General features: G+C 44.3%; 3 protein-coding genes across 5 annotated transcripts; all 3 read right to left on the reverse strand.

The window, feature by feature from the left end:
• Positions 1 to 4,221: 4,221 nt before the first annotated feature.
• DPYSL2 (dihydropyrimidinase like 2) lies at positions 4,222 to 56,870 on the reverse strand. Of its 2 annotated transcripts, none has more exons than XM_079328739.1 (14): positions 56,505 to 56,870; positions 43,337 to 43,425; positions 42,016 to 42,200; positions 26,475 to 26,639; positions 24,874 to 24,935; positions 23,910 to 23,990; positions 23,040 to 23,108; positions 19,271 to 19,391; positions 16,263 to 16,419; positions 15,995 to 16,136; positions 15,642 to 15,812; positions 11,607 to 11,786; positions 8,415 to 8,580; positions 4,222 to 6,957 (listed from the first exon to the last, which is right to left on the reverse strand). In XM_079328739.1, exons 1-14 carry the CDS (start codon positions 56,853 to 56,855, stop codon positions 6,866 to 6,868), a joined length of 2,031 nt encoding a protein of 676 aa, XP_079184865.1. In that variant the 5' UTR covers positions 56,856 to 56,870; the 3' UTR covers positions 4,222 to 6,865. The 2 variants fall into 2 exon arrangements, with proteins under 2 accessions (XP_079184865.1, XP_079184864.1); XM_079328738.1 differs by lacking the exon at positions 56,505 to 56,870 and adding an exon at positions 46,996 to 47,472.
• Positions 56,871 to 84,476: 27,606 nt separating this feature from the next.
• On the reverse strand, positions 84,477 to 93,442 carry BNIP3L (BCL2 interacting protein 3 like). The gene is made up of 6 exons (XM_079328743.1): positions 93,251 to 93,442; positions 89,439 to 89,625; positions 88,984 to 89,056; positions 87,715 to 87,818; positions 86,941 to 87,090; positions 84,477 to 85,878 (listed from the first exon to the last, which is right to left on the reverse strand). Exons 1-6 carry the CDS (start codon positions 93,333 to 93,335, stop codon positions 85,830 to 85,832), a joined length of 648 nt encoding a protein of 215 aa, XP_079184869.1. The 5' UTR covers positions 93,336 to 93,442; the 3' UTR covers positions 84,477 to 85,829.
• A 5,304-nt stretch (positions 93,443 to 98,746) lies between these two features.
• On the reverse strand, positions 98,747 to 128,538 carry PPP2R2A (protein phosphatase 2 regulatory subunit Balpha). Of its 2 annotated transcripts, none has more exons than XM_079328741.1 (10): positions 128,256 to 128,538; positions 125,796 to 125,870; positions 106,195 to 106,292; positions 103,223 to 103,388; positions 102,714 to 102,826; positions 102,415 to 102,592; positions 101,711 to 101,875; positions 101,092 to 101,261; positions 100,508 to 100,599; positions 98,747 to 99,785 (listed from the first exon to the last, which is right to left on the reverse strand). In XM_079328741.1, exons 1-10 carry the CDS (start codon positions 128,521 to 128,523, stop codon positions 99,506 to 99,508), a joined length of 1,605 nt encoding a protein of 534 aa, XP_079184867.1. In that variant the 5' UTR covers positions 128,524 to 128,538; the 3' UTR covers positions 98,747 to 99,505. The 2 variants fall into 2 exon arrangements, with proteins under 2 accessions (XP_079184867.1, XP_079184868.1); XM_079328742.1 differs by lacking the exon at positions 128,256 to 128,538 and adding an exon at positions 126,486 to 126,537.
• Between the last annotated feature and the right edge of the window lie 15,111 nt (positions 128,539 to 143,649).

The following is a 143,649-nucleotide window of genomic DNA, read 5'->3' on the forward strand; positions in this document are numbered from 1 at the left end:
AGAAGGGAGGTGAAAATGGATCTTTTAATTTTAAGTTTATTTTAAGCCTATGATTTTTTAAAATTTCATATTATTCATATTAAACTTATTTCTAATATGTATGTAATGTAGTATATATGTGCATATTTATTTTATGTACTATACAGAGTATTTAATATATTTAATATATTTAATATATTTAAGTGTGTCTAGCTATAATATATTTAACTGTTATATATATTTCCTATTTTATTAATGCGGGGAAATTGAGGGATTGGGGTGAAAGAAGTTATTTCAGATGTGCATGAACCAGCATTTAGCTAATCCAGGATAATGTGAAATTATTTTTGGTTGTTATTTGGCAGGTTTTGGTGTTGAAAAGCATCATAGAAAAATGCCAAGACCTTTGTGCTTTGGGGAGGAAGTGATGTGAACAGGAGGGAGAACGGGAGCCTCAGGAAAGGAATAAAAACTCGATTTAAACACGGGGACGTGGTGCCCTCCTGTGGAAATGAGAGGAGCAAATCCCATCTCTGCTCTGGAGCTGCGAAAAGAATCCAGGGAAAGTTTCCAGCACATTCCAGAGCCTGAAGGGGCTCCAGGAGAGCAGGACAAGGGATGGAGAGACAGCGCACAGGGAATGGATTCCACGTTATGCAGACTGGATTTGATGGGATTTGGGGAAGGAATTCCTGGCTGGGAGGGTGGGGAGGTGCTGGAGTCGGTGAGTCAGGGATGTCTGAATTCTTCAGAGAGAAAATCAGAGTGCAGGGATTGAATTAAAGCCTTTGGATGGATTTAAGTTTATTAAGCCACTCACACATGAGGCAGAGGTGTAAGTTTAAGTTTTAGGATGAGTCAGTAAGTTTTAGTAGGAGCTCTAGTGCCTTTATTAATAAAAGGTTTAGATTCCAAAGTGTGAGTTCTAGTGAAGGTTGAAAACATGCTGATGTTCATAGAGGCTCCAGGCCCACAGTTTTAGACAGTTTTAGACATAATAGAGCTGTAGTAAGAATATTGCTGACATTTCTCAGATAGAACAAGACAGGTTGTATGTGTGGTTTATACATAACCTGGGGTGTTAAAAACTGGAATTCTAACAGGTTAAGGAGTGGTGGCCTGAGTTTGTGTCTCAGCTTGTTGGGAAGATTCTGTATAAGAGTTTGTATTGAGGAGAGTTGGTGCTTTTTTGCTTTTAGCCATTGCTTTTCTGCTTTTCCTGCTTTTCTTTTTGCTTTGGAGGCTGATGTGCTTTGGAATAAATCACCTTTTAGCAGCCATCAGCTGCTTTGCTCATTAAAGATAACCTGATGAAGTTGGTGCCTAGAGCACCAGAGGCTCTTAACCTCACAAAGAGGAGCTGGGATGGGATTCCCAGAGGAACTGTGGCAGCCCCTGGATCCCTGGGAGTGTCCCAGGCCAGGCTGGAGCACCTGGGACAGTGGGAGGTGTCCCTGCCCTGGCAGGGAGGGATTCTGAGGTTCTGGGGTTCTTTCCAACCCAAACCATTCCATGGTTTCCTGGTATCAGCTGCAGGTCTGCTGTTCTCATTCCATGGGAGTGAAAAAAATATTTTCCTCTAATTGCTTATTTTATCTCTAGGATGAAGGGAACTTCATCCCACCCCCTGCCATGAGCAGGGACACTTCCACTATCCCAGGCTGCTCCCAGCCCTGTCCAGCCTGGCCTTGGACACTTCCAGGGCTGGGGCAACCACAGAATTCCTCTGGGAATTCCATCCCAGCCCTTCCCCACCCTGCCAGCCAGGAATTCCTTCCCAATATCCCATCCATCCCTCCCCTCTGGCAGTGGGAGCCATTCCCTGTGTCCTGGCACTCCAGGCACTTGTCAAAAGTTCTTTGCTGTAATAAATTGATGGGTAAAGTTTGTAACTTGCTCTGTATCTGAGACAAGTGTCTTGTCAGGCTTTAACAAGAAGAGAACAAACTCAGGTGATTGATATCTCTGTAACATTGAAATACCCTCCGAAGTATCAATGTCACCAACAGGAGGGATGTGTGTGCCACATTCCAAAACAAAAAAAAAGCTGGGCTTTTACATTTCCCCATGTGCTGCTGCCACCTGATGGCACTCAGCAAAACTGGCAAATTTGGGGCTGAAAAAAGGAGGGAAAGGGATTCAAAAGCTGCTGCAGTACAATGACATCCCTTGCTCTGCCGTCAAGGGATAAATCAGGTTGCACTGTCCCCATCTCTGATACCCCATTCCCAGAGCTGCCAGCTCTTCCAGGTCACAGCCACATCCATCACCTATTTTACTTCTCCTTTCAGCCACAGAATCCTCCACCGATGGTAAAACCAGATTAAATCTAATTTGGGTTTTACACACTGGGCTGGCAGAGAACCAAATTAGCACCTATTAACGAGCTGAGGGCTGCCAGATCAGGAATTGCCTGGATTAAGGGGCTGCCCAAATAAAACCATTCCTGTGCAGCAGCAAAGCAGGGCTGCCCCACTGACCCCAAAACCCTCCTGAGCTTTCTCCTGTCCCTCTGCACATGCCAGGTTTAGATCTGGCTGCTGGCAGTTCTTCCTGACCTCAAAACCTTCCCCACTCTGCCAGTTCCAACAGATTCCCCGACTCCCTGACATTCATTCCCTCAGGATGAAGTTTCTTTCATTCTAATTCAGGTGCTGGAGGACAAAAATTAGTGATAGAATAAAATCAATTAGAGGCTGTGTGTTAATTGAGTACCTGTGCTTCAGGCTGAACGCATCTTTCACTGGGATATCATTGTTGGGATCAGCTGATAAATCTCATGTAGAGCCACCCACCAACCTGCTCCGTGGGATCTGACTGCACAGATGATAATATTTAATTTAAGCTGCCAAATAACTGCATGTCTCTGGTGCCAAAGTCAGGATCCTCATGTTAACCAGAGGTGTCTTTATCAGGGGATGACCATTGACCCCCTTCTCAGCAGATAATAAGGAAAAATCCTCTTAAAACTGTGGGATGCCAGGATTAAAGCTGTGTAGGGGAAGCTCAATGCATTTCACAGAGCACTCCAACTTTGGGGTTTGTTCAGATGAAGAACAAGAGCTGAAACTCCTCACAAAGTCAGTCACAAACTTCAGCTGTGCCCAGATTTGGGGGATCCCCCAGAGGGCTGAGCTGGAGGGGGCAGGGATGCAGCACCCAACACCCCAAACAGGGATGCTTGTCCCTGTGACAGTGAAACCCAAACACCAGCACCCCAAAATCCACTGTTTGTCCTGTAAACCCCAACCCCACCCCAAATTCCACTGGTGTTTGTCCTGTAAATCCCAAACCCCACCCCAAATTCCACTGGTGTTTTTCCTGTAAAATTCCAAACCCCACCCCAAATTCCACTGGTGTTTTTCCTGTAAAATTCCAAACCCCACCCCAAATTCCACTGGTGTTTTTCCTGTAAATCCCAACCACCACCCCAGTTCCACCAGCATTTTCCATGTAAATCCCAAAAACCACCCAAAATTCCACTGGTGTTTTCCATGAAAATCCAACCATCACTACCCCAAATTCAACTGGTGTTTTTCCTGTAAAATCCAACCATCACCCCAAATTCAACTGGTGTTTTTCATGTAAATCCTAACCACTACCCCAAGTTCCACTGGTGTTTTTCCTGTAAATCCCAACCACCATCCAAATTCCACTGGTGTTTTCCATGTAAATCCAACCATCACCCAAATTCCACTGGTGTTTCCCATGTAAATCCCCAACCACCACCACCCAAAATTCCACTGGTGTTTTTCCTGTAAATCCCAACCATCACCCCAAATTCAACTGGTGTTTTTCCTGTAAAATCCAACCATCACCCCAAATTCAACTGGTGTTTTTCATGTAAATCCTAACCACTACCCCAAGTTCCACTGGTGTTTTTCATGTAAATCAAACTATCACCACCCAAAATTCCACTGGTGTTTTCATGTAAAATCCCAAAGATCACCCCAAATTCCATTGGTGTTTCCATGTAAATCCCAACCACCACCCCAAATTCAACTGGTGTTTTTCATGTAAATCAAACTATCACCACCCAAAATTCCACTGGTGTTTTCATGTAAATCCCAACCACCACCCCAATTTCCACCCCAAACTCCTCTTTACCACCACCCCAGGAGTTCCTGCACACCTCACCCACCCCAGGCTGGATTTCAGGATTTATTTTATTTTCAGCATTTCAGTTTGTCCCAAACAAGGTGACACACAACAGGCAGCGCCTCCAGACACAGGTGCACCCACTGAAACAACAACATCTTGTCTTTATTAGGAGTTCCCATGGTAATATAACACAGAGTTCTTCAGGAATAAAACACAAGACTTGGGGGGGGGGATGGGGGGTGGTTTTTTTTTGCCATTGAGACAATGGTCAAATATCAGAAATCCTCTTTGTCTACACACATGATCAGCTTTAGCACTTACAGCTCCTCCACTCATGGGTCACAATCACAAATCCAAGGGTTAAATCCAGCTAGTATTAAAATCCTACTTTTTCTTTTATTATTTTTTAGAGCTTCAAGTCACTGCGGTTAATTAATTAATTAAGTCATCAAGTCTTTTTTTTTTTTTTTTTTTTTCTTTAAGCATTTACATATGACATTCATTAAACAGACACAAAGCGGACGAGCTCTCACAGAAAAAACATGCTTACATAGCCTGCAAAAATCTTTTTTTTTTTGTGATTTTTTTTTTTTCCTTTCCTTTTAAAGAACAAATTAAAACTTAACAAGTTATCATGAGTCAGTGAAGGAAAAAAAAAAGGAAGACTTAAGTGAATACTGAAGAGCTGCAAGTGTTTCGTAGAATTGAAACAGATCCACAATTCTTTTTTTTTTTTCTCCCCAACTCGTTCAAATTGATTTTTAACATACAGGTGACAAAGAAAAAAAAAATTTAAAAAAATGAAAATAGCTGCAATATATATATTAAGTTCACGGATTACTTAACAAACAAAGTGCAAACTCTTTATGCAAAACTAAAAATCCCAGGAGTTGAACTTAAATGCAAAATGTGTGGAGGAAATATGGCAATATTCTGTTAAATTTGTGTTCAAAGGGGCCTCAAGGATTTAGGGGCTGCAGCTGGCAGGGTTTGGGTTGCTAAGTAGCTTCCAGACACTTTGCAAATACCAGTGTTGATACTTCCTAACAACAAATTTGGTACTTGTTTTCTTGAAAGCCTTCATATATATATATATATATTTATGGGTTTTTTTCCTAAAAGAACCTGTAAACACCTTTTAAGAAAACACAACTATGGGAAAACAAGGTTGATGGAGGAGGCAAAAGAAAAAAGAGGGAGCAGAAGATGCAGCCAAGTGCCAGGGCAGGCAGTGGAGGCAATGCTGTGTCAATAAAAACTCTCTGTGGTGAGTCCAAGCACAGCTGGGTGGGCTCTGATGGGGCAAATTTATCCTCCAGGCTCCAAAAATAGGAAGCCTCCAGTCCCAGAGCCAGCAGACCTTCAATCCCAGGGGATGGCTGAGCACCCACCCCCCTGGGGCTGCTGAGTTCCTCTGAGCAGCACTGATGGGTCAATGGCAGGCACGTGAGGCTGCCTGGGAACAGCAGCTTTTCCCAAGTGCAGGATTCCTGCAGGGCTGGGCAGCTGGGACATTCTGCACAGGAGATTCTCAGCTGCTGGGGACCCAGCCAGCTCCCAGTTAGAGCAGCTGGGGCTGGGCTGGAATTGCCACAGGTGCTCAGCACACACTCCCTGGCTGCCCTTTGAGAGCTGAAGATAAACACTCAAAGTTTTAAATAACCTCTCCTTGATGGCCAGAGAGGGGGATTCTGCTACAGAAAAAGCAATGTGCTGCTCTTTGCCCACAGCTCCCTCCCCATCCATACCCACCTTCAGGGACAGAAGGAAAACTAAAAGCTACAAACTCTTCCAGATAGTCCATCCCAGCAGCTCAGATGGTGTCCAGCTCCTCTGTTTGCACCTGATGGATTGAGGATCCCATGGACCTGCTCCATGCCCTTACTGCAGCTACATGAGAAATGAAATGTTGGGAAATGCAGGGTGGCAGTGACACTGGTGGGAGGTTGTGACTTGGATGAGGTTTGGGAAGAACAGGGAGATTCCCAGTTCTCAGATAAGGCTTTGTAAACACAATGATACAAACGTGTTAAAAACACACACACAAACATTTAAAAAAACAAAAAGTTTCCTCAAGGACCTAATTTGCAGCAAAATACAGAAGGAAAAAGAAACCAAGGAAAAACCAACTCAAGAGAATGGAAGTCCCCAAGGAGTTCTCTGTCATTCCTACTGCTGGGTCCTGATTCTCTCTCCTGGCAGCATCTGGTGACCCAAGAGCTGGTGCTGGAGAATGGCCATGGACAGGCTGGGATTCCTGTCCCTCTGTGCTTGCCCAGCTAATTCTGCTGGAACACAGAACCCTACAGAATATCCAGTTTAAAACCCTTGAACTACTCTTCTGCTTGACATTAAAAAAAAAAAAAAAGCTTTTTTTTATACTTTCATTTTTATTTCTTTCTTTTTGTGTGAGTGTGTGTGTGTGTCTTAAAGGCAGCTCCCGGGAAATTCACTTTATCCTTCCTTTATTAAAAGAAAGATGCTGAATAGGACAGAGACCACATATCTCAACCACCCTCTTTACATTTACTCTTTCATGTCAGAGGTGTCAAAACAGGGTTTATTTCTTTAAATGTGTAAGGGGCTGAGGTGGGAGGGGAAGTGTGAGGGGTTGGTGAAGATGAGGAGGGAACCTGAGGGGACTGAAAGAGGCGCTTTGACTTCAGCCCCCTCCCCGGACAATGGGTGCCCGCAGTAACTGTCACAGGCTCTACAAGAATCAGAAAAGGGTCTCCAGGTGCCCCAGCCCCCCCAGGTGTGCCCAGGGGGCACAGCAGGGCTGTCCTTAGCCCAAGCTGGTGATGTTGGCACGGCCGCCCGGCGGGGCCACGATGCGCTGGGTCGTGCGGCGCGGGATGTTGTCATCGATCTGTGCCCCTGGGGAGAGAGCAGGAGTCACAAACTGTGCCCCAGGCAAAATCCCTGGGCCTGGGTCTTGGGTTCTAATACAGGATGTGACCTAAAGTAGGGATTCTTGCAGATTTTTCCTTCTCAGTTAAACCAGCTGGGGCAGTGATCCTAATCTAAATGAGATATACTTTCTGCTAATGGGCCATCTTTAAACCACCTTTATCTTCCCACAGCCCATCCTCCCTCCAGGAGATATCTCCTGTTCATGGCCAGTGAGTCCCAGTGCATGGCTGATAAAATTACATCATCCCACTGGGAGATGCTCCACCCAGGGGGAGGAGCCAAACATTTCCTACCCAGATAAAAACTGAGATTTTGGTACAGCAAGTTATCCATCTTTTCACTGGATTCCAGAGGAAAACCAGACCCTTCCACATCATCCCTGCACCTTCAGAGGAAACTGCACCTTCTCCAGGAGCACTGCTCCAGCTGAGCCACATCTGCCCCTGCAGGAGGATGCAGCACCATGGAATGGGACTGTGCCACCACCCTGACTGACTGACTGTGTCAGCTTGGATTCTGACTCTGGCAGGGTTTGGGATTGTTCTGTGTAATACTGCATTTCTATTTTAATTTTTCTAGTAAAGAACTGTTATTCCTAATTCCCATATCTTTGCCTGAGAGCCCCTTAATTTTGAAATTATAATAATTTGGAGGGAGGGGGTTTACATTCTTAATTTCAAAGAGAAGGTCCTGCCTTTCTTAGCAGACACCTGCCCTCCAAACCAGGACACTGTGGCACTTTGGTGCTGCTTGGATGGTTGGATTTGCTCTTAGAGGGCTCTTCCAGCCTAAACCATTCTGTGATTCTGTATTTGGAGGAAAAGCCTTTGCTGGCCCTCACTGCCTTATTAATTCTGCTGAAATATGTTCTGAATTAATAATATCTCTGCCCTGAGTACCTGAAGCACCCAGCCCTGCACAGGTAAGAGTTGGATGAATGATTATTCCTTAGCCAGCCTTCCCATCCTTTTTTATATTCTGTCCTTCTGCACTGGAACACCAGCTGAGAAATCAAATCTTCCACCTCCCACACCTACAGCTGGTCTCAGCTGGCAAAGTTGTCCTCAAGTTTGGGCCATCTTATAAAAAAAGGGGGTTTTGCTACAGCCTCTTGAAACCAGAAAATTTCCACTTCTCAACACGTTTGGAATGGTCTTGAGCTGAAGGAGGGCAGGGTTAGATGAGACACTGGGGAGAAATTCCTCCCTGTGAGGGTGGGGAGAACCTGGGATGGAATTCCCAGAGAAGAAGCAGGAATTTAGGACAGCTCCTGTACTATTCTTGTTCCTCCCTAAAGGGAAAACCTCCCAGCTAAACCCCCCCAGAACCCCTCATCCCACCCTACCCCAGCAGAATGAACTCAGAGCATGACAGCAGTGCAATAAATCACCCAGCAATAAATAATTCCCAAAATCACCTACCAGACAAGCTGAACCCAGACTGGTGCAGGTTCCTGACGGGGGGTGCCTGCTGTTTGGCAGGAGAGGTCTTGGCTGAGGATGCTGGTGTGACAGTTTTGGGTGTCACCGACACCTCGCACACGGGGCCATCGTAGAGACCTCGGGGCACACCCCGCAGCTCAGCCAGCTGCAGGGAGAGAGGGAACACAGCCTGAAACACAGCCTGCAACACGGCCAGAACTGCCCTAAAACACAGCCAGAACAGCCTGAAACACAGCCTGCAACACAGCCAGAACAGCCTGAAACACAGCCTGCAACACGGCCAGAACTGCCCTAAAACAGAGCCAGAACAGCCTGAAACACAGCCTGCAACACAGCCAGAACTGCCCTAAAACAGAGCCAGAACAGCCTGAAACACAGCCTGCAACACGGCCAGAACTGCCCTAAAACACAGCCAGAACAGCCTGAAACACAGCCTGCAACACGGCCAGAACAGCCTGAAACACAGCCTACAACACGGCCAGAACAGCCTGAAACACAGCCTGCAACACGGCCAGAACTGCCCTAAAACACAGCCAGAACAGCCCTACAATACAGCCACACAGCCTGAAACACAGCCTGCAACACAGCCAGAACAGCCTTAAAAACCAGCCACACAGCCCTGAAACACAGCCTACAACACAGCCAGAACTGCCCTACAACACAGCCTACAACTGCCCTAAAACACAGCACAACAGCCTGAAACACAGCTTACAACACAGCGAGAACAGCCTTAAAACATAGCCAGAACAGCCTTAAAAAACAGCCAGAACAGCCTGAAACACAGCCTACAACACAGCACAACAGCCTTGAAACACAGCCTGCAACACAGCCAAAAGAGCCTTAAAATACAACCACACAGCCCTAAAACACAGCCTACAACACAGCCAGAACAGCCCTAAAACATAGCCTACAACTGAGCCAGAACAGCCCTAAAACACAGCCTGCAACACAGCCAGAACAGCTCTAAAACATAGCCAGAACAGCCCTAAAACACAGCCTACAACTGAGCCAGAACAGCCCTAAAACACAGCCAGAACAGCCCTAAAACACAGCCACACAGACCTAAAACACAGCCTACAACACAGCCAGAACAGCTCTAAAACACAGCACAACAGCCTGAAATACAGCAGAACAGCCCTAAAATACAGCCTTAAAACACAGCCAGAACAGCCTTAAAACACAACACAACAGCCTTAAAATACAGCCACACTGCCTTAAAATACAGCCTTAAAACACAGCCACACTGTATTAAAACACAGCCTTAAAACACAGCCACACTGCATTAAAACACAGCCTTACAACACAGCCAGAACAGCCTCAAAACACAGCACAACAGCCTTAAAACACAGCCACAACACAGCCCAACAGCTGCCCAGATGTGGCTCAGCCAGTGACACACATTTCAGGATTGGCTGTTGGTAAGAGGATTTGGAAGCACAGAGCATCTCCTCTGTGCTTGGCCCTGGGGAGCTGCTCTCTATTTTCTATCTATATCTAGGTTTTATATATATCTATTTTACATCTGTATTAGATGCATATCTATATATCTATATATTTGTAGTATATTTTTATCTATATTATAACTATATCTATATCATGTACATTTCTATTTAATACCTATATCTATACCTATATATACCCATATATCTATATTGCATCTATTTCTACTATTATTTCTATTATTATTTCTATTCCTATTTCTATTATTATTTCTATCTATCCATATCTATATAAAACATATCTGTGTCTCTGTCCATCCCAACCACTCTTGCAGCAAACAAGGTAAATTTGCACTATTTTCCTGCAAGTTAAAACCAGTGTTTGTGCAGCTCAGCAGCTTCCACCATGCAGAGCTGAGGGGCTCTGAGTCCATGGGCACCCCAAGGCTCCTTGGCCATATGGATTTGGCTGCTCTGCACTCCCCAAACCCCACTGTTGGAATCTCTGCTGGGGGGTTCTGAGCTGGGAACAGGTTACATTCCTGTTTTGGCTCTAGATTTTTGTGCAGGACAAGATGCTCACTAATTATCAGTGTGACATGGAATGTGCTGTGGCTCCAGCCAGTCTGTCCCCTGTCCCAAAGGTGCTGTCCTTTAATGATCCCAACCTGCCTGTCAGATTAAAGGCTCCTGACAGGTCTCAAATGTACTTTATTACTCATCCCCAAAAAGCCAAGCAGTGCTGAGAGCAGCAGGGCAGCCCTGGAGCTGCAGATTGGGATAAATGCAATTATTCCAGTTGAGATGCTGCCCAATTGGATTTATAGGTCAGACATGCAGTTCTGTGGGAGGACACAGCAGAAACCAGGGATCTGTTCTCCATGGGGCTGAATTATGCCAGGTTGTAATTTTGATAACTTGCAATTTCTTCAAAAACAAACAATCAAAGAAAGATGATTTGCAGGGAGTGGGAGGATCCCCTGTGGCCAGCAGAACCAACACAGCTCAGGAGTTGTCCAGGAGAGGGCAACTTCAAACAGCAAAAGAATTTCTCCTCAGAAATGATTTATTCTATAAATAAACTTTTTCAATTCTCAGCAACTGAGTTCAGTGTCATCTCTCATGTCAGGCAAATTCAGGCATATCAAAAGACAGGCTCAGTTTTGAATGGGTGCATTTTACAGAATCACTTTCCAACTATTTTAGCATCTTAAAAATAGAACATTGTCCCTTTTAAGCAGTCTGTAGGCTGTGCCTGTGACTCACCAGTCACCAGACAAGAGCACCTGATCAGATCTGGCAGAAGGGAAAGCAGCATAACATATCTGTGACAATAAATTACAATTCTAAATTGCTGCTGAGAACTTTGATATAGAAATGCTAATGATAACTTCTCCTGGGACCTCTGTGACAGGAGAAACCTGGTGGGGTCTGGGTAGTTTGACTCATGGGCAAATTGGAGGGTTCCTGGACACATTTTCTGTTTAGCTGTCCTCAAATAGAAAAAAATAAAATAAAATTTAAAGAAAACAGTTTTTCTTGCAGAAAACCCAAGCTCAACCCAAAGCAACATGAACAGCAAAAATGAAAGTGGAAAAGAGGAACAAGACAAACGTGGCTCCCCATGCAGGGAACATCAGCATGGCCTGAGCCAGGGGACAGCAGCTGCTTCCAAACTCAAACCTGGGGCTGTCAGAGGGAGAGAAGAAATGCCCCAAGCACTGCCACTCACCCTGCTCCTGGCTTTGATGCGCTTGTAAACGAAGTCAGGGAAGGGTTTCCTGGGGATGTACCTCCCTGAGCCCTCTGTGACATGCAGGTTCCCATCCTCCAGCACGATCTTCCCCTGGCTGATCACCACCAGGGGAGAGCCACGGCACTCCATGCCCTCGAAGATGTTGTACTCCAGAGACTGAGGGAGCAAGGACAGCACAGAGGTAAACACACTCACATATTCACATATTGTGTTTGGGGTGATGAGGCCAGAAATGTGAATTCTGTCCTCATCTGCTGCAGCTGGTTGGGGCAGTGCCCCTGATATCCTGGCACATATTATCTGCTAATGGGCCATCTTTAAACCAGCTGGGCAATCATCTTTATCCTTCCCATGGCCCACCCTTCATCCAGGAGGTATCACCTGTTAATGGGCCATTGTTAAAAACTGGGTGTGGCAGCGATTCTTATCCCTGTGGGAGATATCTCCTGTTAATGGGCCATTGTTACAAACTGGGTGGGGCAGTGACCCTGATCTCCTGGCACACGTTATCTGCTAATGGGCCATCTTTAAACCAGCTGGGCAATCATCTTTATCTTCCCACAGCCCATCCTCCCTCCAGGAGATATCTCCTGTTCATGGCCACTGAGTCCCAGTGCATGACTGATAAAATTCCATCATCCCACTGGGAGATGCTCCACCCAGGGGAGGAGACAAACATTTCCTACCCAGATAAAAACTGAGATTTGGAACAGCAGAGCAGCCTTTCCCACTGGATTCCAGAGGAAAACCAGACCCTTCCACATCATCCCTGCACCTTCAGAGGAAACTGCACCTTCTCCAGGAGCACTGCTCCAGCTGAACCACATCTGCCACTGCAGGAGGATGCAGCACCATGGAATGGGACTGTGCCACCACCCTGACTGACTGACTGTGTCAGCTTGGATTCTGACTCTGGCAGGGTTTGGGATTGTTCTGTGTAATACTGCATTTCTATTTTAATTGTCCTAGGAAAGAACTGTTATTCCTAATTCCCATATCTTTGCCTGAGAGCCCCTTAATTTCAAAATTATAATAATAATTTGGAGGGAGGGGGTTTAAGTCCTTAATTTCAAAGAGAAGCTTCTGTCTTTATTGGCAGACACCTGTCATCCAAACCAGGACACATATTCATCCAGCAGAGCCTGCTGGGCTTTAATTAGCAATCACAGACCATGCTAATTGTCAAAATAGTAAGGACAGATGGAAACAAACTCAACAGTGTTTACCTGAGCTGTATTTGCTGTGATTTAATAAAGGTTGGTTTTAATTATCAGTCTAAGTTTAGGGGTTTATTAATGCAAAATTTCCATTGAAATAAGGTTCATAAAGAATCTCAGACCCTTAAATTTCATCCCATTCCATCCCCTGATATGGGGTGGGACCTTCACTAGATCCAATTGCTCCAAGCCCATTCCAACCTGGCCTTGGACATTTCCAGGGATGGAGAAGCCTCAGCTCCTCTGAGCAGGAGAAAAAACAGTTTCAGATGAGAATATCTCAGAGTCTCCCTGTTTAAATATATTTAGGCACCTATCTCTGCTGAACTGGGGGCAGATTCAGGAGCTACAGGAAGCTTTATGTGAGTTTCCTACTAAAAACAGTAATTCTGAAAAATCTGTATTTCAAACCAGTGTTCTGACTGATGGGTCAGGGACCAGGATATTCTCATTTTATTCTAATGGGATTTCTCATCCCCAATTAACAGGATTGGAAACATCACACCATGGGAAAAAAAAAAAAGGCAAGTTTGAAAGAAATCACTGCAAATGTGAAACATCCTGGAATGAGATGCACTGCAACCATGTTATTTGGGGACTGTTACTCTGGTACATCTCTGAGTCAAATGCAGGTTTTTTTACTGAGTTAATGATGGAGTTTGCCCTTGAAGTGTGTTATAAGTATGGGCAGGCCTGAGAGCAGCTTTGCAATTAGCCAGACCAGTGGTTAAACCAAGCCTGAACTGGGTCCAGCCTGAAAAACACTGTGGTGGCAAAGGAGGAGGCTGGGTCAGGAGCTTATGGATTAGGCTGCTTCCAAGAAAAACACCACCTCCCTCTGCAGCTCCTGGTGTTTCCTTGCCAGAGAGCAGCAGGAGCAGTGTGAATTCTTGGAAAATATCTGTAATTTGCTTGGACATTTCAAACAGTAACAATCATCCAAGGCCACATAATCAGAGGGTGTCCCTGTGCCTGACTGTCAAGGGGCCTTTTGTGCTCTGCTTGGCCAAACCAGGATGCCTGGACTCCAAAAGCACCACTTGGACCAGTTTCTCCTCTAACACAAGGCATCATGCAGGGTGAGACCCGAAAAAATACAGAATTTTAGGATTATTTGAGGTTCCAAGGTCAGTGAGTCCAAGCTGTGCCTGATTCCCACCTCATCACTGACCCAGAGCACTGAGTGCCATGTCCAGGCCACCTTCCTTGGACACCTCCAGGGATGGGGACTCCAAACTTCCCTGGGCAGCCCCTTCCCATGGTCTCATCACCCTTTCCATGGAGAAATCCCTCCTGATGTAGCTCCAGGTGTGACACCAGGTACAGCAGGTGAACAATGACAGGGGAGGAGCTCAGAGATGTGTTTGTAAGCCAACAAAAACTGGGATTGCTCAGTTTTTCAACTCTTGGGAATGGAGAGCCCTTCATCCTCCATGCTCCTGGCACAGCTTAAGGCCACAGCTGAGTGCTGAGGCCTCTTGCACAGTGTCAGGTTTTTGGGGGGTCTGCAGTTCTCAGAAAATACTTCTGAATGGAGCTGGTTCTCCTTTGCCTTGCCCAGATCCATGGAGCCAATCCTGACTGCACTGGGGCATATCCACAAAGGAGAGAGAATCTGTGAGTTCTGTCAGGAAACTGGAAGAGCCCAGCTCATTTCCCAAAGACAACAGCCACTAAACAGCAACGACTTTCAAGAACTCCACCCAAACTACTTCCAGCTCCCTGAGCTATTCATAAGCACAAGCCATGGCTCAGATCATGAAATCTGGCACCTAAAAGCAGTGAGTCCCTGGATTCCCTCTTAAGTCATTCCTCTCCAGACTGGAAGGAGTCTGGAAGCACCTCTAAGGTGATTGAAGGGAGCAGACTCCTGGAATTCCTCTGTCAGGAGCCTGAGCAGAGGCAGGATGAAGCCAGGCCATCTGTGACCAAATCTGACAAAGAGTTAAATCACAGGGAAGTGAACCAAACCTTTTAAAAAAAGGAACTTTCTTTGTGAGTGTGCCCACAGATCCAAGTGTGGAACAAAATTTTGCTCCTTCAGCTCCAGAGTGAATGAAAGCATTCACAGGAAAAAAGGAACAAGCAGTTTTTTTCCAGGGAAAGATTCCATAGGTTCATGGCCAGCAGCAAAACAAGTCATCAACAAACACAAACAGTGGCTGCTTTCTCTGAGCCAGGGCTCAAATGTCACAGGGAGACTCCAGCCAGACCCCTGCACTGGAACCATCCTGCAGATTCCCACAGGCTGGGACAGCTGGGTCACTGCAGGGGCTCAGAAGTGTCCCCAAGGGTGCAGTGCCACCCCTGAGCTGCACAAGAGCCAAGGGAAAGGGTGGCTGGTTTGGGTGATGCCTTTTGCCAATTAATGTGGGGATGGCCACCAGGAAAATCCTGACCCCACACACGTGTGACAGATCAGTGGGTGGTGTAAATCCACTCAGCCCCTGGATCTGGGCCAGATTTCCAGAAAAAGTGTCCATGAGCTGCTAACACTGCAGTGAAAAGGGGCAGCTCCCATTCCCACCACTGGCAAGCCTACATGTCATAAACAACACATTGTCCTGAGAGGCCTTTGGATGTTTTAGAGGATTTAAAGAGTTTTCTGTGTGCTCCAAGAGCAGAAGAACCCTCTGCTCTGAGGGGAATCCACGTGATTTCAGATGGACTCATCCTGCTTACACAGAGAGAGCAGAGAGGGCTCCAGACATGGGGAAAATGAGCTCTGAGCTGTCCCAGCAGAACAGCACAGGCACTGAGGAATAAAGGGAATGCAGGGTGGGAACATCCTTACTATGTTGTGAGTCTTGGCAGAGATTGTCTTGACACTGTCAGGATCCCAGATCACCAGGTCGGCGTCGGAGCCCACGGCGATGCGGCCCTTCCGCGGGTACAGGTTGAAGATTTTGGCTGCATTTGTGCTGGTCACAGCCACAAACTGGTTCTCATCCATCTTGCCAGTCACCTGAGGGGACACCACATGTCACTGCATGAGGCAGCAAAGAGCTGGCAGCACAGCAGATTGCCAAGAATCTCCACAGGGGTGAAAACACCAAGTGGGAGGTCCATGACATGAAAATAACATTCCTGCAGCTCCTTCCCCTGAATTTCCAGCTGAAATGCAAAAACAGGACAGGTGTGACCTACCACAGCCTTGTCCCAGATGATGGACATCCTCTCCTCAGTGCCATTGGTTCCTTCAGGGATCAGGGTGAAGTTGTCCTTCCCCACAGCTTTCTGAGCAGTGTTGAAGGTGCAGTGGGCACTGCCAGTCACCTGGAGGTCTCCACTGGGAGAAAAAAAAAAAGGTAGTTAAGGTATTTTATTGTCCTGAAGGTGAAACAGCTTTTTGCTTGCTGGCAGCAACATCCCTTATTTTATCACCCATTTTCTGAACACAGAGAGCTCTACTCACCAGGACAGTAGTGAGTTGAGAAAATCAGGAGTGGTTGGGTCAGGACTCAGAGGTGGGGATGTAACAAAAGCTGCTGCCTTTGCCCAGTTCTTGCTCCAGTAATGGGATCCATCAGTGCCCAGGCTGGCTGTAATGGGCTCTCCATACACCACAGTGCCTGTGGGACAGGGACACACACAAACCCTCTGTGAACAAAGGAATGTGCATTTCCAGCCTGGCCTCCTGGCAGAAAATCACCTGGGAAAGGACACACTGCTGCTTCCTCTGAAGCATTAAATAAAGATATTGCTGCTGAGCAGAGCTGGGAGCAGCAAAATGTGCACAATCCTTTATACAACTGCAGAGGTTGACACTCAGCAATTGTCCTTGAAATGGTTACTGTAAAGATGTATTTTATTGTTTATATTCATTTTAATGGTTATTTATCCTAGGCCAAGAACTTTGTGGAAGAGGCTGAGGGTAACTGTAAGGGCATGAGGAGATTCAGTCTGATCTAGAAGAGATGTGCAAGAAAAAAAAATGAAAAAAAGAGGTTTTATAATTAGTATAAATTAAATTCCTCCTAACAAGGCCAGGTTTTTTGGGTCTGTGCATAGAGCAGGTGGGACAAAACTCCTACCAGGGAAGTTTTTCTGCACACAAAGCAAGCCCACCACAGGGGAAATATCTGAGTTCCTGGTGCACAAATGCAGCTCAGGGGAGCTCTGTGAACCCCCCAAAGCAGATCTGGGGCAGAGCTGGGAAGTGGAACTGCATCTCCTGGCTCTGCCCAGTGTGCTCACCACCAGTGTATCCTTCCTCCTCATTAATATTTTTGGAACCACATGAAGGAAGAGCAGATCCTCAAGGCCAGGATACTCTGTGAGCTGGAATGCACCAGCACCATCTGCACACCAAGCAGAGGCTGCAACTTCAAAAGCAGCAGGAGCTGGCAGCCCCAGGGATCTGCTCACCAAATGCAACCTCTCCAAAATCTGCTCTGTGCCACCCAGCTGCCCCCCCTGCCTGGCACTGCAGGGCTTGGATCTGCCACAGATGTGGGTGGGAGAGATGCCAACCCTAAATATTTCTGCCAGGAGAGATGGGCAGGGGGACTGGTCAGCAGGGTCTCACACCTCACCATGAACAAGGACAATATTTCTTTCACTGCATTGCCAGAGCTGGGGGTCTCAGGACAGCTGGGAAGAGGCACAGGCTGAGGCAGGACAGGGATGAAGTGGCTCCATGCTGCCCCTGTGACACAGGAGCTGCAGAAACAGCCTTTGCCAGAGTTTCCAGCAGCAGAGGAAATGGCTCCCTGACATCACTGGCCATAAATAAGGCTCTGAAATCCAACCAAGGGCAGAGGCTCCTGTGGTCCAGCTCATTGGGGCATTGCTCTGCAGGGAGTGATGTTTTCAGCTCCCAGATCTGCAGTGACAGAGTCTGCAGGGAATCTCCTCCATGCAGAAGGCAAAGGGAACATCTGCCTTTAAATAACCATTTAAACAGTCTGTTCTTTTCCATTCAGCAAATCAATCCTGGCTTGCTTTTGCCTTGGATAGTCTTCAGTTCTGCTTCCTCTGTTGTTTGGGAGGCAAGACCAGTGTGTGTGGCCCTCCTTGAGTTATTTGAATACAGGAACAGAGGATGGGGCACCATCCATACCCCAAATTCTCCTTATAAGGAGGAGAAGGAGCATTTTGAATGAAAACTGCATGTTCTGGCTGGCTCAGAGAGCCCTGTGGATCATTCATCTGGGACCATCCTGCACCTTTCCCAGGCAGGGTAACATCCATCCAAGCCAAGCTGTGTTTTATGGCTTTCTGTGATCCAAGTGTGTGGTCCCTCATCCCAAGCTGCAGCTGGTGGTCTCAGGACACTGGGTGTAGCAAGAAGGTGTTTCTGTTGATGCTCCACCTTTGTGGGGCACATGCCTTCAATATTTTATCTGGAAAAGGGAAGAGAGGCTTCCCTGCCTCTCAGGATACAGCTGCAAGTACACAAGTTCTTTTCTAGCCACAGTGACAGGTCAATGCATCTTCCTTCTGCTGGAGCTGGGAGAGAAACATTTATTCCAAACAGCTTGAGCTGCTTCCACAAACAGCCTTGAAAATCAGTCCTCCTCACCAACTCCTTCATCAGGAATCATGAGACCAAAATACTCCTGAGCTGATGCACCAACACCAATCTGTTTGCTGGAAATCAGCTCTTCTTGCATCAAACACCCAGATGGAAAGTGATGTCATTTGTAAACCCATACAGGCTTATTTAGGCTGCAGAAAATTAAATCCAAGCCTTCTGAGGAAAGAAGGGGGAAATGATCCCTCCTGGTTACTCACCCAATGAGCAGTTTTAAATAGAAGTGAAAGGTTTAGTCACAGGATAAAGCAGCAGACAGCAGCCACTCTGTGGGCAATCCTGACTCCCTGGAGGGTCAGGCAGCAGGGGCAGGGCTTGGGGGAAGCTCCTGCATCCCTCAGAGCAGCTCAGCTCCCTCACAAGCCTCAGAGAGGAGAGACACAGGCAGCAGCAAACACAGCAGAGTTATCAGAGGCTGCCACAATTCCCAAATCCAACCCAAGCTGCTGATTCCAGCCCCTGCATGGATGTCAGGCTGACTTACACCCCATGGAGAGCAGCTACTCCACAGCAGGCAGCTGGAGCTGGTGGGCCTCTGGCAACTCCAGCTAAATACAACAGGGCTTGTGAGTCAAGAACTGTGCCAGGAACCTCAGCAGAAAGCACCAAGGGACAGCAGCTGGGAGGAGGAGCCAGCTGCAGTGTCCAGGGATTGATGGAGAGAGCACAGAATGACTCTGTGACACCAGGAAGGCACATGGATGGTGGAGGAGGATGAGTGTGAACAGACAAGCTCAGGACTGAGCAGCTCCAGGCTCTGACACAACCACTGAACCCTTGTCTGTGGGAGATGAGGCACAAAGAGCTGCTTGGGACCTTTTTTAAAAAAAGAAACCTTTAGTGTAGGGATGAAGCTTGTTGGCAGGAGTAAGGAGGAAACAACTTACCCTTTTTCCTGGCTTGAGCAATGACATCAGCAGCACTTTTGCTCATCACCTTGGTGATGTACAGGGGGCAGTTGGTCTGGTTGGCAATGGTGATGGCACGGTTCACAGCCTCTGCCTCCACCTGGCAACAGAGGCAGGTCAGGGGCAGCCAGGAGCAGCCCAGGGCTCACAGAGCCTGCTCTCCCAGAAACAGGGAGTGCTGGGGCATTTCCCAGCTCTGGGCTCAGCAGGCACACAGTTATCACAGCAATTACATGACATCAAGCTGCAGTCCCCTCTCATTAGCACCTCTTCTCCCAGAGCCTCTCTGCCTGAACTACAACAACACTCCAGGTGCTCAGGGTCAGAATGATTAAGCCCCTTCTTTAATCTGGACAAAAAAAAGCAGCTAAATGTTGACTCAACAGAGCTGCTCCTGCTTCAGCCCACGCAGAAGGGAGATGCTGCACCACAGACTCTGGTAAGCCACGTTTGCAAACAAGCTTCCCAAATTGTACCCTCCACTACAATCTCTGGCTTGGGATCTGACAGAGTGTGAAGCACCCCATAAATCAGCTGCTTCCCCTTGCATGTGTGCAGGGAATTCACCTCAGCCAAACCAAGGGTCAGGCTGTAACTGCAGCCTGAGGATGATGGCATCACTGTGATTTTATGGCTCACACATCCTAATGAAAGGATGCAGACACAGACTGAACTCTGGTGATCTCACAGTGCCTGCTGCCACAACAGCAGAGGAAACAAACCCAGAGCAACCCCCCCACCAGATCTGCCAGTGCAAGAGGCTCCCAGAACCCCCCCATGGACTGTGCTGGGGCTGGCACACACTCAGCAATTGGAAAAAAAAGTGAAAATCTGCTCTGCAGTCACTGATCACAGCCCAAGTGCCACAAACCATCAGGATACACTGCCCACTGGTTGTGTCTGACCCCCAAAATGTTCCAGGGCCAGTTGGATGGGGCTTGGAGCATCCTGGCACAGTGGAAGGTGTCCCTGCTCATGGCAGGATGGGACTAGGGGGGGTTGAGGTCCCTTCCAACCCCAGCCAAGCTGGGATTCTGTGACTGCTGCTCTCTGCACTGGGCATGGAGGAGAAGCACCAGCAGCTCAGGGAACAGTGGCCAGGCTGATGTCCCAGTGTCCTGAACAGCTCTGCTCATGACAGAAGCCACCCCTTGCCCTGTCTGCAGCCAGAACACTCAGGGAAACAGCAGGCAAGGGTTTTCACAGCACACCAGCCCCTGCAGGGTCAGCAGGGGGGTCTCTGGGGCACAAAGGGTCACAGCCCCAGCCAGGGATGCTCAAAGGGGGGATTTGCTGGCCCAGCTGCCCCAGGCAGGGAAAGGCTGTGAGGGAGAGGATTGTCCAGGATGTCACAGCCAGCAGCACTCAGGAGGGTGAAGGAAGAGCCAAGAAAAGCCCAGTTGTCCCTTGTGGGACATAAGGGGAGCCCAGAGCTGCCAGGCCATGGCCTCCCTTGGCAAACTCCCACCAGAGCAGCTCAGTGCAGCACCAGCAACCACATCCCCACTCTGTGCCTCAGCTCCCTGCAGGCAGAGCAGGGATAAAACAACACAACCCCCAGAGTTTGGGGCAGAAGGCATCTGAGCAACTGTGGAGCAGCAGGAGAATCTTTTCTGAACAAGGCTGCTGAATTCCTGCCTTGTGCCCAGATGCTATGGTGACAGGCACATAACAATAACCCAACAAGTAGTCCAAAGGGGAATGTTTGCAATTACCAGGATGCATCAGAAGCCCTAGCACAGCAGTTCTCTTGGAAAAAAACAAAACAAAACAAAACAAAACAAAAAAAAAAAAAAAGAAGACAGACATTTCCTGGAGCACTTGGACAGCTTGTGCTTCCAGCGTTTTTGTGGCTGAAATAAAAACAAAAAAATGATGGAGCATTCTTAAAAGTCATCACAGAATGAACTGAGCTGGGAGGGGGAGAGTTTTCCAGAAAGTGATGGGTGAGGCTGACTTGGGATGGTGCTGTCTGAACTCAGGCCCTGTTTTCTGGCTGGAATAAAGTGCTGAACAGTCACCTTGGCTCAGCCCAGGTGACAGGTGAGCACAGCTAAACCCCTGAGTCAGCAGGGAAACTTGAGCCCAACTCCAGCCCTGCCAGCCTGGGAATCCAGATGTGTGCACTCCCCAAGACACAAGTGCACGTGGCCAACCCCTGAGTGCTTCACTCTGATGTAATTCTCCCTGAAATGAGTAGGAGTTTTGAGTTAATAAATGTTTTAGACTTGCTCAGCAACTCCTGCTGGTTTGCTGTGGATTAAGGAGCTCTCCAGGGACTGCAGGAAAAGCCAATTCCAGTGTCACCAGCACCCAGAGGGACACACTGGGTGCTGAAGGGACAGGAACTGGGACCTGCTGGGGCAGCCCATGGGGAGGGGGTGGGTTAAAAGCACAGCCAGTGCCAACTGCAGACAGGGAGGGAGGGATGGCAGGGCAGGAATCAGGGCTGCCATCACTTCCTGCTCTGCTTCCTATGACTTTCAAGCAGGAGAATGTTGGACTAAACACTTCCAAAGGCACAGCTGAGTTCAGTCTGTCCCTTGTGGCAGAGGGAGAGGCTCCTCTGAGCCCCACTTGTCCTCAGGCTGCCTTTTCCTCCCCACACTGCCCCAGAGCACAGATTAACAACCCACCCATGCCTGGAACCACACAGCCCCATCAAGGATGAGCTCTTCAACAGCCAGACACAACTTGGCTGGTTTGATCTTCAGATCCTTTAAGGTAAGAGCAGCTTTCCTTTGAAAACAACCCAAACTGAAACTCCCTCAAGTGTCACACCAGCAGCTGTTCACACTCTCCTGATGCAGGCCAAAAAATTTGTTGAAAAAAAAAAAAAAAACCACAAATTGGAAAAGCTCAGTGAGAAGTGTTTGCTCACAATTTCAGGAAGCAAAAGATCCCAGCTCCAGGAGCCACACACAGATTCTGTGAGGATTCACTCACTGTCCAAGTGGAGCTTTTTTTATTTTGGTTTTTTTTTCTGGCCAACAGAATGATTTATGTTCCTGTGGATGTTGCCTGTCTGAAGCAAGGGCAGGAAATGGAGACTGAGCATGAGGGGCACATGTGGATGATCTCACAGCCTCAGCTGCCACATCTGGCAGGCAGCAAAGCCCTGGGATTTGGAGGAACAGAAAGAGCAGCTTGTACAGAACAGATGAACCCCCCAAACCTGGAGTGCCAAGTGAGGTGTCTGCCTTAGAGACAGGGAAGAGCTGTGAGTGAAGAATGCAATGGGAACCAACCTCAAAGGCAAAGTTTCAAGGCTCTTTCATACTCCTGGGATTTATTTCAAAGGCTTAGAGGGATTGGGGTCATCCCTGGAGAAATCCAAGGGGAAATAAGAAGGGTAACTATATTAAAGTGCTGGGCTAAGGCCTGAACTCTCTGGAACATATTTTCTGTGCCTTCAGCAAACCACTGCTGTAAAAACCCCCACCCCACTGGTAAAATGTCATCCAAATATCAAATATCACAGCAATGATAATATGATAATGATATCACAGTAATGGAAGCTGTGGAAGTACCTAAAACAATGTCAGCATTTAGCCATGTATTTAAAAATTCTGCTAATTCACTGAAAGTCTGATAAAATAATGACCAAGAGAGAAACCCAAGACACTGATCTGGAATCCCACCAACACAACCCCAAATGCAGAAATTCCTGTTTGCAGCCACATTCATCCCAACATGAAGTATTTATGCTGTAAATGGGGGAGGGGGAAAGGCAAAGGGGAGTTCTCACCTCTTCAGGTCTGCTCAGCACGTGTCCTTCAGGGCCTGTGATCCCCAGCTCCAGGATCCTCTGCTGCTCCTAAGGAGAAAAAAAAGAGCAGGGATGAGATTGAAAGCACCAGGGAATTTTCCTTGCAGCACACACAGATATTGGGAAGGGGCAGGAGGGAGAACCCTGAGCATCTGTGCTGGTTAAAAAACCACCTGGGGGCTTTGCACAAGGGCCCTGCCTGACTCCCCTTGCTGAGAATAACCAGAGTAAAACAAAACTTTGCTGATTTGTTCACAGGAGGTCAAGGAAATCTTTTATTTGCATTTGTTTCACAGCCCCTGGACTTTCAGCACTCATTTGTGTCTATCAAATCATCTCTAGGATGTGGCAAAATGATAACACATGGAAAAAAATCATCCTGCAACTGGGCTCAAGGACTGGGATGGGCTTTTACCCAGGCAGAGAACATAGAAATCCTCTGAGTGCTTGAGACACAAAATAAGCTGGAGATAAGATTAAATTGGCTACATTATTAACATTTTTTCCCTTGCTGCTGTTTGATGGATAAACAGACCCCAAATATCAGCACCTCACTGCAACCACATCCCACTCTCCCTCTTCTTATTCCCTGCAGAACATTCTGCACACAGTGACAGCCACACCCAGCTTTTCATTTTTGGGGAGAGACAGAGAAGCCCAACACCCACCCCAAACTGAAAACTGCCACAACATCTTGTTTTATCAGTGTCAAAAGGCATCAAATCTGCTGAAGAGCCCTTCTCACACCCTCCATGCAGCCATGCCCTGCTCTCCAAAGCTTGGGTGGCTCCCCCAGGAAGAATTTCAAGCCCTCCCAGCATTTCAAGGCAGAGAACAAAGAGCTCATACCTCAGCAATGATGTCACCGTTCTCAGCGTGCACTTGGGCTGTGGCTCCGATGTCCCTGATCACACTCAGCACCTCATAAATCTGGGGACACAAAAAAAAAATACATCACAGCACCTGGTAAAAGTGTGCCAGACCCCAGGAGAAAACAGAACTGGGCAGAAGGGAGAAGAGAAAAAAGTATTGAGGAGTGGGAGATGTGGTTTGGGGTGGCAAAAAAAAGGATTTTCCAGTGGCAGGTTTGGAATAAAGCAAAAAGAAAGAGCAACAACTCAAGGCCCACAGCTGGATGAATTTATAGGACTTGGAGAGTTGCACCTGTCTGATGTCTCATCTACTGGTACCTGGCATGAAAAACATCCCTTATATCTGAGTCTCCATGGAAATCCAGATTTCTCCATGGAAATCCAAACTCTGGAGGTAGGAACAGTGATTCCCCCATCAATGCTCCCTCAGAATGTTCCAGAACTCTCAGAGATAATTCACACACCAAACCCCTCTCCTCCTCACCCTCAGAAACACCAACTGAAGAGTGAAATGTGCCAGCAGAACAGCAAACAGGAGGGAAATCAACTCCCCTCTAAGTATTCAAGAACCACCTCTGGACCAGCATCAGTTTTAGCTTCTAATCACAAGAATTATAATTAGCCCAGAGATCTCACTGTCCTGCCCTGTGCAAAGGCATAAAGCAGAAATTCATAGAACTGCCACTGCTTCTACCCCCAAAGGAGCTGGAATAAAATTTCCAACCTCTTAAAATGAGTTTTTACCATTGCTGCCCTCAACCAAACCTTTCAGGGCTTGCTGTTGGTTGGGTTTTATTTTTTAATTAAAAATCTAATCTTCAAACCAGAGCTGTGGGTGCTGCTGCTCATAAAGATTGGAAGCAGGAGAGAGTGTCAGATCCCAGGATATTGGATTTAAACCCTTGTTTGTGACAAATGGAGCACAAAACTTTCCTTCCTACCTGAGAATCACTGAGCTGGAAGCGATCTTTGAATGCCATGTACACCAAAAAGGAATTTACACCTGGGGGGAAGAGAGCACACTGCAGGTAAAGGCATGGGTGCAACCCCTGAACCAGCAATTCCATGGAATAAACCCCCTGAATGAGCAATTCCATGGAATAAACCCTTAAATCAGCCCCCAGCAATAATTCCATGGGTGCAATCCCTAAATCAGCCCCCAGCAATAATTCCATGGAATAAACCCCCTGAATCAGCCCCCAGTAATAATTCCATGGAATAAACCCCTAAATCAACCCCCAGCAATAATTCCATGGGTGCAATCCCTAAATCAGCCCCCAGCAATAATTCCATGGAATAAACCCCCTGAATCAGCCCCCAGTAATAATTCCATGGAATAAACCCCTAAATCAGCAATTCCATGGAATAAACCCCCTAAATCAGCAATTCCATGGAATAAACCCCCTGAATGAGCAATTCCATGGAATAAACCCCCTAAATCAGCAATTCCATGGAATAAACCCCCTGAATCAACCCCCAGTAATAATTCCATAGAATAAACCCCCTAAATCAGCCCCCAGCAATAATTCCATGGAATAAACCCCCTAAATCAACCCCCAGCAATAATTCCATAGAATAAACCCCCTAAATCAGCAATTCCATGGAATAAACCCCCTAAATCAGCCCCCAGCAATAATTTCATGGAATAAACCCCTAAATCAACCCCCAGCAATAATTCCATGGAATAAATCCCCTAAGTCAGCAATTCCATGGAATAAAACCCCCTGAATCAACCCCCAGCAATAATTCCATGGGTAAAATCCCTAAATCAGCCCCCAGCAATAATTCCATGGAATAAACCCCCTAAATCAGCAATTCCATGGAATAAACCCCCTGAATCAACCCCCAGCAATAATTCCATGGAATAAACCCCTAAATCAGGAATTCCATGGAATAAACCCCCTAAATCAGGAATTCCATGGAATAAACCCCCTAAATCAACCCCCAGCAATAATTCCATGGATGCAGCACTGCAGGAGATTGAGTAACAAAATAAAAGCAAAATTGCATCTCATAAAAAGCAGACTGAGCCTGCCTGGCTGATCCCCCTCCCCCTGCAGGGAGAACAGTGGGAAATGTGTGTCTGTGATGTGCCCAAACTGTCCTAAACTGTAAAAATTCTCCCCCAGCATGTGTGGGAAGCTCCCATTAGGGCATAAAAAGTTTTGAAGTTACAAACAAGGTGGAAAATTACTCCAGCTTGAGGATGAAACACCAAGGAATTAAAGAGGGGGGAAATTTATGAGGTCATTTACTGAGCTCTTCACTTTTAGCAGAGCTGGATTTGTCCCCCTGGGGCTCCCATTTCCCTCATTTACAGCATTTCAGTGGCTGAAAGTGCCACCAAGGGAATTGATGAACCCTTCACTGGACACAGGAGCTGCTCTGCAGGGGAAAAGCAGGAGATTCACCTCTAGAAAATCATCCCCAAAGTGCCCAAACCTCAGAGAGCCAGAATGGGCCCAAAAAAACCAAACAGGAGACAGCCCCAAACAACAGAATATCCTGAAAACAAGGAGAAGGAAAGCTTCCCTGAGCTTACCATGATCTTTCACCAGAGCTTCCATCTCCTCCTGCACCCCCTTGTGCCACTCAGTGATGTCCACATGCAGGGAATAGTCACAGCAGGATTTGCTGTCTGCCCACTCTCTCCACTGGTCAAACGCTGTCAGCAAACTGGTGCCAGGCTCAGGAACCACATGGTCAACTGGGAATGACAAGCAAAGCACTGGTAACTTTTCTGGGTGCTCAGAAGAGTCAGCACAGCTGTGAAGAGGCTGCTGGAAAATCAAGGCATCTTCTTTTCCCTTAAAATATTTCCAAGTTTGAATTTTCTCAGTGGTTTTGGGGGAAGTCGATGATGGAGCAGCAGCTGAAGGAAAAGGAGTTGTTGGTACAACAACATCCAAATCCTTCAGAGCAGGAGGAAGCAGGATCAGCAAATTGTGGCTGGAGAGATTTCTCTGATCTCTCTGGTACCTGCTCACTTTGATCCTCACACCAAATCCAGCAGCAAATGCACTCCCAGGCAGCTGCAGCTGCAGGACAGCCTCAAAGGGTGACACAAGGGAGCTGAAGGTTCACTGCTCCTGGCTTTTATTTGAGCACATGGAGCCTCTGAGATCTTCAAAAGACACAGTGGAAGAAAAGAAGCAAGTCAGCATCTCCAGGATGGAACTGAGAGAGCAGGAAAAGCCTGGGGGATTTTGGGGGTCACAAATTGGGCAGGCAGTGCTGGGGAGGAGGAGAGGGCCTGGCTTGATTCTACATTAAAACACACAAAAAAAAAAAAAAAAAAAAAAAAAAAAAAAAGCCTATTTAATCTCTAACACATCCCAGGAATAAATCCATCTCCAATTGAGACTAAAGGTGACCCCAGAGTTGTGCCAGCCCCAAGGTGAGGGATGGCTTGTGATAGCACTGAGAGGTTAAAAAAAAAATGGGATGGATTCCACTGATTGATAAATGGAAAAATGTATTTGCCTTTACAAACAAACTGTGGGTTTGTTGATAAATGAAATTGGGTATTGGAAGATGAAAGAAGCAATGGGGGAAAACTATGAATTCTGTAAGAATTCAAAATGAAAAGGGAGGGTTGTAGATGAGAGGGGAATCTCAGGTGTTTGGGCAGTCTGTGCCTCTCAAGCACCTCAGCCCATGGGGAAAGAGAGAGGGAAATTGGGATAAAAAGGAGGCTGAGTCCTCCAAAAATCTGGAAACACCCCCTGGCCTCTCCTTTATTGGAATAAAGTTCCAGGGCTCCTCTGTCTCTTTCTTAGACACAAACCTCTGCTGTGTGTGGATTCATTTTCCTGGCAGTTTTACAAAATACTGTGGGTCTGCAAATAAATAAAACTGGATACTGAGAGATGAAAGAAACAGTGGGAGGAACCAAAAATCTGAGAGACCCCAGGGCAATGCCCCCTGACCTCTGCCTCTGTTGGAATAAAGCAAAAAGAACTCTTCTGTTTCATTTTTGGACACAAACCTCTGGTGTTTGTGGATTCATTTTCTTGACACATGCAAGGAAAGCAGCCTGGGAATGCAAGGTGACAACAGCCCTGCTCTGAAGGGATTTGGGAATATCCCAGCAGAGCACCCCAAAACACAGCCCAGGTGACAGGATGAAGAGCAGCTTGCAGATTGGTGACAATCCCAAATCCTCTGCAGGAAATTCAGACACAAGCAGCTCCTTGATTCTCTGTGCACTGGAAGGGGCCAAACAAGATACAGCTCACACCCCTCCATGGGGTTTGGGACAACAAATAAATAAAATCCAGCCCAGATCCAGGAAAAAGATCTGACTCTTCATCTGCTCTTGAAAGCTCTGAAACTGCCTCTGCCTGTTGAGGTGTTCAGGAATTACCCACATGCAGCTCCCAGAAGTTTTTCCACCCCCCAGGCACAGCTCAAGAGCTCAGAGCAGCACAAAAACCTTTTTTTTTCTTCCATCTCCAGAGCAGCAGAAGCAGCTGCCAGAAGCTCCATCCCAATGTTCCCCCTGGGGCCAAGCACAGAGCCAGTAAAGAACATTTCCAGCTTTCCCAGGGGAAAAGCAGCACTGTCCTGAGCCCAGAGATCCCACAGCTCTGCTTCCACCACCTCCAGCAGCAGCAATGTGACCCCAGGGCACACTCAGGTCACTGTCACCCCTTTATTCCCTCATCTGCTCCCCAGCCCAGATGTTCTCATCCTGTTGTGGAATTTTATTTTAATTTTTGTTGGTTTTTTTTTTTTTTTGCAGTGCAGATGACTTCAGCTTGAGATCTTGAGGGCTGAGAAGGAAGTTGCCAGCTCATTTTTAAACTCAAAGCTTGTTCCAAAAACAGAAACAAAACAGAGAGGGGGGGAAAAAAAATAAAAGGGAAAGATAATTTAAGAATCACTTCATCAGTGCTGAAATCTTCAAAGGAGGAATTAAACAGCTTTGTGGGCCTTGTGGGCTCCCTGAATCTCAGTGAAATTCAGGTCTAATCCTGATATTTCTCTTTATTTAACACACTCTCAGCAAGGCACAGGGCAAAGCCAAGCTCAGGGTTGCTCTGCTCTCTCAGCCACGAGCAGAAATCTTTCTGTAGATTATTTTTGAACCTTTGGAGCTGCAGAACCCAAAATGCAGCAGCCCAGGGCTGGGGGCAAACAAGCAAAGGAACTTCTTAAAAAAAAATAGGAGAAAAACTGCTTTATACATTACAAATAATCTACTTTATAGAGCACTAGCATCACCTATTAACACATTCTTATCGTATATTAACTCAATATTTGAATTAAAATCAGACCCCAGCACAATCCCACACACACACACAAGTAATTTCCAAGTTCAGATCATTCCTATTGCTTTTTTTACACAATTCATAGAATTATGGAAGGGACTTGGTATCTCTCTCAAATAAAAAATAAATTAATAAAAAAAGCAGCTGAAGAGCATTGCCTTTATGGTTTTGACCCCTTTGCTTAACTCCAGAGGAATTATTGTTTCAATTATTATTGGATCCAGCTCTCTGCCTTGCCTTGAAAACCAAACTCTGCTTTTTGGGATGGGTGGGGGTTAATGGGTTTTATAGCTTCCTGCCATTGTGGCATGTGCATTTTTGGTTTTTTTTGTTTTTTGTTTTTTGTTTTTTTTGTTTTGCAAGGCCTAGGCTTGCAAACAACCCCTTCCTGAAGTTTCTATTAATAGCCTTTGCTTCCAGCTTTTCCCCTGGAAAGGATTTTTTTTTTTTTTTTTTTTTTCATTTAATTGTCATCCAAAGCATGCATGAAATGTTTCTGGGGCTTCAGCTCATGAATGTCACTACCAGGAAGAAGAAAAACTGTTTGAAATGGACAATATAAACATGAATTAGGGGCAGATGTTAGCAAAATTGTGTGTGTAATAAAAGCCATGGATTCAGGGTTCCAGTTGCTATTCCAGACTGCAGTTTTACACATTATTTCCTGCTCCTACCAGCATTACATGTGCTTATTTAAGAGGAGTTTATAAGGTGAAAATCCTTAAAATTTAAGTGTTAGCAGACAGATCTCCCCTACCCCAAAACTTTTACTATAAACATAAAACTAAAACAAATAAATAAATAAAAAAACCCACCATAAACATAAAAATAATGCTGTTTAATCCCCACAGCAACTGTGTGTGATGAAATCTGCTGGATTTATTGAGTTGTACATTCTGTCCCAAGTCATTTTATTGAGAGGTTGTAATTAAATTCAGCCCTGCTAATTGCACAGGTCCCTGCTTGGAAGTTTGGAGTGTCAGGCTGTGGCTGCAGGAAAATATTCTCCTGGCACTGGTGTGAAGTGGGAATAATTCTGTGAGAGCAAGAGGAATAAAATTAATCTCTGTGAATTGAAAATATTCTCCTGGCACTGGTGTGAAGTGGGAATAATTCTGTGAGAGCAAGAGGAATAAAATTAATCTCTGTGAATTGAAAATATTCTCCTGGCACTGGTGTGAAGTGGGAATAATTCTGTGAGAGCAAGAGGAATAAAATTAATCTCTGTGAATTGAAAGTCAGGCCCTTGACTGACCCATGGAAGATTATCCCATAATCACAGACCTTATTTCATCCAGAGGTTTCAAATTCTCAGCTGGTTAAAATATCACAATTCCCTTCCACCTTTATGGATCATGATCCTTTTATATGTCAAGGAATTGAGCTACCAAAAGCTGCCTCATCCAGGAACAAAGCAGCAAAAATTCTGATTTAAGTGCACCCATCCAGAGATGTCAGTCCTTCTCTGAGCTCAAAAATCCCAAATCAAGAGATCCAGAAGAGCCTCCCACCTATTTTTTTTTTTTTTCCTGATTTCATCCCAATTCTTCCTTCAAACCATGCTCTGGGCCATGGGTTTGATCTGGGAAAAGGAAAGATAAAATCACTTTGAAATAAACTGCTCATGGACCTGCTGCACCTCAGCAGCTGAGAAATCCAACAGAAGATTTTCTTCACATCCTGGCTCCAGCAAGCAGATTTCAGCTCTAGGTATTTGTGGGGATTTATTCCCACAGGATTTTATTCTTGTTCCCTCCCCCTCCCTAAGAAAAGATAGCAGAATAAAGAGATTATTCAGACTGCACTGCTCCCTTATTCCCTCACTGATGTCATACAGATATTTCACTTGCCCTTTTTGGCTGATTATATCCAAAATACAATTAGCAATCTGAGCTGGCTGGACACAAACATAAAGAATTTAAACAATAATTAATAACCCTCTGCAGCAGCTGGAATGGCAGCAGATTATGGTCACATAAAAAAAAATTAAAAGAAAAAAAAGGCTCCATCTCTTCCCAGTCCAGGTTTATTGTATCTCAGGAGGTCACCATGGCAGAGAGGGAGGAGAACCAAGTTCAAAAGAGACATTTAAGTGGTTCCAAGATTTATTCTTTCTTTTAGGCATTCCTCAATTTGAAGTCAGGACTTCAAAGGCTTCCATATGAATTGCTCTGGAAACCTTGAGGGACTGGGATGGAGAAAAAAAATCCTCAGTTTGTAGCCATGGCTTTCAAATCAAGACAAAACACAAGAATTAACAACAAATCCAAGGGGCAGGAGCTGATCAGGCCCAGGACTCAGATCACTCTGTCCCTCTCAGGTCACTGGAGATGTGTCCTGCCCCTCAGGCTTTTTCCACTCCAGCTCTGGATTTGCATTGTTATCACCAAGTTTTGGATTCTCACTTTCATTTCGTGGCCTGGGGTTGTCTCAGGGGTGTTGGAGATGAAGAGGAATATGACTGTAGGATGTTTCTACAATGGAAATTTGTGGTGGTTCTGAGAGGACTCTGTGTGTTTAAAATAAAACTAAATGGGAAAAGTTCTGATTTTATACAAGCACCTTTTATTAACACAGCTTGTAAGAGAAATGGGGAAGAGAAAAACCCTGTATTTGTCAAATAAACATCCCCCCTGGCTGGATGAGGAGCAGACACTTCCCCTCCTCACGACTGGGACAAGGTGACATCGTGCTCCAAGAGGAAATTGTCACCCATCACCACCAAACCACTTCTGCTCCTACTCAAACCCCTGACAGCTCACCCACAACTGCAGGGCTCAGTCACACCTAAAACTGGAGAAAACCCAGTGAATGTGCAGCAGCAGCACATCTGTCCCTCAGAGCCATTTCCTGAGCACAGCTGTCCCTGGGCTGCTGTTCTGACACTGCTGCAATCATTACCCAGCATGGTTCTAACTCCATTAGCCCCAGTTTAAACTGAGATTCCTGTGGCACATTCCCAGCTGGACTCCCTCCTCCAGCCTGGCCTCACCAGCTGCCTGGTGTCCTCCCAAATCTGGGCAGAACCCAAGGTTTGGGCACAAAGCAGCACTCCAGGGCACCACCTGGATTGATGTGGTCAGAAATGTGGATTCTGTCCCCATCTGGGGCAGTGCCCCTGATCTCCTGGCACATATTATCTGCTAATGGGCCATCTTTAAACCAGCTGGGCAATCATCTTTATCCTTCCCATGACCCACCCTTCATCCAGGAGGTATCACCTGTTAATGGGCCATTGTTAAAAACTGGGTGTGGCAGCGATTCCTATCCCTGTGGGAGATATCTCCTGTTAATGAACCATTGTTAAAAACTGGGTGTGGCAGTGACCCTGATCTCCTGGCACACATTATCTGCTAATGGGCCATCTTTAAACCAGCTGGGCAATCATCTTTATCTTCCCACAGCCCATCCTCCCTCCAGGAGATATCTCCTGTTCATGGCCAGTGAGTCCCAGTGCATGACTGATAAAATTCCATCATCCCACTGGGAGATGCTCCACCCAGGGGGAGGAGCCAAACATTTCCTACCCAGATAAAAACTGAGATTTGGAACAGCAGAGCAGCCTTTCCCACTGGATTCCAGAGGAAAACCAGACCCTTCCACATCATCCCTGCACCTTCAGAGGAAACTGCACCTTCTCCAGGAGCACTGCTCCAGCTGAGCCACATCTGCCCCTGCAGGAGGATGCAGCACCATGGAATGGGACTGTGCCACCACCCTGACTGACTGACTGTGCCAGCTTGGATTCTGACTCTGGCAGGGGTTGGGATTGTTCTGTGTAATACTGTATTTCTATTTTAATTTTCCTAGTAAAGAACTGTTATTCCTAATTCCCATATCTTTGCCTGAAAGCCCCTTAATTTCAAAATTATAATAATTTGGAGGAAGAGGGTTTACATTCTCCATTTCAAAGAGAAGCTTCTGCCTTTATTGGCAGACACCTGTCCTTCCAACCAGGACAACCTGAGCCTCACAAACTGCCTGGTGTCCTCCTAGATCTGAACCCAAGATTTGGGGACAAAGCAGCACCCCTGGGCATCACCTGAGCTGCCCACCCAAAGAGAGACACCCAGCCTGTGGCAAACTGATTTGGGGAATTCCTACACACCAGAGTTCACTTTTGTTTTTTCCATACACCAAGTCTTTTAGGGGCAGCTGTTGCTTTCTCAGCTTCATTCCCTGTCTCAAACATGGTATTAGAAGGAAATTCTTTACTATAAGGGTGGCCCAGAGCAGCTGTGTTTGCCCCACCCTGTGCAAGGCCAGGCTGGACAGGGCATGGAGCACCCTGGGACAGTGGCAGGTGTCCCTGCCCATGGCAGGGGGTGGCACTGGATGGGATTTAAGGTCCCTTCCCACCCAAACCATTCTGAAATTCCACCCAGAGTTGCTGGGTCTGGGCAGGATGGCTCAGTGGGAGTTGTTCCATCCAGCTTTACTCCCCTTTATTAGAGTGTTTGCATCCTGAACTCTGCTCCTGCCTCCACAGCCTAATTCTCCTTGTAAGAACACCCTGCACATTTGCATTGTTCTCAGCTCTGCTACAAAGAAACTTCCCAAAACTTCTTCCATTCTCAGTGCAAAAACAGCCCATCAAGTCCTTTGTAGCCCAGCAGCAGCCAAACTCTTCTCTTGGGACACTGACACAAATCCTGAGAAATCTCATCTGAAGTAAAGAAAAGCCTGCAGGAAGTATCATTAACTGCCATCCTCTCTGCAATGAGATTTTTGGAAGCAATATTGGAATATTTGAACAGAGAATCCTGTGACAGCCCCTGGCAGCTGAACTGGCCCTGCCTGGCTTTTCAAGGAGTCTGGAATCTTGCCAGGCCTGTGTAGAACCCAAATTCAGAGGCACAAACCCCTCAGTGTGCTGTAATTTGGGAGCTTCCCCCCCCCCTTCCTGACACCAACTGTGCAATAACTTGGGAGGGTTCTCCAGGAACTCCTTCCCTGCTGCCTGGAGGCTTCCAGGGAATCTCATTCATATGTAAAACACCACCATCAGTCCCCCAGATTCTAAAAATACCCACACTGCACATATGTAGCTGCTTCTAGGAACAAAAGCAATGTGGTGGGAACACACCAGGACAAGTGGCCAAAAGGGAAGCTTCCAAAAAAAAAAAAAAAAAAAAAAGCTGAGCCCTTTTTTGTGGGCTCTGCAAACCAACCAAAGCATTTCCCAGTTAATATTTGCATGTGAAACCTTCAAGTTCCTTCTTTCAGTTAAAACAGGAAGCCAAAAGCACTTTCCTCTGGATCTGCAGATGCCAAGTGGGAGGGACAGGGATTATGGATTATCTCCTTGTGTCCAATGTTGCCCACATCAGCTCCTCAGGTAGCTCTTCATAAAAATAATCCCCTTTTACTTATGATATAAAGCTCTAGGTGAGCTTAATTAATTTGAATTAAGCAAAGCAACAAATAATAATACAGATAGCCAGCAACCAGCATGGAGAAATGGAATGACATTGCCATTGTCACAGAGGTGTCCCAACACCAACTGCAGTGTCCCAAGGGAAGGAAAGAGTTCCCCCAGAAGCCACAATTCCTAAATGTTCATCCCTGCATTCCTTGCCAATGCCCTGGGCTCCCATGGGAGTGAGGGCTCTGCAAACACTGCAGGCACAGCCCCAAGCTGCCATCAACTGGCAGCTCCTGAGTGGGATTCAAAAGTGTGCCAGACAGGAGGAGCTCATTTGTATTCCTCAAACATTTCTCCCTCTCACCAGAAAGACTGGAAAAAAAAAAAAAGAGGAAAAAAAAAAAGTTTCTAAGAAACAGATGGGATCTGTGAACTCTGAAGGCAAAGGGGCTGAAGGAAAGAGGTGAAAGAGGCTCTGCTGATGGAAGAGATGAAATCCCACTGCACAGGCAGCACTCCAAACCCATCCCAGTGGGGAATCCTGCAGCTGCTTATAGACTTTGCCTCTTCCAGGCTCTCATGGCACCCAAAGCTCATTTCCAACCTGGAGAGCTGAAAGCTCCTGCCTGACCAGGGCATTTTCTGCTGAGTCAAACTCACAGCAGGGCCAAAGCAGCCAAGGGGGTGAACAGTGGTGAGGAGGCAAAAATTCCCTGCCCAGAAAAACAGGCCAAGAAAAGGAGCTGGAGGCAGCACTTCCAGCTTTGTCAAGAGTTGAAGGTGATGAAGACACTTTATCTGGCCAGGTTTAACACACATGTCCTGAAAACCCAGCACAGGCAGCTGATGGTGTTATATGAAGAGAGGTAGATAATTTCATTTTATTTTTTAAGATTTTGGGGGTTTTTTTTGTGTGACCCACAGCAGATCTGGAAGAGATAACTTTTACACCTGCCCCCAAGAAAACATCATGGATATTTTCCATTGATGTAAGCAGCACATCAGAGAGATCCACTGGCTCTTCTGTGTCATCTCTAAGGCCTGGAACTTGTGGATGAGAGCACTGGACACAAAAAGCAAGAATTTGGGGATTTTTGGGACTTTTAACAAGGGCATAGGACAACAGGGGTGGCCTAAAGCTGAGGGAGGTCAAGTTTAAATGAGGTATTAGGATGAAATTCTTTATTATAAGGGTAGTGAGGCCCTGGCTCAGGTTCTCCATCCCTGGAAGTGTTTAAGTACAGGCTGGACAGGGCTTGGAACAACCTGGGACAGTGGAAGGTGGAACAAGATGATCTTTAAGGTCCCTTTCAACCCAAACCATTGTGTGATTCTGTAAAAAAAAAAAAACCACTTCAAAGCAACTCCTCAAACAAAAGAGCTGCTCCCCACACAGTGGGAAAGCAGCACAGCTGATCCCCAGCATTAAATGGAATCAGAGGCATTAATGCTATTGCATCAACAGCATGGGTTAATTTCTCCTGAAATCCCTTTCTGGATGCTCAGAGAAATCTGGGTCAGGCACATCTGCACTGTCAGAGCTGCTGCCTCTCCAGTGTGCTCAGAACTAAACCAAGCTCCAGCACCTGTGCAATTGCTTCCATCCCCTCCTTCCTGCACAATGAATGGGGCAAAAAAGAGAAAAAAACCCTCAGCTGCTCCTTAAAAACATCAGTGCTGGCAGGAGGAGGGGAGAGGAGGCAGGGGCAGGATCCCCAGCAGCTCTGGGCAAAGAAAAGATGGGAAAATAGAGAAAAATCTCCTGATTGACTCAAAAACAAGCCAGGCTGGACTGCAGAGGTTTGACAGGGCTCCAGCCCAACACCAGGGCCAGTGGTTTCACTTTTCAGCACTCAGCTGAGTTAAACACCTCTCACCCCAGACACAGCTCCCAGTCCTTGTGAGCTCCTCACAGGAAACTCTTCCCAGCACAGAGAGGTGGCAAACAACAGCTGCAACCCAAAGGGTTAAAAAAAAAAAAACCTAAAAACTCTAAACACACACAGAAACACAGAGCACAGGTGGTTCCTCCTGTGCTGTCTGGCAAGGGACATCAAGGGTTTGGGAGATCCCCCCAGAGCAATGGGGGATCCCAGCCAGCTCTGTGGGATCTGGGAGCAGAGCAAAGCCAGCAGAGGCTGCAGCACCTGCTGCAGGCAGAGCCTAATGGACTTAGAGGGTTTAAAAGCTCCTCACACCAGGGAAGAGCCCAGCCCCACTTTCTCATGAAGGGTTTTAAGCCTGCCCTGAATGAAAGGTACAGACACAGCAGCAGGAAGCTGAGAGATTTAGGGTGAATCAGGGTCAAGCCTGGTTTTGGGGGTGTAAAAAGGGCTAAAGGGGCAGGAGGGAGGACAAGGCAGGAAGGATTCTGCTCCTCCTGTGGCAATGCCATTAGCCCAGTCACAGAGAGAAGAGATTCCTGCTCACAGATAAAACAAAAATTTAGGGTGAATCAGGGGGGCCAAGCCTGGTTTTGGGGGTGTAAAAAGGACCAAAGGGGGCTGGAGGGAGGAGGGACAGAGCAGAAGGAGTCTGTACCCCTGATGCCATTATCCCAGTCACAGAGAGCAAAAATCCTGCTCACAGAAATCCCCAATCATGTGTGGACATTTTGCTGACAGAAATCCCCAATCATGTGTGGACATTTTCACTCCATTTCTGCAGAATTAAACATTTCTCTGGGGCAGAGGAGCCACTGCCAGAAGAGAAATGAACTGCAGAGCCAGGGCAGCCTGTCTGCAGGGCTGGTCCCAGTTCCTCTTTCATCTCTGGGTGCAAAGAGAAACACAGCTGGGGCTGGTGCCTGGGGAACAATGCAGGGCTGTGTACACACAGCCAGGAGCTGGGGAGACACTGCAGCTCTGTGGTTGCTGCTCTTGGATGCAAAACACTTGGTTTTATAATTCCAGCTCAGCCACAAGTCCCTGCCTGAGCACTGCTGTCACCTCCTTCTGTCTCTGCTTCCCTCCTCTCACTGTTTAGACCAGCACAGGACTAACCCTGATAATATAAAATAAATGCACCCAGTCAGGTAGAATAAGATGTAATCTCCTCTGCTGGGTTTAAATACCACCCCACACCCTCATCCTGTCTAAACCCCACTTTAAGCTGAGTCTATCAGAGAGTCTGATCTCCTTTGGGGCAGCTCCATTCTGTGTCACACTCAGATCAAAACCCCTGAGGTGAGGAATCATTCATCTTCCAGCAAGGAGGGAATCTTCAGCATGACCTGGGAGCTCTGGTGTCACCTCACTTGGGAGTTTGATTGGCAGCTCAAATCCTTCCATGCTGCCCTTGGGAGCTCTTTAATAGCAGGGTCAGGAATTTGGGAGCCAAGAGCAGCTCATGTCAGGCTCCCCTTCATCTCCTGCACTTCCCAAGACACACAGGCTCCCCTCCCCATGCTGCTCAAGTTCAAAAGGCTTCCAAGCCACCAGGCCAGAAAAAAGCTCTCATTTCTCTCACTGTAATTTCCCTCCATGATTATAACAGTGGTTGACTGAGTCAAGAGAGGCAATGCCAGCAGGAGATTTCACCCAAGGACAGCAGAGAGAGAAGAAGCAGAGTGTGGGAGGAGGGGCTCAGATGTGTGTGGGAGCTGGTCTGGGGGGATGGAGCTTTCCCTGGGACATTAAACAGGCTCAGGGATCACAGAGCCAGGAAATACACAGAGCTTAACATCTCCATCCCTTCAGCAGAGAGAGGCAATCCTGCCCCTGCTCTGAGCAAGGGGAGTTTTTCCACTGATTTTGATGGGGATTTCACCCATCACTGTTAATCAGCAAGCAAACCATCAGCAGACTCTGGGAGGTCACCCTGTTCCCAGCAGGGATTCTTCCTCTAACAGCTCCAGGGATTGGGTTATACCCTGGGGCACCCACCTGGCTCAGGCTGGGAAAACAGGGGCTCAAAACCAGCTGGGTCTTGTGCAGAGCCAGGGCTGGGCTTTGGGGGTTCCTCCCAGTCAGTCTGTGAAAAATGCCATTTTTAGCTCACCAAAATTTCAGCTTCTTATAAAGGACAACTCCAGAGTCCTTTTCCAAAACTCTGGGAGGATTGTTCTGTTTCCATGGAATACAGAGGAGTTTAGGGAGCAACCAGAACAGGTTGGAGCATATCTAATATTTTTCTCTCCTTCAGAATTCTCTCTGGAGCTTTCTGGAATTCTCCTTTCAACTCAATGCCCAAACACTGCATTCTGACATTTCAAAAGGGCAAGAATCCAATTTTTTTTTTTTTTTTCCCCTGGAGCAATGTTATCCTAAAACCCACAGGGAGGGCTGTTCAGCTGACATACCCACACCAATATTATTTCAAGGTGGGGAACTGAGAAAAAGGACTGTGCAAATTGTCACTGCAGAAAAACAAAGATATCACAACACTGTCATTTCAGGCAAAAGCAACTCTGTTTGTTCCTTCCTTAGCAAAGTCAGCTGGAGCTTTGCCTTTGGCACTGCAGAGGGGAGAGACAGAAGGATCATAGCTGGAATTCCTGCTCAGATGGCCTCAGGGGAGCCAGCAGAAAAAAAGAAATCAGCCCAAACTCCTGAGTGGAGCAGCCTGGGGAGGGCTGAAAGCAAAACACAGAGAGACACAAGGGCAGGTTTGAATCCTCACCCCCACCAGCCCCTTTTGTCTGCTGGAAAAAGTTCTGGATTGGAGCTGGACCTGCTCCCCACCAGGAGAAATCCACCAAAAACCCCCAATTGTTCCATCTGAGCCCCCTCCCTGAGGCTGCAGGGGTGGATTTAGAGGGGAACAAGCAAATGAGGACAGGACTGGAAACAACAGGTTCCACTCCTGTGCCTCCCTTGGATGTGTCTGCCAGGAGAATTCATTAATGAGAATTAAAGGGGCAATATTGAATTCAAGCAGATCCTCCAGGTGAGTTCTGGCACTGCAGATTGATGCCAAACCTCACCAAAGTCAGAATTTTACCCAGAATTTTTAGAAATCAACCACCAGTGGAAACCTACCCAAGGTTCTTGGTTCGATTTCACAGAAAACTGCATGTAAAAGAAATATTTCCTTAAAAATTCTTGTGAAGCAAACAGCCTGAAAATGTCCTTCTGCACAAAAATGTGAAACAAATTGAAGCTGAGGAAGCTTCAGGTGCCCAAATGAGGGTTGTGCATAAAGCAGAGAAACAGATGGAATAAAGGTATTTACAAATTAATCATACAGAGTTTGCTTAAAGAACTAATGAGGAAATTGGGTGGGTTTTTTCCCCACAAATCTCACATCCAAAAAGAGGTTTTATTTCCTAAAAAAAGACTGAAGAACACACAGAGCTGGATACAAGCCCATGGAGGGAGCAGATTCCCTCTGCAAAATCCCAGAATTTAAAAGATACAATGAGATAAGAGTGGCACTTTCAGGCAATTTGTGATATCATGAATCCAGTTCACTAAATATTTATCACAAGAGGAAAAATGGTGTGACCCACCAAACCCCTGGGGAAGCCCAAGGGCCACCCAACAAGTGTTCTCCACTGTGGAAAAAATTTTGCAAATGTTGTAATTTTGCTCAGAGAAAGGTTTCAAGTCTACTCTGGATCATCCATCCTGATTCCCACCCATCAGAAATATCTCCATCATCCTCTTTAATCCAATTAATCCTCATTGCAGCCTTAGCAAGATTTTTTTGTTGTTGTTGTTCAGAGATGATTTTGTATTTGTTTTAATCTGAGATGCTCAGGATGGTCAAGTTTAATCACCACCCTCCTTTAAATGGATTGTCCATGGTCATAATTCAAATTATGCTCATTTTCAGAGCTGTGAAAGGAGAAATTGGAAAATGGGGTATTTTTCTCCCACCTCCCTAACTCAGCATTAATGAGATATTCAGGTACCACAGCCATAAAGAGAATAAATATTTACACACAGAAAGGATTTCTGAAACAGGAGGGTTTGAAGAGGCAACCAAAGGGCTACTAAAAAAAAAAAAAATAATACATTGCCAAACCAATTTCTACTTTCAAAAAGTGCCACTGAGGAGAGCAGTGCTGCTGAAAGGTCACATGCAGATGACAGAGAATATTAATTTTGATCTAATTCAATTTAACAAGGAAGAACAAAGCAATAATTCAACTGTCAACCAGGTGTACTCCTAAAAAAGGGAACAACTAAGCAGAGCCAATGAATTGAGGCTGAAAATAATAATAAAAAAAAACTATTTCAGTGCTGTGAATTTAAATTGACAGCAAAAATCTGAAGGAGAGCTGGGTGTGAGTGTGCACAATTGACAGCCCTGGCTGGGTGAGTTATCTTCAGACACAAACCCCACACTCTGAAGTGATCATGTTACAAAAAATGATTTCCCAGGTTAGTTTAAGATTATTTCTTTGAAGCATCAGACCAAGAGTTACTTCCAGGCTCCTGTCAATCAATTCTTGTCCACCCAGCAGGCCAGAGATCAAGGGCTGTTCCCAAACTCTGGGAGATGAGGATGTTCCATCCCTGCAGGGCTTGCTTTGATCTGAGCAGAGTTCAGCTGGTTCCTGGCTGTGCCTAAAATCTTTCTATTCATGGACTGGACAATAAGCACCAATACCTGCCCTGAACCAGCTTCTTTTATCCCTCTGCACCTGAACTCTCCTCCTGTGGAATGGCAGCACCTGAGAGTACATCAAAGACTGGGAGATGCTCAGATTTTGGATCACTTCACACCTTTTTCCCTCATTCCAGGCAGCAACAGAGCCTGGGACACTGTGGTAGATTTTTTTTTTTTACACCTGCAGCACAGGGGTGGGATGTTTTTTTGGGATTTTTCCTTTGGCTCAAGCAAAGTTACAAGGTTATGACTTGCTTGTGGAGTTTTAAGATCCCAACACAAGCAGGGACAGCCAGCCTGCAATTCATTCCTGAGGCATTTCAGAGGCAGAAGGGAACACCAGGAGTGTCTAATCCTGCTGCCAGCACAGCAGCCAGTCAGTCTGCCTGTTTTATTTTGAGGTATTTTCACTTTGCAATTCCTCTCTTTCTCCAAAGGAGGAGATGAGCACAAACAGAGCTGTGTTAACACAAATCCTGGTGGCTACAGCAGATCCTGAAGGAACTGGCCCAGTTTTCAGACACACCAGCATCAGGCCTCAGGGTGTGAGAATACAACAGCAATCTGCACAGACAAGGGACCAAGGCACAGGAATGGGGGGATCTGCTCCTCTCTCTGCAGCCAGAGGTGACAGTGACACAGCTCCAGCAGGAACAAACCCAAAACCTGCTGAATTCACACCAGCAAGAGAAAACAAATGAAATAAGTGACAACTGCAAGATGGGGAAATCCTGAGATCCTGCTTTTCCACCCCTATTCCCACAAACTCTTCCCAGCACCATGGCCAGACATCACTCCCTGCTGCAGAACAAAGTGACCCCCACAGCTCCTGCTCCCATCTGGGGAGCAGAAAAGCCCAGCCTTGCTGGGAGATGAAATCAATCACTTACTGATCATGGTGGTGCCCCCAGCCAGAGCAGCCTTGGTCCCTTGGAAGAAATCATCAGCAGATGTCATTCCCTGCTCTGGCATCTGGAAACGGGTGTGGACATCAATCCCTCCAGGAATCACCATCCTGCCGTGGGCCTCGATGGTTTTCACTCCCCCTGGCACAATCAGGTTCTCCCCTATTTGCCTGGGGAAAGAGGTTTGGGGGAGCAGGTGAGGCACAGCCAGGTGAGCAGCCTGTAAACAAACACCTTGTGCTACTTAGCCCAGCTGCTGCTGCCTTGTTCCATGGAAAGAAGGGCACAGGAGGGGGTTATTCTTCCTGTGGAAGCAGCTGCAATTCTTTCAGTAAAGAAAGGAAAATAAGGAGCCCCTCTGGTAGAAGCTGGACTTTTCTAAGCAGCAGCTCAACACTTGATTCCAGCTCTCTAACAGCAATTTTGATGTTACCATTGGTTTGGGAGCACTGGAAGAATTTTTGTTTCTGCATTTTCTACCTTCCTCCCATGTGTAAGTGTTACAGAGTCCCTACATAAACATCAATTCCAGCAGATATTGGTTACCAAATTCCTGGTGAGACCCTCAGAGGTCTCTCCAGCCCAGCTCTTCACAGATCTATTTTTGAGCACTGCAGCAGTGGATGCAATTAATTAGCTGTCTCTGGCTGGCTCCTTTAACTTTTAACCTTGATTAAAAAAGCACATGTGCTGGCTGTTCAGCCAGAACTGGAAAATTCCTTGTTTGTAACCTCTGGCTTGTCCATTTTTTCCTAGGAGTAATTTTCCAGAGAAATCTGTAACACGTTTTATGTGTCAGGAACACATAAAAAACACAGAAAGAGGTCAGAACCTCTTCCACTTCAGGCTCCTTTTTTTGACTTGAAGGGGGGGTTGGAGTGATCCTTGCATCACAGACCCAGAGAAGTCAGCACTGCAAGACACTCCCAGAGGTCACCTAAGTCCAGCCTCCAAGCCTAAAAGAGAATTAACTGTGTTAGGATGCTGAGCTCTGGATTCAAAATATCTGAAGTCATAAGTCAGTGAAACTTTACAGCACAGATAACTTCAAACACATGTGTCATCTCAGCATGGGGCTGCTCACATGGCTGAAATTAAGCACATGTAAGTACCTCCTCAGAGCCAGCAGGGTTTGAGCCCAATTGTTTATTTATTCAACACCCAGCTTTTAAATCTCCTTCGTTAAACACCAGGATAGATGTGGAAATCTTCATTTTTCACTGCAATTTAACAGAGCTGAGATGAAGCTGTTCCAACCAATGTGCATTTCTGTACATCCCCAATCCCAGCATGAGGCTTCACTTACTTTATCAACCCATCCTCCATGTAAATGTCTGCATAGAAGGACTGGTCATCATTTACAATTTTACCACCTTTGATCAAAAGACGATCGCTCTACAACAAAAGAAACACAAGAACACACAATTATTGAGAGGGAGAGCTGCCAGTCTGCAGTGTCACTCCAGAGATGAAAGAGAGAGCAGGGAAAGCAACAACCTCTGCATTATTCACCAGCACACATCAAAACACCAGTCAACTGCTGCACTTTCAACTGCAAAGATAAAATTCTTTATTTCATCAGCGTGGCCTTTCATCATCGATGATCAAAAAAAAAAAAAATTTAATCAGAATGAGGAAAGAGGTGTGTTCCAGTTTTGGCAGCTTCACACCTACCTGGAACTGCCACCATCCCCTGCACTCAATAACACTTAGAGGATGTGCTGGAACCACATCTCTGATTTTATTTTTTTTTTTTTTTTTTTCCCCCTGCCTTGGTTGTACACAAAATTTCCTATATGCACCCACACAGTGGAGTCACAGCTTGGCTCAACTGCTGTCAGGGAAATGGCCCAAAAGTCTGTTGCCAGGGGTTACACAACACAAACAAACTCCTCTGGTCCAATTCAGTGATGTTTCAATGCATCAAGAGCACCACTGCAGAACCAGATGGAAAACACTCATGGATTTAGCAAATGAGGGTTAAGGGAAGGATATCCAAAATGTTATTAAAATTTCCTCCAATTAGAAGAGAGTTTGGCATGAGCAGGAAGGTAATTATAAATAGGCAGTGTGATTTTATCCTAGCCCAGGTTACAGCTTGCTTCTGCAAGATTTTAGGTCAAAAACAATGTTGGTTTTTTTTTTTTATTTTTGCAGAGTGAAACCCACTGCAAAGCTCCTGATGGGGGAGGACAGTTGGAAGTGGCTGCCACATCACAGATGCATTTTTACAGCAGGTGAATATTTAAACAAAGCACATACAAGCTGTGAGTCTTTGCTTTAAACCACCTTTGGCACCCAGATCTGTGCTTGTACTTACTCTGATTCCTTTTTCCCTCCTCACAAAAACATCTTGGGAAGAGAACAAAGCCAAAGGCTGGGAAATCAAAAGCTGGACTTTTTAACTCAGAGAAAAATATATTTAAGAACTTACAGAAAAATACATATAAAGCAGTGACAGGGGTGCTCAAGGCCCTGATTTTGAGGTGTTAAATCCCCTGGTTGAACAGAAGGAACAATTAGGAATTTTCCCAAATTCCTCATAATAAAGCTGAAGAGTTGGAGCACCCAATTCTCAGTGACACAGCTCTTTTAACACCAAAAGGGCTCCATGAATTACATCAGATACTGATTTATATAATTATATCCATCTTTTATATCACTGCTTAACCTCTAGATGTTAAGTCCATCTCCCACCTTTTCTCCTTCTCCTTCCTCCCCCTGCTGCAATGGAGAGTTCCCCTGGATAACATCACCGACTTCAAATACAAAGAAACCCCCAAAATTTAAATTTAGGAGCTGCTGCAAATGCCAATAAGCTCGAGTGAATTAATTAGAACAAACTATCCTGCATGTTTATCATTTCCAGAGCCACTGCAGTGTTGATGCCACCCCCAGTGCACGCTCCTTATTTCACCAACAGCCCAAGTCCTCACACACTGGGCATCAATTAGGGAAGAAGAAGGGAAAAAAAATAGATGTAAAGTGGCCATAAAAACACAGCCTGGAGAGTTTTAATGATGCTTCTGGCAGTAACCAGGGATGCTGGGCTCTTGAGAGGGCTCTGAGATGAGGATAAATCCTCCTGCTCGTCTCAACCACCTTGGAGACAAAAGCCCAGGCAGCTCACATCCCTGCCAGGGCCTGCCACCAAATCTGGGTCTGCTCAGCAGCACAATCAGGGCAGACACACATCCATTATCCTCCTTTTGCCAGCGTGGATAATCCCAGGTTTGCACAAGGAGCAGAATCTGATTTTTTCCTGCCCCTCTGCAGGAGGATTGGGTGCACAGAACAGAAATCAGAGCGTTCAGCCAGAAGAAAAATGCGTCATGCTGCTCCTGGCCCGTGACAGCAGAACCTCCATCACCCTTTAAACAGAGGCATCTTTTAAACTCTTTACCATCAGAGGGAAACTGGCTCAATTTTCATTTCAAGAAAGAAGGATGCTCTATTTGTCAAATTTTGCACAAGCCCTGCCTTCCTTAAGCACTGCAATTGTACAATCCAGACTCCTTCACAGCTGCTTTTCCTGCCCCCGAGGATGAGGAAGGAGGACGGGGAAGGGTGTGTCCATGGGGAAGGTGATGAGGAATCGCTGCCAAGGATTAAAAACTCCCGTGTCCAAAAAAATAAGCGGCTCCAAGAGCCCGTTAGCCGAAGATCTCTTACATAACCCGAAGTTGGTACCCTTGGATCTGCAATACCTGCCCTAAATCGGCTCCCACAGCCAGGAGACCGAGCGAGGGATTTATATAACGGCTCCTTCCCTGCTCCCCCAGGATCGCCTTGCCAGAAGCTTCTTGGCGAAAAAAAATTAAAATTAAAAAATATAATAATAATAAATAAATCCCCAGCTCCAGCCCGGTGGGGATCGGGGTCTGGAGCTGATCCCCCCACCCGGAGCCGCCCTGGGTTGGGCTGGGGAGGGCGGGGATGGAGCCCCCCGGGCAGGAGAGCCCCTCCCAGGCACGGAGAGAGGGCTGGAGAGACCCTCGGGGGATGGGAGAGACCCCCCGAGGGGAGGGAGAGACCCTCGGAGGGGATGGGAGAGGGGCAGGGACCCCTCCGAGGGGAGGGAGAGACCTTTCGAGGGAGGGAGAGGGACAGGGAGAGACCCTCCAAAGGATGGGAGAGACCCTCCAAAGGATGGGAGAGACCCTCGGAGGTTGGGAGAGGAGGAGGGAGAGACCCTCCGGGGGGAGGGAGAGGGACAGGGAGAGACCCTTTGAGGGGGAGGGACCCCTCCCTGGGCACAGCCTCAGGTTAGGGACCCCTCTGAAGGCTGGAGAGCCTCTCGGAGGGGAAAGGACAGAGCCCCCCGAGGGAAGGGAGAGACCCTCCGAGGGGCAGGGACCCCTCCCCGGGCACACCCGAAGGGCTGGGAGAGCCTCTTCGAGGGGACAAGAGAGACCCCCGAGGGAAAGGAGAGCCCCTCGGAGGGGCAGGGACCCCTCCCTGGTCACAGCCCCAGGTTAGGGACCCCTCCCTGGGTAGATCCCGAGGGCTGGGAGAGCTCCTCCGAGGGGAAAAGAGAGACCCCCGAGGGGAAAAGAGAGATTCCCCGAGGGCTGAGAGCCCCTCCGAGGGGAAAAGAGAGACCCCCGAGGGGAAAAGAGAGACCCCCCGAGGGCTGAGAGCCACTCCGCGGGTCCGGGACCCCTCCCCGGGCACAGCCCCGAGTCAGGGACCCCTCCCCGGGCACAGCCCCGGGCAGGGACCCCTCCCCGGGCACAGCCCCGAGTCAGGGACCCCTCCCCGGGCACAGCCCCGCTGCCGAGCCCCCTCGGCTCTCCCCGCGGGGGGCGATGCCTCCCCGGGCTGTGCGGCCGCGGCCCCCCCGGCGCAGGAGGCGCAGGAAGCGCCGCATTCCCGCTGATCCCATTATCCTGCCCAGCCCGCAGCGCTCCGCCACACAAAGGGCTCCATCCCGCACCCCTCCCCCTTCCCGCTATCCCCACTCACCGTGATCCGCGGGATGTTTTTCTTCCCCTGATAAGACATCTTGGGAAATCAACCCCCGATGTATTTATTCGATAATGGTGTTGGTTTTGTTTTGTTTGGGTTTTTTTTTTTTTTTTTTTGGTTAAAGAGAAGCGCGGCGGCTGCTGCACCGCTATTGTCTCCCGCGCAGCAACTGCTCCGCAAACCTCCCCTTCACCAGTGTGTAGATAAAAAAGAAAATTAAAACCCGCTTTAAAAAAAAAAAAAAAAAAATCAAAAATCAATCCCCCGAGGCCAAATCACTGCGATCCAGGGAAGGGGAGCGGGAGGGGGGGGGGCGCGGGAGGCGATCGCTGCTCTCCGCAATGGCAGGAACGGGAGAGGCGCCCAGCTCTGCGCGTCTCCCTTTCTTCCCTGTGCCCGGAGCCCGGCCCAGCCCCGGCAAAGCCCGGCCCAGCCCCGCAAAGCCCAGCCCAGCCCCGCAAAGCCCGGCCCAGCCCAGCCCAGCCAAGCCCGGCCCAGCGCTGAGAGGCGGCGGGGCGGCAGCGGCGCATGCGGGCCGGGCGCGCCGCGCCATTGGCTGAGCGCCCGCGGGGATGCAAATCAGCGGCGGCTGCGGCCAATGGGAGAGCGCGGAACGCGCCGTATGCAAATCAGCGGTGGGCGGGGCGCGGTCCCGGCATATATCGGGATGGAGCGGGATATATCGGGATAGACCGGGATATATCGGGATAGACCGGGATATATCGGGATGGAGCGGGATATATCGGGATACTCCGCCCGCCCGGCCTCCCCGCTCCCACCGAAACGCTTCCCCGGGGCCCCGGTGAAGCTGCAGCGCTGGGCGGGGCTCTGCGAAATGAGCCCTGGGGGATGCGGACACCCCGATTTATTCCCGATTTATCCCCGCCGGGGCTGCGGGAGAGATCCCTCTGTACCTGGGGGTGCGGACACCCCCCTGCATCCCCTGCTGTGCCCAGATGTGCGGACACTCCCCTGCATCCCCTGCTATATCCAGCTGTGCGGACACTCCCCTGCTATATCCAGATGTGCGGACACTCCCCTGCATCCCCTGCTATATCCAGCTGTGCAGACACTCCCCTGCATCCCCTGCTATATCCAGATGTGCAGATACCTCTCTGCATCCCCTGCTATATCCAGATGTGCAGACCCTCCCATGCATTCCCCGCTATATCCAGCTGTGCAGACACTCCCCTGCATCCCCTGCTATATCCAGATGTGCAGACGCTCCCCTGCATCCCCTGCTATATCCAGATGTGCAGACACTCCCCTGCTATATCCAGATGTGCGGACACTCCCTTGCATCCCCTGCTATATCCAGATGTGCAGACACTCCCATGCATTCCCCGCTATATCCAGCTGTGCAGACACTCCCCTGCATCCCCTGCTGTGCCCAGATGTGCGGACACCTCTCTGCATCCCCTGCTATATCCAGATGTGCAGACACTCCCCTGCATCCCCTGCTATATCCAGATGTGCAGACACTCCCCTGCATCCCCTGCTATATCCAGCTGTGCAGATACCTCTCTGCATCCCCTGCTATATCCAGATGTGCAGACACTCCCCTGCATCCCCTGCTATATCCAGATGTGCAGACGCTCTCATGCATTCCCCGCTATATCCAGATGTGCGGACACTCCCCTGCATCCCCACCCTTCCCGGCGCTTCCAAATACCAAATTTAAGGGGGAAAATGATTCCTTTGAAATCGCAACGCCCCCGAGAGCTGTGGTCACTAACCTGGAGCTTTAGTGCCAGGGAAATGTGGGCTCAGAGCTCCACACCCGGGCGTGGGGATGCTCTCCTCTCCCTCGGGCCATTCCTGACTATTGCGGGGCTGCCAACTCCGTGTTCCATGTTTCAGTCACACTCAGAGTCACATTTCTCACTCCCTGCACTCCATAAGCTGGTACTTCAAGGAAAGAAATGCATTAAATGGCATAAAAAATCTCCTCGTTGTTTGGGAGGTGGGATCCGTGGCCAGGCAGGTTCCTCTGGCATCTGTGCTGGGGTGAGGCACAACACAATTTTTGGAGAGCTCAGAGCCACAAATTCACTTTTGCTGGAAGGTTATAATTGATAATTCACATGAAAGACTTACCTTCTTCCCTCGTGATGAATTTCACACCACACAAACTGCAATCTTGGCCTGCCACTGAATCTCTACATACCCAGACACAGTAAGAAATGAAACCTTGGGTCTAGGAGAGCAATAAATCATTATAAAGACAACATCTGTTCAAACATGCTCCTGTCAGGACCTTTTATGTTCATTTCTTCACAGGAAGCTCTAAGGAAAATAGTGAAGTTTTTCCTGGGCTATCACACAAATCCAATTAGCAATAAATGAGAAAGTGGTTCCTGATGACAGTGACAAAAATATTAATTTGCCTGCCTGTAGGGTTTATTTTGATTTAATGATTAGAATAGATATTCTATGAGTTATCCTGAGCCTCTGATGTGCTTGAAGAAGTTTTGAAACCTTAGCATATTTTTGCTCAGAACACGGCAGTAAAAATCTCCATCAGGTCTCTAAATTTAGACAGTGCAACTGTTCCTTTTTTGTTTTCTCTTTGATGCTTGTTTTCCTCCTCAGTTTCATATCTGAATAGTTTTGGGGGTTTTTTTTGCAGGTTGGAAAATACCAGAGAGGCATCACACACTGCCCAAGGTTGAGAGCTGGCACCCAAACTTTGGGCAGTGCATCACCAACACACCTAGAGCCCATCTCAGCTGCCCAAACTCTCCTATTCCAATTTTTTATTATTATTTTTTAAAAAAAGATTCCTACTGCACATGGGCTTAATTCAGAGCAGGAGTTCTTGAACACTGAGTATTCCATAATCACATATTCCATAAGTTGGATCCAGCAGTGACTAGGGTCAGAAAACAATAACCAATCTTCTCTTAGCTTGAATTTCTCATCACTTTGTTGCAAGAATTTAAGCAGCACAGAATGAAATAAATGCAGAGATAAAAGCACAGTTGTTAAAGATGCAACATCTTTTAAAATTTTAAAAAATTCCATGATTTAGGACCAGAATTAAGCTCCCAATAATTTTCCTTATCTCCATTACACCACACCAAGATGCCCCAATTTTCTTTGTTTTCAGCAATGAGCTAAAAAGTTGTCAAAAAACACATAATTTTAAAATTACTGTAGTTGCAAACTTGCTAATCAGAGGTGAGGAGTGGGAATTTCCTGTTGTATAATCTCTCAGGAGGGGAGGAGAAGAGCTAATGGGAAATGTTGGGATGAGAACAAGTGGGGAACAGCCTGGAATAACTGAGATTCATTTTTATGGCTGGTTCTGACAGAGTTTGGAGAAATCTCTCCCCGCCTGTGCAGGGTTAAAACTGGGTGAACTTTAAAGATCTTTCCAACCCAAAACCATTCCATGATTCTCTGATTAATTCCTCTGGTAAATCTCTAGTTTCTGCATCAATTCCTTCACAAGTTAAATAAGAAACTCTTTATGAAACATCAGGGGCAGGAGTTGGGTCCTTTGTTAAAAAAAGAGAATTAAATTTCCTCCTTAAATCCTGGCAGTGCTGGGATATTGTGAAAAATAATGGAATTTCTGAATAATGCTGATGCACTTTATATTCAAAATATCTATGAATGCACACAAGGGGCTGAACAGGCTAAAATTAAAGGTGTCCCATTCATGAGTATTGCCTAATTAATGCTAATAAAGGGAAGTACAGGAGTGTCCCTGACCCATCCATTCAGGTTTTTTGATGGAATATTTGCCAGGATCATCATCAGCCCTTCCTGCAGCATTTCTTGGCAGCAGCAAAAAACTTAAATGCTTAAATTTCTATCCTTCAAAGGTCCAGAGGGAAAATGACACAGGAAAATGAGAATCTCTGTGCAGTGATAATCCATGCTAAAATCATCAAAACAAAGCTATGCTGAAATAAATCAGCACAGGCAACAGTGGAAATCCATTTACATCAACTCTGAATCTTAACTCACAGATTGTGTGAAATACCATAAAGGGATTGGAAAAGAAGTTTATTCCCACTGTGGAGTCACTGGATGGTTGGGAAAAAGAAGTATTAAAAGATTTCTTCTGTGGAATTTTAGTGTAATGGCAACAAAGAATTTCAGCAACACCCAAATTGCTTCTGCTCCTACTGAGCTTTTAAAGGTGTGTCCACGATGGCATTTTGCCATGAAATTAAAAAAAACCTGCAAATGGAAATATCCATTTTAAAGCTTGCTGAAAAGAGGGATCAGAGATGGATTTAAATAATCTGGGCCAAAAGAGCTTTCAGGAGTTCACCCACCAGGCTCCAATATTTTGTCATGATCCTGCCAATTGTTGCATCAGCTCTGACTCTCAATGATTTTCAAGTTTTCCTCTCTGCTCCCAAGATCATCCTCGAAAATGTAGGGAGGATTAAATCCAGGCTGATACATGGCAGGTGATCCCAAAAGATGATGGAAGAACTGTCCTTTATTAATCACTGTAAATTAAATTACTGATGGGAAGTTGTACTTGACAATGGGCATCGCTTGTTTGATTATTTTATAGGAAAAACTAAAATTAAGATTAAAATTCTTGGCTTAGAAATGACCATGGGGGTTAAACATGTTACTATGAGGAGATAAAAATCATACAATTTCTCAGAGAAATAACCTGATTTTTTTTTTCTTGCAAATTTTATGTGGGTGAGATTCACACAAACAGGTCAATCAAAATGTGCATTCGACCTGCAGCTTAAAATTAACCTTCCAATTGATTTCCTTTCTTTTAATATCCAGAGAACCCTTTAGGAGGCTCACAAATATTATTTTAAGAAGGCTGTTAGTGTTGGAGTATGTTTTTTTAGAAGAAATATCCTGAGCACCATGATGTGAATTGTCCTTAAACAATCCCAGCAGAGTTAATTCCCAGGAATGAGCCAGGCTCTCTTCAGGGTTCTAGATAGGGATTGTTCTGTCAGAAAAAAAAAAAAAAAGAAAAAAAAAGAAAAGAAAAAAAAAAAAAAAAAAGTGCTGTTCTCTCCAACCCACTCACAGCCACATCCTGCCTGACCTGCACTCCAGCTAAATGCAGAATTTCTGGAACAAAAGCATGGGACATTCACTGTCACTGCCTCTCCCTTTCACCTCTGGCACCTCCAGGCCCATGGGAGTTCTGTTTTCAGTGATTTGGGGAGATTTTTACCATTAGAATCCCTAAAAACCTGCAGGATGATCATGACTCAGGGGGAAAATGGGATTTTGACTTTTGTTCTCCCATCCTGAGATTCCCTGTCTGGGAGGGGATCACAGGATATTGATAATCACACACAGTCAAAGGGGGTTGGTTTTGGTGTTTTTCTGCTCCTAAATGCAATTTAAACACACCCCCAGCCTCACCTGAACTTTGTTTTCAAGGTCATTTCCCAATTTACAGCAACATCCCAGGAGATACACCAAGATTTGATGTGCCACAAGACAGGGGAGTAAAAAAACCTCAGGCAGACACTAAAAAAATTGCTGGGCACCTACTGAAACCTGCTGGGTTCTGTTCCAGGATGTCCAGGGTGGCACAAGGGTGACACCCCAAACTGCCACCCCCATGTGCCACTAACTGCATTCATCCCTAGGGATAAAACCTGGATCAGCTCCAAGCTGAGCAGGGAGATCTGGCTCCAAATGTTTCAATTTTCCCCATCAAATCTTTAGCCCAATTTATACATTGGCCCTGTACCAAACCCTCCTGCTCATTCCTGCATCAAAGAGTGGTATGAGTAAATTCTGCATATGAAACCACTCCACAAGACACCCCAGAATTGTGGCTTTGAGAAGAAGTTCAGAGGACTTTGGCATTTTTAGTTTTAAAATTTTAGGGGTTTTTTTTCCACCTGACCCATTGGAAGGACATGCAAGTCATCCTCTCCTATGATTATTTTGCAAGCAATGATTGTCAAAACAAGGCCAGAACTGCAGGCATTGCAACAAATTAAACTCAGGGCTGCATTTCCAGCTGTCTGGAACAGCTCCTTTGTTTTAGACAACAGTTCCATTAATGTTCCAGAGGCTGTGATTATTTGAGCTCTCAACAACATCCTGTTATTCATTATTTCTCTCCAGGAATGAACAACCATGATCCTGAGAGCTTTGAGGTTTTAGGAAAAAGTCCAGTCATGTTGTAAGCTTCATAACAGTGTTTTGCCAGCAATTTTTCTCCTATCAATTCTAAAATAAAAACATTTTCCTACTGCCTGTTTATTCATTGTTGTTATTTGTTACAACAGGCTTTGTTGGTTTAGACCAGAAGTTTACACACAGCTCTCTGTGCTTCCCAAAGGGTCAGGAACTGTTTTAAGGGAGGCAAAAAAAGGAATGGAAAGGTGCACAGGGGAAACACCTGAACCACTGGAGTAACAACAAGATGATAAATGAAGAGAAATCCTGGATCCCAGGGCCTGTTCTGGTGTTGAAGGGTCTGAGCAGCTACTCAGGCTCTCCCTGCAAACCAGATTAAAGCCCTTGTGATCTCTCTTGCAATTAAACCTTGCTTGTCTCTACAGATAAAATACTCTCTCTGTCCCAAAAATGCCAACAGGTGAGAAAGAAGGAATGGCAATTGCAGACATGGGAAATCTGAGAAATGCCCCAGCTCAAATAAACAATGGCCAAAGTTTTTCAATTCCCATATGAGTTTTCCTCCTTTAAGACTGGTCATGTAAGGAAAAGGGGAATGTTGCTCTGGGATGTCATTCCAGCAATCCCTGGGACCAGGGACCTTCCAGCTTCTGCACTGACTGAAAGCAGAGCTGATGGAAAGGGCTGGAGCCCCAGGAGGGGCTGAGGGGCTGGGAAGGGGCTCAGCTGGAGAAAAGGAGGCTCAGGGGGAATTTCTGGCTCTGCACAACTCCCTGCCAGGAGGGGAGATTTGGGATTTCTCCAGGGAACAGGGACAGGAGGAGAGGGAACGGGCTCAGGGTGGGATCAGCAGGAATTTCCCCATGGAAAGGGAGGGCAGGGATTGGAACTGTGCCCATCCCTGGGGGTGCCCAAGGGACTCCTGGAGGTGACACTGGGAGCTCTGGGCTGGGGAAAAGGTGAGGATTGGACACAGGTCAGACCTGATTTTCCAAACTGGATCTTGCTGTGGGTAAATCCCACTGCAGAAATGATCTTGCAGGTGCACAGCAGCCCCTGAGAGCCAGGCCAAGCACCTCCTGCCTCATTTCAGGATCTGAGGATGATGCTCTTGGCACAACCAGCAGCTCCAGCACAGGAACAGCCCAAGCAGGAGGGAAACAGAAGCTGAGTGAGCTCTGCAAGGGCTGGGACCTGTTGAATTGGCCACCAGAGATGGAGCTGCAAAAGCTGCTGGAGCTGAGGCTGAGCCTCCCTGGTGCCTCCAGATGATCTTAACCCTGAGTTATGAGGCAGCACAGCCCAGGGGCAACTCATAATAAATGGCTACAGAACGTCCCAGGCACACTGAGATTTGATTGCCCTTATCTTGCCCCACAGAACAATATATTGTGATTTAATGGGGAATAATTACATCCCCTTTTTCATCCTCTTGACAGCTGAGACCTCAGAGAAAAATATAAAAAATTGCTTGTCCATGTTGCTTTGTTAACTATTTCAAGAGGGATTAAGACAAGATCTTTCTGTAAGTGACAGAAAGGATGAGTGAGTTTTAAACCCATAAAGCCAATTTTGCTTGCTGAGGGTTTAACCATTGATTCAAGCCATGGGTGCAGTCAGTTGGAAAACCAAAGCTAAAACATTCCTGCAGTAATTTCCCAATCCACAGCATGACATTTATCCCAAGAGACTGCACTCACCCACCCCACAACACCAACCATGGACATCAGGGTTAGGTAAAGCTAATGAGAAACAACTTAAATGTTTTGTACCATCCCATTATTTCATCCCTTCAGTTAGCATTTAGACTATAATTTATAAAAATATAATAAAAAAACACTTAAAATTATTAATATTCTCAGTGGATTCTGATTAGGCACAAGGTTGTACTTACATTTTTATTATACTGTAACCATTTAATCAGAAAATAATTGATCTTTTCAGAGTTAATGTATATCCTGCTTATACTTAGGTCCCACAGGACATCAAATTGTCAAAAATTAACTTTTAAAATGTCCTGAATTGCAGAACCTTTGACTCCCCAAGATGAAAAAACCCTTTATTCTTGAAATGCACCTTGATTCATTCACAAGACTAATTAATCCTGGGAAGTTACTCCATCAATAGAGACTCCAGCATGATCAGAGCAAACCTCAGACATCTGTGGTGGCAAATTTTTGTTTGGGATTGGAAAACCAGGAAAACTCCTCCTCACTGGGGCAGGTGGGTGGGAATTCTGAAAATCTGTGCCTGCCTTTGGAACAGCAGTGAAAATGTGAAATGTGAAAATGTTCACACGTGTGAAAATGTGAAAAGTGGAAATGTTCACACGTGGCAACAGGGCTGGATGGAGCCCTTGGGGAGCAGGGGCTGATTTGGGGAGGATGAATCTCTAGTTTGTATTTTGTATAGTGAATATTTTAGTATAATAGTGTATATTTTGTATAGTATATATTTCAGTGTATATTTAGTTTATATTTTTTATAACTAATACATTTTATTAATTTGTATTTTTATATTACCTCCAGTAACACTTCATGTTTCTGAAAGAAGGAGAAAGTGGTGAACAAGGCCAGGCTCAGCATACACAACCCATATCAGAATTAAAAATCAGAAGGCACATGCTGGGAACAGCTCCCAGCAGAAAAAGCTCTGTACCCACTGGGACTCAGAATGCTTTAAATCGATTTATTGAGGAAAGCTGATGGGCATGGCCAGGCAGATCTGTGGGTTCAGTGGGTTTTGCCTCTGGAAGAGGATGGGCTTTATCACACCCTGACAAATCCAGAGAATGAGAACTATCTGCAGCAGTCTTAAAATCCTGGGAGGAGTTCTGGGTTGCTACGAGGATGCCACATTCCTGTGAAAGTCCCAGATCTTCCCGAGTCAAAAATTCCCACTGGAGCCAGCAGAAAACTGGCCGTGAAATGAGGGGCAGGGGTCTCTGCCAGGGTAGGAGCCCCCCCTGGAAGGAGCCTGCAGGGATTTATTTATTCGATCCCGGTAGGTGCAGCCTCATCGATGCTCTTCGCTCACAATCGCGTTTCTGTTCCGTGAGCTGCATTCCCTGTCTGGGTGGGGCATTTCCCTCCCCTCGTGCCGGGGGAATCGATTAAGGAACAAAAAAGTGGCTGTTTCTCCCCGGGCAGGAGGGCAGGGCGGGGTGTTTGTGGGGGCTGGGGGGGGGGGATTCTCTTCTTTCTTCTAGTGCAGAGAGCACAGCGAGGGGAGGGGAGGCTGTGCCGGAGATGCTGAGCCCGGGGAAGGCTGGTGGGGATGCAGGGAGATAAAAGCCAGAGGCTGCAGGTGGGGAGGATCCGTGCTCTCCGCAGCCTGCCGATGCTCCGGCTCGCCACACACTATTCATATAAATATATATAAATATATCTCCGTATATATGCACCCACCTTGTCATTCAGGTTCTGCAGCGCCTCCTTCCCCGTGGCACTCCTGATCTCCACCTTTCTCCCGAATTCAACAGATGGTTCCCCTCCCTTCCCGCTCTGCTTGGAATAGACGGACGGAGCATCCGGACCCAGGTGGGCAACATCCTTCTGCTTGGCCACGACTTTGTTACACCCGCGGCCCACCGAGAGCGAGTCGAAGTCGATGGTCTTGTTCTCCAGGGAGCCTTCAACAGGGCAGAACATGCCACAGAATTTCTGCCTGGGCTTGGGACTGCCCGAGCCCAGGTTTTTGAAGAAGGCTGGCACTTCTTCTTCCTCGCCCTGCCGCCCGTTCTGCTTCCTCTCAGCCATGGCTGGGGTCTGCCTGCTCGGGGGGATAACAAGAGCGGTGAGCAGGAGGATCCTGCACGCACACACACACACACACACACACACACACACACGCACACGGAGAAAAGAGGTGGGGGGAGAGGAAAGCGGTGGGGAAGAGGCGGATCTGGGTCCTAGAGATACGGCAGCATCAACTGCAAAGGGCTGTGCCCGGCAGGTGCCCTGTCCCCATCCCCAGCCTGCAGCTCGCTCGCTCTCTTTGATGCAGCGCAAAGTTGAGGCAAGGATGGGGCAGATCCTGCAGCAATAAAGGGAGGAGGCTTCAAGTTCCCAGCATCCAGATGGGGAGGGAGGGAAACGGAGAGAGAGGAGAAAAAAAAAAAAAAAAAAAAAAAAAAGCTCACTCTGCAGCAGAAACTGAGGAGTGCTCCGGAAGTGATGCGAGTGGTGAAGTGGCAAATGGACTCGATCAGGTTGGAGCAGCAGCCCCCATCACACATCACACATCACACATCACACCCACCCTCGCCCCCTCCCCTTCCCGGCGTGCGGGTCTCGCTGCTCCGGGAGCTGATGGGGACCCGGCACCTCCTCCCGAGCCCGGGCAGGGCAGAGAGGGGCTCTGCTCTCCCTCCCTCCCTCCCTCCCAGCCCAGCAGTGCTGCAGAGCTCCGGCAATCCCATTGTTCCTGACTGTGCCCAGCGCCGCGGGGCCGGGGGGCGGCAGCGCCGGGATCGCAGCTGGGGCGGAGGGGCTGGAGCAGCAGAACGCTGACTCAGCTCCTGGGGCTCCGGCATCGCCGGGCAGACCCTCTGCAGGGGAAAAAGGGGCTGATGGATGCACTGGGGAGAGGAGGAGAAAGGGAGGCAGATGGGAGAGGGTGTGGGAACCGGGGGACAGAGGAGAAGGGGCTGGCAGGCGGGACTTACCTCCAGGAGCAGAAATTAGTGACCTTGCGAGGCAATTAAGCCTCTGCAGTGCCAGGAGACCCCGGTTCCTCCCTGCGGGAGATGAGGGGAGGCAGCCAAAGGCGGCTACGGCTGAGGGCAGGTTCCTAGAGGAGGAGACAGAGCAGCCCCGCCACGGAGCGCGACAGTGACCCTGCGATGGGGGCGAGGGGAGGGGGCGACACGGGGCAAGGGGGGGACACGGGGCAAGGGGGGGACACGGGGCAAAGGGGGGACACGGGGCAAAGGGAGGACACGGGGCAAAGGGAGGACACGGGGCAAAGGGGGGATACGAGGGCAGAGGAGAGATGGGGGCAAAGGGGAGATGGGGGCAAAGGGGAGGATGGGAGCAAAAGGGAGATGGGGAGGAAAGGAGAGATGGAGAAGACAGAAGATGGGGCGGGAGGTGATGGGCAAAAGGGAGATGGGGGCGAAGGAGAGATGGGGGCAGAGAGGAGAAGGAGGCAAAGGGGAAATGGGGGATGGAGAGAAAATGGGGCAGAGCGAGCGTGGGGAGCAGAGCGGAGATAGAGGGAGAGGAGAGATGCAGAGGAGATGGGGGAGAGGGAGGATGGGGCAAGGAGAGGGGATGAGGCCAAGGGAGGGACAGGGGCTGGTCCCAGCTCGGGGGTCTCGACTGGTCCAGACTCGGCTGGTTCAGACTCGGGTGGTCCAGGCTCGGTTAGTCCCGGCTCAGCCGGTCCCGGCTCAGCCCGGCGCTGTCCCTTCAGCACCACTCTCTCCAGCCTCTCGCTGCCTCTCCAGCCCAGCTCCTGCCACCCCTGCCCGCCCTCCCTGGGCTTTATCCCCTCGGTTTGTCCCCGAACGAGCCGCCCCAGGCGCAGGGAGGGTGGCTCATTCCCAAAGGGAATGAGCCTGGGGACGTGGGGCTGCTCACTAAGGTAAGAAGTTAGGTGGAACTCGGCTGTCTCCACCTGATCACACCTTTTTTGTGTGTGATTTGGGGCCCTCAGGATAATCCGTGTGCAATGTTTGTGTGGGCCCAACCCAGTGGCCAGGCTGCTTATTCCCATGCATTATTCATTGATAGGCATCTTTGCACATGCATACATTAATTGTTAATTGAGGAGCATCTGTGTCCAAATGGCTACCAAGCACCTTTTCAAGATTAAAAAAAAAAAACAAAAAATTAAAAAAAAAAAAAAAAAACAAAACCAAAAAGCACTAAAAAAAAAAAACTGAGGTGCATTTAAAAAATAAAAATCCCAGAGCCACCTCTCCCTGCAAACTACACCCAAATCAAGGCATTTGTATCCAAAATGGGAAAAAAAACACCAAAGCCAAGGTCACAACTGAGCAAAGCCTGGTAATAAATGCACAGTGCAGTGATAAAAGACTCCAGACTAAAAAGAAAAAAAAAAAAAACCCTAAGCCTGCAGCTTGGCCCTGAAAGATGAGGATGATGTGCTCTGGTAGCTAATGAAGGAGGGAGGGACCCAAAGGCTCTCCAGGGAAACAGCCCCAGCTCCTTCCCCTCCTGGGATCACCCCAGCAGGTCCAGCCGTGCTGAAATCAGCTGCAGGGCTCTCAGATGGTCTCTTGTCCCAGTCTGAGGTTTTTCCTTTGCCCCCAGATCACCCCAGAGGGACATGAGGTGGTTCAAACCCGAAGCAGCCAAAGAGAGATTGCTGGAGATGGTTTTCTCTTTTTCCAGGGATTGTTTATTGTTTCTTATCTCAAGGACTTTTTGCTTGGCCAGCAGGGTCTGCTCAGCCTGGCATCCATGGTGGAATCTGCCTGGTGAGGGCAGGGCTTATCTTATATAGTTTGTACTACATATTACATGTTTACAAAATTATACCAATACAATACAATTTTATTAAATGGTCCAGCCCTGACCCCATCCAATCCAAGAGTACCAACGTGTCACCCACTATGGATGACAGGGAGAAGAAGGAGGAAAAGGTGTCCACCCCCCAAATTCTCCATCTTGGCCACGTGTCCCTTATCATAAACATTCAAAAAAACCTATTTATCTACGTTCTGACAATCTGCACTAATTTTGGCAGCTTCTTTCCATTCTCTTTGTGCTGACAACTTCCCCCAGGGGTTAGAATTCAGCACCTGTGACACCAGGGTCTCACTCAGAGGTCTTTGAGACCCTCAGGGGTGTTTTGAGACCCCCAAGGAGGCCAGGGGTAGCCCACAGTCTCTCAGGTGCACAAGTGCTGTTGTGTTGAAGGTTTGTGAATATGAATTGTCCCAGCACTGCTGGTGGGGCAGCAGCAGAGCTGTGAGGAGGGTTGGGGAGGCTCCAAGCCTGGCAGGGATGGTGCTGACACGTTCTGCAGCTTGCAGAGATGGAGCAGGGACAGCCTGGGATCCAGGATCCTGCTCTGCATCCTTTGGCACAGCCCTGGAGATGCTCAGGTGGCCACAGGCTGTGGGCAGGGCTGGGGAGGATCTGCCAGGAGAGCTGGATCCAGACAGGAATGCAATCCTGCAGACAGGCTGAACCTCTGAGTGTCTGAGCTGGAAAGGTCACAGAGATTCCTGCTGCACTGAATCTTTTAACCCCTTAAAATACACTCAGCCTCCCACTGAACACCCATCTCCCATTGCCACAGCACTCAAGGACACACTCAGCAATATTTCAGTTTTTTGGGGGTTGTGTTTCCAGCTGGGCTCATGGGAATCTGTCAAAGGCCTCATCTGAGTCTGCTGAGACTCTGGCTGGTCTCTCATATCAAACAAAGATCATTTCAATCACCCAGAGGAAATTCAGATATTCCAAAAAATGACTGAACTGCTAAAATACATCCCCTGTCTGCATTCTCCTTTTTGGATATTTCACAGTGTCTGTAATTCTGGTCTTATGGTCCTTTCATAGACACTAAAAAAAAAAGAGGAGGCAATTTAAAGATTCCATCTGCAATTAGTGCAATTTAAAGATTTTAATTTCCACCTACGAAACCCAAGTATCAGATCTTGCAAAACTCCCAGCTGTAGCAAATTCTATTTATTCTGTTACACTTGAACTGAAGCACTTAAATGTGCCTTACATGATTCCACAGCTTTATTCCTCAAATATTTCTTCCTCCAGGAAGAATCTTAGAATGAATAAAGATGCACCAGTGAGAACTCAGACCCCCAAAAATCACTCTGAGTTTGGGACCAGATATAGAAATTTATTCCCTACATGAGTCCCATTAAACCTCTCTAATCCCTGACACCCAAACCTTGTTTGAAATTCCAGAATTCCCAGTCAGGTGTATCAAATCTCCATCAACTCTGTTATCATAAAGAGAATATGGGATGATGGAATTTATATTTCAGTTTGAGTTCACAGCTACATAACAGAACAATTCCTGAGTGGTAACATATTAAACCAGCAACTGGATAGACACAGAAATAACAAAATTTTACTGAAAAAAATCACTAGGAGCTGATAATCCATGGGTTCAATAATCCCACAGGGTTTCTATTTGCATTGAGAACCACATAAATTACTTTGAGAATGACTCTGACCCTCATCTGAATTTCATAGACCCAGCACCAATATGAAAATTCCACCCAAAACCACTCACACTCGGCCCTACAAAGGTGGAGGAACTCTGGAGAAACCCAAAAACAAACTTGGGAATGGATCAGGGCAGTTGGAATCACACTGGCAGCTTCACTCTCCATGCAGCAGCTTCATTTTCTGCTCCTTAATTAGTATTAATTAGTTCCTGCTGTATCAGTCATTGGGGTGTGCAGAGCAGAATAAGCTGAATTCTTATTTGCAGATAAACCATTTAGCAACACATAAAAATGGGTTAAATTCATAATATATGTGTGGATAACATGAATTAGTAAAAGAAACAAAAGAGGGAAACTAAGTAGAATTCAATCTTCAGATTTTCTTAACATCCTAAAAGTCTGAACAACTTGGAGCAAGTGACTTGAATCAGGAATAACAGCCCAGAAAAGTGATGAGTACCTGGTACTGCACAAGAGAGGGGCAGAATTTAGCTTAGTTTAATTTAATTTAATTTAATTTATGATCTTTTTATGCTCCTGCACAAAGTCCTGAGTGCCAGAAGTGCTGCCTGCCTTCACTGAGCACCCCTGAGAGGAGAAATCCCTGTCTGGGGATTGGCCTTGGCACAGATGAAGAGCTTGGTTTGTACAATTTTCCTTTTGCAAAAATGGCTTTACACCCCTAGAAAGGAAATGTGAGCACAAGGACAGGCAGTGGGCTGGAGACTCCCTTTGTGTACAGAGCCCTGGATTTGGAATTTTCCCTGACTGGAGAAACTCAGGAGCACCAATGGCACATTTCTGATCTCCTGGTCCATCTGGCCAAGAAATCCCAGCTCTGACCAAAGCCTGGAGGGATGGATTTAAACTGACAGAGAGCAGTTTTAGATTGGATATTAGGGAAAAATCCCTTTCTGTGAGGGTGTGGATGGAATTTCAGAGCAGCTGCCCCTGGCAGTGCCCAAGGCAGAGCTTGGAGCAATCTGGGATGGTGGGATGTCCATGGGATGGGATTTAAAGTCCTTTCCTTAAATCTTCAGGTCCTTTCCCTGCTCTGGTTTTCTCTGATTCCACCCCTCTAATGGTGCTTTATTCCATTTCATTCTCACATTCTCCAAGACTGAACAATCAAACTTGATTGGAATTTGAAACATGTCAATAGAACCTCTGTGTTGCTTTATTTGCCTTCCATCCTTAGGTGAGGTAAATGCTGCAAATCCAGAATTTTCTTCATTGTTTAACAATTAAGAAGCCCAGTCAGAAATCACAGCAGTATATTCCACCATTAAATTGCCATTATTAAACTAAATGACAGAGACTGCTTCCCAATCTGGGGCTCTTCCCATTGCAAATAATCAATTATTAATACTTCCAGTGGGTGCAAGAATTATCATGCAAAGCAGGATCCCAGTGAAATTTGGGTGTTTGCAGAGGCAAAACTCCACTGAGTTAATTCTGAGTGAAAATGAGCAGAGAAAACCTGGCACAAGTCTCTGGGTTAATTGAAGGGGTGGCTCAGAGAGCTCCAGTCTGGGTCTTGTTTGGATCTCTGGAGTAGAAATCAACATTTTAGGGATGCTCAGAGCAAGGATCTGTGCTGGACTCTGCAACCAGCACTGCTCACAGAGTTATGCAGCCCTCAAAAACATCAACTTGTTGCACTTGCCACTGCAATAATCTTAATTTCCCTGCTTGGCCAGACCTTCTGTCATCCTGGGTGTCCTCACCCCCTGCTGCTCCCCACATCCCACCCCGGATTTCCTCAGGATACTGAATAACTGCCATTTCCAGAATATTCCTTGAGCATTTCGAATCCAACCAAACCCCTAAAATGCTTCATTGGGTTGGAAATCGTTCTGGCAGGGCACAAAAAACTGAAAGACCAAGTTGTCCACAGAGAAATCATTAAGCAGCTTCCCTCTGGGATATGATAATTGCTGGAGTGGCTGACAGCTTTTCTTGGCTGTGAGCACTCAAAGACCAGACACATTATTTCAGGAACATTAAAGACCAGCAGAAAGTCTTTTGATAAATGAATACAGTCCATTCAAATGCTGAGACAAAGATCATTTTTTTTTTCCATGGTCCTTTTGATTTCTGTTTATCCTATGCCTCACTTTTCCTTTAGGGTTTTTTTTTTTCCTCAGCTAATATAAAGTAGCCCCAGCAAATTTCTGCCACTCAGATTTTGTTAGCAGTGGGTTTCAGCCCATGCAAACACTTTTAGTCTGTGCAAACACAATAATACAAATATTGAGTCAACTACCAGAAGATTTTCCAAATGGAAATGAGGCTCCCAATTCCCAGAGACTTTGAGGGAGTGCTATCAAAATCTAATCCAGTGTGTGACAGGCACCAACCCACCCTAAAATCAGATTTTTTTCAGCTGTTCCCACGATGATCATGAACAGAAGCAGCAGGAATCTCTCCAAAGTGTTCAGTATTTAAAAGAGAATTTCCAAAATTGTTGATTTCCTTGAGACCCATCAGTGTGCTGTGACATTTGGAAGCCCTGAATTGCAGCTGGTAACTGAGATTTGCTTCTTCCAGACAGTGTCATTAGGAGAACTCACCCATCTAACCACAAAAAGGCAACATTAAATATTAACATTTCCTCTGAACTCTCAGAATGTGACAGCTCCTGGCTCACCACCACTGATATTCATGTGGAGCTGGGCAGGAAAATTTGATTTGGGGGCTGGAAATGATCTAAAGTTTTGCCAGCATTGTCTCAAAAGGACCCAGAATGGATAATGACAATCTTAATATTGGAACATGGCTTAAAATTTGACCTTCCAAGGCAGGGAGCTCTGGCCAAAAAGGCCAAAAAGCAAAAGGAATGAGTGAATATCAGTTTATCCCCTGTCACTGGGCTCTCCTGGCTGCTCCCCACCAGATCAAATCTTCCCATTGAGACACACAGAGCTCTGATCCATGTGGCTTCCCACACCTTCCCAGGGCTGTGTTAATAAATAATGGTGTCACAAATGATAGCAGGGGTCATAAAGCACAGCTCAGCCTCTGAGGGATTCACCTGCCTGCCTTTGAGTGCTGCAGCTCCCTGGGTTCTTCTGGACAGCACTAAAAATAAAAACCAGCTGTAAAATCAGCATGAGGAGGAGCTCATATTTATAAAACCTTTTTTTTTTTAATTAATATCCCAGATTTGTATGGGGGTGAAACCCAGCTTCACCTTTCCTTCCAGCTGCTCTTCCCCAGCAATTCTTACAGCACTCCCCATTCACTGAAACCTCCTCTCCTCTGAAAACACTGAAATATCCCCCAGTGGATCCCAGACTCACCTCCATGGCACACTGAGCACCAGGATGCTGAGCTCAGGAAAACCCTGGAAAATCCTGCAAATCCTGCCCCTCTCCCTGCTCAGAAATTCACTGTGGACACCTGAAGGAAAAGAGGAGGAGGGATGGATGCTGGGTGGAAATGCCCAGGTGAGTTCAGAGGTGCTGTTTGTTCTGTTTTTCAGCTCCTCTGGCTGGAATCTCCCCCAAGTCCGTAGCACAAAAGCATCTTACCCTTAAGCTGCACTAAGCAGCTTCACCTCCTGTTTGGGGGTGGCTTTAGAGCCTATTTTAGAGTCAGGTAGGATCTGAACACAGGTAGGATCTGAAAAACAGCCCTGCTGGTTTACAGGCACACAAACACTGACCTGGTGAACTGAGGGAGAGGGAAAATGCCTTGGGTGAAGTGATGGAGGTAAACAGGCTGTCCTGGTTTATTCTGCAATAAAAATAAAAATGCCAAGCAGAGACAGGAATAGAGAGGAGAGAACTGCTACACTGGAAATGCAGTGGTTGTGGCTAATCCATTTCCAACTGGAAAAAAAAAAAGAGAAATAAATATACAAAGCAGTGCAACACTTTCAAGTGAAAGAGAAAAAAACTGAAGTTTTATATATGCTTCACATACAGCTGTATAATTTAATGAACATACTGTATGTTTTATAATATTACAAACATACACAGGAGCAGGAGCTTTTTCCAGAGGTCTCAAGCAAAGATTTTCTTGATGATCAGTGTTCCCAGGGAACTGGGATTTGGTTCAGTATCAGAAAAGAGAACAGGGAGGACAAACAACTTCATGCTGAAGATTTCAAAGCAAAAATCAAGTCATTGAACCCCATGGAAGGGATTGTTTGTTTTCACAAAGGTTTCTCTCCTCTCCACATGTGATGTCTGGGAGAGGCAGTGCTGACTGGAAAGACACCTGAATTTTAATATAAAGCCAAGAAGAAGCTTCAAGCTCCAGTTTCAAGGGTTGCCCTGGTCTGTGTCTGCCCTGCTCAGGTTCCTCCTTTTGCTGACACAGCTTGAGGAGCCAATCCTGCCCAGCAGGAGAGCCCAGGGCTCTCATCCCAGCACATGGCCCTGCAAACCATTTGTCATTTCTGAAAATCTCATCTCATTACATTTTAAACAGTCCCACAGACAAAGGCAGCATTATTGGCCTCACTGTACACATGGGAAATGAGGCATAGAAATTCAAATTCACCTCCAAGGCCAGCAGCAGCCTGGGCCAGGCTCCTGTTGTGTGCAGCCAGATCTCTTTGGGGATCCTCTGCTCTGCCCTCACAGTGTCCAGCCCCTATTTCCAGGCAGGAGCAGCAGCAGAGGGAAGAAAAGAAATTAAAGAGAGAAACAGCCCTGAAAACTCAGATCTCTCTCTGCACAAAGTCTGGGGCATTGCTGCTGCTGCTGCCATGAACCAATGTCCTCATGCTGCACTTATTAAATAAATCTAATCTTATTAAACTGCATTACAAGCTTTTATTTCATAAATCTGTTTGCCTCACAGATCACCCAGAGAGTTAACTCCTGCCTGGACTCTGCTTTTCCTGCCCAGAGCCCTGCACTCCTGACACTCCTGAGATCCCAGGATGCTGCTTCAGCATCCCAGAAACTTGGTACCAGTGCTCCAAAAAAAAAATCACAAGTTGCATTCCCTTCAATATGTGCTTTTTACAAGGAAATATTTGTTTAAAATCACCCCAAACCCCTGTTGGAATGAAAACAGGGTGTCACTAACTCTTGGAGGGGAGCAGTACAGGAGGTGCAGAATTTCTGTTACAGCATTTCCTGACCTGCTCTGATGGATTTTGATTTAAAGATCAGAGCTCAGCACTAAACAATTAGTTGAATAAAACTGAATGAATCAATACTCACAAATGTTTCAGTTTTCCATCTGAGAGGGAACATCTCTGAGGGACAAGCAGGTTTGTAGGATCAAAGGAAATGTTTGCAGAGAAAGTTCTGACTTTAAGAGCTGCAGTTTAAGAGTCACTTAAATAGCTGCAAAAAAATAATTTGAATAAATATTTTATAAATATTTGGATTCTTTAGTGGTTAGAAAATCAGATGTGGGGATTAAAGACAAAAAGACATAATAACAAAATGAATTACTTAAGATGTCTACTGCATTAGGCACTAATTAATCAGCATCTAAAAAATCAGGTGTAAGAAATGTCAGTGTTGAGGCAAGCAGTTATTTGCTAATAAGAACATGTACAGAACTCAGCACCAACAGGACTGAAATCAGAAAATCCATCCAAATTCAGCCAATTTGGTGGAGCAGGATTTTAAAACACATTTTCAGTGCATCCTGTTCAACTCAAGGCAGGACAAGTTCCCTGAGCCCAAAATAAATTCCCACTTTATTCTCAATTTTACAAACAGCAGCAGAAACTAAGTTATTCAAATATTGAAGAATGTTTCACCAGCACCTGGGGGGGGGGGGATAAATGATCAGATCTGGCAGGGAAGATGCTCTGAGTGAGGATAAATTGCAGGGTGCTGGGAGGAAACAGGAATAATTAAATTGGGAATCTGGGTTTGATTCTTTCTGAGGACACAGCAAACGCTGTCCCTGTCCCCTCCTTGGGGCTGATTCAGTCCCTCTCACCTGTGACTTTCTGTCCCACCGTGGTTTTTTGGGAGTCCCTGTGACTGGGGATTGGCACTGGGTCATTTTCAAGCTTATTTGAGTTCTGTCCTAAACAAAGACCATTCATGTGTCAATTCCTGAACTCCTTGCTCAGTTTTGGGCGAGTTTCTCTTCCTTTAACCTGAACCAACCTCGTCCCTTCTGTGGCACGGATAACATCATATAAAAACCCAAAAATAACACGAACCCTGTGCTCCCAGCGGGTCCAGGACAGAGCCAGCCCTGCACTGGGATGATTTTATGGCAGAGAAGGAAAAGAGCCGCGATGTGTCCGGAGGGATGATAAAACAGCACAAAGTCAGCGCTGGACCCGCTCATCCTGCAAAAAAACACCGCTGGGAGCTGCTGCATCCCCAGAACTGCCAAAATCCAAGCGGGAAAAGCTCCCGAATTCCCCTCTTTGTGTGCCACGGCCATATGGTGCATTGAGGAGCGCGCCGAGACAAAGGAGGAGAGCGCAAGCTGACAAAGGAACCCCCGGTTAAAAAAGCGCCGCGCACTCAGGGGTTAAGGAGGAGAGCGGGGATGTTTGGAACAGCAGGGCATCAGCTGGAGCCCGTCAGAACAAAACCAGCAGGAATAAAGTTACTATAGCAATGGCAGCACAATGCGGCTCTGCGGACGCGGGGCTGTGTCCCTGTGCTGGGCTGTGTCCCTGTGCTGGGCTGTGTCCCTGTGCTGGGGCTGTGTCCCCTCCCTGGGCTGTGTCCCCATCCTGGGCTGTGTCCCCACCCTGGGGCTGTGTCCCTGTGCTGGGGCTGTGTCCCTGTGCTGGGCTGTGTCCCCACCCTGGGCTGTGTCCCCGTGCTGGGCTGTGTCCCTGTCCTGGGGCTGTGTCCCTGTGCTGGGGCTGTGTCCCTGTGCTGGGCTGTGTCCCTGTGCTGGGGCTGTGTCCCCATCCTGGGCTGTGTCCCCACCCTGGGGCTGTGTCCCCATCCTGGGGCTGTGTCCCTGTGCTGGGGCTGTGTCCCTGTGCTGGGGCTGTGTCCCCATCCTGGGCTGTGTCCCTGTGCTGGGGCTGTGTCCCCACCCTGGGGCTGTGTCCCCATCCTGGGCTGTGTCCCTGTGCTGGGGCTGTGTCCCCACCCTGGGGCTGTGTCCCCATCCTGGGGCTGTGTCCCCACCCTGGGGCTGCTCCCACAACACCTACATCCCCCTTGTCCATGGAATTCCCACTGAATTTTAGCTTAAACCACACTGAAACCAGGCCCAGCTGAAGGCAAAGCACAACCACCCACCCCCTCACTCTCCAGGTGCTGGAGCAGCCAAAAAGTCACCCCTGGCTGCAGAATAAAAAGATTTGGCTCACTTTATATGACAAAAAAGGAATAAAAGCCTCTGTGGGTACAAAACCCTTCCCTAAAGGCTTTTTCCAGGCAGTTTATCAGCTGTGGTTTATCCACTCCCAGCAGGTTAAAGCTGTGCTGGTGCTGGGGTGTCACAAGATGTGACAAGGGACTCTCAGGTGTCCAGGAGCAGCTCCAGACCTGGCCCTGAGGTTCCTGCAGGGCTGGACTCAGTCTCTGGCTCAGTCTCTGTGCCTGAGCAGCACCTGGATGGGGCTGTGTGAATTCAGGGCTGGTTCAGCCCCAGGGGTCCCAGTTCCCAGATGTGCTGGGGCAGAGCTGAGCCCATCTCCCAGTCTGATTGTCTGAAATCTGATCCAGAAGGACTGACTGGGACAGGGAGCAGCCCCTGCAATTGTGAGAAACCCCAAAGCTGAGCTCTGGTTCAGATCCATGCAGGATCCTCTCCCTACAAACCCAAAATCACAACTTCTGTATCAACCAGGAGAGATGCTGGAGGGAAATTCAGTGAAAGGAAAGCCAGGATCAGCCAAAGAACATCCCAGTGTGAATGTCAATTAAAGCAGCCACAATACCTGCTCACCCCCAGGGCTTTTAGCAGATGATGGGAGCACAAAACTGCCTTAAAACACTCCCTGTGTCTCCCTCCTGTTTATCCCCATATCCAGTGGAGTGATTAAAGTCAGACCCTGAGGAATTCTCCCATTCAGGGACAGCTTTGGGCTGCATTTCCCCCCTCTATTAATAAACAGTTGCTGTCTGAGTTCTGGCAGAAATTCAGATTGTAAAAACAGAGCAGACTGGGACCACTTTTGCCAAAAATCTTGCAATCTCTATTTCCATTTCTGGATCAGCAGAACCAGACTCTTGCACCACTTGTGAGGCAATGATCACCCACCAAGCACCCCTGACTCCCTGCCTGAAGATTTTGTCTGCCTCAGGTACCTCACCTTGTGAATTCTGTGAGAGAATGCAATTATAAAGAACCTTGTTTTCCCTAATTTTTAATGCTGACCATTCTGCACTCAAAAAGGGTAGCTGCTGCAAGCACTGATTTCAAGAGGCCACATTGCCTTGGTTACACATTGCCAAGTCTCTCCCAAAATCTGCCTTTGCCTTGGATTTGTCCTGTTTTCTCTGTTACTGAGGAATTTCCTCTCTTAGCTTAAACAAATCAATTAAACAAATAAAAAAACCTGAGGGAAATGGCCTTGGATGTGCAGCATTTGTGAATTTTTGTACAAATCTCTGTCATAAACCCCAACACCAGCAGCAGAGGATGCATTGCTGGGTCAGTTTGGCCACAGGAAGGTTTCAGAGCACTCTGGAGATGACACAACTGGTGGTGAGACAGAAACTGAAACTGGGGAATCACTGGTGCTGCCTGTGCCCAAAACCCAAATCTCCACAGTCCAGAGAAGGCAAGGGAGGAAAGAAATCCAAAAGGCAAAAGAGGAAAGAAATCCAAAAGGCAAAGGAGGAAAGAAATCCAAAAGGCAAAGGAGGAAAGAAATCCAAAAGGCAAAAGAGGAAAGAAATCCCTTTGTGCTGATCCTCAGAGGGGGAGCAGCAGGATTTTCAGGATTGTCAGATTTGGGGGTTACAAACAGGTTTCTGGCCAGGGGTGGGGGCTGTTTGGCACAGGGACTCACAGCAGGGTGGGTTCAGGGTGCTGAACACTCCTCAACACAGCACAGACCAAAATTACTCACAGACATTCATCAGGAGCTGCTTTTGATAAACAGACACATTGAGAAAAACTCTCATCCAAAGAAGAAACCAAATCCAACTAAAGCACTGCTCACAGTTTCTCTTCACTATCCTCCTGTTCCTAGAAATTAGTTTCTTCCTGTAGCCACAGTTAAAAATAACACCTGATTAAAATTTTCAACACTGTCTGGGAGAATTGAATCAGAGCCCATAAAATGTTAATTCTTACTGAGAAAGGTCTCAGCATTCTTCTGCACAAGAGAGGAAGTTAGCTTTGGTTAATCCCATTTTTGGAAAGCATAAACAGCATTTTAAGCACTGTAAACCAATGAGTTATTCCTATCTATGTTTATGATATTTCTAATTATCATATCAGGTAAAAATTATTGAAGAATATGAAATAAATAAGATATCCTGCAGCACTCCTGCTCCACCTATGTTGAGTTGTAAAGCCACCTCTAAGGCTCTCAGTGTTGAATCTTAATTGGATCTTCCAGACAGAAACAACCCATTTCTCACACAGGAGTGCCAGTAAGGAGAAAGAAAAAGGACAAGGAATTTTAATTGCACTACAATCCTTCCTCCTTGCAAACATTGCCACATTGCAGGGACCTAACAGACTAGAACCAAAAGCAAAATTCACTGGGAACCTCCCAAAAAAACCCACAATAAAATGCACCCATAGATGGATCCCCAGGCAGTTGGCCATGCTGTTGTTTAATGTAGGAAGTAATGTAAATTAAACCATTTGTCACTCCTAACTGAGAGGAAAAAAAGGGAACCAGCCAATTTGTCAGCAGATTTTGCCTTCATCCTAATTGCTGTATCCATCTTTGCTGCCTCTCCATGCCCAGCACAGCCCTGCTCCAATCTGTCAGCACTTCTCACACTCAGTTTGCTGCTGGGAAAACCTCCCATCCCATAGTTCATATATCTTGATGAGAGGCCTATAAATAGACCCCATTTTCTACCCTTGTTCCTGGGCTATATCCATCACCCTGAGCACCAAAATCACCTTTTGGCACTGCATTAAAGCCAGTCCTGCACTGCAGAGCACAGGTGAGGTTTGGGAGGAGCCCCCTGGGCCATCTCAGCCTGCAGCTCATGGTTCCTGCAGCTCATCACTTCCCCAGGTGTGCTCCCAACCACCACAAAACTCAAGCAAGGCTGCCAGCCCTGATTCCTGACAGCCCAGGTGTGCCAGGAGCATCTGAGCCCCAGTTACTGCTCTGCTGGGAGTGAGGATGAGTGGGAGGATGAGGATTGGGGTGGCTTTTTTTGGGAATTGTTGGACTCTGGGATTGCCCAGTGCCTGTTGTTGGATTCTGGGACCCAGGGAAAAAGCAGCCTTGAAGCTTTGGGTTTCTCAGCCTTCACAAGGATAAGAAATTATAACAGAAGGAATTATAACAGAAGGAATTATAACCTTCAGGGTGCATGAGTGGTGTGTGAGTGTCTGGTGCTGTTTTGCACAAAGCATGATTTCAAAGAGGTGTTGCTCTCTTGGCCCAGTGAGTCTTTTCTATTTTGTTTTGCACAAACTACCCCATATAAGTGTGGTGTTTCTTTAAATAAAACTCTTTTGCTTCTCCATTACACAAGGAACTATGTTGCATTATCCTTTTTGCTGCTCTCCTTTAGCATAAAACACAACAAGTGCCAGAGCCTCCTGCCCAAATGAAGCCTGGTGTCCCCTGGCATCATGGAATCACAGATTGGTTTGAAAAGGACATCACAGATCATCCCCTGCCATGGCAGGGACACTTCCCACTGTCCCAGGTGGTCCAGCCTGGCCTTGGACATTCCAGGGATCCAGGGCAGCCACAGCTGCTCTGGGAATTCCATCCCAGCCCCTCTGGCAGTGGGAAGCCATTCCCTGTGTCCTGGCACCCCCTTGGAAAGTCTCTCCCCATCTTTTTTCTAGATTCCTTCAGGCACTGGAAGGTCACACTGAGCTCCCCCCAAAGCTTCTCCTCTCCAGGCTGAGCAATCCCAGCTCTCCCAGCAGAGCTGCTCCATCCCTCTGCTCCTCTGGGCTCTCCCCAACTCTTCCATGTCCTTCCTCCTGCTCATCCTGACACTCCTCTGGCCTCTCTCCAGGAGAGATTCCCAACTCTTCTGCAGCTTTAAATCAAATTTACAAACGTGTTTTCTGTGTGACCATCAGGATGTGAGGGTCAGAGTGCCAGCAGTGGCCAGGGCAGGGCAGCCAGGCCTGGGGGGCAGCTCAGCTGCTCCAGGTTGCAGGATGGGATGTTCTGGGGCTTCAAAGGGGTTCTGTGCTCATGTGAGGGTGTTCTGCAGCCCTTGTGACAATTCAATTGCATGTGCTCCTTGTGCTTGTCCCTGGCTGCCCCAGTTAATGAGTTGTTAATGCACTGAACCCTACTTAACACATTGCCTAATAAAATGAGAGTAATTAATCAATTATCCAGCCCAGTTTTGCTGCTTCTTACGTAGCCAGGGTCCTTTCCCCACCCTGCTCAGCATCACCAACCTCCCCTTTTGGATGTCCTGGCACAATGAGGGGCCTTTGCTGGGGGAGCACAGCTCTGTGCTCTGGCCCTGCTGCTCCCTTTGCCAAGCTGCTCTCAAGTCTCCAGGCAGGAGAATGCAGAAATTGTGGGATCACAGATTTCTCTGGGAGGGAAGGGACCTTAAAATCATCACTGTGAGGTTCAGACCTCAGGTGCTCTTAGGCACCAACTTTGTGGGGTTATTTTCTTAAATGAGCAAAGCAGCTGATAGTTGTTAACAGGTTATTTATTGCAGGAGCACTTCAGTCTCCAAAGGCACAGCCACAGACATCATGGAATGATTTAGGTTGGGAGGGACTCAAATTCCACCCAGAGCCACCCCTGCCATGACAGGGACAGCTCCCACTGTCCAGATTATCCCAACCTGGCCTGGAACACTCCAGGGATCCAGGAACAGCCTCAGCTCCCCTGGAAATCCCATCCCAGCCCCTCTCCCAATATCTCCTCCCAAAATCCCATCTAAATATGGAATCATGGAATGGTTTGTGTTGGGAGGGACTCAAATCCCTCCAGTGCCACCCCTGCCATGACAGGGACAGCTCCCACTGTCCAGATTATCCCAACCTGGCCTGGAACACTCCAGGGATCCAGGAACAGCCTCAGCTGCTCTGGGTGACTTTTACCAGGACCTGCCCATGATTATTCATCTGGAATGAGTGAGGACATTTCTTCCTCACCCAAACTAAGCCCTGCTGAGCTCTGTGCTGCCACCAGCCTGATATTCTCACTTTCACTGCTGTTTTACTCTCCATGGGGAGTGCAAACCCACAGCACTGCTCCAAACACATCCCCTGAAACATCCTCTGCTCCAATTCCTGGAGAATCCTCTGCTGCTCCCACTTGGCTCTTTGCTCACCATCTCCTGCTGCTGTGCTGACCTCTCCTGTTTCACTCCTCTGCAGTTTCTGAACTTCTTTTATGTTCCCTCTTTAATTTAGGCTGCCCCTCTGTGCTGGCAGCACAGCAGTGGGGTCACCCCAAAAGAGGAACAGCTGCAAACAGCCACATTTGGCTGTTCATTCCTCACAAATAAGGAAAAAAAGTGTTTTCCTTATGATAAAAAAATAAATGCTTTTGTTTTGTTTTGAGGGGTTTTGTTGTGGGGCTTTTTTATGTGATTTTTGTTTTGTTTTGGGTTTTTTTGTTGGTGTTTTTGGTGTGGTTTTTTATTTGTTTGTTTGGTTTGGTTTTTTGTTGTTGTTTTGTTTGTTTTTTTGTTTTGGGTTGGTTTTGTGTTTGTTTTTTTTGGTGGAAAGATAAATCAGCACCAGCATGGCCCTTCCACCTTAATCTTGGGAGGAAGGAAGGGAGTGATGGAGAAAGCAAAGAAATAGAAGGGACTTAAAATCAGACTTCCACTGAAAGAAACCTCACTGTAACTTAGACAAAGCTGATCACAGAACCCCAGACCATTCCATTTCACTCAGCTATGCCTGGATAAACCTGAATGCATCAGGGTCAGGCCCTGCCAGAGCAATTCATGCAGGCTCTGAGTCACTCTGCAGTGCCCTCCTTCCCCTCCTCACACACACAGAACAGAGCAGGACACGGGGAGGCTCTGAAACCTCCAACCTGGATAATTCCACTGGGTTGTGAGCAGAAAAATCCTTCACTCCTGGATGAGCAGCTGAAATAAAGGCAGAAGAGCCCAACCCCAGCCCCAGGTCTGGTCAAGCTGCTGCAAACAGCCCCAAATTCCAGCAGGGAGGATCCCTGGGAATGCCCTGGGGGGCAGATCCTTCCTGCCAGCCTTGAAATCCCAGCTGAGCCCAGAAACTGCAGCTGGGAGCAGCCAGCACCCAGCAATCCCCTCAACATCCCCGTGCTAAATAAAGTAAGAGGGCACAGCAGAAATCCACTGGCCAGGCAGAAAAAACCTTTAAGTGTTTACAGCAAGGGTTTCAAAAGGGTGACTTAATTGGGGGGATGACAGGAAAATGGAGAGAGGATTTCCAAGGGATGGAGGGACAGGACACAGGGAATGGTTTCAAACTGCCAGAGGGAAGGGTTAGATGGGATATTGCGAAGGAATTTCTCTCTGTGGGGGTGATGAGGCTCTGGCACAAATCCCCCAGAGCAGCTTTGGCTGTCCCTGGATGTGCCCCAGGCCAGGCTGGAGCACCTGGGACACAGAAGGTGTCCCTGCCATGGCTGGGGTGGCACTGATGAGATTTAAGTTCCTTTCCAACCTAAAACATTCCAGGATTTGTCAGACACAGACCCTGGAAGGGAGGAAAAAGGATGAGGGGCTCAGCTGCAGGGACTTTAAAGCCCTGAGAGACCCTGGGGAGGGGGATGAGCCTGAATTGATCTGCAGGAGCTGAGAGCAGAGGGGCAGCACTGCTCTGCCACCTCAAAAATTCACCTTCCTCCCAAACCCAGGGCACAGCAGACTCTGATCTGCCAGAATACAGCTGCAACTTTCCAGATAAATCCTGGAAAATCACCTTTCTGAGGCAGAGCTTCCAGCAATGAACAGAGGAGGAACTCAGGGATGCTGCTGGGGCAGCACAGAAAACTGCTCATTGCTTAAAGCCAGGAGACTTCACACCCCTCCTGGAACAAAACTGGGGAATTTTGGCAGAGCTGGGGGATAAATACAGCAAAACCTAAAGCAGCAGAGATAGCTCTGTGAATATAAATATTTTGGGTGATTGCCTGGCCAGGGAAAATCCAAGGGAGGCAGAGGCAGCACAGATCAGAATATCTGAGCATCTACCAGCACCCTGCAAGAGACTAAAGCTCAGCACAGACAAATATATAGGGATTTATATTTAATTTATGTATTAATGGCCTTATAAAAGCAGGTGTTATCCCACCCTACAGTGTTTGTAGAGGAAAAACACAGCTAGAAAAAAAAACCCAGGACCTCATGAGTAATCACAGCTGCTGTGATTAAATGCTTTGCAGAAGCATCTTTAGGGCAAATCCTAGTCCTTATTTCCCTGTCTGAGCCTAATGCTGCCAATGTGTATCACACCTTATCTCTGCTCCAATGACCAAGCCAAGAGATGCAGATTTTACTCATTTTATGCCCCTTCATCTTGAGCTAAATCTCCTTTTTCTTATCCTCAAAGGGTAACACAATGTAGTCTATGCATTGAGGGAAATTTTCTTTTACCTCAAAATATCCCACATCTCAGGAAAAGGAAAAAAAAAAAAACCACCATCAGAATTGCAGCTTCCCTTAAAATATTCCAAATAGAAACAGTAAAATATCTTCACAGCTGTGAAAAAATACTAATTATGCACTAATTATAGGTGATTTTTAAAAATGTTTTTAAAATTATAAATTGCCACTACTCACAAGCCAAATGTTGCCTTTTCTTCATCTTACCCAGAATCAACACTCATAAAGGTCATGATGAAGATTCAGTGTCTGACTGATTTTTAATTTTTTTTTAATGAAGCTGGGAGGAGAGAAAAGTGGTTTTCCAGGGAAGTTGCTGCTTTCTCAGGAAGGGCTGCAGCAGCTCCTGGTTAATCAAGCTGCTGAAAGGTTAATTATCTGTCAGAACACACATGGGCTGGGGAAAAAGGAAAATCCCTGTCAACAGTTGCTAGGGAGAAAAGGTTCCAGGAACAAAAGGCAAAGGGTTTGGGGCAGGGGATGCCACCCCTGGGCTGGGGATCCTGAGCTGGGCAGGGCCAGGAGTGCAGCCCAAGGTCCCCGTGTCCCCTTCAGCTCAGGACATCCCAGAATTGGGATTGTCTGCAGGCAGAGCTGGGCTGGGAGCTCTGTGCAGCCCTGCCCGAAGAGACACGGCAGGAACAGCAGCTGCCAGGGCAGCCTGCAGGGCTCTGTCCCTCTGTCACTGCTCTGTGTCCCCTGTCACTGCTCTGTGTCCCCTGTCACTGCTCTGTCCCCCTGTCCCTGCTCTGTGTCCCCCTGTCCCCCCGTCACTGCTCTGTCCCTCTGTCACTGCTCTGTGTCCCCCTGTCCCCCCTGTCACTGCTCTGTCCCCCTGTCCCTGCTCTGTGTCCCCCTGTCCCCCCTGTCACTGCTCTGTCCCCTCTGTCACTGCTCTGTCCCCCTGTCCCTGCTCTGTGTCCCCCTGTCCCCCCTGTCACTGCTCTGTCACTCCTCTGTCCCCTCTGTCCCTGCTCTGTCCCTTTTCTGTCCCCCCTGTCTCTGCTCTGTCCCTCTGTCCCTACACTGTCCCCCCCTGTCCCTGCTCTGTCCCTGCTCTGTCCCCCTCTGTCCCTACACTGTCCCCCTCTGTCCCTACACTGTCCCCCTCTGTCCCTGCTCTGTCCCTGCTCTGTCCCCCTGTCCCTGCTCTGTCCCTGCTCTGTCCCTGCCCTGTCCCTACACTGTCCCCCTCTGTCCCTACACTGTCCCCCCCTGTCCCTTTTCTGTCCCCCTGTCTCTGCTCTGTCCCCCTGTCCCTGCTCTGTCCCTCTGTCCCTGCCCTGTCCCCTCTGTCCCTGCCCTGTCCCCCTGTCCCTGCCCTGTCCCCCTGTCCCTGCTCTGTCCCTCACCCCAGTCCTGCCCCAGGATGGCCCCCCAGGCTCTGTCCCCCCTCTGCCATGGCCATGCAGCCCCAGGGGATGGAGGAGGGTTTGCTGTCCCTCAGCAGCTCTGACTGAGGGCAGGGAGCTCCTGGGGCAGTGACAGGAGCTGAGCCACGGCCCTGATCAGTGCTGACATTTCACACACACCCCTGCAGACACAAACCTGGGCTTGCTGCTGAGCTCACATCTCTCCAGATGCTGGAAAGCATCCACTGCTCCTCCAGGACCCTCCAGGTGTCACCCAGGACATGTCCTGTGTGACAGGACACTGATGTCACAGCAGCACATGGGGAGTTCAGCTCTCCTCATGGGGCAACTCATCCATCCAAAGCTCTGTGCCAGGCTGCCAGCAAATCAGAAGGGAAAAATAAATAGATTTAAACAGATTTTAACAGGTTGACCATATAAAATCCCTCCAGGAAAAGGGAAAAGCAGCTGCTGGTTGAACACAATGGAATCCAAGGAACAACAAGGCTTGGGAATGTTAATCAAGCCCCATTTCTCTTCAAGCCAAAACATGAAGGTATTTAGTGGTGTGGGCTTTGGAGAAAATTAACATGATATTGGCTGACAATAAAATTATCTACACTGGCTGAGAATTTGGAAAAAACATCCTTGGTACTTGGGATCATTGCATGAAAAGATTACAGAAATAATTTGCCTTTTACTGAGGTTATTAACACCTTGCCACAGCACTTTAATATTTCCATTTTACAGATGAGGACTGAGTCACAAAGACTTTCCTACAGACAGTATCAAGTCACCTGTTGCTTTAACTACTCATCCTGGAAAACAAACACACAATTCCTATTTCTAGCCCAACTGAAAAATAAAATCACACTTGGAGAAGATAAAAATTCAGCAGAAAGGGATGGAGAACAAAATAAACTGGTAAGAGAAAGGGGAAATTGTGCAGCCTGTGTGGTTTTGGCTGGCAGTGGCTGTGCCAATTATACAAATTATTCAAATGTGATGCTCAGGTGTGTAGAGCAGAAACAACATCCAAGTGCTTTGGGGCAAAATGCACACGTTGCCATGTTTGGAGAATTCAGTATCACAAATTCCAGTCCAGAGAGTTCTGAGAGACACAGGCTGGGAGGAAAATCTTTTATGTTCTGGCTTTTCTCCTTCTTTTTTTACATTTATCCTGGCAGGAATGTCAGATTTGTCTTTACAAACAAGCTGTGGGTCTGCTGGTAAATAAAACCAGCACTGAGAGGTGAAAGGAACAATGGGGTGGATTCTACTGATTGATGAATGGAAAAAAGATATTTGCCTTTAAAAACAGTAGGTTTGCTGAGAAATGAAATTGGATATTGGAAGATGAAAGAAGTAATGGGGGAAAATCATGAATTCTGTAAGAATTAAAAATGAAAAGGGAGGGTTGTACATGAGAGGGGAATCTCAGGTGTTTGGGCAGTCTGTGCCTCTCAAGCACCTCAGCCCAGGGGGAAAGAGAGAGGGAAATTGGGATAAAAAGGAGGCTGAGTCCTCAAAAATCTGAGAGACCCCAGTGCAATGCCCCCTGGCCTCTCCTTTATTGGAATAAAACAAAAAGGACTCCTCTGTCTGTTTGCGGATCCATTTTCCTGACAATCCATTATCTGTTCCTAATGAGCCGATCCTGTGCCGCTGCCTCTCCCCGGCGCGATCAGCAGCGCCGGGATTTCCTGCGCTGAGCGCCCGTCCCTGGAGCTGCCCGAGGGATTCCTGGAGGCGGCACTGGGAGCTCTGGGCTGGGGATAAGGTGAGGATCAGGCTCGGACTGGATGCTCCCCAAAAATCCAATTCTCTCCGTATGAACCCCGCTGCCCGGAGGAGCGCTGGGCGCTCACACGAGGATGGATGGATGGAAGGCGGCGCTCGGAGCATCGCTCATTTTTCTCTCTTTTCTCTCTCTCAGACGGTTGTGCCGGGAAAGAAAAGCCCCCGGAGAGGCGGGTGTGGAGCTGCCAAGGTGACATCACGGATGGTGCCACCGCAGGAGCAGCCAATTGTGGAGGGCAGAGGCACCGCCGGCCCCTCACCTAGCGCAGGATCCTATGGCAGAGAGCTCCGCACGCTCCTCTCTGGCCCTGCTTGTCTTGCCGCTCCTCCCCTTCCCTCTCCATCCATCCTTCCATCCATCCACACTCACAGCACAGCCAGCAAAACCGCTGTAAGGGAAATTAACCCACAAACACCAGAGGTTTATGTCCAAAAAGGAGACAGAGGAGTCTTTTTTGCTTTATTCGAATAAAGGGAGAGGCCATGGGGCATTCCCCTGGGACCTCTCGAATTTTTGGAGGACGCAGCCTCCCTTTTTATCCTATTTTCCCGGCCGCTTTTCCCTCTCTCTTTCCCCATGGGCTGAGGTACTCGAGAGGCACAGACTTCCCGGAACGCCTGACACCTGACATTCCCCTCTAATGTATAACCCTCCCTTTTAATTTTCAATTCTTGTAGAATTCAATTTTCCCCTTCCCCGTTGCTTCTTTCATCTTCTGCTACCAAATTTTTATTTACCAGCAAACCTACAGTTTGTTTGTAAAGGCAAATCTCTTTTTCCATTCACCAATCAGTTGTAATCCCTCCCATTGTTTCTTTTATCTCCAGGTGCTAACTTTACCTACCAACAGATCTACAATTTGTTTGTAAAGACAAATGTAACATTCCTTTCACCGCCCTGCACAGCCAAAACCCGCCGAGCATCACCGTGCTGGCGCTGATTCGCACCCAGCTTCCCGCACCGCTCCGCACTTGGATTTTGGTTCCTCCTCTTAGGAACTGATGAATGGAACTCGTTGTTGTAACAGTGCAGACAACAGGCTTCGGGTTTCTATCCCCAATGTGGAAAAAACAGTTCCAGCCAGAGAAATGAGCAGAGAATTGAAAGGTGGGGAGGCTCAGGCTGGAGATCAGCAGGAATTTCTCCATGGGGGGTTTGGAGTGCCCATCCCTGGAAGTGGCCAAGGAATTCCTGGAGGTGGCACTGGGAGCTCTGGGCTGGGGACAAGGTGGGGATTGGCACAGCTTGGACACTCGGAGGGTTTTTCCATCCTCAGCGGTTCTGGGATTCTGTGTTCTGCCTTTCCCTGGATATCTGTGCATTTAATTGGACAAGATCTAATTGTCAGCACGCAGAAACATCAAACTGCAGCTCCTGCAAGTGTCCCCTGATTCCAGCAGAGCTCAGAGCAGCTGCTGCCCAGGAGGAAACGGGCACATGGAGCTGTTTGTGAGCTGCAGCTATTGCAGCAATTTGGAGATGAATTCCACCTGTCAGACAGAGCTCTTAAAGCAGCGGCTGTAATTGTCTGCTGCTTCTCACTCTGCAAAGAAATGACAATCGGCACATTGTGGCAGCGAGTCTGGGGTGTCTCCTGGCAGTGCTGCAGCTTTTTTGTGTGAGAGGAGAGTCAGGCTCTGGGAGAATCCTAAAGGAGACTGCTGTACTCCAGCACTCGGCTTCAAACACAACTGGCAGCACTGAGAGTCTCCTGAGCACAAAGAGATTTTTATGTCCCATTCTTTGTAAAAAATACCTGAGCACTGCTTCAGCTCTGGCCCTCACACACGACAAGGCTTTCACTCTGACTTGGCAAAGATGAAGCTGAAAAATTCACCTGTGTTGTATCCATTTCAGACTCTGACAGGAGCTTTGTTCCCACCTTATCAGTATTTATAAAGTATCCATATTTTGACAAAGAATCCTGTAACTGGAGCAGAAATGCTCTGTGCTTGGCAGCACAGACAGACCCAGCCTGCAGCTCCCTCTCACCTCCCAGCTGAAGGAAATTGTGCTTAGGACAAGGACTGAAAAAGGAAAAATTTCTGTGAGATACACAGAGGAAATTCTTCCCTGTGAGGGTGGGGATGCCCCATCCCTGTCTTATCTTGTTAGCTCACAAGCTCATCTAGCACTGTTGAAATAAATGAGGAATTATTATTTTTTATATGGAAGAGTAAGGAATATGTTTCACCCAAAATTTTGCAGATAAAGTTTTTTTTTATATTGATAAATGACAGTCTCCCAGCCCACAGTTAGATGCAGATTACATGCCAAATGTAAAACAGTGAGATTTGTCTCAAAAAGTTTTTACTTAGAAGACACAGAAAAATACACCTGAGAGTCAGAAGCTGCTTGATTTTCCATAGAAAAGCATTCCAGGGTCCAGGGGCTGGAATTAAAACTCCAAAGTAAGGTGGAAGTTAAAGGCTGGAACAGCTCAGGGTGTAGGATCAGCACAACTCCACTCACTGAGACTTTTGCAAAAATATCCTTTTGTGACCCAAATTATAAACCTTAATCCACTGCAACAACTCCAGCAGCTGTAGGACCATTCTCCTTTTTTAGAAACACTCCAGAATGAAACACTTTGTACCCTTAAAATTCACTGATTTGTCTTCAGCCAACAAACAGCAAGTTACAAACTGCACCGTGAAGGAAAAAAAAAATAAAAAAATAAAAAAAATCCCTAAACAAACTTCCCAGTCTTATTAGAGAAGTGCTAGGAAACAGTTTTCCCTGGAAAGGAAATGCTGGAAAAGCATCCCTGGTTTTCCCCCAATGCCTGAGCAGCTCAGCTCATCACTGAAAGGCAAATTCAGTGAGATTTCTCTTTTTTATGGGGATTTTGTATCCAGCATGAAGTTTTTTTTCAGGAGTATCTCCAGGTTTTTGTTCTGTTTTGGAAGTGCTGGTTGAACTGCAGGGCACAGTTCAGGAATTTTGGTGATTTATTTTGGTTTTCAAAGCTCAAGCCACAAAGGAATCTGCAGCAATGGCAAGCACGAGGTAAAAATCCTCCAAACAGCTGCAGGGAGTCAGGGCTTCACTTTCAGGTTGAATTTTTATGGTTTGCACACACAGAAAAATGTCAATAATGTTTTTTATAGTGAATTTTCCCATTAAAAAAAATCCATTTCTAAGTTTTTTCTATATGTAGAGTGAAGCCTGAACCCAGAGCAAGGAGGATTCAATATCCCAGCACTGAACTCAGAAGGGAACTTTCCCAAATTCTGATATTTTTCTGAAAGAAAAGAAACACCTCAAAATGTGTTTTACAGCAGAATAATCCCAGAGCAAAAAGATCTTGCCTTATGCAAGATGATCTTGTGTTTATTTTCTTGCATTATAACTGAAAAAGATTTTAAAGCAAGACCCAAAAGTTTCACTGTGAGTCTCAGACAGAGAAACTTTCTGCAAATTTGGGTTTATAAATTTTCTCTTATTCCTGTGAAAAAAGAAAATCCCATTTACACAGATTAAAAATAAAGATAAATAAGTGAAATGGGTGGTACCAGTAAAAATGGTGCCACTCCCACCTGGAATGAAGAATTTCCTCAGGATAAATAGAAATAAAGAGTGCTCTTGAAGCAAGAACAGGAGGCAGATGAACAATCAGGGTTTGTGTCCCTTACTCTTTAATCTGCAAATTAAACACAATTAGGAAACAGAAGAGAAATACAAGGAGTACAATAGAGTTGAGCAATCATACAATTCTATTTCACATTTCATATGCCACCACATTATTTTCCTTTCAGAGTTTTTCTGGACAAGGTACACAAGGCAAATCAGGGGGAATATTTTTATTAAGTGCTTCAGGAAATGAAGCAGATGATCCCAGGTCACTAAAAAAAAACAAAAACAAAAACAAACCCAAGCAATCTTTAAAAAAAAAAAAAATCCAGTTTATAAACAGCAGCTTCAATATTTGTGTCACCCAGAACAAAAGAGTTTCATAAAATATTAAAAATAAAAAAAAAGGGAGAGTGAAGAAAGACCAAAAGGAGGCAGGAAATCATTTCAGCAGTTTTGTGAGAGCTTTAATGGCACAAAAATGTTTAGAAGCTACAACTTATACATGTAAACTGGAGATAATGTTACAAAGTGCCAACTAATTAATGAAAAATGCAGAATCACTTTGGCTCAGTTAACTCCAACAAATGTCAATTAAAAAATAAAAAAACAAAAAATGGAATTTCTAACAATCTTCAGCTTTCACTTTTTTTGAAAAGAGTAAGTAAAATATGCATTTGCTGCAGTTAGCTCAGCCTGCATCTTTAATGTGCCAGTTTATGCATTTTTTTTTTTCTTTTTTCTTGATCCTATTTACAAATAGTCAAGGCCAGTTTTCACTGAATGTAAGAAAAATGAAGCCTATTTCTTTCTTTATTTCTTTATTTCTTTTTCCAAAACTGTAAACAGGTATAAAGCTTTTTTAAACAACATTTATCTTAACAAAACTTCAACTCTCAATAATTGAAACTTTTTTTTTTGTTTGTTTTTTTGAATGCTGCAACACTCTGTTGCTGTTCATTGTAAAACTGGAAGTTGCAGATTTTCTTCCAAAGCTTAGAACAGGGTGTGAATAAATACTGAATTTATCCCAGCCAGTGTTAAAGTGACCACAGACATTCCTCAGCTCTGGATTTTATAGATTTACTCCAAATATCATTATCCAGCCACAAGCTTGCACTGTTATTTATCAGATATTCTGAAATTAATTTAGACTGGGTTTTTTTTTCTTTAAAAATATTCCTTACTTAGTAAATAAAAATCTCTTTTTCCATTAGTCCAATTCATACCAAACAAGGTGCTGTGCTAGAACTGAAAGTGGTCCAGCCTTTCACTGGTCTGAGGGCTGGAAAATGGAAATATTTGAAATAAAAAATGAAATATTTGATGCTTTCTGAAGCTCCCTGCCCCCACCTTCTGGGTGAAACCCAATACCCACACCCAAAACAAACCTGCACTAAGTGCCACTAAGGATTCACAGGGAAAATAAAAATAAAAAATAAAAGCAGATTACTGAAGCAGATTTGCTGTTCACCCTGAAATTATTCTCTGACAGCATTCAGAAGCAGAGAGTGAAAATAAATCCACTTTAGCAGTGGATTCATATTGAATTTTTTTCACTTCCTGGGAGCTAAGTGAAGTTTTTTAACCCAAATCTCAGCTGGGATTTGGTTTCTCTGCATCAACTGCTTCAAGCAATCACTGCTCTATCAAATAATCAACTTTATAAAGTTTGATGCAAGCAAGCAATTAATTATAGGTAGCTGTTTTCTCCAAATGGCTGACTAGATTTTCTTATTTTCTACAAGTCAGCCTACTAAAGTTTCTTTTATTTAAATGAGATTTTTTTGCTAGTCTTAAAATTAGCATTGGTTCCCTAAATACTTAGTATTAAAGTCTATATCATATTTTTATATATATATTCATATATATATATATATATAAAAACAGTATTTCTATCCTTCAGAGTTCATGCTACATGTTCAGAAATCCAATAAAATCTCTTTTAAGGACGTGGCAGTCCTGATGCTTTGTAACAATTTGGTACTAAAGCTTCACATTTTGCAAAGAAGTGTCACTGAAGGAGGACAATGTTCCCTAAAATAAAAGTTCAACGACATCAGTGAGAAATCTACCCTACCATGAGACATCACAAAGTGAATTTCAGGTTCCAAGTATCCCCAAAAAGGAGATTGTACAGTAAACAATGAGAGAGGAATATTGAAAATTCATTTGTAGAAGATATTTCAGAGCTTTTCCAACTTCTGAACCTTTGATGCACCTGCAAGATTGTCCCCCCTTGAGGATGAGTCAAAAGTTTTTCCTGCTGGAACTTGGGATCCTCAGAGCTGTAAATGGTTCCACAACAAACAGAAGAATTTCTTTTTACACACTATACTACAGCTGTTGGGTTTTTCCTTAATTTAGAACTATTTTGAAAAAGAAAATTCCACATTGAAAGTTTTTCCCTAAAGAAAAACAGGTAAAGAGAAAAAAAAAAAAAAAAAAAGCTTCTTCACATGCAAACAATGCAATTTTTTCTAATATTTTCTAGGTATCAGACAGGTTTTCCTACAAGGAATAAAGAGGTGACTTCATAGAAAAGACAAGATTACAACAATTACCTAGTATTAAAATATGCTGATGGATTTAGTTATCCTGCTTTAAAATTTCTGCAGTCTTTGCCTCCTGCAATTCAAATGATGTTTGTTTGCCAATACAAGGGGCAGAGTAAATTCCCCCCCCCCCAAAAAAAAAAAGCTGATTGAAACTGGATCTTGATTATTGCCAGTGATTTCTTACTTTATTCCACACCCAGCTTCTTTTTGTACAAAAAAAGAAAAAATCTCTTTTCCACTCCCATAGTTTCAGTCAACATTAGACCATGCACAACTGCAAACTGAAGTCAGGTTGCACTGAGGAGGCAACAGCATCACTGCTAAAATTAAATTTGCTGGTGGCATTTTGCATTGAGAGAAGCCCTTGCAACATAGAAACACAGTTGGAAATTCCATCCAGCAACTCTGATGTGTCCTGCAGGCCCAAAAGGAAAGGGAATTGGGAGAGAGGGAGAAAATGTGGATAGCCAAAAAAAAAAAACACCTCACCAGAGTTCCAACACAATACTGAATTCCAGAGTTAGCCAAAACCAAAAAAAACCTGGATATGGAAGGAAAGGGTCATGCTTAGAATGGTCTCAAATGTGGGGAATGAGCCAGGAACAGCTTCAGATGGGGCTCCAGGTTTGCACTCTGTGCTCAGTAGGTGCTGGCTGAAGGGGTGGTCAGGCGTTTCCCAATGTAGATGCTGCAATAAAAACAAAAAGATTTGCTGTTGGAAAATTGATTTTGGAATGTTTTTTTGATGTCCTCACACAGCTCTGATTCACTCTCAGAGTTAAGATCAGTCCATAGAAAATTTCCACGTGGAAAGTTTTTTCCCCTGAAGAAAATTCAAAGTTCTTTTTTAGAAAATGACTGGCAGAGGTTTGGCGTGAGGTTGGAAGGATCAGTGCTCTCACTATTCACCCAAAGTGGGTTTTCCTCATCCAAAAAACTTTTATTTTGAGGATCTGACACATCAACACTCCCAGATAATTGGGGGAAAACAAATCAAGTGCTGCTCACAGAGAGGGGGGTGAGGTTTAAAACTCTGAGCATTTAAATCACTGCAGGATTTTGCACAACAAAACAAAAATCTCACAGTGCAGCCTCACGTGTTCCATCATCATTTATTGGATAGTTTACAAGAATTTAAAGAGACAATTGAACTGCACCCACAAAAAAAAAATCAAATATAAAGTTAAATAAAGCCAAGTTTTGAGTTTTGCACCAGCAAAGAAGAACATAAGGTGGATAAACAGAATATAAAGATTTAGGCAAAGTCAGAGATTAAGTGGGATTATCCAGGTAATGAAAACATTGCTGAGCAGACACAGCTGATCTTGCAGGACACATCCAAAATTTCATTTCTTTTTCTCTAAATTCTCAAACCTTGACTTTCAGCAACATCACAATGCAGCATTAAACTGGAAATTACAATTTGTGCCACACACTCCACCTCAGCATCATTATTTGTACAGTGTCCTTTCACACTGGTCAGTCAAAATTATTTTTTCCTCTATTCTAATTTTCCCCTTTATAACCTAAATCATTTAAATAGAAGACACATAATCAAATTGCACAAGTTACAATTGCAAAGGTTATTTGGAAACTCAATATAATTTGATTTATTCTAGAAAAAAAAGCAGATTAAAGGCTGCAAAGTTTTAATTGCTGCAAAGTTTCCCTGCTTTTGTAAAAAAAAATTTTGAGTGAGGGATAAAAATCATTATTCCAGAATACAAGTGAGAATTAGGTTAATACTTACCCTAGTCCCAGAGCCAAAACATGAGATATGAACAGAGATGGAATGAAAACCTTAAGAAATTCTGCAGAGAAAATGCCACCTTTTTTCATTGCTCCACTTTTCCTCATACTTAGAGACACTGAACGTTTGGGATGTCTGAAATGGAATTCCCTGGAAGAAAAGGGGGAGGAGGGGAAAAATTCAAGACTTTTTTGTTTCTTTCCCTTCTTTTTTTTTTTTTTTTTTGCACACAAATGCATAGATCTCTGTAGGAATATATATATTTTTTTTTTAATATATATAAAGTACAAAGAGCTAGAGATCCCTTAGATAGAGTAAAAAATCCAAGATAATAAGAGGAGATACAAATACAGAAATGTGCCAGATTTAGACAGCATCCTCTATTTTAATAAAAAATGTTTTGCATTCAAGGATCTCAATGAACATTAAATATTTTACATAGAAAGAAAAAAAAAAGGGACAGAGGATTTAGGAGACTTGCTCAACACTCTTCCACCCCAAAAACCAAAACTAAATCCCAGGAATCCCAGCAATTACCCAGTTCTGCCACTAATTGTCATTTTGTGCAGAAACCTTGCTGTGACTTTGTATCACCTTCAAGCCACTCTGCTGATATTTTAATTTTCATATTTCATTGTTTTGACCTTTTTTGAAGCCTCCTCACAGAGAAATCAATCTCTTCCCAAGATGAATTTAATGTGAGATGGTGACAAATCTTTCATCTATTCATTGAAATCAATTAATATTAATTAAAAACTCGAGAGTTGAACTCACTTGGGAGGAATGTTTTCAGGCCTACTTGACCAGTCTGACACCCAGTCTGCACTTTTCTTCAAAACTTCCAATTCTTTCTCTCCTTCTGCTGCTTCTTCTTCAGACTGAAACACAAAGGGGACAAACCTTGTAACACTCAGTGAGTAAAATTCCTCAAGTGGAAAATGCAGAGTGACATGATAAGCACCAAATTGTTCTTGGATTCCTGATTATTTCCAAGAGATTTGATTTTTGCCAGCAGAAGTCAGGAAACCACAAATTCTATTACTACACCCAGGATTTCCACATCATTGCAAGCTGTTTGTTTTTTTGTTTTTTTTTTTAGCTAGCAAAAACAAAGGATTATTTTAATCCTAAATGTAATGAGCCAGTGTAAAAAATATTTACAAATGGAAGAAAAGGTGGATGGCATTCCATTTAAAGCCCACAGAAAATGATGAAAAGAATGGGAAGTCAAATAAAAAGGTTTCAAAACCAGTATTTTGACTTTTTAAAATTTGTATTACTTGCAACTAGTAACTTCTGCTGAGTGAATCCCAGGAGAACTCACTCCAATTGTATATAAAGATTTAACTTCACATCAATAAATGCAAATGTTACCATGTAAGAAGAGAAATAAAACAGGAAGAGTAGAGAACACCACTGACTTTAGTATTAAAACAATTGTAAGGATTAAATAACCTACTTAGCATTAAATCAATGTCCTGAGTGACTCTTATTTTAATAAGATAAACACTTAAAACATCAAATGAGAAGCACAGCAAACCCAGAGAAAATCAAATATTGCCACAAGTGAGATGCACCAACCCCTTCACTCAGACCCTTCTGGCTCTCAGGGCAGAACTGCAACAGTCCCAAATCTTGGACAAAATTAAATGCAAAGTTTTATCTTTCCAGGAATGTTTTTTATTTATGCTGCTGAAGACAGCAAATGCAATGAAATGATGGAATTAAAGAGTTCAGCATTAGTCTCCTCTGAGTTTGTGATGGAGATTACTCACAGTCATGTGAGTAAATCACTGAGCAGCCTGAAATCTTGTGCAGAAATATCAACATTTCAAAGGCAGCTCTGACACCAAACCAGGGGTTACACAGTAATGATGGTTAGGAAAGCTGTACACACAGCTTTCTATAATTCTCACTCTATAATTTCAATTAATACAGAATTTAAGTCTTTTGGCATCACCAAGAGCTTGTTCTACCCTTCAAGGCCAGATCAAACACCCACAAGTTACAAATGTATATTTTCAAAGTTAAGGAAGAAAATACCTGAGAACTACTGTCTTTACTTGTGTGCATTTCCACATCAAAAGTTATCTGTCCATCATCTTGAGGTGACGGGCTAAAGAAAAATTTGATTCCATTATGTCATTTTGTAAACTAAAGAATGATTAGTGTAGATAAATCTCAGCTGAATCATTTCCTCGTGCACTTTGAGTTCCAGACTGCACCACCCTTCAGATCCCAAACACCAGCATTACAAATCTTCCCAACCCCCCTCATCTTTTTTTTTTTTTTTAAATTTATAATCCCACCTTTCTCAACAAGCAAAGAAAGCACTGCTACAGGAAAGATACAAATCCCTTTGTTATGTAGTGAACGCTACCAACCAAATTGTGAATTTTGGACCATCACACACTGACCACCAGCCAGCAGCTATTCCCAATTCTACAGCACAGCTTTCCCCCTGAGGAAAAAAAAAACCAAAACCAACACTGCTTTACCTGTCACAGTGGGAACTACCTCTTGAGCTGCTCTGTCCTGACTCGTGCTGGGCATCCAGCAGGATTTTCTCCATGTCCCCGTTGTGGATGGAGGAGGAGGAGGGCACGTGCTCCAGCCCCCCGTTCCTGCCGCCGCCGCTCTCGCTGCTGTTGCCGTTCCCATTCATCTGCAGCTCCACCCAGGAACCTGTGGGGCAGCCACAGTCACCCCAAAGTCACCCCAAAGTGTCACCTCCAGGTTATCAAGTGCAGCCAGAGGGAGAGCTCAGAGTGCTGGGCTCAGATAACAACACTGACAACAGGCAGAGACAGCAGTGCTCTCCTCTCAGCAGCACAAACACCCCAAAAGCTGCTGGCTGCTCCCCAGCTCTGGAGATGCTCAGGGAAATCTCCCCTTTCTCCCCAGCTATTAATTCTTTCATCAGCCACATCTCTCTCTGTAGTTTGGAGATTCAAGGAACTATGGATCAGTCCATTGCAGGTCACCCTGTTCTACATTCCCTCCTCAAAAAGAATTTTCATGCCTGTGACCCTTAGTACAAAACCCCCCCTGTGCACCTTTCCTTTCCTTTCCTTTCCTTTCCTTTCCTTTCCTTTCCTTTCCTTTCCTTTCCTTTCCTTTCCTTTCCTTTCCTTTCCTTTCCTTTCCTTTCCTTTCCTTTCCTTTCCTTTCCTTTCCTTTCCTTTCCTTTCCTTCCTTTCCTTCCCTTCCCTTCCCTTCCCTTCCCTTCCCTTCCCTTCCCTTCCCTTCCCTTCCCTTCCCTTCCATCTCCCATCAAACTCTAATTTACACTTTCTTCCCCATTTTTTACCTATATGACATCACCTGGACATTAAAATTCAACAAAAAAACAAGAGTGTACCATGGATGGTAAAAGCAGCTGCTAAAAAGTTCACACACAGTGTAGTTAAAGTGAGGATTTTTCTTTTTAAATGTATTTCACTGATATTTTATGTGCAGATTAAATATGAGGGTGCATGTACTGATTTTTTTTTAGTATGTTTCAACTGGAAACAAAGAGCTTTTAGAGATATATGCCACTACAATTGTGTAATTTAGTTTATTCCACTTGAGGGCAGGAGCTTTTAGGGGTCTTTTTTTGTACTTGATTGATGTTTTTTAAAGTTTGGACACACAGTAAAAATACCCAAGTAAGAAAAGCAAGCCTGAAGCTACAAATAAAACACCTGAAACTACTTTTGGAGCATCATTTGTACATTTCAACACTGATCTTTGATTTTTAAAATGCACCTGCACTTGTTTTTTGCAGCATGGTTCTGTCTCTGGGAGCTCCATCAGTGACACAGGAGGAGATGTTTAATAATGAGCCTGTTTTCAACTTGATTTGGTAAAGAATTCACTTTTAGTACCAATTATTCATGATGCCACCACAGCTGGGAAATTTGGCTTTTCAGATAATCAAGGGTTAAATGGGAAATTTGCACAGTCAGCATCAGACAGAGGCTGTGTTATCCAGATGGGTGATGATTGCTGGGGGCTGAATTTCTAAATAAAACAACCAAACTCTTAAGAATTTCATCAGGAAAGTTGTTCAGCCTTGCAGAGGCCACAGGTGGTAAATTCAACTAGCAGGTGGTCAGAAATTAATTAGGTAAAAAAAGCTCTGTATTCCCCAACAGCCACTTTTGGCTATTGGAAAAAATCAGGATTGGCAAATAATTATGATTTTAAAAAAAACTCAGCAGAGGGAGGATGCTGCTCACATCTCCTCACTCTGACACACAGCCCACAAATCACATTTTTATTGATTTTCCCTGGGGCTGACAAACTCAGTGCTGACCTAAATCACTCTGGAGTAGGAAGAAATGCCAAGTGTGCAGTGAGTAAAATCCCTGGGAGCTGATGCTCAAAGTGCCAGCAAAACCCCAAATTGCACTCACAAAAAATGAAAACTGTTGCTTTGCTTTGTTGAGAATTAAGGATGTTACATTAATCACCTGTTAATTGTGACAGAAAATAGGAAATGTGGCAGAGTGAAGAGTGGGAGAATTAAGAGTAATCAATTTAAGAATTGTGGCAGCAGCTCCTCCATTCACAAATCACATAACACACGTTCTTTGGAGATAAAAAATAAAACCAGCTGTTCATAGGAATGGTATTTTCTCCAAAATTGTTTGAATTTTGGCTTTGCTCTATGGTTAATTATTTCGCTATGAATTTATATACAATGACTTTGATTCTATGTTTGTCCATAATTTGGTGAATTTTTGTTTATGTTTAATTTGGTTTAAACACCAAGAGCTAAACATATTGGGAAAGACTGGTCCCATTTTTTTTATTCCCTCTGATTTCAGCTGGGTGCATGAAGCAGAGATGTCAAAGGCAATATATGAATTAAATATCTGTACACATTTTATAGATCCAAAGTAAGAGCTCACAAGTAGTCTGAGGCACGATCAAGCTGAATAAACTAATAAATATCACTTTTACAATGAAGTACAACATTAATAAAAAGAAAAAGAAGAAGGAAAGGAAAAGAAAGCCAACCAGATTCCCACAATGGTCATTATTAAGCAGATTTTCCCTAATAGAAGAGATGTGCTCTTGCCTAAGGTGGGATTTCTTTTTGTCAATATATAACAGAGCTTTATAATAATTAAAATACAGGAAGCATCCAGAATTCCCAAAGCAGACAACCTATGAACCCACCAAAGCACAGGTTACCAATTTCATCCCCAGCCCTCCAAATCCTAAGGGGATCTTTGAATAAAAAAACCCTGAACACGCAGCCAGAGCACCGTGAATGGCTGAGCTCATTAGGCTGAAAAGTTCAGTGAGGAGCCGAGAGAATGGCAGAAAATGGAGCTGTCCCAGCACAGCGTTTGTTTCTGTTGTCTCTCAAATATTTCCTCTCCCACCTTGTGCTCCTCCAAGCAGGGTTACAACATGGCCAGGAATTAAAAATAAAATATCCACCGAGTCATGTCGCAACCCTGACCGGTTAATTAAGTATAACAGGCCGGGATAATTTGGCAGAATTATTGACTCGGGTAACATCGTTTAAGGGACACGGTTATCACAGCACAATGGCAGCGTTAAGAAATGAGCGCAGTTTATTCTTCCTTTCACACAATTCCCATTGAGTTACGGAAAAGCAACCGGCGAGTTGATTTTGCGGCCAGCTAAACTTCACCGTAAACCAACGGAGGTTGCAGTTAATCATTTATAATAATTTATTCACCTCGTCTATCGTGAAAATGTAGAGATGAAAGGATACACCGAAGGAGATGTTTATAAGGAAGGGAGAGCATTTGCCAAGTAAGTACCAGAGCCTAGACGATGTGTCTTACTAGTGTTATCCCAGGAACAAAAGGATGCAGCAGAGCAGCTGACAGAGATGCCGGATATAGAGGGAAATAGCTCACGTCAGTGCTATTGACTCAGCCACTGAATAAACTCATTCCCACAGCCACGCTCCTCCCCCGACCCCGCCGGATCCCCACGGTCGCTGCTCGGGTAAACTCCGTGTAACCACGCAACGAGCTCGGGCCGCTCCTCGGGGGCCTCAAGCGCCCTCAGCCCCAGCGAGAGGGGGCACACCCGGAGCCCGTTTGGTCTCTCCCGGCTCGGAGCTCTCCCGGCGCTCAGGGCCGCCCCTCCGGCCGCCGCTGCCCCTCTGGGCCCTCAGGCCGCCGCTACCGGGCCTTTTATACCCGCTCCGCCGCCGCCCATTGGCCCCCGGCGGCTCGCGCGGCGCGTCCTCCGCCAATGGCGGCCCGGGGGGGTCGCGGCCCTCAGGGCCCCCCAGCGCCCCCCGCGCCATTTCCCGCGCCCCCGCGGCCGCACTCACTGTTGAGGCCGGGCTCGCCGTGCGTGGCGTCCGCCGGCGGGTTGTTGTTGTTGTTGTGCTGCGGCGGCTCCTGAGGGTTGGACATGGCGGCGGCGAAGCGGCTGGAGCGACTGAGGAGCCGCTGGGGCAACAACAACAAACCCGGACTCCGTTCCGGGCCCGGCCGCCCCGCCCCGCTCCCCGCGCTCTGCGCAGGCGCGGCGCGCGCCGCTCCCGCCCTCCGCCTCCATGGCGCGAGCCGCGGGCGCGCACGTCCCGCGCGTGCGCAGGGCGGGAGCCGAGGGAGCGGCGTGAGGGGACGGGAACGGCGGGAACGGGAAAATCGGGACGGGAACGGGAATGGAATGGGAAAATCGGGACGGGAACGGGAATGGAATGGGAAAATCGGGGTGGGAACGGGAAAATCGGGGCGGGAACGGGAATGGAACGGGAAAATCGGGGTGAGAATGGGAAAATCGGGACGGGAACGGGAATGGAATGGGAAAATCGGGGTGAGAATTGGAAAATCGGGGCGGGAACGGGAAAATCGGGGCGGGAATGGGAATGGAATGGGAAAATCGGGGTGGGAACGGGAAAATCGGGGCGGGAATGGGAAAATCGGGCGGGAACGGGAAAATCGAGGTGAGAATGGGAAAATCGGAGTGAGAATGGGAAAGGAATGGGGAAATCGGGGTGAGAATGGGAAAGGAATGGGAAAATCGGGGTGAGAATGGGAAAGGAATGGGAAAATCGGGGTGAGAATGGGAAAATCGGGGCGGGAATGGGAAAATCGGGGCGGGAATGGGAAAATCGGGGCGGGAATGGGAAAATCGGGGCGGGAATGGGAAGGAAATGGGAAAATCGGGGTGAGAATGGGAAAATCGGGGCGGGAATGGGAAAATCGGGACGGGAATGGGAAGGAAATGGGAAAATCGGGGTGAGAATGGGAAAATCAGGCTCAGTCCGGCTTGAAAAGCCCTCCCAGAACACCAGAGTCCGAGCTGTGATAATTGCTAAATTCGTGTTAATCATAGAAGTTTTGGAGTTTGTATAAATCAGAATACTTAAAATAAGAAAAGAACGTGGAGCTAGATAAAGGGAAATATATGGTTAAGCCCACTCTGTTTAAATTCCCCTGTTATATTGTATATACCGGTTTGTAAAAAAAAAAAAAAAAAAAAAAAAAAAAAAAAAAAAAAAGGGGTGTTTTCCATAGTCTGAAACGGGTTTGGTTTGTTTTTTTTTTTTTTTTTTTTTTGCCTTTGTGTAATCGATCCCAAACTCTCTGCTAAAAATCACAATTCCCACTTCTGTTTTTATCTCCCAAGGACCAATTGTCCCCAGAACTGTCCCACGGGAATCTCTCACATATATATTTATATTTATAAGCATTTTGCTTCCCAAAAGCTGTAAAAGAGCCTTTTACACAATAAAGTTCTCCCACCAACAGCCAGGAGAGGATAAATTGTGTTTTTTTTTCATTCCTGGACTCACTGTAGGAATTCAGTAGCAGCAGAGTGAAGCCACAAAGACACAACTCCAGTTTAGTCCCTGTTACAAATGTGAAGAAATCAATTTCTGTACCAGAATTATTTTAAGCTGGAGAAAAAAACAATAGTATTTTTTTTTTGTCTTCTCTTCACCTACAGTAACGTTGGATGTTTGAAATCCACCTTTTGTAACACCAACACTTCTCAATTTGACTGCAGGCTTTGTTTGTATGGCTGTACCAAATATCCAACCCTGTGGAAAATCTGGATGTCTCTGGTTTAGAATTAGCTACATTAGCAATAAAAAAAAAAAAAAAATTAATTAATCTGATAAAACATCTGTTTACAGGTAGAGGAGCTGCAGAAACACTTGAGATTGGAGTTCAGAACAATGAGCTACTTGTGATTTTGAATTAAAAAAAAAAAAACAAAACCCACCAGGGTAACCCAGTCCTACTTTGCAACTCTCAAATCACAACCCAACACCAGCATTTGTCACCACCCTCATTCAGGAAGCTTTTGCCACAACACTTGTGGCATGAATATTTATCAGGCAAGTGGGACTATTAAAATTTCTGAGTCAGAAATAAATTGATCAAGATTATAGAGTGAGTCAATGCCAGAAATAGCATTCACGAGGTCTGACTTTCAGCCACTGCACAGGTTCCATGAGGCATTTGAGTGATGTAATTGATGTTTGCAGTTTGGATCCTGCCATGGAAAATGCTGGGACAATGGCAGGGTTGGACAGACACAAAACCACACCTTAATAGAAGAGAAACAATGGCCATAAATTCCTGGGAAAAGCTGTTTGTGCTGCAGTGCAATGCAGAGAGTTTTTCTTCTAGGGAAAAAATAAAAATAAAAAAATTAAAAAAAAAAAAATCAATTGAAATCAAACGATTAACAAGACCTAGAGCCAAGATAATGCCACTGGTTTATTTTGTGGTTCTGAGGTGTTTTAAATGTTTGGAACAAATAAAGAAGGAAAGATGTGGCTGCCCCTGGAATGTCCCAGGCCAGTTGGGGACAGTGGGAGGTGTCCCTGCCACGGGTGGCACTGATGGGATTCCAGCTCCTTCCCACCCAAACCATCCCGTGATTCTCAAATCTACACCATTCCTCGATCATTTTATTATCTTTTTTTTTTTAGTATTTCTGTTCCCCAAAGCTGAAAAAAAATCCCTTTCCTGAGCATCCCCCCTGCACAGCTGGGCTGAACTCCTCGTTCTGCAACCAATCCCTGGAAATTATAGAGTTTCAAATTGAGTTTTCAAATTCCGGCCACACTTTGCCCTGACCCCTCTCGGCTCCGGAGCCTTTTTCTCTTCTCTGTAACATTTTGCCTCCTAGTGGAGAGCCCCGGCTCAGAAAAGCATCATTAAAACCAGCCGGGGCTGTTTTCCTGTTTGCAAAAATTGAGCTGGTTAAAAAAGGAACAAACACTGGTTTTATTCCAGCGCTTCTCTTTACAAACCCGAATGAAGTTAAATGTTTGCTCCAGACACCCAGAGTGATTCCAGAGCAGCCTCAGTCCCTGCCCAAGATGCTGCTCCTTCCCTTTTACACCAGTAAATTCCAGAAAAGAGGCACCTGGTATTTAATTCAGGATGTGATGGGATGTTTCCCACCTCTGCAGCCCGAGGGGAAGAGCAGAGAGCAGCACACAGGAATTGTTCCCCAGCTCTGCTGTGCCTGAGAAAGTGACAATAAAAAAAATCTCTGAAAATAATGGTATTCCATCATCCACAGCCCCTCTCCAGGAGGGGAAACCCCACAGATTTCTGCTTGTCAGCACTACCCGAGTTTTTTTTTCCCCATCAGGCTGATATTAAAGGATTTGTAGTGAAGCAAGAAATGATCCTGTTCTCCCTGAGCAGAGCAGGGGAGCTGGTGCTGCTGCATGCCCAGAGTGTTTTCCAGGCAGCTGGATAAACACCCTCACATCTGGCAGCAGGGGTGACACTGTGGCTGTCACTCTGCAGATAAAACCACCCGAGTGCTGCCTGGTGCCATTTCAGTCCCATCATGGAGGTTTCTTCAGCAGGGAAGAGAATGTTTTCCCCATTTTCAGTTTGGATTCAGGGACTGGGAATTGCAGATTTGCACTGGTTTTACTGGGCAGTGAGCAAGCACAGGGAAGAGACCACTCATTCAAAAACCACCTGCAAAGGGGAGGGGTGGGAAAGAGCATAAAAAGCATCCTGACAAAGTGTATTCTCTGTGTACTTTTATTAATAAAATATACGATTTACAGCATGGATCAGTGGACAGTGTGCTTAGAGAAGTCTCTAATGGACAGTGTGACAGCACAGGCAGGAGCTGGGCTTGGTGAGGACAAGTTAAACCTCAGCTGACACCTCAAAGATCACCATGACCAGCAAACCCAAAGTTTTCACCATCCCAGCAGGCCCAGCTGTGCTCCAAGAGGAAACTGGAATATTGCTCTAGGTGACTGCACCCCTCCCTGTGCTCACAGCTCCAGGGCATCCCTGGGGCTCTGGCTGGCACAGGAGCAGCATCAGTGCCCTCATCTCACCTTCCCAGCCCTGCATTAAACCTACACCTTCACAAAACTGGGTTTTAGCAGCTCCACAGCAAAAGCATCTCATCACCTCTGTGCCCTCATGGTAGGGAAAGAACAAACCTTGGCCCTGCAAACAGCTGTACATGTGATTAATGTTACTCAAGGAGTTGTTTCTTGAATTGTTGGAAAGTCTGCTGGAGTAAGATTAGTCACATGTTGCTGAGTAGGAGTAGGGCTCACTCATTTCTTCACCACTGCTGTCTCTGGGGCAGTTCATTTGTTTTACAAGGCTAACAGGTGAAAAAAAAAGAAAAAAAAAGGTTAAATCCTTACAAAGGCTCATGGTCAGGCATGCATGGTACAAGACAAATACTGTATTTAAGAGAATTGGATTAATAAATATTAGAATTTTTACATTTTCAAACCACTGCACAGGGACTTAAAAAAAAAACTGAAGTGATTGCAATAGTAGTCTTGTTAACAACCTCTAACCCAGCCAAAATTTTACAGCAGAAACAGTATCTCAGTTGATCAAATCATAATGTCATTTTAATAACTACCTCTAAGCCACAGAAATCATCAAATACAAGTAACTCAAAAGTAAAGATTCTCTCAGTCAAGGTAAATTCACCATGAATTCAAACTTCACTGAACATTTCCATGAAGGAAGAGCAAAACCTAAAAGCACATTGAGCAAAAATATCTGGAAGTAAAAACTCATGAGCCATATAAAGCATCAATATCTAGTTCATCTTTGGATAAGCCTTATGTGCTGAAGAGTTGAAACCTCTCACATCACTATGAACACTGAATTCATGCAGCTTCTGTACTCCACATGTTTGGCTCCTTGCACCACTGAACATTTCTCAAAAAGTGCAGGAACTCTGCAAAGCCAAAAGCCAGAAGAAAAACACTTGCATGGTTAAAACTACATTTCCAGTTAGCAATAAATACAGAAAATAGAGCAGCAGAATGCAGTGCAGTCATTAGCTATGGAACCATGGTGCTGGCACTACAGAACACCACACAAGAGCTCAGACAACTTCTCAAAAAAGCCACAGGGGACTTGGTGCTCTAAACAAGGCATTCAAGGTATTTTATCCTAAAACAAGGCATTGAAGAAACCAGGATGAAACTCAACAGTAAGACATCAGTCCCATAAAATGGAATTTAAAACCTGAAGATTCTATTCCCTTTCTGATGAAAGCAACAGGTTAAAAAAGAGAAGCATTCAAGGACACAGGAAGTGACAGCTCAGATCAAAAGCTGGCAGCAGAGTTGGAAGTGGTCACACACCAGCTGGTGCTCAGGTCACTCAGGAGTGAATGCAGGTACCTGGGAAATCCCTCCCTCTCTTCATTCCCATGAAAAATAATTAATACTGGTTAAAATCATTACAAAAACCATCATTTTATTTTCATGCATCTAAGATAAAACACAGAGTATTTGTATAAAGAGGTAGATTAAAAAAAAAAAAAAAAAAAAAAAAAAGAAAACAGATTTTCCATTCTTTGTCACTTTTATTCAGTAGTTTGTTTGTTTGGTTTTTTTTCCTTATTTTCTTTTTTTTTGTTGTTTTTTGGTGCCAGACATGGCAAGGAGTGATTACAGTCAACTGTTTATTAAAACATTTGTTGCAACACAGACCCCCTTTTACCACTGACCCCAAAAGGACCCATTTTATGTGCTTTATTTTGTTTATTTTTTTTTTTTTCCATACACCACCACCGAGGCCAGGTGGAGGGAGGGACGAGGGGGAAGGGGGAGTCCAGGAGGCCAGAAGGAGGAGGAATGCTACAAGCCACAGCAAGAATGAGCTGTATTTAATAAAAAAAGGGGGAGGGGGGCCACGAATGATACAGTAATGAGGTTACACAATTAAATCCCATAGCATGATTGAAGGCTTTCCCTGTGTCTGACGTCATCACAATGGAAGGCATAAAAAGTGGAGTAAACCCATGTTGAGACAGTCCAGTCTAGTCCATTAGGCAAGATGGTGCAAGTAGTCATTTAAATTAAAAAGTGCCCTACCCTCACCTAAATGGCTAGCAGGCATGGAGACAACAGAGCCACAGAGCCTTCTCCATGGAGCTATAAAAGTGTGTTGTCATATGGCACATTTTAAACACTGGAAAGGGGGGTGCCATAATGGACCTCTCACTCGCTTTCCTTACGGGTACAAACGCTAGATTCGACTATTTCAACTATGCAGGAAGTGACTCTTCAATTAGGAAATGCCAACCCCCTCCCAAACCCCCTTTAATTCATCTTGTCTTGAAATATATACAAGTTATTTGTGGTAGCTACAGCTATGATGTTCTCCTTGGGGTGCCAAGCTGTGTGCAGGATCTTCTTGTTGAAGTCCAAGCTGTCCACGCTGATCTCGTCCTTCTTCCTCTTGCCGCTGGCGCAGACCTTGCGCGGTTTCAGCACCGTGCGCGGTTTGTTGTTCTCCCGCGACGCCTCCAGCGTCACGTCCCTCTTGCTGCTCCTGTCAAACATCCTGAAGAAGTTGTTGTAAGATCCTGTCATGACAATGCTGGAGAGGGAGAAGGAAGAGGTGGTGGGTTTTTAGCAAGGTGGAAGATTAGAGTTTGTGTGTATCTTGCTGGAGTTAAAGGGAAATGGGTGTTGGTTGTTTTATACCTTCCCTTTGAGCTATTTGAAATATTGTGTTGTACAAGCATTTTAATTTGCTTTTCATGTATGGGAGAGTCCCAACAAAACTCAAACATGTCAGATTTTCAGCTCTGTGACACACAAGTTGTGTGAATTTAGGGACTGAGCAGCACATCCAGTGTGAAAACCCCTCACAGCTCCTGATTCTGCTGTTCAGTAAGAAAAACACACTGACAAGTTTCCTTATCCTCCCTTTACCTCAAAAAATACTTGAACACACAGATACCAAATTAAAAAAACCCAAAAGCACCATGTCTGACTACTGCCAGGGATCCAGTGAGCTGCTTTAAATGTAACAAATCAGCAATTAATGACATAATTAGCACAGAAGCAAGAGCTGTCCTAAGTGGTGTTAGGGGCAGGTCACTACCATGGCAAATCCCAGTAAAAAGGAACATTCCTGGAAGGTTTTCCCAGGGTTCCCCTAGAGATCTGCTGCAGGTTCTTACAGAGTTAATAATGCACATGTCAAAGCCTGCTGAAGCACTACAACACTGTCCAAAAGCAGATTTTTGCAGCCCACTGCCCATTTGAAGAATAACTTGGCAAGATCTGAAGCCATGGGGTAAGAATTGCACTTGCCTGTCTGATCCATTCCAGCAGCATTCAAACTTGTCAAAAATGCAATCGTTCTCATAGAGTGAGCAGAGTTTACTTCTGAGGTATTCATGCACCTGCAAAGGAGGAACTGAGTGAGCTTCAGACTCACACACCTGTAAAACAGGTAAAACAGCCTGCCCAGACTGCTCCAAAGTCAGATGAGACTGCTCACAAGAGCTCTTTCTTATAAAGAAAACAGCAATTTTCAGAGGCAGCTAAAAGTATTTTATGGAAAGGAAATGTTTCGCCTCCTGGTTTTTTTTTCAGGAAATAACAGAACTTAAAGACAAAGAGTTGTCATGGTTTTCACAGCTGGAGATCACCTCTCCACCTCCCAAATTCCCCCTGGGTAACAGGGAGGTTTTTCAGCCCCAAACAGGGCTTTGGGTTCTGCCACCACCCTGCAAATCCCAAGATCTTCCAGGAGTGTGGAATCCCCAAACCTCAGGGATGCTCTGCCTGAATCTACACTGTAAAAACTGCAACTGCCACATCAAGACCATCAGTGAGACTCAGCCTCTGTCCAGTTTTTTTAATTTCCAACCCATATGATTTCCAGCCAGTACCTGGTATGTTTCCACAGGTCTATTTTCCATATTTAAATCCCAGATCTTCACTGACAGATAATCTCTAGTCATCATATATCGACCACTATGGCTAAATTTGACATCAGATATGGAAGAGATGATTTCAGAGAAAAATGATCTGTTGCTAGGATCTTCTGGTTCTTCAAACACTGCAGGAAAAGAAGACAGGCATTTCAAGAGGAAAGTTTGTGTCTCTGAGATGAATAACTTTGTCTCAATAACCTTTCTACTTTGTGTTACTCTGTGTTATATAAAATAACTTTCAAGGAAAAACAGTTGTAATATAGTTGCCATGCTCTGTTATTGTTGTAGCAAGCCAAGGTCAGCTTTTCAATCAATCAATTGTTTGCTAATATATGAAGTCTTGATTCCCACATGCAAAATTCCCAGCATCAAGCACAGACCAAATGGCCTGAAACCTGCAAAAATCCATTCCTGATGTCTGAACAGAAACTCATTTCATTCCCTATTTTCACTCCAGCAAAACATCCATGCAATTTGACCATTTTTTTAGCTTTTAGGCTACAGGAATCCTACACAAACCCCAGAGAGACAAGCCAGCAGCTGTGCTCTGAGGCAGGGAGAGGGCAGCACTCACATTTGGAGTGCCTGTCACAAAGGGCTGAGGCTCTCATGTCACACAGGCGGATGGTGCCTTTGCTGCTGCTGTAGACAAAGGTGCTGCAGCTGTTGGGGTGGAACTCTGCAGCTGTGATCACCTCTGTCAGCTCCTCCATGTTGGCAGGCTTGATATCTACAATGTCTGCAGCAGCTTGGTAAGGAAGTGTCTCCAGTGAAATGGGTTTTTCCCAAGGTGTTTCTCAGTTTTAGGTGTGTGGGACTCAGGCACGACCCAATTTGTCTACAAAGCAAAGTGGTGACATCACATTCTATAATTCTTCCAGCAGCAAAAATCTGCTTCAGTTTTGTTCTGCTCCAGCAGTAATTAATTCTATGCCACAAATTATCTCCTAAGTTTTTCATATAGAAGTTTATTTTGCTTAAATTTTAATTATATTGCTCTATTATAAAATGTTATTTTGTATTAGGAATTTGACACAGGTGGGGCTGCTCCATCCCTGGAAGTGGCTTGGAGCAAGCTGGGATAGTGAAAAGGTGTCCTGCCCACCTGGAATGAGCTTTAATGTCCCTTCCAAACCAAACTCTCCACAAGTAAAAACATTTGCAACTAGAAGAAATAACCAGGATTAATGGAGATTAATTCTCTGTATACACACTTTTCATGAAAGGAAATAAAACTGTTCTGTGGGGAACAACAGGAAAACTATGACAAAAGGATACTGAAACTTCTGTCTGTGATTTCTAGGTGCCACAGGTTGATCCTCAGGTCATCTGCAGACAGGTAGGTTTCATAGTCACTATTGATGGAGATGGAATTGATGTGATATGTGTGGGCATTGGCAAATATCCTCCTTGGGCTGGCTTCCACCATGAGGTCCATGGGCCTGAACACTGGCACCTGCAACAGAGAGCAAGGTGAGACCCAAAGGCAGCAGAGGAAAGATGGAATTGATGGGGGGATGGAGCAGCTGCAGCAGAGCCATGGGCTGGAATTGGCAGGTTGGGATTCACTCACTCACCCGTAGTGTTGTGACTGTAGTAGGATCCCTATACCGTCCATCCTCCTCCTTTAAATTATAACCCTCAGGTCTTTTGTCCCTTTCACTGATTTTCCATAATTTTATTGTTTTATCTGCAAGGAAAGAGTCATAGTTTAAAATGAGACCTGTGGAGAGACACCAGCCAGCACTGCTGATGGATTCACACAAGGCAAAGCCACCCACGTGCACCAAAAAATGATAAAAATGCTGCTTGGGGAAAACAAGATCAAAAGTATTAAAAAAAAAACCCTCCTCCATAGTTTGTTCTTTTTTTAAGAGTTAGAGCAAGTTTCAGTTAGGACAGGAATTGTTATAAATGATGAATTAAGGGGCTCACATGAAGGTCTCTGGGTTATAAAGAAATTAAACCCCAAATAAACCTCCCTGTGCAGTTAAACCCTGCTGGATTCCAGATTTTTGGAGAGGATTAGACCCAAACCCTAAGAGCAAATCCAAAAAATAACATTTATGGTGCAAAATAAACTCACCATTTGTAGACAATAAAAACTGAGCAGCATTTTTCTGGGGTAACCACCTAATTTTGTTGATCTTCTCTTCAATTTCTAAACTTTTCAAGTAGTCAAACTCTGGTTCATGGCTTTGAAAGGTACTGTAAACATTGTATTCTCCTCTACTGTGAGACTGGGTTTTGTTCTGCAAAGAGAATTAAATGATCAACACATATTTACAGGGTACACTGAGGTAAAACCTGCCTGATTTTCATGAGCCTGTCAACCAAGTGAGATGAGCATCATTTATTCAGGTTTCTACTGTTTTGACTAAAAAAATAAAATAATAAATCAGAGGACAGTTTATGCAGCAGCTTAACTTTCCAAAAACTCTCCTCAGAATGTGAATAATATCTCAAACAAGTTTTCACACTTATGCTGAACAGCAAAACAAACTAATATTCTGCCTAAATATTTCATTTTTTAAAACAAAAAAAAATCACAACTTCCTTAATCTTTAATTTTTCCACCTTTACTGTTTAAAGGGAAAATTCCTTCCCCTGCAGCACAGACACACAAATGGCAAATCTACTCTGTGAGTACATTCAGCTTTCTCCAGACACACTATGGAAATCCCACATGGAACCTTTAAATTTGTACCACAAACTCCACTATTCTGCTTTATAAACTCCAAGTCCTCTGAGAGTTCCTGAACTGCTTAAACAGTTTTTTTTCCCTTATTCTATAAAGGTAAAAAGCTCTGGTATTAAGAGTCACCTGTCCAGGTAGAAATATTTGCATAATATAAAAAAACTGCAGAATTTCTCTTTCTAAAAGCTTAGACACCAAAATATTGCACTGCATGGGTTGAATTTGGAATTTCATCCCCTGGCTGCAGGAAATTGGATCCATTTCTGGTGTAGTGCTGCCCATGTTTACCTGCAGTGGTTTCAGGTTGGATTTGGTGATTTATCCCTGTCCCACCCACTGCAGGATTGCACCATCAGATGCTTTTGCTGTGATAGTTTCTGGCTGGGATTTTGCTCCTTCCTGCTCCAGTGTTTCATGTCCATGGGTTCATTTCATCCTCAGTACCTCACCAAAAATATCTGATCCAACCCTTGCTGGTCCACATTGGTCACATTCCTTGCATGATTTTCTTGTGCTTCATGTCCTGAGACTGGCAGGAATTTTTTATACTTGAAAAAAAGCTCAGGGCAAGGAGGGATAAGGGGGTAAAAATGCTTAGAAATCCCAAAATTCTGTACCACCACTGCTTTTCTCACCCTGGGGAATGGAAATCAGAACTAACAAGTGAAGCTGGGTCAGGAACAGGTTGGAAAGGAAATCCAGGGAATTTTCCTTCAATTCCAGACTTGCTATAACAACTGAGGTTTAAATATTTTATGTGTAAAACTTCACAGGACCAGAATACACATAAACCCAGTAATATGGAAAATCCAACCTTGGGATAAAATTAAAATTTAAACTCTCATTCTCATGGTGCTCAAAAACAAAAAAAAAATAAATCCCAAACAAGGAGAGATGTTGAGCCAAGTGCATGATGTTAAATTCCAATTTAGGTAATTGCTCTGTGCCCACACAGTTTCTGGGAGATGTAGTGAGTATCCAGTGAGTATTTACTGAGTATCCAGTGAGTATTTACTGAGTATCCAGTGAGGATTCACTTCCTGCCTGCCCTGAGCTGTCACTGCTGCCACATTCCAGCCCAGAGGTGGCAGCACTCTGGCAGTCACACAGTTCCTGTTTCAGTGTTTTTCTTCCTGCAGGCAAAACTCTCCAGAGCAGGAGCACAGAATTCCAAACAAAACATTTTTATTTTATTCATTTTCACGTATCAAACCTGCTCTAGACAGTTGGTTGTTGGGACAAGCAAGTAGCAGTGAATCTGGGAAGAAAAAAAATGCCAAAAAAAAAAAAAAAAATTGTGTGGAATTTTATCAGGTGGTTCTTCCTGCCTCTGGATCCCAGATGTGCTCCAAAAACCAAGGACATCCAAACACAGCTGAGAGCAGGCAAGGAACTGCTGCAACTTTACACAAGAGGATCCTTAAAAGCATCAAGCTACAAATGAAGAATTAAAAAGCAATAAAAAGAAGAATAAAAAGCCACAAGTTGCCAGAAGAGCTGGTGCCTGGCAGCCCCACTAGATGTCCCCAGTGACCCAGGGAGCTGCTGGCACAGGGACAGAGCCCAGCCCTGCTCTGGGAACAGCAATTCTGCAGCTTTGGGACCTTCCAAATGGAAACTGAAGGAAAAACTAAACAAAAAGTAGCAGTGACATGTCCCTGAAATCCATTCTAACCACAGCCTGTTAAAAACATCTGCAGCTCAGCAGATGGGGGTAGAGCCTAAAGACCAAAAAACAAAGATAAAAGGAGGGAAGGTATCAGTGCTGTGAGGATTCTGTGGTTTTACCTGATTGATAGCAGGGGGAAAAGGACATCTGAGGTCACAGCCACACTCTGCCTTAAAAGCAACTTTTAATATCCCAGCTCCAGTAAATCTGAAATCATCCTCACTCCAGTAAATCTGAAATCATCCTCACTCCAGTAAATCTGAAATCATCCTCACTCCAGTAAATCTGAAATCATCCTCACTCCAGAGAAATCTGAAATCATCCTCACTCCAGAGAAATCTGAAATCATCCTCACTCCAGTAAATCTGAAATCATCCTCACTCCAGAGAAATCTGAAATCATCCTCACTCCAGAGAAATCTGAAATCATCCTCACTCCAGAGAAATCTGAAATCACCCTCACTCCAGAGAAATCTGAAATCATCCTCACTCCAGAGAAATCTGAAATCATCCTCACTTCATTTACAAATTATTGTTTCAAATAATTTCTATCAGCCACAAAGTTCTCATTAAATTTCAATATTCACTTATCACACTTGCACTTTGTGTAAAGATTTGATAAAAACATGCTCTTTGTTTTTAAAAAGGGAATAGAAAAACCATAAAAAGCAGTTGAATTAGACAGCACTCACCTCCTGCTCCTGTTGAAAAATGACAACTCTGCCTCCCTTGTCTCCTGTTGCTAACAACTCTCCAGAATGGTTAAATTCTACTGTAGAAATTATATCAGCTGCAGAACAACAAAAATAATTCATTATTAAGAATAATTAATTCTTTTAAATACAAAGTGGTCAAGAAAGTCATGATTAAAAATGATACTTTAGTGAAAGGACATTTATAAAATGCAAGTAGATGGTTCTTTCAAAAAATAACAATAATTTTTTTAAGCTGTGCATTTGAGAAACATTTACAGATCACCACACCAGAATTATAAACTACTTTGTTCTTAAAAGATTAATATCATCAATTTCTTAGAACTGATTTTTCTATTCAAAACACCTTTCTTTTTTTTTAAGGACTCATTACACATTTACCCATTTGATAATTTAAAGGCAAAAAGTATCAGGGGAGAAAAGTTCAGTCATCACTGTCTATGGAATGCAAGGAATAAACAGAAAATCAGAAAAAAAATCTCAACAGACTCCAAAAAATCTGAGTATCTCTTCTGGATGAAGAAAATTTACATTATCACAAGTGTTTTTATAAGGAGTGCTAAAATTAAATAGTGAATATACACTGACAAAAATAATATTCCCCTAATATCAAACTGAGCTGTTTGTACATCACAAACTTCCATTTTTTAAACACCAAATTCCAACACAGTTCTATAAATCTGATTTTTCTGCAGGACAAATTCTTTTAGAGTTTTATATCCACAAGTCTTGAGGTCATTTCACTTCCAACCAATCAGCTGGAGATAAACAACATTTTCTGTGGGATGGTTTTTTATTCTTTCATTGCATCCATAACATTTTAGAGTTCAAAAAAGATCAAGAGCTGCTTGAGTGAGAGCCAAAAAGAGTTTTGTATTCTACAGCACAAACTGCACCAGAAATTCCCCCCAGCAACATCCCTGGGGACAGAAATACAACTCAGCCTGAGCCTCACTGAACACAGAAAATATTTAATTCCATCATCAATTCATCTTTTTTCTTTTCTCCAAAAGTTACTTTAACCAATCATTGTGTGACCAAGTGATTTATTTCACACCTGTAAGGTTTAAGATGCAAACACTGAGCTGGAATTTCATTTCCAGATACCAAATAATTCATCAGTGGACACAAAGATACCAAATAATTCATCAGTGGGCACAAAGAGGGAGGTGCAAAGCAAGCAGTTCAATTTGGATTTTTCCACACAATGCAAAGTACATGGTTATACTCCTCCAATAGGAAAACAGCTAAAAAAGTTATCAATTGATTGGAGAAAAAACATATTAACATCTGTCAGCAGTGAGAAGTAGATAGAATAATTAATACTGTGAAAAATAGATTTAACACTACAAGTTCTGACAGGCTTGCAAGTGATAACAGAGTAAATTATGAGCAGATCCAATGTGTGTGGAAAAAGAAGAGCAAAGAAAAAACTGCCTTAGAAATCTCATCTATCCAAGAGCAGATGGATAAATTAATCAAAATATTATTTGGTGAAAGTCACTGGAAAGTTTAGAACAGGTAGCAACAGCAGCCAGAAAAACCCTTTAATTAAGGATAAAAATGTCTATTTTTCTATATATTGTATTTACTCAAAGACAAGCACTTTTCTGTAGATCCCAGACATTCTTTGCTTTTTGTATTTATTTTAGTTTTCAGCAGAATCCCAAGCTCTCCTCAGGGATCTCCAAGCTGATAAATCTGTTTTATCACTCAGGTGCACCAAGAAATTCTCAGCCCCCCATCCCCCACCTCCAATTCCTGCTGAAATCTCCAGTGCCTGACTGACAACATGCAGAACATCCCAAGTACTTGGAGCAGTTGGAATTTAAAATTAAATACATTTCCTTAGCAAGCATCACAATGGAAACCTATTAATTAGTTTTAAAACTCAAGATACATCAATAAATCCAATGTGCCTTGCATAGTGTGATCTTGGACTGTGCCCTCTCCAAAGGGGAAAAAAAAGTGCTAAAAATGTGACAGATAAATGAGATTTCTGCAATACCAGAACCAGGTTTTCTCATTCTTGCAATGGGACAAAGAATTCAGAGGTTATTACCATCATTGAGAAATATTTACTGCTAAATGTTTTCAAATAATGAGTTTTAGTGACCTGAAAGCAAAGGGAGTGGTGGGGTGGGAATCACCCACACAACCTGAAATCCATTTAGGAATGAAAATGTTTTTCTCAAAGTTTGAGCAAAACATTATGGAAACACAGAGTTGTATCCTCATCACAGAGAGAGAAAAAAAAAAATCAAACCAAGGTAGTGATGTCAAAAATGTCAAAGTAAAGAGAATCCAGCACCTACAACCTGGCCAAGTTTTGCTTCCCTTCTGCACATTTTCATTTTCACAAGCTGCTTTCAATTTATTAAGGTTCAATGAGATATTTTGACTTTTCAAGTGCTCCAAAAAAAAAAAATCAAGATCTGGAGATTTGACAGGATTCAAGCAGGACTAAATTCTTCCATGGTAGATATGGAGAGAGGAATCTGAGGAGCCAAAAAAAAAAATAAAAAAATAAATCAAAATAAGGTGTTTGGTTTTGACAGAGAATAGGAAAAGGATAAAACACATCTCAAAGCTTCAGGTAAGGCTCTGAGGTCACTGGGTCAGTGTAGTGGAAAGAGAAGAAGTTCAAATTACAAAAAAATAAAGGAATCCAAGAGATCTCAGATGCTTTTTCCCTGTTAAAAGCAGGGTTTGGAACAAAAAAAACTCAGTGACAAATACTTAAAAAAAACCAGTTTCACACTTTGGGGGCTTTCCACATGTTGCACTGAATGCAGAGTAGAGTTTTCTGAAATTTAAAAAAAAAAGGATTGTGATGATGTTTCACCACTGTTCAAATGTCTATAGAAAAAAAAGGAATAAACCAGCAAAAGCAAACTGTAATCCAATGATTTCATTCCAGAAGGCTCATCACAAACCTGAAAAGCAATTCTGTATTAAATTTACTTGCTGTAATAGAATAAAGGGGATTTTATTAGTAGAGAAGAGGCTATTTTAATGTTCCATGAACTTTATATAAACTCTGCTCACAAAACATGTCACCTACTCTGGGAGTCAATCCTGGCAGGAACAAAGAGAGTTTTTATTTCACCAAACTCAAAAGGTTTCTGTGCAAATTTTTGGAATCACATTGATCTGCTGCCTGTAAATTAGAGTGTTTGCACAAGTGGAGCAATCTCCTGATGTTTCCAAGGATTGAGCAAAAAAATTGTAGCATTTCAAAAGCATTTTTAAATGATTTAGAAAGTATTGTTTAAATATCTTTCCAGTGATTCAAAACATCATTTCTGGAATTTTCCAAAAAAAAAAAATATCCTATCCATAAAGAGAGATTATTTACAGGTTGGCAATTCTGTCCTGGGGAGTGAAAAGTGAATTTCACTGATGTGGAGAGACCACTTCCTTAGGTTATCAATCTAGAAAAGCAATTTTCATTAAACTAAACATCAATCAGCCAATCCAAGGAGATTTCAGCAACTGTCTCAAAAGAAAAACATGAAGAAACCAATTTTTAGGATTAGCATTCAAATCCACTCAAACTGAGGAAGCAGCAGAGAAATGGATAAACACCATGAGAGATAAAGACAGTGAAAAGTTTGAATTTGATGCACAATTGCTGAGCCTGGAGAGAACAAGGCTGGAAATCACCTGTGGGTTCTTGGATTTTTTTTTCCAATCTAGGGTGAGGCAAAACCTCCCTGGCTCCAAACTCTGCTCAGGTGCAATTTCCAGAAATTCCAGCTCAAGTCACAGCTAAAAACAAATTTGTGGCTTTTGATTTGATTTTCTTGTTTCCAATAATGGTTTTGTTTTGCAGTTATTTATTTCATCATTGGGAAAAATTAAAAAAAAAACCCAAATAAACAATGAAAGACACTGGAAAAAAAAAACCAGAAGCTCTTCCACCCCACTGTTTGTGATTTGGATTTACTATTTTATGCAGAGTCCTGATGTTTTGTGTATTTATCTCTGAAATACAGTGAGGTGTTAGCCTCAAACTGGACAGGAAGGATTTTTAAACAAGATTAAAACAAGGTGACCACACATCTGTGTGCACAGGGCACCAAATTCACCCCCCAGGAAAAGAGAGCAAAATTCCAGAAAAGAAAACACCCTCTGCATTGCAGCCTCATCCCTAATTTATGGCTGATTTATGGGGGAAGGGAACACAAGGATTGTGTGCTCTAAAGTTACCATGACCAGTTTCACTATTGATTTTATTTCCACCTTCTCCATTCACTTGCAGGAGTGATTCCTGCATTTATTCCATCTCCCTGAAGTGAGCAGGCAACAAATCCAGAGGAGACATTCCTCCTGTTCAATTTACTGCTTGAGACTTGGTGCAGAAACCCTTGAAATAGATCCTTTCTCTACTAAAGAGGGTATTAAAAAGATATTAAAAACACAAGCATGAGGAAATTGTGATTTTTCCTGCTGATGCTGAAAGTCAGAGTTGTTTGGGGAAGATTCAATTCAGGGCTGAGACTCTGAGTCCTTTTTATATCCCTACACAGAGACCAGTGGTCAAACAGGGAATATACACAGAATTTCACAGCAAAAATTATTCACCTAAATAAAAGAATCTAGTATTAACCTTGTCAAGCAGGCCTAAAGCATCAGAACTTCACTCTAATTTCCTGGACTCATCTATATTCCCATTTCTTTTCTTTTATTCACCCTTTCTTCTCCCTTCTGCATCTTTGCCAATCTTTGAGAAAAGATAAACTAGGGAAGCTCTAATTCAACAATGAATTCACTTTGGATTAGAAAGCCAGAGTGATTTACCCATTATTATTATTATTACCACTACACATTGGAATTTTTAACTTTTTATTTAGCTCCCTAAAAATAAAAGTTTGATGCTGTTTGATTAAGTTTTTCCTGTTATTTCTCAAGTCACATGAGCACAGCCCCACACCTGTGGGCTCAGGTGTCAAACCCCTGCAGCAGCAATGACAGCAGGAACACTCTGTTATCACCAGCCTGCAGGAGGTAGAATGAAGCATTTTTATTTTTATTTTTAATAGGAGGAAGAACTGGAAGCAAAGGAAAAACCAGTACTGCAAGACTCCAAGGATTTATGTATGAGGATGGATATTCTAGAGACAATGCAACTTAATGCTCAAGCACAAAATTTGAAGGTTTCTTAAATAACTTTTGTTATTTGTTATATATTTGTTTTGTTGCTTCTGAGACAACAAAGAGCAAACTCCCATCCCCTCCCAGAGCAGCAGCCCTGATTTTGCTGCCTCTGGTTTTATGTAAGGCCACTAAAGCTCCTAAATAGCTTTACTGGGCTCAGAGCAGAACAACTCCAAATCCATCTGCCAAGCCAGAGGGAGAGGATGGCACTGGAGCTGCAGACAACAGGATTATCACAGAAATGACTCAAAAGCTCCTGCAAGTTGGAAGTTCTTTAGGAAGTAATACTAGCTCCCTTAGAATCCTACAAGGAGAGGAACAAATACACAGATTAAGTGTTTTACAAGATAACAGAATCACCATCTGCTAATCTCTCATCAGAAATCTTTATGTGATCTCAAGTTAAGTGTGGCATCAAAGTAACATCCTCATTTAAACAGAATTCATAGAAAGCACAATTTATGGTCAACATCACAAAGCAGATTGGAAAGGGAGCAGCACACAATGTTTTAATTCTTGTGTTTGGCAAACAACTCCTGTGCCTCACTTGGGCAACTGCTTCAACATCTCCACTCAGGGCAGGTTTCCACCAGCAAATTTACCATTATTTTTCTCCACAGTCCATTTTTGAAGCAAGGTAAGAGACCAACAAAGAATTGTGCAAACCTCAGAAGGAGCAGAAATCACTGCAGGGAACATTTACAATCCTCTTGAACAGACACTGCCACCACCTCACAGTGCTCTGAGCAATGGCAACACTTGAATTTCTGTTAAACCAAACAGCAGCCAGCACTGGGGTGTCCCTGTTCCTACCACAAACAATTCCCTGAAATCTGATCTGGGTGAAAAGAAAACACACCATGAGCTTTGGGAAGGAACTTTTACTCCTTAAACTGGTTTTAAACTGTGATGCACTGTGCAGTACCTGTACCATGATCACTGTGAGCTGCAGGTTTGATTTCTGTCACACCAACTTCACTGCAAATCCACCAAAGAAAGGAACCCTGTGGGGTTAGGATTGCTGTCAGCAGCAAATTGGTCTAAACTGGCCTCTTAAAAACATTTCATCTGATGAGGGATATGAATAGTTTTGGGGTTTTTAATCCCAAAAAAGTTTTTATTAGTGTTTTAAAAATTACTGTGAAAAATCTTCTCCTGTTAAACTCTCAACAACAGCAGACAGAAGAATGTTCTCTCTGTATAAACAAATGCAAATCTGTTTGGGTTCTGGACAGAACCATTAACCCCTCATAACACTGATTAATTACTTTCTATTTTTAAACTTTTAAAATATGACTGCAGCTCCCTTCAGAACACATGCACAGGAGATCAAGAGGCAAATTGCCTCCTTCCACTAAGCAATAAGAGTTATCAGCTGAATGAATTTAGTTCCCAGCACTTGCCTTGCCCCTGGGCTGGACATGATCCAGCTGGGAGAACAGAGGAAAGCACAAACAGTCTGATCACATGCAGAGAAGCAGGAAAATAAATATATTTACAACAGACCAGACAAATAAACCCCCCAAAAAAACTCCTGCTGACTGAGCTGCCCACACCCAGGCACTGCATGTTTAACAGGGAAAGGTTAACATGGCTCCAGCAGGAGCTGATGTGACAAATGCAACACCACAAACAGGATTTCTCTGGGAGCTGCCTCCACCCCTGAGGGTGTATTTTACAAAAATCCAAGGTGATGTGATGTGCCTCACAGCCCTTCCCATCCTGGAATTGAGGGGGGTGTCTGAAGCCTCTTGCAGAGCTCTGGGAGATTGCTGCTGTCCCAGTGAACTGCTGCAAAGTGAGGACATCACCAGCTCAAGGCAGAGCCTTTTCCAACTCAACACCAGCCACATCAGCCTGCAAATACTCCAAACTCACTAAGAAGGGATTATTCAATACCTGACAACAATTCCCTGGAGGTTCCAAAGGCATCCTCTGCCTGGAAACCACAAACAGCAGCTCCAGCACTCTGTGAAACAGCTCAGCCTCAGGATCAGCTGAGGCACCACTCCACAATTTCACTTTATCCTGAGTTTCTAGTCTTTGCAAGAGGCCTCCCAAGTTCTTGTTTGAGGAATAAATGTGATTAGGAAAACAACAACTCTTAATGTTTCATTAGGTGTAGAGCCCTTCCCCCAGTGAATATCCTAATTAACATATTCAAACAGGGGATTCCACCTTACATGATTGGCACTGCAAACATATTTTAGAAGATAACAGAGATACACACAGACCAACACTTTGCTGGGGCCAAAGAGCAAGTGATAAACATTGAGTTCTTCCCAAACTCAAATATTCCCTGAAATATGACAGGAAGTGCCTATTTGCTTTTCCTATTCAGCCTAATTCAGCTCTATTGTTGGCTGAAACAAAAGTCTTTCAACCTGCAGCAGCAGTTCCCAGGACATTTGACAGCAGTTTATTAATATACAGAATAATAATTTTTTTTTTTTTTTAAGGGCTCAATCTGTCCACAGATTTTCCTTCCAAGCAGAATTGTTCTCCTTTTCAACAAAAAGTAATCAAGAGTAAATCCAGAGTTTCAGCATTTTTAAATGCCAGGCACCTGTTTGATGGAAACCATGGGGCTCAGTTTCCTAACATCACAAAATTCAGCTGCTGAGAGCTTCCAGCTCCTGAAGCTTAAATCTATTTTCAGGCAGGGAAGAGGAAAAGAAGAGTGGGCCTCCCACTGAGGATGTGTCACACTCAGTGTTGCATCAATCCTCTTTCAATTACAGTGAGAACTCCTCTTCACTCACAGTCTAGGATTGCCAAAAAAAGCCTGGGAGCAGCAGTTATCCAGAGGTTGGATAACAGCACAACCAGCACCCCCAGCATTCCATGAGAAAGGAGGAGTTGGATGGGAAATTTAAAAAAAAAACCAGCCCTACCTAAGCAATATTAGTGTTAAAAAGCTAAATGCATTATAATTCTTTATTTATTTTGTTTCAAACCATCATCAAAATCCAGGTGATATCCTGGTACTGGCCTGGGTTTGCTGGTCCCTGCTGCCATCCCATCACAACAAGAACATTTATTTAACCTGGAGGAATTGTGTCCCTGCTCTGATGCAAAACAGCCCAAAACCTCAAATTTCCATCAAACCACAGAATTCCAAGAACCAACAAGAGTCATAGAACCAAACATTCCTTAATACACTGGAAAAAAAAAAAAAATCACACAAATGTTCTTTGGTGCTGCAGCAATAAAACTCTACCTGAAAGCAAATTTCTTTTATCCCCAAGTGAAATATTTGCTAAAAGAACATGGAATCCATGGTCAGGTTACTTTGCTTCTACAGTTTTGAACACAGATAAAACATCAGGTATTACAAGATAGAGATAATTTGGTTAAATTACACAAGAAACAACTTCTTGCTTTAAAATTTTCTTGCTTCAACATTACAAATTAACTGCACTAAGTGCTACACAATCCATCCCAGTTCCAGCTCTTTTAGAAATTCTCTCAGCCACCCAAAGCTGCACTGATTTCTGAGACAAAGATGATGGAATGGTTTAGGTCTATTTGTATTGTGCAGAATTTAGTTTGGGAGTTACTCATCATTTGTGTCCTTTGTGCAACTGCACACAGATGATACATATCTAATTATAGGGGAACAAAAATTAACTGCAGCAGGAACCAACTCCACAATTGCTTCATCTGAGATCCCCTCAGGTGCCTGAATGTTCTGTCACCATCACTCACAAAACTGGGACTTGTTGAGCAATAGGAGGAGAATTGAGATCAAAAAAAAACCTCCTTATAAATAACAGATTTGATTATTTCTCCTCTAACACAGTATTTACCATTTTAATCCTCTGGTACATGACTTGTTCCAACATCTTTTCTGCCTGCAGAGTTTGAACTTACAGCCTGTCATTAATAAAGCTGCATATCTAATTTCCAAGAGGGGCAACAACTCCATTTTACCACTGCTGAAGACAAAAAAAAAAAATTCATGTTTACTGATTTTCCACAATAAACTGCATGCTGAAACAATGAAATTAAATGTCTATTTCTGACATTTGTGAGCTGTAGTGCATCCTAAGAATCTCTAAAAGATTCAGGAGAGCCCAAAATCCTCCTCAAGGCACCACTCCCTGCAAAACCTTAACAGAGCTAAGTCACAGCTCATCCTCTCAAGGATCCTCAGGGTTTATCCATAATGCTCCATAATTCTCCTAAGACATGAAAAGCAAGTTATACAGAGTATAAGGATTGCCTAAACTGCATTAAAACCATTTGATTGAGTTTTATTGAAGCTTTATTTCTTCTCTGGGTGATAAATATGTTGGCAAACCCAAGCAGGATGGAGAGGGATTGTTTACAAGGTGCTGGAAGAGAGGACAAGAGGGAATGAGGTCAAACTGAAAGAGATCAGGTCACAAAAAAGTATTTTCTAATTCTCAGAATAAGTTTCTCCTCAAGATTACTAATTATTCAAGACAGCTTACACCAATTACAACTGGATATTCTATAAAATGTTACTGTATTACTTATTCAAGTGGATGTTTACCTACACAACACTGGAGAACAGAGCCCAATTCCTTGTGCAGATATTAATTCATATAAAAAACATCCCATCAAGATAAATTCTGGGTGTCTGGTCATGGAAAGAATAAATAATTTGAATTTCAAATTGCATTTATCTGAACCCTAACCTAATGCCTGGCCATTATCTAATAACTTTTATATTAAAAAAATCCAGAAAGAAAATCTCCTTGCTTCCTTTTTTTTTTTAAATTATCCTTTTTTTTTCCCCAATGCAAGACAGGTGATTTTTGTTCCTGGATCAAATTTGATTGCTAATTATTTACTTTTTAATTCTTGCTGACAGCCCCTCCACAACCTTATAAAAAAATTCCCCCACAATACCCACCCTGAAATACACACTAAAAACAGGTTAAACAGTCCCTCAGCAGACCTTAATTCAGATTTTTTCAGGGTTTGTTTGTGTTCCCAAGTAGTACAGAGCTATTTATGGAAAAAATCTCTGCTGGAATCCCAGCCAGAATTTCAATAGGCTGCACAGTGCAGCCAGGGGTTGCTGTTCTGTTTGCAAATAACAATATATTTGGAAATAACATACTGAGCCATTGTTCTTCTGCACAGAGAGAAAAGAAACCTTCAGGCAATGCCTCTCTTGTCACTGAGCTCTGCAACAGCTTCATTTGCTCTTTTTGCTGAAGATAATCCAAAACACACAGTGCAGGTTAAAATTCAGTCCTAGTATTATTACAGAAAAATACAATAAATTTGGCAATGCCTTTCAGAATTAGATCTGTTGTGCATTTCTGTTGCAGATATTTAAAAATAAAAATACTCCTCCAAACTACCCTGCTGTTTCAGACTCTTCTAACACATCTTTTGACCAAAGGATTTATTTCAGGTGCAAAGCTCAGGTCAGACATTTGGAGATTTTGGTGTGTGGCTGCTGTGGCTCAGGGCATGAAGTGCCTCCTAATGAAAATAAAAATAAAAATGAAAATGCTGTTGCTGCAGAGAGGCAGGAGGGAGGGAGAGCAGCTTCCCAGCTGCAGCTCAGGCAGCTTGAAGGTCACAAACACAACTGAAGAGTCCAGCAGAGATAAACACACAGCTCTGAGTGACTGCACAATCCAAATTCCTCATCCCTCACTCACCTCCCAGTTCCTTTTCTGCATCCTCAGTGGCATTTGGCACCTCACACAACAATCTCTGACCAGTTGCTTTTTTTCCCCACCCCCTCCCTGCAAGTGTTTTCCTGTGTTTCTATTCTGGCCTCAGCTCCTTAAAAAAAAAAAAAAAATCATTATTAAATAAATCAATGCTAATTTCTGGTCTGGATTTTGAGATTCCTAACACATGGAATCTTGACAACTCCAAGGCATATTTATAACTCCTCTTAAAATTTATAAATATAGTCTACTAATCTGAGCAAAATACCAACATTTATTTTTAAGTGTTTGTTTCAAATATTTCTGTTTCTAGATCAGGACCTTTTCTATTGGTTTTGGAAGAATTGCATAACAGATATATAAATATACCTAATCTGTTTATACATATGTTCTGTATATAAAATAAAAAGAGTATTTTGGTAGTGTTACTGTCCTGCAAGGATATGTCAAAGATCATTTAAAAAAAATTCTCAAAGGCTTTGGAAATTTATTTTAGGGAAAATAAAGCAGGGAAGGGTTAAAATGACTCCAAAGAAAACAAGTGTAGATAACTGAAAGTGATTATCTCCATTTCTAGTCTTCCATCAGTCTCTCCACCATCCCCTGGAATAATGACATTTAAATTTAAACTTTTTTAGTTGGCAAAAAGTAAAAGAGGAATAAGAGCTCTGTAAGAAAATGAGAATAAGAATAAAACCAGAGATCCTGGATGCTTCTTTAATACACAAACAGAATAAAAACAACAACAAAAAAAACCCCAACAACAACAAAAAACCAACCCCCACCCAAAAAAAACCAACAACAAAAAAACAACCCCCACCCAAAAAAAGAAAAAAAACGAGTGTAAGATTAAGCTTAAAATAAATAAAACTAAATCAAAACAATGGTATGAAGCTGTGAGAAGAACTGACTGACAAAAGGCAGGATTATACAGAGTTTTTTCTGCTAAAAAAAAGCCATTCCTGCAGTTCCACATTGCAGTCAAACAGCTCATGAAGGTTTCACTATAAACAGGGACATTTTCTCACTGCTGGGCTACAAAATGAACATTACAGGCTTCAACTGCTGCTTGTTGAGATGATCTGGGAGAAGAAATGCCCTCAAAGAAAAACCTCAGTGCACTGCAAGAGTTTTCATGTGAAAGGCAGAGCATGAACCAGCAGGTATCAACTGTAAACATGAAAATGTTGAATTATTCCCAATTCCACTTTGCTATGTTGCTCAGAACCAAAATCAACTCTCACCTCATCCTGCTCCTGTAGGATCACCACAAACATCTGCCAGGAGTTGGGTAAATCAAGTCTGGAGAAGTTGATGAGGAATTAAATGAATCCATGTCAATTAATTTTGATTTGGGTTGGTTTCCCCAGGATTACCTGGCTCAGGATCATTTCTCTCAGGAGCAGCCAATAACTCTACAGGCAGATGGGGTGAAATCTGAATTCTATTTCCTCTTCCCACTCCAAGGTGACTAATTATTAAAAAATAATCCAATTTTTTCTTTAGTATCTCCATTATTCCTATATATTATTCCTTATACAATGTACCAAGAGCAGTACCAGGAAAGTCAGGGGTTTGTTATGCAATTCCACTGGAAAATAGCCCAGGAATTCTCCAACAAGTGTCATTATATTTTTATGAAAGCCAAAGCTCTATTTCAGTATGTAGTTCTTGTGCACTGGACCAATTCACTTGTAAGTTATTTGAAAATAAAGCAAGATATTCAGATTACAGCTCATGACTTATCAAATCATCATTGAACAGCAGCACAAAGGCCAGCTGAAATCTGCTTTTAAGGATCAAAGAATGGCCACTGAAAATACTATTTATAGTCATTGAAAAAAAAAAAAAATAAAAGGGAAAATACAATTACTGACATTCAACAAACAAGAATATATCAGAAATTACACTGTATTTTAAATAAGGAACTATAATATGAAGTCTCAATTACCTTAACTGTTCCTGAATATATGCAATTATCCTTTCTCAGGTTCTCAAAACCAAAGTGCCACACAACTCTGTGTGTTTGGAGCTCAAATTATTCCCAGAGCATTAATTTTAAGAACTGCAATTATAACTGTAAAAGGAAATATTTCCACACAAAATGCTTTTTATATATACATATATCTGGAGATAAATAAATAAATCCTTCTTACAATACAACTCTTTTAAACCTTCTTTTTCCTGACCCTAAAATTTTCTTCCAGAATTAGATGCAAAGCAGAATTTGCCTCAGGGGCTTCACATGTGACCTAAATATGCTGGTTTCTCTTCATGGTGCTTATCACTTTTGGATCACTGAGAGAAAAATCCATTTTTGATAAAGAATGGCTGCCCAAATTAATAGTTTCTCCTCCAGTGCTTAACAAAAGGGTGATAACTTAGGAGAGAAAGGGAGAATGACAATCCTGCAGAGAAATCTCATATAATTGTTTGCAGTAATATCAGCTCACAGTAGAAGAATCTGATGGTGGTGCTGAATTGCAAAGGAAAATGAAGGAATTGCAAAGGAAAATGAATTAATTGCAAAGGAAAATGAATGAATTCCAAGGAAAATGAACAAGCCAAACCTTGCAGTCACTGCACACTGAGCTGTGTCCCAGCACTGTTCAAACAAGGAAATCCTGCTCCAGAAAATTATTCATAAAGTGCACACACACAGTTTATCAATACTTCACCTCTTAAGAGTCTTTTTTTATGCTTTTCTGATTTTCAAAGGCACAGAAGGAGGGAATGTCCCATCTATTTCCAGTTCCTGACACAGTGACCTTCCAAAAGCAGCATTTAGCTGGTGCATGTTGCAATAACTGAGCTGTGGCAATATAATAAAGTTATAATTACAAGTGTTCCACTCAAATTTAAAGCCTGGAAAATTGGTCTGGCATTGCTGTTTTGACTGGAAGATCCACCACTGCTTGTGCAAAGGGATTACTCCAAATTGGTTTGGATCAATAAATATTTCCTGTATTTATCTGCTTTCATTGGAACAGGGTAACTGTGGCCTCTGTTGATATTCATAACCTAAATATCAACTTAAGCCAAGAGTTTTTGCTCCTTTTAATCATTTCCTTGAAAGTGCAAAACCTCAGTTTCACATGATTGCTGAACACTGACTTGTTCTGCTAAACTTTTCACTCCATACTAAAAATACTGTAGACACAATTATGATGCTGCACACTACAGAACATTGAAAACAGGGAAAAAAAAAACTGAAAAACACCCTTAAGGCAGATATTGAAACACTTTCTAGAATGATATATATAATATTTGTGGGAATACAGATGAAAGGACAAACTGCAGCCTTAACTGGGCACCATCAGTAATCAGTTTTTGCTCAAGAGGCAGACACAGAACAGATTTAATTAACATTATAACAGCAGCTAAAACAAAAGCAGGTTAATTCCACAGCATTTCATGCCAGACAATGCATTGGTGTGGGTGAAGATGAAACCCCAAAGAAGGGATCCATTTTTTTTTAATCATATTAAAGACTGATAAGACATGATAAAAGGAGATTATCATTTGTTAGATTATCTTTAAGTGCTTTATAGTAAAGCAAGCAGTAATAACCCACCTCCCAATCAAGTGCTATTATTTCCTACAACAACTTGAAAAAAAAACTGAGTTTGTTTTACTAACAGAGCTGCAAACAACACTGAACAAATCCCATTTCCACAGGCTGCTTGTGTGGACACAGCAGACAACCCTGTGTGCTCTAAAAATTCCATCACAAAAATCATTCTGATCCTCTGACAGTGATTTTATTGCTGGCCTGCAGATAGCACATGTTCAAAGTATGGATCTTGAGCAGCAAAGGTTTAAAGTCCTTTGCAGATTTGACCCTTCAGAGTAAATTAGAGCTTGTACAGAAAATCCTGCAGAGCCCAATCCTCTCTTCCAGGGTTCCTCCTGTTCCTCTGAGCCACTTGATCACTCTGCACATGCAGAGCTCTGACAATCACACCAGCTTTCAATTCACCACTAAATCATCCAGGATTTTACCAATTTTCAGCTGGATCAGCTTCCCCCAGCAAGCTGCCAGTGCATTTAGGTGAACACCCATGGCAAGGAGAGGCTCTTTCAGCAGCAATGCTGCCAAACATGCAGCTGTGGCCTAAATAGGCAAGTCAGGGAGAACAGAAAGGAGGAGGGGGAAGCAGACAGCACAGCTTGCAACACCCAGCTTTTAACTCTTCCTTCAGCTCTGCATTGTAGCTCTTCCAAAATACATTCTGAGAAGTTAGAGCTGCCACAGAGCTCCATTCCTAATAGCAGGAATGGCCAAAGCAGAAGCATTTAGGCAGCACCTTGAAAATGGAAAGGTGGAAAGTTTCACCAGGCTGATCCAGAGCTTGCACCCATCAGGATAGCCTGGCTTGATCACTCAGCAGTGCATTTCCAACATATTTTAATGCTAATTTTTTTTATTTAAGACAGCTATTCCAAGAACAGCAAAGCCTCACAGAAGGGACAGAAAAATTCCCAGAGTGACAAGCTGAAGTGTCCCAGCTTCCAAAGCCGTGCAAGGAGAGCTGAAGAGCCACTCCTATTGATGTGGCTGCTAAATGCTCTTTGTTTTGGGGGACTGCACACTTTCAATGCACACTCTAGTCCATCCAGAGCTGCAGTTCCTAGAACACAGTAGCCTATTTCTCCCTCCAGATACAGACAGTCATTCTCTGAACAGCTGAAGAGCTCAAATACAGAAACACACTCAGGAATACAGAGCAGGACTGAAAGCTTGGGGCTTTCTTTTCCTCCATTTACAGCATATTTCAAACTATCTCTCACAAACAAACCCATTGCTAAGCCTTGCTCCTTGTAAATGATGTTACCTCATGAGCATGGAGAACATAACCACAGCCCTCAAAAGCCCAAATTAGCTTCCCTCCCACAACTATATCCCAATCTTTCCTCAGCAGTATTATTGCAACCTCACTGTCACTCTTTTTTTTTTCCTCTGAGAGTTTTTTCTCCTCTCCAATTCTAGCAATTCTCATTAAAAAAAAGTCCAGATTGTGGGGAAACTACTTTTTTATAGCCATCCTTATTCCTGCCTTCACTTCTCTCTGCTCAGAAATAACACTTTTCATGCATTCAAGACAAACTACCATTGCTGAAGCAACATCAGTCCCCATTCCCCACTGCTGCTCTGCAATTCTGAAACCTGTCAAAAATAATTAGCAAACTACACTTGACAGACATAAAACACCTAGAACCAAGCACAGAAAGCATTTCTGAACAAGGGAAACATCCAATTTTGTTTCAGTCTTTTACCACACACAAGCCAGGGACAGAATTTTTATGATTTTATCTGTTTTCAGTCTAAAATAGACACAGCCACGTTTGGCTCTAAAAGGAGACATAAAGCAAATCACAGATAATTAACAAACCATCACAGAATGGTTAAGCATTAAATAAAGTCAGTAATTAGCAGCCACAGCAGATAGTCAGGTGCTTCTTTCAGAGTCAATTTGGGCATGAAACAGTTAAAACAAGATGAGCAGTAATTACTCAGGGTTAAAGCTGAGGACTTCAGTTCCTGGCTCCCAGCCTTGGACTTGGACTATCAGACTTTTACCTATCTCTGAATTCCACCTGAAAGAACATGGAGATAGAGCTGCTTGACTCTTCTGCTGTTGAGCAATTAAAACAAATTTGACTTAATTTGTTCTGAAGTTCAAACTCACCCCATTAAGCAAGTGTGTAGTTTTCAGAGGAAGTTTAAACTCAACAGTTCTTAGTTGCTCCCAATTGCAGTTGCTACAATTCTGAAGGACAGCAAAAGAGTAAAACCAACAAAACTGCAGCTGAAAAAAATCTTTGTAATCTTTTTCTATAATCATTCCCATAAAGGAAACTTCCACTAAAAAAAAACACTGAGTATTTCTGGACAATTGAATCTCACTTGCACTGAAACTGTGATGGCACCAAAAAAAAAAAAAGAAATCTGTACATTACACACTTTTGATAACCTGATCACAGGCACTGTGTGTTTTTTCACCCTCTCCACTGCACAAGATGAACACAGATGTGTTGCAGGACTGGGCTCCAGCAAGATGAATATGAAACTATAAAGAAAAACTATTTCAGCAAGAGGAAACACAACACCTTTGCCCTCATACAATGAACTGCTGGATCACTGGAAACTTCTGCCATCAATTAAAATGAAGAACTTGATTATAACATGTCACACCCATCCATCTCACAGTGCTTGGAAAGCCAGAAAGTTAAAAAATTGTGTAGCAGAATTCATGTTTCAGCCACCAAATATTGACTTTGTACAAACCAGCCAGCCTAGTTCAAGTATCTAAAGAATTATAGGTTAACCATGTGATGGGAAGGCTGGAGGTCAGGTCTGACCTTAAATATTCTGCAAGCTACACAACAGCATTCTTGGCAGGCTTTTAAAAGTTGCTACAACTTTTTACTGTGCAAAATGTTATTCTCCATTGTGCTGTTTTACAGACAAAACCACTGTGACAAACAAGGGGTTTGTATCCCACTGATAAATGCAATGAAATGATGCAGTTTTCTGGTTAGCACTGTTCCAGCTCAGTTCAACTCAGCTTTCCAATGTAAATATTGCAACACTGAGTTAGCAACAGGAGGAGAACAGAAAGTGAAACTCCTAATTCTTTCACCTTTGTTTTCAATGAATTTTCAGCATTTCACAACAAACAGCTGGTTAGATTTAGAGCTCAGCAGCCATTTAAAAATCAGATCTCCCCAGTATTGTGCTCCTGTACATAAATTGAGTGCTCACCACAGGCATGACTGCAGCCCAGACTTGTTCTCTGGCAGACCACAGTGGTTAAAGAGTCATTAAAGCTTCAGACAGTGAGATTTCCTGAAGCTTTCACCATGGGCTTGCCTCAAAAAAGCAGATAGAAAGGCAGGGAATAAAAAATGTCCTCAAACTGCACTTAGAGCCAGTGTCAGTTTGTCCTTGGGAATTCCAAAAGCTGCTGCTCCAGTTGGTGTAAGAACCACACAATGCTCCATGGCACTGGAGTGAACCTTAAAGGCAGAAATATTGCTAGGAAATGGGGAAAAAAAAATGCATATATAACACTTCCAACAGAATTCCAGTGATGTAGAACAAGAAATCAATATAAACAAGTGCCTTCACCAACTGCCAGCATGGATTGTGAGAGGCAAACAAACAGGAAAACCAGAGAATTTCAGCTCAACACACCCAAATCTCACATTAATAACTCTCAGGATCTCTCTCCAGGCAGCTCCACCACACCTTTAGTACAACACACTTTTTATCTCAACTTAGCCTAAGTCAGGTTTAGCTGCCAGTGAAATAAAATCTCTCTTCACTCTCCTGGTCACAGAAACAGAAGGCTGCACTGTCCATAAAACAAAAAAAAAAAGGATATTCTTAGAATGTTTTGGAAACCAAGTTGCCTGGTTAGCTGAAAGTGAAGGCAGCTGATGCCCTGAAAGGAAATTGCAGCAGGTTCAGGCTGGCAAAGCCCCTTTGGTGACACCCAGTGCAACACTTGGCACAGCTCAGCCTGTCCTTCCTTCCTATTTCCTCACTCCTGCATTGCCACATCCCATAATGTTCATACCTAGATAGAAGTTCTTTGCTACTAGAAGCAGATCAATGCCTGTTTTAATGAAGAATTATTTGTAAGCATCACGATTTCTTCAATACTTGTAAGTTAATTAAGGATTTTGTTTGATAGGTAAAAAAAAAAAGAAACATTACAGATAAAATTATTCCACTTTTAACAGCATTTTTGAGTGCTTTAAAATCTGCTTCCTGATGAATTTAAAATTGAAATTGTTACAGTTTTTTCACTTCCAGCTTGCAAAGGACAGAAGTATCATCTGCCACATGCTGCAGCTAATAAACAAAAACAACTCAGTTCTGTTTATTCCCAGCTTTTCTTTTGGCCTTTGGAAATTAATCTGAACCACGTGTCAAGCAGGGAAATAATGGAAACTGCTTTTCTAAATATAACATAAACCTCACTTGTATGTCAGAGCATTCAAGATATGCAAAAAAAAGAAAGAAAAAAAAAAAGGAATTACATAAGTGACAAACTTTTAACTCGTGATCTTACAAAGTGCTTTGTGCACACAGGATTTAATGGCCAAAGAAATTCACAAGTCAGAGGAACTTTCCTCAAGAATAATCAGAGAAGGGATTCTGCTCTCTAATCATTCCTGCAATAAACACAAAGAGAGTTTTTGCAGTGAAATTCAGAGGCAGCCATCTTAGTGCAACATGACACTTGGCACTGCCAGCTTGGAAAAGTTTTAGATAATTTCCAGTATTATTTCAAACCCAAAGCTGCTCTTTGCATACTAAATAAGCACAAATATTCAGATTTCTTCCTCCTTTTGTTAGTAGGAGATGGGAAGGGTTGGGGTAATTACTTTATCTAGTGCTTAGATCTTCAAAGAGTATGAATATTAATTCTCACAACACCTCCTTGTGGAATGCAAGCAGCACATTCCCCCATTTTGCAGATTAAGAAAAAACACAAATCAAAAGCCAAAAAAAAAAAAAAAAAATCAGAAAAAACTGCACAATCTTAGAAAATAATCCCAGTAAAAATAAGTTCAAAAGCCTGAACTTTTTTACAAGAGTGCTGAATGATACTTTCAAACCACAGTTGAAACCTGGATGTGGGAATGCACAAGAAATATCCATTTGCACAGCAGCACTGGGAATTAAATCCACATCTCCCTACCTAAAAAGAATGGCTAAAAAGTCAAAAAAAAAAACCCCACTCTTACCTTCTGCTACATCATCATCTACAGCTCCTTTCACCTGAGAAAAACACCACTGAATGTCATTTCCTCCTCCAGCTCCTAAAAAAAATGAGAACAATTGAATAAGAAGGAGCCCCCCCAGAGCAGCAGTGAGCACACAATGGTTGCAGATTGTACATTTCAGAGCCTGTGTCCACCCACTTCCTCAGCAGCTCCCAGGCACAATCACACCCCACCTTTTTCCTCTGGATATTGGGGTTTTTTTTGTCAGCTTTCAATGCAGGGTTTGTCAAAAACAGGGTAAAAGTTGGACACGGTGAAAGCAGCGTTAAGTATTAATTTAAGATTCAAGTGTATGTTGCATGTGAAGGTTTTTTTCCTACTTGAGCAGTCAGAACATCCCAAAAAACACGTACAAAAAAGCCAAATATCAACTATCAGAGCTGTGCATTTTTAGAAAATTTTCGATCTCTCATCCAACACAAACCAAGCACACAAATCATTTCTTCCTTTCACAAAACTGTGCCGACCCTAAGCTCTCAAGACTAAAGAAAAAAAAACATTTTACCACAATTTTAGAGTCTCTTCCAAGAAGTAATGAAAGCAATTATCAGCCTGAAAAAAAAAAAAAAAAAACCCCAAAAAAAAAAGCAGCAAATCCCAGCAGAAAAGCCAACAAGAAATGGAAGGGAAGGGGGGAACAAGTTCTACTACCATAGAAAACGGATCGGAGAGAAAACTTCAGGAACATTACTGCCTCGGTGGAAGGCAGTGATTCATTTAAACCGTGCCACCAAAACACACAGCAAAAAAAAAAAAAAATAATCACCACCCATTCCTTGTGCATTGCATTCTGAGCAAATCACTGCAGGGCTGAGGACATACAGGAAGAGACAGAAATGGGCTTGCCTCGGTTGGTTGGTTGGTTTTTTTTTTTTCCTTTCTCCTTTTTTTTAATTTTTTTCCTGCAAAAAGCCACTGTCAAAATGGAACTTTTTCCTGCACACAACTCAAAAGTGGCCGAGCAACAGATGGCATTTACACATTAATCCCGAGCTCTGGGGATAATAAAGAATACAGGAGGAGACTCTTCCCAAGTTCAGGAGGGCAAAAAAAAAAAAGAACTTAAAAGAGAAGGAAATCAGAAGGCTGAAAATGATCTTTCCAGAAAAGATGAGAAGTCCTGGAATAGAGCACAATTCCCATTTTTTACTTGCTTTAAATTCTCCCCTGAAGGATTATAGACATCCAAGCTGAGAAGGTGAAGGCAACAGCACCCATTTATGCACGAGATGGCAAAATAATTTCCTCCCTATCATTAAAAAAAAAAATAAAAAAATCCCACAACCCATTTTTCTTTCCTCTCTTCAACTTCATTTGTCATTCAGCAGCTAGCACCATGGAAGGAACAGCTTGGAGAAAAAAAAATCACTTGGAGCTGAACTCTTCTTTTCCACACAATTCACTGGAACCAAGTTGGAATTTTTCTCCCCCCACCACGACTAAAAGGGCGAGAGGAGGGAGGAAAAAAAAAGGCAAAGCACAAACCTCACAAAAGCCTCCCATGCTTCGCTCCTCCACATGCAAAGCACTGAAAAGACAATTCATGTGCAGAGGAGGGGGGGGGGGGATGGATGAATAAATTTCCAAATGAAGGAACGGCAAGGAAAAAAAAAAAAAAAGAAAAAAAAGTAAAGAGGGAAGAGATCCGTTCTGCACGCACGCACTGCCGAGCCTGCCAGCAGCGCTTTGGGGATGCAAAATGGGGAGCGAGCAGTGGAAGGAATGGGAAAGAAAACACAGCGAGACCTGTGATGTTTAATCACGCCCTGTGCCAAATTTTCCTGGCGTTTGCAGATGCTGCTCCCGACAGATGGGTGCGACTGCAAATCTGGACACCGCCTGCACCTGGAAGCTCTCCACGCAGAAATAACCACAAGCAGCGACCCCCAAAGCCTCGAGGGGGGAAAAGTCTTCAGCAGAGTGACAGGACGAGGGGGAATGGATTCCGCTGAGCTGGGATTTTGCGAGGGAATTGTGCAGGTTGCCCACAGGGTCCCCGGCAGTGGCCAAGGCCGGGCTGGAGCGCTGGGACAGCGGGAGGCGTCGCTGCCCATGGCAGGGTGGGAATGGATGGCATTGAAGGTCCCTTCCCACCCAAATCATTCCGCGATCCTACGGACAGGCAGCAGACCCACCCTGCCTGCAAGCTCCTCAACTCTAAAACACACCACTTCCCCCTCCACCTTGCTTCTTCCATGCTTTTTTTTTTTTTTTTTTTTTCCTCCGAGAACGCAGGGAAGGAAGGGTGGGTGGAAGCAAAGCACGAATTCCCAGAGGAGAAGATGAAAAAAAAAAAAAAAAAACAACAACCCACCCCACAACCAGAAAGGCGCAAGCGAGCCGGAATAGGAGAGGCGGCCGGGAGGCAGCGGGGAAGAGCCCCCGAGCCACGCCGGGGCAGGGGGGGCAGGCTGCCCTTACCTGCCATATTGTGCTGGCGATAGCGGCCGCGGCGGGTCGGGCGGAGCGGGAGGCGCGGGCGGGGCGGGCGGCGCGGGGCGGGCGGCGGCGGCGGGCGGCGATGGCGGCGGATGGAGGAGGCGGCGGCGGCGCGGCCGCGGCGGGGCTGGGGCGGCCCCGCTCCGGCCCCCCCGGCGGTGAGCGTCCAAAATGGCGCCGGCAGAGCTGGGGGTGACGTCAGCGCGGGGCGGGAAGCTGCCGCCCTCAGGAGGGAGGGCGGCGCCGCCATGTCCCTGCCCAGCGCCTGTCCGCCCTCATGGAGGGGGTGCTGCTCCTCGGCTTGGCATTGATCGGCCGCCCTCAGCCCGGCTCCTGTCTGTCGTCATGGCGTGTGTGCTGTTCCTCAGCCCAGCCCGTGTCCGCCCTCATGGCGTGTGTGCTGCCCCTCAGCCCAGCCCGTGTCCGCCCTCATGGCGGGGGTGCTGTTCCTCAGCCCAGCCCTGCCCGCCCTCATGGCGGGGTTATTTACTGCCCATCCTCACGGGCCTCATCGCCCGCTCCGCGCCCCGGTTCTGCCATTCGCTGACCCTTCTCCCCCAGGGCCGGCCTTTCATGCAATCGAACATTCTGGGTTGGAAGGGACTCGCCATGATCATGCATGCAGCTCCCGACCCTTCACAGAAAACCCAAAATCCAAAATCCCACCCTGGGAGCGCTTCCAATGGCAACCCTGGGGCGCCTGTTGGGTGCCCACCTAATAATCCCTTCACATCTCTCAAACCATCCCTCCCTCACTTCTTTACTTTTAGATTCTTTTTTTCCTTCCCCCTTCCCTTTACTCCCTTCTGCCATTTCCCCGTGCAACAGCCACACATAACCTGTTTGCTTGCGCATTTTCCACCCCATCGGATGTTTTCCACCACGTCCAGGGCTCGCTCTCCGATTTCACTCCCTTCTCATTGCTATTCCCTGCATACACCAGCCATGCTCCTGAGCCATTTTTAGCCTCCATCCACCTTTTCACACTGACAGCCAGCAAAATCCACAAAGAAAAGCTTTCAGCTGAGCCCGGCTTGGCTCGGCTCCTGCTGGCTCCGGGAGGATGGAGGCTCCTTTTTAGCTTGCTGGGTCCCAGTTACATCTCAGCTGTACAGGACTGGGATTATTGATTCACTACAATCTATTTAAGATCTTGTGAAAGTTTCCCTTCACAGATGTTTGTGCAAACATTTTCTTCTCGGGGCTGGGTAGATCTTGCTAATCCAGATTTCGCTTGGAGATTCATGAGCTCATCCTGCAAACCCAGCGCTGCCACAAACTCGAAATGTGACTTGGAAGGAGCCTCCAAAACCATCCCATGGGCTTTTGGATTTTTGCATTTCCAGTTCTAAACACCTAAGAAGCTGCTTTTATGAACTAAAAGGCCGTTGAATTGCTGGTGAAGTCCAGCACAAAACAGAGCTGTGGGAACTGAATACCACTAATGAATATGAACAGCCAAAGCTCCCACCAGAAACCCACAACTGGCCCAAATAACTGGTTATTTGGAAATTTAGATTTATCTCTGCATTCCTGATTAAAAAAAAAAAAATTTACAGGCAAATAAATCAATCTTGGAAAGAACAGTAACATTTGAAAGAACACTCAACATATATATGGGATGTTCTAAAGAATTGCAACTCACCCGAGTTTGGAAATCTCTGGAACCGAGTGTTTTGCTTAGGTGGTTTTGAGAGCAACCTAAAAACCTAAAAAACAAAAATGCTGCAAATTTGGAAACAATCACAACAAAGACAAAATCCCTGGTGCCAAACACCCTGTTTCACATTTCCCAGAGCTCAAGAACAAATTCACTCAAAATTCAACAGATTTGTGGCCATGTTTACATGATACCAAATCCAGCATGAAAGCTGACAGAATTCAACTTTCCAGAATTCCTTAATCATATTTTTTTCAACCTCAGCAGAATTGTCCTGCAACTTTTCAGCAGGAAAATTTGCAAATTTACTCCAATCCATCCATTGCCTTGTATAATTACTGCAGAATTTGTCCTCATAGTAGAATAAGCATTGGTTCAAGAACTTTTGTTGCTAAAAAAAAATTTAAATAAGGCAAAGAGACCTGCAATTAGCTCTGTAATAGAAATTAATGAAGCCTTAGTACATACCTTATAATTAAAAATAAAATCCCTCTTAGAAAAGATTTAATATCATGGTGCCAGGAGGATGGATTATAACTCCAACATTTCAGGTTTTTGTTGTGAACTAACTGAGCTACAGAAAATAATGGAGCCTAATAAATAAATAACATTAAATCACAGCCAGAGTAATTAGTGAGACATCTTGGGAACCACAACCTTTTTCTGGGTGTTCAGAGTGTTCACACTTGGTGCAAATGAGGCAGAGCTTGTTCTACAGCCCTGATTCAAAATTTGTGAGCGCATACTTGGATTTCTTGGGAATTTTTTGAGGTGCTCTGGGGAGATTCTAACTGTGTGATGTTCCATTTACACACAGCCACAACAGCACAAAGCTTTAATGAGCATTTATCTACTCTGATCATGCTTTAATGATTAATCCTTACTCTACACACCAGCTCCTTCAGCTGAGGCTGGAAAACACCTCTGGAAATGGGAGGGATTTACAGGAACAAGGACTCATAAAACAGCATTTCTGGATTTATTTACTGTGATATTTGTCAGAAAACTACACAAAGAGTGGTCACAGCTCACAGCAGCCTAGACCAGGAGCTGTGGAAGTTAAAACAACCCAAAAATCAAAGTGCAACACGTGACCAGCAACCAATAATAATATCTAATAATGTCAAATGCCTGATCAAACAGCTGGGGCTCCAAAGAAGAACACTATCAGCAACTCATTTTATATCTGCTTTCCTTTTTCCAGTAATTTGACCCGTTAGACAAGACTATAATGAATTACAACAATTCAGTTTAGAAATCAAGGGAGCAATTATCACCAGAATTATCACTGGAATTTAGTAATAGCTGAGCCATCCGAGGCCATGTGCCTCAACCTGAACACTATAAAGATATTTCTTGTGCTCCATATCACTGAGGCACTTTCAAACTCCCTGGGTTTTATTTTTGGAAAGGGAAATGTTGAAATTAAAGTTTCTTACATGACTGAGCATCTGCAGGGTTGGGGAAATCATGGAATGCTTTGGAATGGAAGGGATCTTAATAATCATCTACTTCCATCCCCTGGGCATAAAATATCATCTGATCACTCACTGGGCAGTTTAATTTAAGTCTTATCAATAATAAAAACCAGAAGAGGATAATACATCTTATAGTAAGTTATAATAATATTTTTCAGTTCACTTTGCAGCTGCCAGGAATTTTTTAGAGACACAGAAACCCAACCTAACAACCATCCAATGGTTCTGGAATTCCCAAATTACTCCTCACTGCCATGGAAAGTCACTAATTCTGGTAACAAGAAGTTTGTGTCATCCCAAAACTGTAAAGTTCATTGGATTAAAGCCCTGCTGTTACAAGAGGAGCCCTCAGGATTTTTTCCCATAAATTATTAAGACTTTTATTCTTAAATTCAGCCTGATACAGGCAAGCAGAATAGCTAATTAGGATTGGAAAAAAAAAAATCATATTTTCATTACAGCAGTAATTTGCAAATCCAGTTTCAAATTTGATCTGTTTAGAGCAGGGCTAAGACACTGGTACTGAAACTGCAATTTGCAACACGTTTCTCTAATTGATTATTTAAGAACATTTTGTAGACATTCCATGCACCTGAATTTTATTTTAAAACAAGTGCAAAATTACAGGGAACTAAAAAAAAAAGGAAAACTAAGCTTCTGGAAAAGGAGGGAAAAGGTGTTAGAGGTAATCAGGAAGCACCAGTCTGGAGGGAAGAAAAGTATTCTTAAACTTGGAGGGCTTGTTGCTGAGGGCAGGAGTGTCTTAGTATTTTGAGATAAAAAATGAAAACAAAAGGTGTAAATTGAGATTTATAGAAAAAAAATCATTCTTATTTCTGTGTCTTTTCCTCTAGGGGTTTTGTGTGTGTGTGAGGGTTTTTAGTGGGTTTTTGTGGTATGTTGTTTGGTTTTTTTTTTTGGGGGAGGGGGTTGGTTTTGTGTTTTGTTTGTTTGTTGTTTTTATAAGCTGTAGATAATTCTGTGGAAAATGAGCCAAAACAAGAAATAAGAGAATTGTTATGGGATGCTAATAATCCTATTGAAGCTAAGGCTGGAGCCATTGGAGAAGATAAGAATCTCACCAGGCACAGGTTTAACCCTCCCTGAAAAGAAATAGCTACAATTAAATATTTGATTGGGGATAACCTGGCACTTTGAATCCTCCAACTTTGGACATAACTTGGAACCCTGAAAGCTGCAAACAGTAGGAAAACAACCAAACAAAATGAGAACAGTCATCCCAAACTACCCACCATGAAGACAACACAAGGACCTCACAAAGTGGCTTTATTCTAACAAAAGTGATTAAATACTTATTACAACTATTACATTATTAATTTGAATTATTAGAATTGCCAGAAAATACCTGCAGCACATGCACTACAGGCACTCTCAAGAGCAGATTCCCCTCCTGGGAACAGGTTCAGTAGAGCTGCTCCCTGCCCAGGGGTCAGGGATGTTTTTGTCCTTTACAGCCCCAATTTCACCTCTCAACAGAGGAACAGATTCCTCAGTTGAAAGCACAAGTTCTTTGTACCAATGAGAAAACCAAGTTACACCAAAACAAATAAATCCATAATCACAGAATAATTTTAAACCTATTAATTATTTTTCTCCTATTCAGTCTTTAGAAAAGGAATAATTGACATTTCTTGACTCTTTGAGTATGTTCAGGTCAATGAAGGGAACATAACAGAAATACAAACAAGGAGAAGAAAAATTTACCTCTGGGGGAAAGTCCTGACCTTGAGGCACAGCCCCATCTGACAGCATGGTGCATCTCTCAGGAAATCTGCCACACCTTTAGAAGGCACTCTGCAGGAAAGGGAGGAGCCAGCACACCCAACTCCAAAGTCCTCAAGGAGTTTTTATTTGGGGGTTGGGTTATTTTTCCTTTTTAGGTTTCAAACTCTTATATATCTTATTTATATATATATCATATACATCTTATACACAGAAACTTTTCTTTTTCTGGGTGAAGAATTGAAGGAAAAAAAAAATACTAATTTTACCTTACCAATAAACCTGCCTAGGTGAGCTAAGTAAGTGAAATAAAAACCTCAGAGACTTTCATGAAACATTTTTCTTAACAAAAGCAGGAAGCTGAAAAGCAAGTGTGTTCAAAACACTGCTGTCCATAGGATTTCCCTGTTATTTTTAACAGTGGGCTTTAACATCTTCTAGTTTAGATTCTGCTAAGGCAAAGTGTTTTTATGCATTAATTGAGTTAAGAAACTATTATCCTTCAGGAGGAGCTTGAAGAATTACACCTGTGCAGGTGTGTTTCAAATGGGAGATGTAAAAATCTTAACTCAGGCCCTGTGGTCATCCTGTCTGTACCACTGAATCTGTTGCTACTAAAACACTCCTAAAAAAGCTCTAAAAAGAGCAGGATAAGCTCCTTGGAATCATGGGTTTACACTTGGAAGAAGCCTTTAATTTTAGTAGCATTTTGCAGTCAGAAATTAATTGGGAGCTCGGAGTGGTGCTAGCAGGGAGTGTGAACTTAGCACATCAAGGATCCCACTTTGCCAGAAGAAATGCTCCTTGAAAGCCATGGATTGTGGGGAATGATGATTAAATCTATAACTTGGACTAAAATGTCATTTTAGGCTTTGAGCTGAGGCATTTTTGCTGTTGGTCCCAGGCTCTAGACAATTTCAATCAGCTTGGTGTTCCCAAATTCCCATGGTGTTTAAAGGGTGTGAAAACACTGATGTGAAAATCCTGGAATCATAGAAAGGCATGAGAAATTTTCAGATGCTATTTTTCCAGGAGCTTTTAGCTCTTGATTCCAGGAAATGTGAAAAAAAAGGAAAGCAAAGCTATTATCTCTTTAAAACTCTGTTGATAGTAACTTACTCTGAGTCGTAACACTGTCACTCTAGTGTTGCTCAAGTCATGCATGCAAAAAATGACATGTGGAGGTAGCTACCATTCAAGTAATTCATTAACTTACTCCTTGGTTCAGGAGTTCAGGTTCAGGTTCATTTACCTTTTGGTTTCCTTTTTCATTAACAAGAGCCCCATATTTTGAGGTTATTTCACAAGTGTTTCAAACTTAATTAAGCAAACAAGTATTTAAATCAAAATTCAAGTATTCTCAGCTAAAACATTTGTTCTGAAATGTTCTTTTCTTGCTTTGCTTTGTCCCACAGCTCTTCTGGTACCAGGTTTGCAAGAGCCTGAAGGTAATGCCAGGAATGAACTGAGAAGGGAAGGAAGGGAGGCCGAAATAGCAGAATTAATTGTTCCATTCACATGGCTTTTCTGCTTGGGAATAAGTTCACATTGTAAACAGGAGAGAGGTGTGGTTTGCAGATAGGACAGGAAATCCTTAGTTCTAATCCTTGCTGAGCTGTTGGTTCCCTTGGAGACCTTGAGCAAATGCATTCTGTCCCTGGATTTTTAATGGGGAATAAAGTGGGGATGACAGCCCTTCACTAGCTCAGAAGAGCAGCCTTTCACTTAAACTTTCACGTGTTTAAAAACAGATTGTGGCACTCAGGCTTGAAATCAGCTCATGTCCTGTCCTGAGGGTAACTCCCTACCCTGCTCTGAGGACCTTTGGGGCTGAAGTCTGGTCTGTGTGGAAATGTGACCTCCTGTTGCCTGCTGTGATTCTCTGTCACCCTTAGTGCACTCTGGAGCTGCTGCAATCCCATTTCTCACCTTTTCCCCTTTGGATTGCACATCTGTGGGTGTGTTAGGGGCAGGACCCCACTGAGGAAGTGCCTTGGAAGGAGGGCTCAGTGTCCTGAGCAGTGCCCTGTCCCTGCCCCACACCCCAGAGTTCAGCAATACCTGATGGGATGATCCTGGAACCAGCAGAGGATGGTGCTGAGAATCCTGCAGGAGCAGAGCCTGGAGGTGTGACAGCCCTGCAGAGAGTCAGGGCAGAGATTTCTGATTTTTTTTCTCTGTATTGAGGTAAATGATGGTGTAAGTGATGAATCAGACTTACAGGCTTGTCATCCTGCTTTAATTAGGAGAGCTGCAGTGACAGGGTGTGCTAACAGCATGAAAAGGAGAAGTCCAGACTCCTGGAAAGTGTCTGCACCTCAGGTTCCTCACTTTGCTTCTCTCTCACTGCTTACAGACACAATTTCAGAGCTACTGAGCACACACAGCTTGTGCTTTCCTCATTCCAGAGGAATGATGGAAATATCTCTAGAACTGAGTGACAATTTTCTTCCATCACATAATCAGAGGAGGAAAACCTGCTGAAGACTTGTCTGTTACTTACCAAACCTTGTTGGCTTTTCACTTGACTGCAAACATTTTGAATTGTCAAAACTTCTGAACTGTTGCTGAAATTTAGACAACTTTCTCTGTGTTTTGGTATTTAAGAAGGCATTTCATCCTTGCTCTGAAAAGCTTTATAAACTAGGCTAAATCTGAAAGACAATTTTGAGAGACTAAAGAAACTTGGTTTTCATCTGCATATCATTTGTCCTGAGCTGGTATGAAATTCTGAATTTAGCCATGAAGTTTTACATGTGTAGGACTCTGTTCTCTTTTATTGCTGAGCTATAAGAATCATAGAACCAAAGATTCATAGAATAGTCTGTGTCAGAGGGGACTTTAAAATCATGTAGTGCTACATCCTCCTGCAGGGACAGATGTGGCTCAGCTGGAGCAGTGCTCCTGGAGAAGGTGCAGTTTCCTCTGAAGCTCCAGGGATGATGTGGAAGGGTCTGGTTTTCCTCAGGAATCCAGTGGAAAAAAAATCTCAGATTTTATCTGGGTAGGAAATGTTTGGCTCCTCCCCCTGGGTGGAGCATCTCCCAGTGGGATGATGGAATTTTATCAGTCATGCACTGGGACTCAGTGGCCATGAACAGGAGATATCTCCTGGAGGGAGGATGGGCTGTGGGAAGATAAAGATGATTGCCCAGCTGGTTTAAAGATGGCCCATTAGCAGATAATATGTGCCAGGAGATCAGGGTCACTGCCACACCCAGTTTTTAACAATGGCCCATTAACAGGAGATATCTCCCACAGGGATAGGAATCGCTGCCACACCCAGTTTGTAACAATGGCCCATTAACAGGTGATACCTCCTGGATGAAGGGTGGGTCATGGGAAAGATAAAGATGATTGCCCAGCTGGTTTAAAGATGGCCCATTAGCAGATAATGTGTGCCAGGAGATCAGGGGCACTGCTCCAGCTGGTTTAACAGCTGCTGATAGAACACAAACTTTTGGTCACATCCTGCATTGCAACCACACTTTTCCATTCCTTATATATTTCCATTCCTTCTGTATATTCCTCTACTTCACTTTCTCCCCTTCTCCTTCAAAATCCAAACCTTTGCACCTCAAAAAAACCAAAACCAGGACAAAAGTTCCAGCAAGCCCAGGCATGTTCTTTTCATTTTGGCTGCACTGTGCCAGTTCCTGTGCAAGGAAGGGCCAGTACATGCAGAGTAACTCCCATGTGGTTTCCAAGATCAGAACTCTGATCACTGAATTATGTGCTCGTGCTTCAGACAATGTCATTCTCCACTTGGCAAACGGGAAGCTAATTACAAGTCACCAATGAAAGACACAATTATTTGTAATTAAGCCTGGCAATACATCACAGTGGTGCTGCCACAGCCAAGTGCTGCCATGAAGGAGGAAAAGGTGACTCTTTCTTCGGGGAGAACTGTGATGTATCCATGATCTGCAGGAGGAGATACAGCTCAAAGGAGCTGTGTGGGGAGGACCCCTGAGGAACAGGAAAAGGGCAAGTTGTTTAATGTGATTCTTAATTGGCCAAACCTAGAGACTGTTTAAAAATCCTAGACAAGAGTAAGACTGAATTACTTTCATTATTGACCTTCTCTTCTTTCTCTTTCTGTCCCTGTTTTATCTTTGCACTTCACTACCTGGAGCAGAATAAATTTGCCTTTGAGGTTCCCTGTATATACTGGTTTTGACATGATCCTGCTCCTTGCTTTGCCCATCAACAGAGAGACTTGGGTACTTCTATCCCAGGGGGAAAAGCCGTTTATTTTTTAAACTGGAAGTTTATAAAAGACTCCAAGAGGGGCAGAGGGATAGAAAGTAAAAATTCCTTTCCTGATACTCAAACTATTCTTAGGCAAAGGCAAGTGTGCAGAATGCCAGAATTGGGTGTCCAGGGAATCTTTGAAAAGAGCCATCCCTATAAACCAGGTGGAATTTAGGATGTAGTCACACAAGGACACAAGATCCAGCTGATAATGTCTAATGGGCACTGCACTGGCTGCAGTAATTAGTCACAGAACATCTGCCCAGCACGCTGCATGCAAAGAGAAATGAGTTCATCTGAGCCACTAGTGCAAGGTTTAATTATTAAAAAGTGGTTCAGGTTGACTCCTTTCACTTTGCTTAACAGCAGATGAGAGTTTTCATGGAGCTCCAATGTTATTCCCAGTCTTGAGCCAGACCACTGGGTAAAGCTACATTTCTGCAGAGTCATTATTTTATTTTTATCATTACTGAGATTGAAAGCAAACTTCTCCTATCCCCGTTCCTTCAACCAACATAAGGCTTACATAGTTATGCTCTCTGTCTATATAGATAAATTCCTATTTCTCTATTTCCACATAGGAACTTTTGACTCAATGATAAATTCCAATTAAGTTTTGTAGTAAAGGATGTTCCAAGAATATTCAGCTGCTTACAGCTTCAAGAAAACACAATTGAATTTTTACCTGCACAGTGAGTTCAGGCCTGGTAAACTCCAGAGAATACATGTTGGAAAAGTGTTAAAATTATTTATCTGTGGAAAACACCTTAATCAAAGCAGAGGAACCAGCTATGGAGAATATACCAGATTTGTCAAGTCCTCCTGCTTCCCAAACTGCTCATTTCTGCTTTTTCTCTCTCCCCTTGGTGACATTGAATCCAAGGATGAGCAGCCCTGATGGACAAAACCACAAGGTTAGAATAAGTCAGTTTTCACATTCCATATTTTATCATAGTTGCAAGAAGTGATAAGAAAGTGGGTGGCAAATGAGAGCTGCTCTTTGAAAGCACAGAGCTGTTCTCTAGAGAAATCTGAGCCACAAAAGAATGCACATAAATATTCAGTGGCAGAAAATTACCCTCTACCCAAAAATCAAAAGTATTTCTGGTTTGAGGGAAAGCTCATCTGTCCAAAACTGGACCAAACTAGGAATATTTCCAGAATCTGGAGATTCCCTGGACTCTGCAGGAACTCTGGAAAACCAAGAAGTTTTTCTGTTGTGTTATACTAGAAAGGCTGCAGGAACAATGGATCAGTTACAGGCAAAATGTGAAGTTTAAGCACTTGCAGTGCTTCAAAAGGAGCATTTGGGTCTCAGCAAAACAGTGTTTGGTTTTCAGAGTGTGTTTGAGCAGCTCTTGTCAATATTGTGAGCACAAATAATAAGTTTAATCAAACACATTGACAGCAGGTATATTGCACCATACCTGGAGACAAAGCTAATTAGAACATTTTATTTAATGAAAGGCTGTGATCTCCATGAAATGATCTAAGATAAGAAAGGAAGGTTCAGTGTTTGGATTTTTTTCTAGCAAGAGTTTCCCATACACAAGAGAGTCAATTTAAGTTCTTGTTCTGCTCAATTCTGCCCAAGTTTTTCAGCTTGGTCTGTCACACTGCAAACCAGTGCCCTAATTAAATTTGTTGCTGGCCAGCAAAAGCTGAGTCTCTTCCTCTGTACTTGGCCAAGCAACTACAAAAGTTTTTTTAAAAGGCCTTAGTTTTCACTACATTGCAGGAAAAAAAAAGTGCATTTCAAAACTTGGAAAACTTCCCTTCCCAGCCTAAAAAAAAAAAAAACAAAAAGGAAAATTTACCAAATCCTCTCTGCCTGTTCTTTCCCAACACAGGAGACAAGCAGATTCTTCAGGGACCCTCAGCAGAATAATCCCAAAACAAAGTAGTTGTTGCAATCAAAACTTTACCTGGACCCTCTACAAATCAGGTCATTTTGAAAGCCAAGCATCCAAACCCCTTTTCATAGCAGGTTATTTGAGCACATTAACCATAACTTCAGTTTAAAGTGCACATGGAAACTTCTGTCCTCTGGAATCAGCCCCCAGTGAAGGACCAGAGCCCTGACACTTTGCTTCTGCTCTCCTGCTCAAAAGGAGCTTTTATCCTTTAAGTCACATCCATACCCACGTTCATTTTCCTGTTTCCTCATTTTTTGGCCTTGTTTTTGTTCAGAGCTCCTCTCCTTGCATCAGCTGGGACATTGCATAAGGAGATGATTGTTTGAAGCACTGTATTTCTATTGTTCTCTCAATAGTGAGGGGACAACTGGACTTTGGCCCTGCCATGAGAAACCAGAGCAGCCACCACAGAGAGTGAAGCTGCAGTGTTCATTTTGCAGCAGCCTGAAATAGCTCCTTCCTCTGCCTGCTGCTCCTCCTGGTTCCCTTGAGCAGTGCCAGCACCAGCAGAGCTGTTGCAAACAGCCTGGGTGTAGCACCAGTTTCATCCAGCCTTGCCAAATGTGCAGCTCCCAGAGCCTGCCCACTCCTCCCCTCCCAGGCTGGTGGTGTTTGCCATCCTCCTGCAGAGAGCTCCAGGTCAAATGGGGCTCCTGTGGAATGGGCACCTTGCTTTTGCTGTCCTGGTTTTTGGTTTTTGGTTTCCTGGTTTGAAGGACAGTGTCTGCTAAGAAAGGCAGAAACATCTTTTTGAAGTGGAAAATGTAAATACCCTCACTCCAAATAATTATAATTTTGAAATTAAGGGGCTCTCAGGCAAAGATATGGGAATTAGGAATAACAGTTCTTTACTAGGAAAATTAAAACAGAAATGCAGTATTACACAGAACAATCCCAAACCCTGCCAGAGTCAGAATCCAAGCTGACACAGTCAGTCAGTCAGGGTGGTGGCACAGTCCCATTCCATGGTGCTGCATCCTCCTGCAGGGGCAGATGTGGCTCAGCTGGAGCAGTGCTCCTGGAGAAGGTGCAGTTTCCTCTGAAGGTGCAGGGATGATGTGGAAGGGTCTGGTTTTCCTCTGGAATCCAGTGGGAAAGGCTGCTCTGCTGTTCCAAATCTCAGTTTTTATCTAGGTAGGAAATGTTTGGCTCCTCCCCCTGGGTGGAGCATCTCCCAGTGGGATGATGTAATTTTATCAGTCATGCCCTGGGACTCAATGGCCATGAACAGGAGATATCTCCTGGAGGGAGGATGGGCTGTGGGAAGATAAAGATGATTGCCCAGCTGGTTTAAAGATGGCCCATTAGCAGGAGATATCTCCCACAGAGATAAAGAACACTGCCCGAGCTGGTTTAACAAATGGTGACAGAATCCAAACTTTTGGTCACATCATGTATTGCAGCCTGGGACAGTTGGTTTACCAGGGGAGCCCTGTGAAATCTGAAATGTGTTAAATTAAATGTGTGGATTCCTTGCCACATTCCTCCAGAACTGCTGGACATTGAGAGGGAATGAACAGGTGATTGGAAAACACCATCCACAGGCCCAGCCTGACATCCTTAACTCAGCATGAACCTGCAGGTTGTTCATCCAGGGCTGCTCCCTGCTTTTGGCAAAGTGGTTTTGGCCATGAGACAACACAAACCAAGAAGTCCATGAGGAACATTCCACCCCACCTAAGACATCTGCTGACAGCTGTAATAAACTGCCAAACCTTTGTTTTCCCAGTCTCTGATGTTTGCAGCACTTCTGAAGAGGGTACAGCCACGTGCACTGTTAAATATTGTTGTTCCCCATTTTGTTCTGATCCACATCAACAGAATAATCCAATGAATAATAATGAATAATGTGAGTGTTTTCACTTACATCATGTCAAAAATCATTCCAAAGTCGAATGTGAAGGTAAAAAAAAAAAGTCTACTGGTCTCAGACACAAGCTTTATTCCCTAGAAAATGGCAATCCCAATGATTCTACCATGGTTTTAAACTGAAACTGCCTTTTTTGCTTGCCAAATTTTAATTTTATCTATTGTAGGATCTTCTTCATGTAGCACTGAAATGCAGCCACTTCTGTTTGGTGGAAAAGATCACAGCATGGATCAAAAAGAAACAGACCCCATAGTTTTCTTTACACAAATGAAGAATAATTTCTTCATGAGAAGACGGACAAAGAACTTAAGTGATCTGGATTTTGGTCTTGATTCTGTTTCAAGTTTCAAGCTAAGCAAATAATCTAATTTCTTCCTTCTTTTTATTTTTTTTTTTTTTCTGAAGAAGGAACAATAATGGCTTCTTTAGCTGGATCCATACATTTGGATATCTTACTGCCCCTGGCATTGAGGAACCTGATTTCTTATTGTTTCATGAATGACTAGAATTGTTATTTATTGAGACCTGGAAGTCTTTTGGATCTATATGTAAAATAAATCCTGCATAAGATTTTACATGATCTCAGAAAAATTATGAAAGAATATAAGAAGAAAACATCATAAGATGAAGGAGGTCAGGTTTAGATGAAATATCAGGATGCAATTATTGCCTGTGAGGGTGGTGGGGGCTGGGATGGAATTCCCAGAGGAGAATTGGTTCCTCCAACCCTGGAAGTGTCCAAAGCCAGGCTGGATGGGGCTTGGAGCCACCTGGGACAGTGGCAGATGTCCCTGCCCAAGGAGTTGGGTGGCACTGGGTGGGATTTAAGGTGTCCCTTCCAACCCAAACCATTCCATGATTCCATGTAAAACTGAGAAACTGAACTCAGGCAACAATGACCTTGGTGGAGTTCAGCTGAGAACACTGAAAACAACTCCCTAAAAAATAAAAAAAAAAATACACATCCAAAAAAAACCTCTTTAAAACCACTAAACACATGGAAGAAAACAAAATCATGTTCCCTTTAAATACATCCACCAGTCTCTTGGTTTTTGATTTCCCATCTGGGAAGGTGTCAAATTCCCAGGGCTGTGCCAAGCTCCCAGTGCTGCTGGATGTCCCCAAGCCAGGGGACACTTGCTGGGTTATTTTTGGCCACATGAGTCCATCCCTCAATACTGCCACTGTTTGAATCTGTGACAAAGAGAAGCCTCTGTGTCCTAAAACTCGAGTGGATGTGTGGAGGAGGGGAGGGGAAAACGAGCCAGGCGTGACCCAAACCACGTCCTGCCAACAGCATTCATTCCTTGCTTAATTAAACAGTTAATTAAGCTCAGTCTGCAGAGTGGACAGGACAATTAATTGCAGGCTCGTTGCATTTTTCAATTTGTTTTGAGAAAACAAAAATCAATTTATCATCATCATCATCATTTCACTCGATTTTGCTCTCCTCCCATGGTGGGATGGATGGAGCAGGAATTGCTCTTTCTGGAAATCCTGGGTCACGGCAGAAGAGATTCCTGTGATTTAGGGAGATTATTTAAAAAATAAAAATGGGAAAATGCATTGAAAATAGGAATGGCAGCTCATTTTTGGATCAGTTTTTAACAGGAGGAATTGCAGTGTAATAGTTAAAAAGGGGAGGAGATTATGGAGAAGAGTTTCACTGGAGGAAGATGTTGGAGAGTAATGAAAACAAACAAAAAATCAGATTTTTCTGAAGTTTTATGGATATCTGAAAAACAAATGCAAACTTTCCCTATTTTTAGTGGGAATGGGTGCTGTGTGTTAAAATGCTGTGAAGGAGGAAATTTCAGACCCTTATAGTAAAATCATTGTCAAAATGAGAATTTATGGGAGATTTTCAGTTAAATCTTTGTTGTGGTGGCTTTTTGATTTGGTTTTTTTTTTTTTTTTTTTTTTTTTTGCTTGTTTGGTCTCTTGTTTGTTGGTTTGGTTGGGGTTTTTTTGGGTTTTGGGGGGATTTGGATTTTTTGTTTGTGGTTTTTTTTTGTTGGGTTTTTGCTTTTTGGTTTGTTTTTTTTTGTTTTGGTTTTGGTTTTGGTTTTTTGGGTTTTTTGTTTTGGTTTGGGTTTTTTTTTGGTTGGTTTTTTTTGAGGTTGGTTGTTTTTCATGTTTTTTGTTTTTGTTTTTTGTAAGTTTTGTTTGTTTGTTTGGGGGGAGGGGTTTGTTTGTTGGTTGGGTTTTTTTTTTGTTTGTTTTTTTTTGTTTTTTTTTTTTTTTTTTGTAGGTAGGAGCCCCAGAATACTTCAAATCAAAACTGAAATTTATTTCGGATCCTTTCAAAAACAAACCCTGGACAGACTTGGTTGTATCCTTGTCATTTCTGTGCTCACTCTGTGGAATTTGGTGTCACCCAGGAACTCTTCCAAGTCCTTCAGAGCAGCTCAGGATATTTGAAGTTTGACATTTGCAGCTCAGTGTCAGCTCTGGC

The sequence above is a fragment of the Erithacus rubecula genome, assembly GCF_903797595.1.
Source record: "Erithacus rubecula genome assembly, chromosome: 29".
Taxonomy (NCBI): Eukaryota; Metazoa; Chordata; class Aves; order Passeriformes; family Muscicapidae; genus Erithacus; species Erithacus rubecula.

Coding starts and splice junctions, on each gene's coding strand:
- DPYSL2 (XM_079328739.1), bottom strand. CDS start 56,855: ATGGCTGAGAGGAAGCAGAACGGGCGGCAGGGCGAGGAAGAAGAAGTG. Junction 23,109..23,909: donor ACGGTGACATCATTGCTGAG/GTATGAGCTCTT, acceptor TTTTCTCCTTAG/GAGCAGCAGAGGATCCTGGA. Junction 11,787..15,641: donor CTGCCAAGACTCACAACATA/GTAAGGATGTTC, acceptor TTGCTCCCTCAG/TCTCTGGAGTACAACATCTT.
- BNIP3L (XM_079328743.1), bottom strand. CDS start 93,335: ATGTCCAACCCTCAGGAGCCGCCGCAGCACAACAACAACAACAACCCG. Junction 87,091..87,714: donor CCTGAAAACATTCCTCCCAA/GTGAGTTCAACT, acceptor CTTTTCTTCCAG/GGAATTCCATTTCAGACATC. Junction 85,879..86,940: donor GTTTTGGCTCTGGGACTAGG/GTAAGTATTAAC, acceptor TTTTTATTGCAG/CATCTACATTGGGAAACGCC.
- PPP2R2A (XM_079328741.1), bottom strand. CDS start 128,523: ATGGCGGCGCCGCCCTCCCTCCTGAGGGCGGCAGCTTCCCGCCCCGCG. Junction 103,389..106,194: donor TTTTTCAACAGGAGCAGGAG/GTGAGTGCTGTC, acceptor TTCTCTTTGCAG/AACAAAACCCAGTCTCACAG. Junction 100,600..101,091: donor GACCTGTGGAAACATACCAG/GTACTGGCTGGA, acceptor CCTCCTTTGCAG/GTGCATGAATACCTCAGAAG.